Raw genomic sequence first — 125,365 nt, 5'->3', positions numbered from 1 at the left:
TCACCATTAGACTTTCACCAAGACCACTCTGCTTGGTCCTCTCACCATTTTTGCCCCATCAGCTTAGCAGATCTTAACGAGAGCTGAGGGGCAACTATTTTGCATCCCCTGCTCCCACTAGGAGACATTCTGCAGTATCTGGAGAAATTTTTGTTTGTTATAACTGAAAGGGGTACCTTTGACTTCCTAAGTGTAGAAGTCAGAGATAGTGCTTGCAATTAGTTTCCCAAGGCTGCCATAACAAACTGCCACAAACAGAAATTTGTTGTCTCACAATATTGGAGGCTAGGAGTCCAAAATCAAGGGGTTGTCAAGGCCAGGCTCCCTTGGAAGGCTCTAGGGAAGAATCCTATCTAGCTTTTGATGTTTCCCAGCAATCCCTGGCATTCCTTGCCCTGTAACTGTCGCTGCGATCTCTTCCTACCTCTTCACATGGCTTTCTTCCTTGTGTCTTGTGTGGCCTCTCCTCTTTGTATAAGGACATGCAAGGATCATTACTTCAAGCAAGGTCACATTCTGAGATTCCAGATGGACATAAATTTTTAGGGATGCTTTTCCACCCGCTACAGTAATTCCCCTACATATGAATGAGTTCCATTCCGAGAGGGCGTTCATAAGTCCAACAAAGTTAGCCTAGTACCCAACTAACACAATCGGCTATACAGTACTGTAATGGATTTATAATATTAATACTTTATACACAAGTAATACATAAAAAGGGGCTTCCCAGGTAGTGCTAGTGATGAAGAACCTACCTGTTAATGCAAGAGATGAGAGTTTGATTCCTGGGTTGGGAAGATCCCCTGGAGGAGGAAATAACACCCCACTCCAGGATTCTTGCCGGGAGAATCTCAGGGATAAAGTGGAGGGCTACAGTCCATGGGGACGCCAAAGAGTCGGACATGACTGAGCGTCTGAGCAATGCGTAAAAAACAGACAAACACAGGACAGTCAAGTATGCCACAGCACAACCACACTTGTAGAGGACGCGTGTACATGACAATGTATGGCAGACATATGAACTAACTTACATGATTGGACATGAAAATTCACAACTTGAAGGTTTGTATGTGGGGGACTTGCTGAACTCTGTTAAACACTCTTCAAGGCACAGGACAAGCTCCCCTAACAAATATTTATATCAAAATATCAATAGTGTTGAGGTGGGAAACCTGATTCAGAGAGAGGCATTTCTTCTTGGGGAAGAAAGGAGAATGTGTGTGCTAATCTAGGTAGCTACAAACAGAAAAGGTCTCGGAGAAGCTCAAAGTCCAGAGGTCACACTCACCCATCGTTTTCCGGGACCACTTCTTCCTACAGACTTCAGCATCTCCATGTGAATGCTGCCCCCTGCCTGGCATTTTTGTAGCCTCTGCATTTTGACTTCAGAATCATAGGATCAGATCCATCCAAAGGATTAAGCTTCAACCAGGACTCTGACTTCAGAAGCAGACATTAGTGTTGCCTGTTTTTCTATTTATACAAATAGAATTGTGCAGCACATACGCCTCTGTGTCTGGCTCCTTTCCCTCGCCGTCCTGTTGATGAGAGCCAACTGCATTGATGTGGGTAGTTATAGATCACTCATTACCGCGGCTGCACGATATTCCATTGTGTTTATCCATACCACTGTCCATGAGCTTTGGAGGGGTTTCCAGTACGAGGCTATTGTCATAAACACCACTAGGAACATTTACCACTGGTAAATGCCTTCTGGGAACGTGTGTACACATTTAGTTAAGTACACACTTAGGAGTGCAATTGCTGGGTCATAGTCGGTTCAGCGTTAGTCGATATTAGTTGATACTACCAGTTTTCCGAGTGATTATACCAGGTGTTCTGGGCTTCCCTTGTGGCTCAGCTGGTAAAGAATCCGCCCGCAATGCGGGAGACCTGGGTTCAGTCCCTGGGTTGGGAAGATCCCCTGGAGAAGGGAACGGCTACCCACTCCAGTATTCTGGCCTGGAGAATTCCATGGACTATACAGTCCATGGAGTTGCAAAGAGTCAGACATGACTGAGTGACTTTCACTTTCACTCACTTTTTAAAACATTCAGTGACATAGGGCACTGTGCCTTCCTGCCCCAATGGTCAGTCATTTGTTCACATGTTTATGAAGCCTGGGTGTGTGCCAGGCCCTGGATGAGCTGTTGGAATGCCAACGTGGAAAAGCCTTGGGCTAGCCTTGGCCCTTGTGCCCTGAGATCTATTCCTTCCCCTTCATCTTCCATGTGGGGGGTGGGTTGGGGCAGGGGATGACAATGAGCCATTCAGTCTGCATTTCCTAGGCTCCCAGGGCAGCTGGTGGACCCTGTCTGGAGCCCAGTGGACAGGTGAAAGGAAGAAGCTTGGGGCACAGGGGTGGGAGGTGGAGGTTGGAGGATGGAGTTCTCCTCTCTCTCTGCCTTTGTTGTTCAGTTACTAAGTTGTGTCTGACTCTGCGACCCCGTGGACTGCAGCCCGCCAGGCTTCCCTGCCCTTCACTATCTCCTGGAGCTTGCTCAAACTTGTCTCCATTGAGTCAGGGATGGCATCCAAACATCTCATCCTCTGTTGTCCCCTTCTCCTCCTGCCCTCAATCTTCCCCAGCACCAGGGTTTTTTCCAAGTTTTGGCCACATCTCTTCTGCAGCCCCCAGGGGACAGGCCAGTTGTGGTTGCAGCTTCTGCAGGTGACCATGGCCCTGGTCTCCAGTGACATCACCTGCCCCCTTGCCCCTCCAGCTGCGAGGAGGCCATAACTTCCTACTCTCAGTGGCTCTTTGGCTCCCCTCCACTCTTTCACCATGTGTGTATCTAAGTCCCTGCAGTCATGTGCTTTTCAGATGCTAGAAGTGGTTTCTCTTCTGGTTGGATCCTGACTGATCCTGGCAGGGGCCTGCAAGGCCAGTGGGGAGATCTCCAGGCAGAAGGACAAGTCTCATTCACCCAGACCATGGCACTGATGGTGACAGATGAGACCTGTTGTGGGTTGGGGCAGGGGTTCTGTTAGACACATGCTAAGTTGCCTGGGGAGTCAGTCACCATGAGGACTGCTGCCAAACAAAGGCAGTTGTTTCTTCCAGACTGAGGAGTGATGTCAGCAGGCCTATCTCAGTGTCCTGCTGGCTGAGGCCACTCCCTCCAAGGTGTCCCTCTACCTGGTTCCCTGGACCAGATATCCACAGGCTGGTCCTCAATGTGAGATGCTTCTGGTGGCTGTTTACTTTTGTGGGGAGTAGCCTGGGAGTGGAGAATAGAATCTTAGATCTCATGGTGATCCCAGTGCCCTAGGCATAGTAGGTACTAATAATTATTCACACGTGAGTGTACAGGAACTGTTCTGAGCATTTGAAGTGTCTTAATAAAAGTGTTACTGTGATTCCATTTTATGATGAGGAAACTGAGGCATGAGGAGCTAAAGTAGCTGGTACTCAATTAATGTCTGTTGATGACAATAGCCTCAATAATTTGCATGAAAGTGAAAGTGAAGTGGCTCAGTCATGTCTGACTCTTTGTGACCCTGTGGACTGTAGTCTACCAGGCTCCTCCATCCGTGGGATTCTCCAGGCAAGAATACTGGAGTGGGTTGCCATTTTCTTCTCCAGGAGATCTTCCCGACCCAGGGATCGAACCCGGGTCTCCCACATTGCAGGTAGATACTTTAACCTCTGAGCCACTAGGGAAGTCCAATAATTTGCATAACAAAGTGTTTAAAAACACTGGCTTTGGAATTCAAAAGACAGTGCTTTGAATCTGGATCCTACCCCTTGCTAGAGTGTGACCTTCCTCAGATTCCTTCTCTGTAAAATGAAGATAATCATACCCACCTGGTCAGGGTCCTGAGACGATTCAATAATGGGTGAGTATCAGTGGTAGTCGAGCTTGCAAAATTTACATATGTATAATATAAAATTGTGGGATTCCCAGGTGGCACCAGTGGCAGAGAACCTGCCTGCTTAAGCAAGAGACAAGAGATGTGAGTTCAATCCCTGGGTCAGGAAGATCCCCTGGAGGAGGGCATGGCAACCCATTCCAGTATTCTTTACTTGGAGAATCCTGTAGACAGAGGGGCCTCATGGGCTATGGGTCCACAGGGTCACAAAGAGTCAGACACGACTGAAGCAACTTAGCACACACACAGCACAATATAAAATTGTACTTTATTGCATGTACACTACCTTCAAGTTTTTTCAATTATGTACTTTTTAATTGGCCTAACAGAAGCAGAAGATATTAAGAAGAGATGGCAAGAATACACAGAACAACTGTACAGAAAAGATCTTCACGACCCAGATAATCACGATAGTGTGATCACTGACCTAAAGCCAAACATCCTGGAATGTGAAGTCAAGTGGGCCTTAGAAAGCATCACTACGAACAAAGCTAGTGGAGGTGATGGAATTCCAGTTGAGCTCTTTCAAATCCTGAAAGATGATGCTGTGAAAATGCTGCACTCAATATACCTGCAAATTTGGAAAACTCAGCAGTGGCCACAGGACTGGAAAAGGTCAGTTTTCATTCCAATCCCAAAGAAAGGCAATGCCAAAGAAGGCTCAAACTGCACTCATCTCACACGCTAGTAAAGTAATGCTCAAAATTCTCCAAGCCAGGCTTCAGCAATATGTGAACCGTGAACTTCCTGATGTTCAAGCTGGTTTTAGAAAAGGCAGAGGAACAAGAGATCAAATTGCCAACATCCGCTGGATCATGGAAAAAGCAAGAGAGTTCCAGAAAAACATCTATTTCTGCTTTATTGACTATGCCAAAGCTTTTGACTGTGTGGATCACAATAAACTGGAAAATTCTGAAAGAGATGGGACTACCAGACCACCTGACCGGCCTCTTGAGAAATTTGTATGCAGGTCAGGAAGCAACAGTTAGAACTGGACATGGAACAACAGACTGGTTCCAAATAGGAAAAGGAGTATGTCAAGGCTGTATATTGTCACCCTGCTTATTTAACTTATATGCAGAGTACATCATGAGAAACGCTGGACTGGAAGAAACACAAGCTGGAATCAAGATTGCTGGGAGAATATCAGTAACCTCAGATATGCAGATGACACCACCCTTATGGCAGAAAGTGAAGAGGAACTAAAAAGCTTCTTGATGAAAGTGAAAGAGGAGAGTGAAAAAGTTGGCTTAAAGCTCAACATTCAGAAGACTAAGATCATGGCATTCGGTCCCATCACTTCATGGGAAATAGATGGGGAAACAGTGGAAACAGTGTCAGACTTTATTTTTTTGGGCTCCAAAATCACTGCAGATGATGACTGCAGCCATGAAATTAAAAGATGCTTACTCCTTGGAAGGAAAGTTATGACCAATCTAGATAGCATATTCAAAAGCAGAGACAATAATTTGCCAACAAAGGTTCGTCTAGTCAAGGCTATGGTTTTTCCTGTGGTCATGTATGGATGTGAGAGTTGGACTGTGAAGAAGGCTGAGCGCAGAAGAATTGGTGCTTTTGAACTGTGGTGTTGGAGAAGACTCTTGAGAGTCCCTTGGACTGCAAGGAGATCCAACCAATCCATTCTGAAGGAGATCAGCCCTGGGATTTCTTTGGAAGGAATGATGCTAATGCTGAAACTCCAGTACTTTGGCCACCTCATGCGAAGGGTTGACTCATTGGAAAAGACTCTGATGCTGGGAGGGTTTGGGGGCAGGAGGAGAAGGGGAGGACAGAGGATGAGATGGCTGGATGGCATCACTGACTCGATGGACATGAGTCTGGGGTGAACTCCGGGAGTTGGTGATGGACAGGGAGGCCTGGGGTGCTGCGATTCATGGGGTCACAAAGAGTCTGACATGACTGAGCGACTGAACTGAACTGAACTGAAAACAAATTAGAACCTTCAGATTTAACAAACCAACAATGAACTTATTTTATGTAATAAAATAGTATTTTTGATGAATTTGCCAATGTTATCCCAGACACTAGCCTCGGATCATAAGTTACCCATTTGGGGATCACAATAATAATCCCACTCTATGAGGTATATTTTTAATACAGCATTATTATTATTATTATTATTTTGGTCGCATTTCAAGGCATTTGGGACCTTAGTTCCCCCACCAAGGTTCGAACTTGTGCCCCCTGCAGTGGAACCACAGAGTTTTAACCATTGGATTACCAGGGAAACCCCAATATTGCGTTATTTTTAAATTTTGATTTTGAAATAAATTCAGCTGCAAAATATAGTAAAAAATTACCATACACCTTTTGCCCAGATTTTCTACCTTCTCCAAATATTATCATTTCACTACATTTTCTTCATCATTCACCTCTCTCTCCATGTGAAAGTGAAAGTCGCTCAGTTGTGTCCAACTCTTTGCGACCCCATAGACTATACAGTCCATGGAATTCTCCAGGCCAGAATACTGGAGTGAGTAACCTTTCCCTTTTCCAGGGGATCTTCCCATCCCAGAGATCGAACCCAGGTGACCTGTATTGCAGGTGGATTCTTTACCATCTGAGCCACAAGGGAAACCCAAGAATACTGGGGTGGGTAGCCTATCCCTTCTCCAGGGAAATCTTCCTGACCCAGGAATTGAACTGGGTTCTCCTGCATTGCAGGAGGATTCTTTACCAACTGAGCTATCAGGGAAGCCCCTCTCTCCTTATAAATATATATATATATATAACAAAGTAGACATTCATCTATATTTTCCTTACCCAAACATTTTTCTTGAAATGTTTGAGAGTAGTTACAGACCCTGTATACTTGTTTATCCCTAAATATTTCAGGATGTGTTTCCTAATAGCAAGGATATTATCTTAAAAGATAATGTTAATCAAAACATTAACATTGATTTCATACTGTTATCTAATACAGAGATCTTATTTAAATTTTTGTCAATTGCCTCACTAATGTCTTTTTATTAAAACAGACACGTGAATTCTTCTGGTCCAGAACTGCATTTAGTGGTCATGTGTCTTCAGTTTCCTCTGTACGGGAACAGTTCCTTGGTCTTTGTCTTTTGTGACCTTGATATTTATAAAGAGTCGAGGCCAATTATTTTGATCTGTGCTCCTCAGTTTGGGCTTGTCTGGTGTTTCGCCATAATTAGATTCAGGTTCTGTATCTTGGGCGGGAAAACCACAGAAATGATACGCCATTCTCGGTACAATGTGTCAGGAGGCATTTGATAGCCTGTGATTTCAACTTTGGTCACTTGACTAGAGTGGTGCCTGCCAGGTTTCTCTGCTTCAAGGTTACTGAATTTCTCTGTCCTTTATAAGCATTTTGTGGAGAGATAATTTATGTCTGTAAATACTCTGTTTCTCATCGTACTCTCACCCACCATCACTGGTAATTCTTGCCTGAACAAATTGTTACAGAGACAGCTGCCAAATGGTGATTTTTCTAATCTTAGGAATCTTACATTTATTAGTCAAGATTGTACTTTATTTATTTATATCTGTATGGACGTATGAATTCTTTTATTCTATGATTTGTAATCCCTTCAGTTCAGTTCACTTCAGTCGCTCAGTCGTGTCAGACTCTTTGCGACCCCATGAATCGCAGCACCCCAGGCCTCCCTGTCCAACACCAACTCCCGGAGTTCACTCACACTCATGTCCATCGAGTCGGTGATGCCATCTAGCCATCTCATCCTCTGTGGTTCCCTCTTCCTCCTGCCCCCAATCCCTCCCAGCATCAGAGTCTTTTCCAATGAGTCAACTCTTTGCATGAGGTGGCCAAAGTACTGGAGTTTCAGCTTTAGCATCAGTCCTTCCAATGAACACCCAGGACTGATCTCCTTCAGAATGGACTGGTTGGATCTCCTTGCAGTCCAAGGGACTCTCAAGAGTCTTCTCCAACACCACAGTTCAAAAGCACCAATTCTTCTGCGCTCAGCCTTCTTCACAGTCCAACTCTCACATCCATACATGACCACAGGAAAAACCATAGCCTTGACTAGACGAACCTTTGTTGGCAAATTATTGTCTCTGCTTTTGAATATGCTATCTAGATTGGTCATAACTTTCCTTCCAAGGAGTAAACGTCTTTTAATTTCATGGCTGCAGTCACCATCTGCAGTGATTTTGGAGCCCAAAAAAATAAAGTCTGACACTGTTTCCACTGTTTCCCCATCTATTTCCCATGAAGTGATGGGACCGAATGCCATGATCTTCATTTTCTGAATGTTGAGCTTTAAGCCAACTTTTTCACTCTCCACTTTCACTTTCATCAAGAGGCTCTTTAGTTCCTCTTCACTTTCTGCCATAAGGGTGGTGTCATCTGCATATCTGAGGTTATTGATATTTCTCCCAGCAATCTTGATTCCAGCTTGTGCTTCTTCCAGCCCAGCGTTTCTCATGATGTACTCTGCATATAAGTTAAATAAGCAGGGTGACAATATACAGCCTTGACATACTCCTTTTCCTATTTGGAACCAGTCTGTTGTTCCATGTCCAGTTCTAACTGTTGCTTCCTGACCTGCATACAGGTTTCTCAAGGGGCAGGTCAGGTGGTCTGGTACTCCCATCTCTTTCAGAATTTTCCACAGCTTATTGTGATCCACACAGTCAAAGGCTTTGACATAGTCAATAAAGCAGAAGTAGATGTTTTTCTGGAACTCTCTTGCTTTTTCGATGATCCAGCGGATGTTGGCAATTTGATCTCTTGTTCCTCTGCCTTTTCTAAAACCAGCTTGAACATCTGGAAGTTCACAGCTTTATTTAATGCTCAAATTATCCCAAATTTGGCCAGTGGGAGCCCCTTCAAACTGATTCCTTCATCCTTTTGACATATCTGCACCATTTTCTGTGTGGTTGCTTAGTTTCTGGCAAACTACATGTTCATCTACATTTCCCTTACCCAAATCTAGAAACAGCCATTTCTCCAAATAGTCCTAGTTTCTTTTAGAAGACAATTCATCCTTCAATCTTTAAAGGGAAGAAGAAGAACAAGGAAAAGGAGGAGGAGAAAATATGTCCAGAAAGAGGGAGGGTGTTGTACATATTGCAGTGGGTGTTTAATTGTTTACATTTAACAAATCAATAGTTTTTTAAAAAAGAATATGATGCAAATATAATTGTATCCACATCAGACCGTTACACCAAAAGTCTACATTTGAGGTTTTTCCTGAATATGGGTCTAAATTACTTCTCTACCTCCCCAGCGTACTCCCTAACAGCCCTCTACTATGGTGCTTAAATGAAGAGGAAAAGAGAATTCCACAGTGATGGTGAGTCTCAGCGCAACTCTGTCTTCTCTGAACCCCGATCTTGACCCCCACCCTCAAAACAACTTTGCTAATATCTGTCTTACATCTTGATACATTGGGGTTTTACTCTGTTTTATTTGGGGAAGTTTTAGGACAGTGAGGTGGGGAAGTTGGTTAAGTAGAGCCAGGCTGGTCCAGTGGTTAGGACTCCACTCTTCCACTGCAGTTGGCATGGGTTCCATCCCTGGTCAGGAAACTAAAATCCCACAAGCCACACGGTGTGGCTAAAAAAAAGGAAAAGTCAGATATCCTGGTTTCAAATCCTGTCTCTGCAAGTGACTTAATATCTCTATGCCTCAGTTTTCTCATCTGTAAAATGGGCATGTACCACCCCCAGAGGATTTGGGAGAGGGTGGACCATTTGATGTATGTCAAGCACAGAGAACTGCAGCTGGCAAGTGAGAGTATGATTACACAAGATGTTGGTGGTTGTCATGACTTCACACAGAGGCTGCTGCCCTTAGAGACAACTTCTCAATCTTTTATTCCCTGCCCCCAAGGAGTGGTGCTCACAAACTATCCCTCATGGCCCAGGAAGATCTCCACTCTGAGCTGCCTTCATCCCTGAGTGCCTGCAGGCAGCTGTGTATCAGTCAGAACCCTTTCTGGTACAAATGAAAGAATCCCAACTCCAAGCTGCTTACACAAAACAAAATCCATTGGCCCTAAGGGTGCTTCCCACCTTCAGGCATGGCTGGATCCAGGGACACAATTATGCCATCAAGATTCCAATCTCTTCTGGCCTTACTTTTCCTTTATGTTGGCTTTGTTCTGAATCTTCACTCTTCTTATGTGGCAGCAAGATCATCAGTAGCACCAGGTTTAAATCCTACAAGCTGAGCAACTCCAGCAAACAGAGAGAGTGAACTTTTACCGAGTAACTCCAGCAAAGGCCCTGGGGCTGATGACTATTGATCTGCTTGCATCACATGCTGTGCTGCTGCTGCTAAGTCACTTCAGTCGTGTCCGACTCTGTGTGACCCAGTGAACGGCAGCCCACCAGGCTGCCCCGTCGCTGGGATTCTCCAGGCAAGAACACTGGAGTGGGTTGCCATTTCCTTCTCCATTTTCTTCTCCACGTGCTGTGCTAGATCTCTTCTATTTGCTCCCCACCCTGCTCCCCCCTCCCCCCACCCCCACCATAGCCACTCCCCACCGTTTCCATCCCCCTCTGTGCCCTGGGGGACTGACCCATGTAGCCTATAGAATCAGGCTCTCCTGCCTTCTGGGTTGGGGTTGGGCTCAGCAAATCGAAGGCACAGGCAGGAGACTGGAGGGTGCAGAGTGGGTAGAGTTGGGATGTGTATTTTCCAGCTCCTTGTCTTCCAGGTCAGTGTGGGCTGTCTGTGTGTCTCCACTGAAGGTTCCCTGTCCCTTCTTCATATAGCACTGTTCCTCCTGGGTCTAGTCATCACTCCCCCTCCTCGCCCCTCAGACTACAGGAGATGACAGCTCCCTGCCGCTTCAGGTCCAGCAGCAGTTCTTGCTGGTTTCCCTACATCCTGGCTTCACCTTAATAAAGAGGACTTTGATTACACTGTCCTCAGTGACCCAGTTGAATGTGTCACCTCTGTCCTGCTGATGCACACGTGAAGTCTGTCCTAATCAACCACAAAAGAAGGGACAGATAGTGTGATAAAGATGTGAGTGTCATAATGCTTCATAAACCTCAAAGCCTCAGAGTAACTTGGGGGTGTCTGTCTGTAAGTCAGGATTTCTCTCAGTCTTGGTTTCAGCCTCTATCCTCTGAGTTCCACTGAATGACGGGATGAGGAGGGGGGACTGGATCTGGAGTCCAAAGCCAACCACCCAGCTCCCTCTTCTATCTTCCACTAGCCGTGTGACCTGAACAAGTTACTCAGTCTCGCTGAGCCTCCCTTGAAGTGAAGAGACATTGCCCGCTTCCCCCAAAGGTTGCTGGCAGAACTGATGGCTGCAGGGAGGGACTGCTGATGTCGGGAGTCCTCTACTCTGTGTGTTGGGAACATCTAGGGCACCCACAGGCGCCTTCTTCTTCTTCCATGTGGCTCTGTTTGTTTCCCTTTTGCCCACAAATGATCTCAGTCCTCTGCCACCCACTCTGCATGACCTCAGAGGTAACATCCTGTACCAGGAGGCAAGGAGAGGTGATACACCAGGCTGAGAGGACACTGCCCTCAGCTACTAACCTGCATCTCAGATAAATGGTCTGATCTCGCCAGGCCTCGGTTTCCTCATCTAAGAAATGGACATATTTATACCAGTTCCTTCTACCTCACAGGTGGCCCTGAAGCCAAATAAGAAAATAACTATACTTACAAGATCTTTTAAATAAAAGGTCACTAGGGATCTCCCTGGTGGTCCGGTGATTAAGACTCTGTGCTTTCAATGCAGGGGACATGGGTTCAATCCCTGGTCAGGGAACTAAGATTCCACATGTCACATGGTCAAAAAAAATTTTTTTAAGTCACTAATGAAGCTCAATGGATGACAAAATCCTTTTATTAGCCCAAACTCGCCCCCTCCAGAGGCCCAAGGGGTCCCCAGATCCCTATTTTAAGGCTCTTTCCCAGCACCTCCTCTTCAGCCTTTGCTTTAATCAATGAACCTTGCACAACCCCCACCCCCAAACCCATCCCGGGCTGACTCAAGAGAGCTTTGTGCAAAGGCCCAGATTGAAATGGTCCCTTGTTTCTATTGATTTGTAAAGGACTCCTCCTTTAGGATGGCTGAAACAGGGCACTCTGTAGGCTGCAGCCCCAGGGGCGGCTTGCAGGCCAGGAGAGGAGGGAGTCACCTCTACCCGTCCTGAACAGTGAGTCACTCTGTCAACATGCCCATCTGACATCACAGCTGGTTCTACCAGATCCCCCTGGAGCCCGCCCCACCCTGGCCAAGCTGGAACCCTCAACGCCCTTCAGTGTCAAAAGCCAGAGACACAGGCCAGCCAGGACTACCAGGACCCCAGAACCCCATTCTACTCAGAAGCCATTCAGATGATCACAGTCAAACTATTATTATTGAATGACAAAGAGGAAAAAGAGGAAGTTTTCTCTCCCTCCCTGCCCTCCTTCTCAAGCAAGGCTCCAAAGGAAACCACTAGTAACAGCTTGGTGTGGGACATTCCAGATGCTATATATAATACAAATGCAATTTTATTCATTACAACATTTAAAAAATTTACAGTGTTGGGGACTTCCTTGCTGGTCTAGTGGCTAAGACTCTGCACTCCCAATGCAGGAGGCTGGAGTAGGATCCCTGGTCAGAGAACTAGATTCCACAGGGCACAAGTAAAGATCCCACAGGCTGCAATGAAGATCAAAGATACCTGCCTGCCTTGACTGGGAACCGGCCCAGTCAAATGGATAAATAAATATTTAAAAATAAACAAATAAAAATTTTAAAGTCCTCTGTACTCTGCCTATTCACCCTTCTTTCCAATCCCTGGTAACCACTCTCTTTACCATCTGCATGGTTTTGCCTCTTCCAGAACGTCTTACAGGTAGAATCCTATAGTATGTAGCCCTTTCAGATGGGTTTCTTTCACTTAGTAATATTCATCGAAAGTTCTTTCATATAGTTTCATGCCTAGATTGCTCAAGGTTTTTAACACCGAATAACATTCCATCTTGATGAAGGTGAGAGAGGAGAGTGAAAAAGTTGGCTTAAAACTCAACATTCAGAAAACGAAGATCATGGCATCAGGTCCCATCACTTCGTGGGAAATAGATGGGGAAACAGTGGAAACAGTGTCAGACTTTATTTTTGGGGGCTCCAAAATCACTGCAGATGGTGACTGCAGCCATGAAATTAAAAGATGCTTACTCCTTGGAAGAAAAGTTATGACCAACCTAGATAACATATTGAAAAGCAGAGACATTACTTTGCCAACAAAGGTCCATCTAGTCAAGGCTATGGTTTTTCCAGTGGTCATGTATGGATGTGAGAGTTGGACTGTGAAGAAAGCTGAGTGCCGAAGAATTGATGCTTTTGAACTGTGGTGTTGGAGAAGACTCTTGAGAGTCCCTTGGACTGCAAGGAGATCCAACCAGTCCATCCTGAAGATCAGCCCTGGGATTTCCTTGGAAGGAATGATGCTAACGCTGAAACTCCAGTACTTTGGCTACCTCATGCAATGAGTTGACTCATTGGAAAAGACTCTGATGCTGGGAGGGATTGGGAGCAGGAGGAGAAGGGGACGCCAGAGGATGAGGTGGCTGGATGGCATCACTGACTCGATGGACGTGAGTTTGAGTGAACTTGGGGAGTTGGTGATGGACAGGGAGGCCTGGTGTGCTTCGATTCATGGGGTCTTGGAGAGTCAGACACGACTGAGCGACTGAACTGAACTGAACATTCCATTGTTTGGATGTACCACAGTTTATTTCACCATTCACCCACTGAAGGACAGCTGGGTTGCATCTATGTTTTGGCAGTAATGAATAAGGCTGCTATAAACATCTGTGTGCAGGTTTTGGAGTGTGCTTGCTGAATCATATGTAAGAGAATGTTTTGTTTTGTAAGAGACCGCTCAATTGTATTCCAAAGTAGCTGTACCGTTTTGCAATCCCATCAGCAGTGAATGAGAGGTTCCTGTTACCCCACATTGTCTCCAACACTTGATGTTGTCAGTGTTCCAGATGTGGGCCATTCCAACAGGTGTGGAATGATAGCTCAGGGTTTTAATTTGCATTTCTCTGATGACATACTGTGTAGAGTATCTTTTCATAAGTTTGTTTGTCATCTGTATGTCTTCTCTGGTGAGATGCCTGTTAAGGTCTTTGGCCCATTTTTCTTTTTATAGTTTTATCTACTTACTTATTTTTGGCTCTGCTGGGTTTTTGTTGCCGTACAGGCTTTTCTCCAGTTGTGACAAGCGGGGGCTACTCTCTAGTTGCAGTTCGCATGCTTTTCATTAGGGTGGCTTCTCTCGTTGGAGAGCACAGGTTCTAGGGCACATGGGCTTCAGTAGTTTCAACTCCCAGGCTCTAGAACATAGGCTCAATAATTGTGGCGAATGGCCTTAGTTGCCCCACAGCATGTGGGATCTTCTCGGAGCAGAAGTGGAACCCTGCATTGGCAGGTGGATTCTTTACCATTGAGCCACCTGCATTGGCAGGTGGATTCTTTACCACTGAGCCACCAGGGAAGCCCTGGCCCATTTTTTCAATTACATTGTTTGATTTCTTATTGAGAGTGTTAAGAGTTCTTTGTATATTTTGTGGGGTTTTTTGAACAAGAATAAAATAGTATTCATATGTATATATATACATACATGTGGAGAAGGCAATGGCAACCCACTGCAGTATTCTTGCCTGGAGAATCCCATGGACAGAGGAGCCTGGTGGGCTACAGTCCAAGGGGTCACAAAGAGTTGGACACACTCTATATATGTATATACATACATATACATATATGTATGTATATACATATATACACACATATACATATATGTATCACATTTTCTTTATCCATTAGTCTGTTGATGGATACTTAGATTGTTTCCATGTCTTGGCTATTGTAAATAATGCTGCAGTAGATATGAATCTCTATAAATTTTGGATAACATTGCTTTATCAGATGTGTCTTTTGTAAATATTTTCTCCCAACCTATGGCTTATTTTCTTATTCTCTTAATGTCTATTCAACTTTTAAAATTTAATTTTACAAGTAACACAAAATTTTACCTTCTTTGAGAAAAAAAGAAGAAACAGAACAAAATCTGCCTTGAATTGTATCCCCCGTCTGAGTCCACTCTGCATGGCCCAGGTGTTATGCCTGTGACCTCTTCCAAGTGTATTCTTCCCTACTTTTCTCTTTGTGCTTTTATTTGTACGTATTTCTATTCTCATGGGAAATACATAGCTCTATTTTGTGTGCGTGTGTTTTACGTAAATGCTGGCATATCATATTTAGTCTTTGCTAGTCACAGTCATGCTGAGTCTTAAAGATCCAGCCGTGTCAGGACCTACCCAGCTATCTCGTTCTTGTAGTCCATTCAATGCTATATCACAATTCATTCAGCCTCTTCTTATACATGGATACTTGGGTGGCTCCCAATTTTTTCTTCTGTCCCTTTATAAAAGTTATTTTTAAAAATTTTGATCAGATTCATGCATGTTAATGATATTAAAAATTAAATAACAAAGGATGAGAGGATTGGATGGCATTACCAACTCAATGCACGTGAGTGAGCAAACTCCGGGAGATAGTGAAGGACAGGGAAGCCTGGGATTTCCAGGCCATGGGATTGCAGAGTCAGTCACGACTTAGCGGCTGAACCACGAAACAATGTTTATCTGCACTATGCTCAGTCATGTCCGACTGTTTGTGACTCCAGGGACTGTAGCCCACCAGGCTCCTCTGTCCACGGAATTTTTCAGGCAAGAATACTGGAGTGGGCAACAGTTTCCGCCTCCAGAGGATCTTCCCAACCTGAGGATCAAACCCATGTCTCTTGTGTCTCCCCCTGCATTGGCAGGCGGACTCTTTACCACTAGTGCCACCTTATAGCAAAAGTCAGTAAGCATTCCCTACCCCACTGCCCTCACACCTCCACAAACCCACTGTTCCGGAGTCCTGCGCTTCTGAGAAAATGACTTACTCCTCTTCCAGCTGTTTTTCTGGTGTTTAACTGCATATTTATAAACAAGATGCTTATGTTCTATTTCCTGATTTACCAATATGACCTGCTGCCTTCCTATGGTAGTAGATGCAGATTTCTTGCTTTATATGCACCCTACGTACCTACTTGCCTCCCCTCTCCTTGTCCTTCCCATATAGTTACATGACAATTTTCTGGTTAAGTCAGTACTCTGTTTACTCTGACTGTGAAAGTATTTTTTCTTGCCAAACAATGGTTCTCAACTCTAACTGCACCCGGGGAGCTTTTTTTTGGCGGGGGGGAGCTGTGCTGGGTCTTTGTTGCTGAATGTGGGTTTTCTCTAGTTGCGCAGAGCAGGGACTACTCTCCAGTTTCGATATGAGGGCTTCTCATTGCAGTGGCTTCTCTTGTTGCGGAGCGTGGACTCTAGAGTGGGTGGGCTCAGTAGTTGTGGTGCACAGGCTTAGTTGATCCGTGGTGTGTGGGATCCTCCTGGACCAGGGATTAAACCTGCATCCCCTGAATTGGTAGGCAGATTCTTAACCACTCGACCACCAGAGAAGTCCCCAGATCCTGTTTGTTTGTTTTTTTCTCCCCCGGGTTTTTTATTAAAAACCAGGATTTCTCAACTTGGGCACAATTCCAGTTGTAATCAGAGAATTCTTAGTTGTGGGCAGGTCTGTGAGTTGGAGGATATGTCACAGCATCCTTGGCCCCTGCCCACTGGGTGCCAGTAGCATTTCTCCACACACACACACCACCCTCCCCCCACCACCCCCAGTTATGACAAGCAGAAACGTCTCCACACTTTGCCTAATGTTCCCTGGGGCAAAATCACCCTCAGCTCAAAACCGACCTGAAGTTCTCTTAGCAACGAGTGACCCACTTAGCTGTTTCTGCTTCCTTTGTTTCTGGTAAAACCAATTATTTATGATTTTTGAGGTTGTTGTTCAGTCGCTCAGTCCTGTCCAACTGTTTGCAACCCCATGGACTGCAGCAGGCCAGGCTTCCTTGTCCTTCACCGTCTGCCAGAGTTTGCTTAAACTCATGACCACTGAGTCGGCGATGCCATCCAACCATCTTGCCCACTGTTGCCCCCTTCTCCTCCTGCCTTAAATCTTTCCCAGCATCAGGCTCTTCACATCAGGTGCCCAAAGTATTGGAGTTTTTTCAAGGAGAAAGTCTGTATATTCTCAGCCTGCCATTCTCCTGGGTGCCCAGATAAAGGGTGAATTTCTCTTCATTTATTCCCAGATTTTTTTCTATTAAGTTTATGTGCAGGTTTTCTTTTAAATAACTTTGAGAAACTTTCAAATGTAATACATATTTATGACTGGAAGTGGAAAGATACTGAAAAGCCCAGGAAAGAAAATTAAAATTTTCCTTTCAGGCTCCCTCAGATACACTGATAACATAATTTTGGTGGTTTTCCTTGCGCCCTTCTCCTGGTCAGGGAACTAGATCTCATGTGCTGCAATTAAGACCAGCACAGCCAAATATTAATAAATAATTTTTTAAAAGTGCTTTGCCATCACTCTCTGCTCCTACATCCAGAGAGCTACTCCTTACTATTCACGTTCTGATGGGTTTATACTGATTAAGGTGACCACATGTCCATATCATTTTTTTAAATACAGAAAATGACCTCTGTTCCCTGTTAAAGTATAACTTTAAGAACATTCAAAACACGACTCATACAAATGAGCTGCACGCAAGATATGTTGAATTTGTTAGTGAGGGAAACAGCAGCATGGGGAAAGATGGTTCAAAGAGGAATCAGACTAAAAGGGGTTATCTAGTCCATCAGAAAAGACATGCTAAAATCAGTTTACTGCTTAGAGACAACATTAATCACTATTCTACAGGGCAATAAAACTGTGACCTTTGGGGTTATCTTTTCTACCAGGCAAAAATTATTTGCATCTCTACCGAATTCTTCAAGTTAACAAACAACTTTATAGAACGTGGGATCCAAGCAACAGGAAAGTTTAAGGTGAACAAACTTACATCTTCCAGATAGTGAAATAGTTCAGAGGTGGTTGGTTAGATAATGCTCCCGCATGAGCTGAAAGGAGATGCAGTCCTCCTTTTGCTCGATTTCCGAGTTTGGGGTAATTTTTCTTAATATCCCTATTCGTTACCCTGGTTCCCCAAGCAAACCCTGCACAGTATTTCCCTAAGGGAAAGTGGCCATGGATTCTTTGGTCCCCTTGGAATCTCTCATCTTCCTCCTAGTCATCCACATTCTAGAGAGGTAAGACCAGTCCCCAGGGACCTGGGTATTTCCAATGAACTGCTGTATATGGCAAGATTTCCTAGTCAATATGGCTCACTCCTTCCTTTCTTTCCCTCTCTCTCTCTTTCTTCTTCCTTTCTTTTTCTTTAACATGTCATCCTATACTTTGATTTAATATGCTCATTTTTTTTGTTTTTTAGGCTATCCTGTGGGACTTGTGGGATCTTAGTTTTCTCTGATCAAGGATGGAAGCTGGACCCTGCTAGCGAAAAGCGCAGAGTCCTAACCACTGAACTGCCAGGGAATTCCTTCTTCCTTTCTTACTTGCATTAAAAATATATAGAGATGCTATTTTCAAATATCTTTGGACATTGATTTCTAACATAATTCCACAGTTATACAAGAAGAGACTCTGTATGATTCCAATGCCTTTAGACCATGAAATTATTGCCCCTTGTTTTATGTCCCTGGATATGTTTCAGTGTCTCCTAGTCTATGATCTATAGGAGCTTGAATAGAATTTGTAGCCTATTGTGTGAAAATTGTATAGATCTTAATTATGTTGACTTGGTTCATGATGCTTTTAAGGTCTACTATAACCCTAACCCACTCCAGTACTCTTGCCTGGCAAATCCCATGGACGGAGGAGCCTGGTGGGCTGCAGTCCATGGGGTCGCTAAGAGTCAGACACGACTGAGCAACTTCACTTTCACTTTTCACTTTCATGCATTGGAGAAGGAAATGGCAACCCTCTCCAGTGTTCCTGCATGGAGAATCCCAGGGACGGTGGGCTGCCGTCTATGGGGTCACACAGAGTCAGACACGACTGGAGCAACTTCGAAGTAGCAGCATATCCTTCTATGATTCTATATATTCATTCCATTACTTGTTGAGAGTTCAATATTGAAACTCCAACTAAAACTCTTAATTTATCTACTTTAAAAAATAATTGTAATATATAGTGGAACTAAACTTTGTTCTGTATTTTCTAAGTCTTCTGTAAATGTGCACTTTCATAATATAAAAAATAAAAAAGGAAGAGATAAATATACATATATAAAACTGCTTTACTGAGATATAGCTTACTTATTATACTTATTTAAAGTGTACAATTCCAGGGTCTTCCCTCCTGGTCCAGTGGTTAAGACTCCATGTTTCCACTGCAGAGGGCACAGTTTTAATCTCCAGTCAGGGAACTAAGATTCTACAACCCCCAAAAAAGGTATGGCCATAAAAATTTAAAAAGTGCACAATTCTATGTTTTTTGGTTTATTCACAGAATTGTGCATTGTTTTAAAACATTTTTATCACCCCACAAAGAAACCCTATACCTATTAGCAATCACTCCCCATGCCTCCCAGCTCCTGGCACACGGTCATCTACATTCTATCTCTATGTAGTTGCCTATTCTGGACATTTTCTGTAAATGGAATCATACGACCTGTGAGTTTTTTTGTATCTGGTTTCTTTAATTTGGCATTGTATTTCCAAGGTCTATCAATGTCACACCCTGTGTCAGAGCTTCATTCCTTTTCATTGCCAAATTGTATTCCATTGGAGAGATAGATCACATTTTAATCTGTTGATGAACATGAATTGTTTCCATTTTTTGGATTTTATGAAAAATGCTGCCATAAAATTTAATTACAAGTTTTTTTGTGGACACATGTTTCCTAATCTCTTGGGCATATGCCTGGAGGTATGATTTCTGGGACATATGGTAACTTTATACCTGACATTTTTAGGAGCTTCCAAGCTGTTTTCCCAAGCGGCTACACCACTTTACATTCCCACCAGCAGTGTAGGAGAGTTCTAATTTCTCCACATCCTTGTCAACACTTGTTATTACCAGTCTTTTTGATTAAAGCCATCCTAGTATTACCTAGCTGGGAGAAGGCAATGGCACCCCACTTCAGTACTCTTGCCTGGAAAATCCCATGAATGGCGGAGCCTGGTAGGCTGCAGTCCATGGGGTCGCTAAGAGTCGGACACGACTAAGCGACTTGCCTTTCATTTTTCACTTTGACGCATTGGAGAAGGAAATGGTAACCCACTCCAGTGTACTTGCCTGGAGAATCCCAGGGACCAGGGAGCCTGGTGGGCTTCTGTCTATGGGGTCGCACAGAGTCGGACACGACTGAAGCGACTTAGCAGCAGTAGCAGCAGCGGTATTACCTAGGCAGGTTCATTTGCCCAGCGTGCAATAAGCCAAACACTGAGATACCGAGTTTTACCACAAAGAAAGGGTTTATTTATGAGGTAGCCAAGCAAGAAGATGGGAGAACAAGTGTCAAATCTGCCTCCTCACCAGAGACGGGCTTGGGATATTTATGGGATAAAGAAGCAGGTTGGTCTTAGGAACAGGGAAAAGAGGAAGGGAAAAGGTGAGGTAATCGGTGTTCCATGCAGATCTATCTGAGCTACATGCTTCTTCGTGGGATGCATGTTCAAAGATAGAGGTGTTTAGAGGGTACGAGCAGGCTTGGATTGGGAGTTTGGGATGAGCAGATGCAAACAATTATGTTTAGAATGCATAAACAACAAGATCCTATTGTATACCCCAAGAAACTATATTCAATATTCTGTAATAAACCATAATGGAAAAGAAAAAAATAAATAAAAAGGAAAAAAATGGAGGCACTTAACATGATCTAAGGGTGAAGTTTTCAGCCATCTTACATCAAAAGGTCACTGAGCAGAAACTCGCGCATGCTCAGTTGGAGGATCAGCAGTCCTGTTGCAGGAAGGGGAACCCCTTCCAGGGCCCAAAACTGGGCTCTTGTCTAACAGTCGGAAATGACTTGTCTGAGGAGACACATGTGCTGACAAAGTAAGAGATTTTATTGGGAAAGGGCACCCCAGTGGAGAGCAGTAGGGTAAGGGAACCCAGGAGAATAGCTCTGTCACATGGCTTGCAGTCTTGGGTTTTACGGTGATGGGATTAGTTTCTGGGTTGTCTTTAGCCAGTCATTCTGACTCAGAGTCCTTGCTGGTGGTGCACTCCTTGTTCAGCCAAGATGGATGCCAGAGAGAAGGATTCTGGGAGGTGGTCGGACACGTGGTGTCTCCTTTTGATCTTTCCCAAACTTTTCCCGTTGGTGGAGGCTTATCAGTTCCATGTTCCTTACCAGGACCTCCTGTCCTAAAACAACTCATGCAAATGGTTACTATGGTGCCTGGCCAGGGTGGGTGGTTTCAATCAGTGTGCTTCCCCTAACAGTCCCACCCAGTCTTAACCTGCTCAGCTCTAACTAAACACAGCTGACTCCAAGTTCCTGGGAAACAACTCCAGCAAAAATCTTATTGTCTGGGCCTGGGCTACGTGCAACTTGAATGACATGCAAGGGATTTTGTAGCAACAAATTACCTTGATTGGTGAAGGCAAGTTACAGGTGTAATGGATTGAACTCTGATTATTCATAGTTTCACCAATGGGTCTGAAATGGCATCTCATTGTGCTTTTGTGGTCTGGCCTCTTAAACCAGCCTTGCTCAGAAACCAATTTTGCAAACAGTCAGGACTTCAGCCCAGTGACCTCAAGGTTTAAGTCTCTCTTGGGGAGAGGAGCCTGATGAGTGAAGACCACCCTGATGAGCCATCCCACAGATGGGGGCTCCCGAAGGGCCAGGGCAGCTAAACCAAGCCCTGACCATCTTGGGGAAAGCACTTAGAACTCGTGGTCTTCTAGCCAAGTGGTTCTTGTGGTAAATGGAGGCGGGAAATACCCAGGTTGTTGTGGGAGGCAAAAGAGGGGAGGAATGCAGGCTGGCCCTGGGCTGGACCCCTTCAAGGAAACCCCAGACCTCTATAAGCTGTCCTTTGAGTACTGGCCAGAACAAAATGACCTCCTTCAACACCCTGCTACGCTGTCAGAGACTCCAGCCTTACCCAGTGTTTAGTAAATAAATTGCCACCTTTTAGAAAATGTGAATGCTTCTGGGAGGAGTAGGCATCTCGCTACATATCAATACCTTATTGTGAATTATTAGTTTATCAGATGCTCACCCACATCCTGCAGAGACATGGCTCAGAGGAAGTGGGAGTTTTGACCCACTGGGAAGGGTGGGGAGGGACAGGTTGAAAGGTTGAGCTCTGCTCAAGGGGTAAGGTTGCTGGAGGCTAGGATGGGGCCAGAGTTGGAATAAGAAGCCTCCTGCGTAAGTTTTCACCTCCATTCATCAACTGATTAAAACATGTGATCACGATTAGTTTATTATATGTTCCACGTTGTGCTAAGCGCTTTGCACACAAATGTTCTACTTTATTCTTTTTTTTGTTTGTTTTATGCTTTCGGGATCTCAATTGCCCTGACCAGGAATCCAACCCATGCCCCCTGCAGTGGAGGCAGGGAGTCCTAACCACTGGACCACCAAGAGAGGTTCCTACTGATTCATTTCCTAACAAGCACTTATGGAGCACCATATGCCACCACCGATCTCTCACACCCCACATGCTACATCTAATTTATTACAGATTCCGTTGGCTCCCCCTGAAAAATGATTCTGGAATCTGACCCTTCCTCACCACCTTCCTAGCCCCGTAGCTCACCCATTGGTTTATTGCAGGAGTCTCCCACTGGGCTCCCGGCTTCCATATTTTCAGTCACAGCAACCCTTTTTAAAAGATTCCTCTCCTGCATGCAGAATGCTCCAGTGGCTTCCTATCTCAGTTACTATAAAAATCGAAGTCTTCACCACACAGGGTGCTGCTACCTGAACTAGGCCCTCTTACCTGGCGGATGTCATCTGCTTACTGACTCACCTACAGCACTCCAGCTGCTCCTCAGACACACCCGTGGGCTTCTGCTCACAACAAGGACTACAGCGTTCTGCCTACAACACTCCCAGCATCTTCGTGTCTCAGCGTAAATGTTGCCTCCTCCGAGAGACCTTTCTTACCACTCCCTCCTCCATCTAAAATGGCCTGCATATACCAAGTTGCCCGCTGTCAGAAAAAGAGGGTTACGAATGGAGAAGGGGGAAAACTAGGATGAATTCTATGGTGTTAGATTGGAATTGGAGATATGGAGAAATCCACATTGTGCTAAGCACTTTGCATACAAATGTTCTACTTTATTCTTTTTGTTTGTTTGTTTTATGCTTTCTGGATCTCAGTTTCCCTGACCAGGAATCCAACCCATGCCCCCTGCAATGGAGGCAGGGAGTCCTAACTCATGGTTTCCAATATACACAGATATAGAGAGAAATAAATATAGAAGGTGTGTGGATGTGAGTGCACTCATGTACGTACTCACTCACACACACACATTTTACATATATATAGAATATATATATTATATAGTTCAGTCCACCCGAGAAGGCTCATTCCAAAAAGAATGAGCATACATTGCACCCAGATCTTGGTTTCTAAATACTCTTCTCCACTAAAAAGAATCAGGACACCTTGGAGAAATTCCAGGTGTCCTGGCCTGGGACGGGGAAAGTACAAGATGCACTTGGAACATTTTTTTTTTTGGTGTCAAAAAATAAGAAAGTGCTCAAAGGATGATGGAACTCCAAAAGGATACAGGCACCAGCTTGAAGGAACTCCTACTAGCCAAATAAGGGACAGTCTTAACACCAAAATAACTAATGACAAGAATTGATTATAACTCATACATAAAACAGAAATCTATGGATTATGAATTCATACCAATGGTGGTGGTTTAGAAACTAAGTCGTGTCCAACTCTTGTGACCCCATGGACAGAGAAGCCTGAAAGTCTACAGTCCATGGGATTCTCCAGGTAAGAATACTGGTGTGGGTTGCCATTTCCTTCATATCAATATAAAGAAACAAATGGGAAGTCTGATGAGGACCAGGATAATTACAGTTTTCAAAACACTTCCCTATAGAATATGTATCCCTTAAAAAGGTAAAAAGAGTGACTTTATAGTGGAGAAATTTGGCAGACACTACCATGATAATCGCTTCCCAGTTGGCTCAGTGGTAAAGAATCCGCTTTCCAATTCAGAAGACTCAGAAGACTCTGTTTTGATCTCTGGGTTGGGAAGATCTTCTGGAGAAGGAAATGACAACCCACTCTAGTATTCCTGCCTGAAAAATTCCATGGACAGAGGAGTCTGGCAGGCTATAGTCCATGGGATTGCAAAGAGTTGGACACAACTTAGCAACTGAGCACACACACCATGATAAGCAAGTGATTGAAGTTAGTACCTCAGGTTAAGGGGACGATAGGCTTCTCTGGTGGCTCAGTGGTAAAGAACCGCCTCACAATGCAGAGATTCAGGTTCAATCCCGGATCAGGAATATCCCCTGGAGAAGGAAATGGCAACCCACTCCAGCATTCTTGCTTGGGAAATCCCATGGACAGAGGAGCCTGATGGGCTATAGTTCATGGGGTAGCAAAAGAATTGGACATGATTTAACGACTGAACAGCAACAGCAAACAGGACAATAGAAATGATACGTCACCCGATTGGGTGCTACAAGAACGTGGCATTATTTCTGTAATATTTCTGTCAAGCCTACACGATCTGAATCAAATCATGAATAAATATCAGATAACCCCCAAGTGAGGATCAAGCTACAAAAGTACTGGCCTATAATTTTCTAGAAGAAATTGAGGAACTGTCCTCAACTGAGAGAGATTAAAGAACCATGACAATAGTTACTGTATGGCAATGGATGTTATCAAGACTCAGTATATGTCCTTTATGTCTCAACTTGAAAAAATGAGCTGACTCATTTGAAAAGACCCTGATGCTGGGAAATATTGAAGGCGAGAGAAGGGGACGACACAAGATGAGATGGTTGGATGGCATCACTGACTCAATGGACATGAGTTTGAGTAAACTCTGGGAGTTGAGGATGAACAGGGAGGCCTGGCACACTACAGTCCATGGGGTCACAAAAAGTCAGACATGACTGAGTGACTGAACTGAACTGAAATGCCACATGGGGTCCTGGAGGAGATCCTTTTGCCCTAAAGGATATTAGTGGGGAAATGGAAAATTAGGACGAGGGTCTAAGGATTATGGTGTTGGCAGAAGTAACCAATTCTTGAGCTAATTAGGGTGAGTCCCTGCCTGACTCCACGATGGTTCCAGCAATGCCACAGGTGTCTGCTGTGCTTGCCACCAGGGCCACCTTCTCCCTCCTGTCTCTCTCCCTGTGGTCTGGGTCTCCTCTTCCACTTTTTCAGTGAACAGATTGGTCCCCAGTTAGGGGTGTGGAGTTGTGATTTTCCTCATGGGCCTGGATTGCGCTTTTTGGGGCTGGAAATCCATCCGCAGGAACCTCTGTTGTACGTTGTGCTCTTGTGAGCGGCAGAGGTGGCAGCCCCTCCATTCACAGGGTCAGCCCAATACTAGCATTTGGGCTTTCCGTGTCATTGTCCAGTCAAACAGAGGAAGGCTTCCTCAAGCATCCGGAAAATGATGTCCTTTCTAAAACAAAAAGTAAAGCTTGCAAGTACATCACGTGTTCGTTTAGTTGCTTCTTTATTGGTTTATGTGTGTGTGTGTTTTTCTTATTCCTCGGGGTATATCCCCTAGAATCTATTAGGGGAAATAAAAAGTATCAAATCTCAGGTTCAGAGTCTTCTAAACAGAGGCGTCATGGTGGCAGAGTAGGGACTGGAATCCAAGGGGAAAAGTCCAAAGTCAGGAGGATTCCACCAGATCCTTCTGCCTCCAACATTCAGAACAGCTGGTCCTTCTGGAGAGCAAACTTTTCTCATTTGAAATAAGACCAACTGTAAAGTAACAAACACATATCTGGGATTTCCACAGGCGACAAACTCGCAGGGACCACTAATACTACCGTGCTTTGTTTGTTTTTACTTTTGTTTTTCTTACTTCATCCATAACGGAAGGCAATGCTAAATTTCATTTAGATGTTAGTGAATAAAGATGTAATTTTTTTTACCCAAGGTTCTGAACCCACTGAATTCTAGCACACTGACCCAGGTTAAGGACCCTCCTACACACACACACACACACACACACACACACTGGTTAGTACATGGTAAGCCTGACAACCAAGAAATGGCTGCAGAAAAGGACCCACAGAAAAGCTAAGGAGGAAATGATTCAGCCTTAAATCAAGACAGGATGGTGGAAGTGAGCTGCCAGCTGGACTTGGTGATGGATGAGAGGTGGGAGTTGATGGTAATTCTGGACAATTTGGAAGAGCAGTTGGTTTGCCCAGATGAGGATAAATGTTTGTGAAGTACAGTGGTCTTGCCAGGGGATGTGGTGGCTATTACCAGAGTTCAGCCCGTGCATGCATGTTAAGTCAGTCAGTCAGGGTCTCACTCTTTGCAACCCTATGAGCTGCAACCTGCCAAGCTACTTTGTCCATGGGACTTCCCAGACAAGAATACTGGAGTGGGTTGCCATTCCTTTCTCCGGGGGATCTTCCCGACCCAGGGATGGAACCCTTGTCTCTTGCATTTCCTGCATCACAGGCATGATTTTTTACTGTCTAAGCCACCAGGAAGCCTTCCCACCTCATTACAACCTCCCAACTGGTGAAAAGCTCCCATTAACCCATACGCATTGGGAGAAAGGCCAAGGTAAGCCAACAGCCACTAAACATTAGTTATTTCTTCAATTATATAAATAAATGATTACAAGACTCAAAGGAACTTAATGTATCTCCTTGCAGTCCCTTTTCTACACAGTTGTTACAAGACTGGGAATTTACCTGCAAAATATGTACATACACTTTGGTGCAAAGCAAAGCAGAAAAGCATATGCTATATTCCATGTTCCATGGAACAACAGACTGGTTCCAAATAGGAAAGGGAGTACGTCAAGGCTGTATATTGTCACCCTGCTTATTTAACTTATATGCAGAGTACATTATGAGTAACGCTAGGCTGGAAGAAGCACAAGTTGGAATCAAGGTTGCCCGGAGAAATATCAGTAACCTCAGATATGCAGATGACACCACCCTTATATGGCAGAAAGGGAAGAGGAACTCAAAAGCCTCTTGATGAAAGTGAAAGAGGAGAGTGAAAAAGTTGGCTTAAAGCTCAACATTCAGAAAACTAAGATCATGGCATCTGGTCCCATCACTTCATGGCAAATAAATGGGGAAACAGTGGAAACAGTGTCAGACTTTATTTTTTTGGGCTCCAAAATCACTGCAGATGGTGACTGCAGCCATGAAATTAAAAGACATTTACTTCTTGGAAGGAAAGTTATGACCAACCTAGATAGCATATTCAAAAGCAGAGACATTACTTTGTTAACAAAGGTCCGTCTAGTCAAGGCTATGGTTTTTCCAGTGGTCATGTATGGATGTGAGAGTTGGACTGTGAAGAAAGCTGAGCGCAGAAGAATTGATGCTTTTGAACTGTGGTGTTGGAGAAGACTATTGAGAGTCCCCTGGACTGCAAGGAAATCCAACCAGTCCATCCTAAAGGAGATCAGTCCTGGGTGTTCATTGGAAGGACTGATGCTAAAGCTGAAACTCCAGTACTTTGGCCACCTCATGCGAAGAGTTGACTCATTGGAAAAGACTCTGATGCTGGAAGGGATTGGGGTCAGGAGGAGAAGGGGACGACAGAGGATGAAATGGCTGGATGGCATCACCAACTCGATGGACATGAGTTTGAGTGAACTCCGGGAGTTGGTGATGGACAGGGAGGCCTGGCGTGCTGCAGTTCATGGGATCGCAAAGAGTTGGACACGACTGAGTGACTGAATTGAACTGAAGATAAAAAGGCCTAGAAGGAAACACATCAAACTGTGGGAGTGTGGAAGAGAAAGAAGACACTGTTCACTTTTGACTTTGCTGAATGAGTTTCTTGAGGAATATTTAGTAACTATATTCTACTGTTTCTTGTAGAGTTTCTTGTTGAGTTATGAGCATCTTGTTGCTGTTACAACAAATTACCACAAACCTGGTGGCTTAAAACAACACAGGTCTATTATAGTTCAAGAGGTCAGAAGTTTGAAATGGGGGTCATTGAACTAAAATCAAGGCTGCCTTTCTTCTGGAGGTGCTAGGTAAGCATCCATTTCCTTGCCTTTTCCAGTCTGTAGGCTGACTGCAATCATTGCCTCGTGGACCGCTCCACCTTTCAAGCCAGCAATTCCATCATCCTGACCTCTGCTTCCCTCTTCACATCTACCTGACTGACTCTCCTGCTTCTCTTTTTCATTTATCAGGACGCTTGTGATTACATTAAGCCCACCTGGCTAATCCTGGATAATCTCCCCATCTCAGAGTCCTTTAATTGCATCTGCAAAGACTTTCTCCGTGTAAAGTAACATAGTCACATGTTCACAGGTCACAGAGATTAGAAAGTAGATCTCTTTGGGGAACAAGGCAGGGATGGTGGTATTTTTCTGCTATCACAATTACTTGTGTAAGTTTTAAAAAACCTTATATAATAAAATTTTTGTCATCACTAAAAATCCCTGATAATCGTAATTTCTAATGATGCCTATATTTTACTGTAGGGACACACCACTGTTTATTTAATCGGTTGCCCCAGTTGGGATCTGTAGGCTGGTCTACATTTTCATGACTTTAAAGATGATAATTCTCTTTAAGATTTTCTTTTTAAACATGGGCCATTTTTTAAATGGTACTTCCCTGAAGTTCAACCGGTAAAGAATCTGCTTGCAATGCAGGAGACCTGGGTTTGATCCCTGGGTCAGGAAGATCCTCTGGAGAAGGGAATGACAATCCACTTCAGTATTCTTGATTGGAGAATCCCATAGACAGAGAAGCCTGGAGGGCTACAATTCATTGGATCACCAAGAGTCAGACACGACTAAGTGACTAACACTACACTCACCTTCATTCTAGTTTAGTACTTTACTGTAGCTTAAATGGTAAAGAATCGGCCTGAAATGCAGGAGACCACATTTCGATCTCTGGGTGGGGAAGTTCCTCTGGAGAAGGGAATGGCAATCCACTCCAGTATTCTTGCCTGGAGAAGTCCCTGTACAGAGAAGCCTGGTGGTCTACAGTCCGTAGGGTCCCAAAGAGTTGGACACAACTGAGTGACTACCATACACACAACATTTTTTAAAATGTCTATTGGATTTGTTACAATATTGCTCCTGTTTTATGTTTTGTTTTTTTGGACCCAAGGCATGTGAGATTTTAGCTCCCCAACCAGGGATCAAACCTGTACCCACTCCTTTGGAAATATGGAGTCTTAACCCCTGGACTGATGGCACCCCACTCCAGTACTCTTGCCTGGAAAGTCCCATGGACGGAGGAGCCTGGTGGGCTGCAGTCCATGGGGTCTCAAAGAGTTGGACACGACTGCATTGGAGAAGGAAATGGCAACCCACTCCGGTGTTCTTTCTTGGAGAATCCCAGGGAAGGGGGAGCCTGGTGGGCTGCCGTCTATAGGGTCACACAGAGTCGGACATGACTGAAGCGACTTAGCAGCAGCAGCAACCCCTGGACCACCGAGAAAGTCCGTAAAGATGATGATTTTCATGATAAACACCTTTAGGTCTTTGGGGACATATATTGAATTTTAAATGAGTTAAAGAAATGGACTTGGTGATTAGAAAGACCAGAGGTCAAATCCAGGCTCTGCTTCAATTATCCATGTCATTGGAGTTATGGTTTCCACAACTGCAAAAAAAGAGATCCTTACAATAGCTCCGATCTCACTGGATTTTTAAACAGTTTTCTTGTAATATCATTCACATACCATACAGTCCTGTCAGTTTTTAGCCTGGCAGTTTTTGCAGGATTCAATGATGTTGAACACACAAAATTTCAATACTATTAATAATTCTCTGCTCATAATTTTCATCATTTTCTGGGCTAGGTTCTTAGAACCAGCAATATAGCATAGTGAAAGTGAAGTCGCTCAGTCGTGTCCGACTCTTTGTGACCCCGTGGACTGTAGCCCACCAGGCTCCTCCGTCCATGGGATTCTCTAGGCAAGAATACTAGAGTGGGTTGCCATTTCCTTCTCCAGGGGATCTTCCCAACCCAGGGATCCAACCCGGGTCTTCTGCATTGCAGGCAGACACTTTAACCTCTGAACTACTAGGGAAGCCCGCAATATAGCATAAATGCCTGTAAACCTCTCAAATATTTTGGAAATAAGCTTTGTGAAGACAGAAAGTGTTCCTATGATGGTTTTTAAATTTGGAGGGTTGGGGGTTAGTTTTTAGTATTGGATAGAATTTAGGGGCACAGATGCTGGTACAAAATTCTTGGGCTTGTTGATTCAAGATGCTCTCTTTCATTCTCCCTTGTGTAACCCTGAATTAGACTCATCCCCAAGCCCCCACACACAGAGTAATTAGGGGAAGTCAATTCAGGTTCATGGAATGTCCTTTCCCTGTTGGCCACCCTTGCAAAGACACTAGCCTGTCCTTCTCCATACCCAAGTGAGTCTTATTCCTTCAGTAAGAGCTGCACTGGTACCATCTCCAGTTGCCCATCTTATTTGACACCAAGCACGCTGCACAGCAAACCAGCAGGAAAGAGAGGAGATGGGTCTCTCTACCAAGTCCACTGGGTGCCCAACCTACCTACAAGAAACCACAAATGCATATTCCATTTGGCCGTGGGAGGGCTGACTGCAGGTTTCAGAGCTGAGTTAGCGAAGTGTCAGCCAAATCCAAGGGCATGTTGCACCAGACTGTTGTGTGGGTGAGTCTTCAGACATCCCGCAGGTGTGGGAGCAGGTTACGTGAAATGGGTGTGCATTAGGCGGTGAGGGTTGAAAGGCAGGTGCAGAGACGGTAGGTGGGGCCAGAGGTGGGCGAGGGTGGAGGTGAGGAATGGGGCCACAGCTGGGGTTGGACCTAGTAGTTAGACCTGTAGCTTGGAACCATTTTTGGGTCATGGCTTCCTTTGAGAATTCTATGGATGCTAAGGAAAGAATGCACACACACCCAAACGCATACACACACAAACACACACATTGCTGCACAAATTTGCATACAGCGTCAGGTTTCCGAAAACCTAGGCAATTCAGCCAAAGGCTCAGGATCAAAAACCTCTGTCTGGACTAGTTCACAGGGACTTGTCAGAAAGAAACCCTAGGGCTACATTAAGAATCTGAGAACGATTGTGTCTTCTTCTGTAACAGAGGCTGGCAGGTTTGGCAATTAAATTCCAAAGCCCACTTAACCCATAAATACTTCATTTTCTTCCAGCTTTTATTTTGAAATTTTTCAAAGTACCAAAAAATCACAAACTCATGTAATCTTCAATCACACTCTTTAATTGTCAACATATGGTCAACATGTTCTCCTATTCTCTCTCCTCTCCCTATGTATGCATGTGCACTCAGGAACCCATGTTTTTCTGGAGAATCATCTGAGAGTAAATTGCAGAAGTTATGTTACCACATCCCTAAACACTTGGCTTGTAACTCCTAAGATCAGGAGGAGAGTCACCCGCCTTAACAAGGCAATCCTCACACTCACAAAATTTAACATGGACACAATACTTTATGTAATTTACATCCTATATTCAAATTTCCCCAGTCGTCCCAGTAAGTACTGACCTTTTAGCTGTATTCTTTTTCCTTCTCTTTCTCCCTCCCCCTGCCTTTCTTATCTTTTTTTTAAATCCAGGATTTAATCTAGGATGATACACTTCATTTAGTTATCTCTCTCAGGCGCCTTTGATCGAGAGCCCATAATTCCGGAGTTTTGTTTTCTTGTTTTCTCTTGTGACAGTGACCTTCTTGAAGAGTGCAGGTGCTGTTTTGCAGAATGCTCCCCAGTTTGGATTCAAGTTAAAGTTTTGGGGCAAATGTTGTGTCCCTTCTTGGTGCCTCATATCAGAGAGTCAGTTGGTCCCTTATCGATGATTTAAGTTTGATTCATGATTAGAGTGATGATCTCCACGATCCCCTTTGTAATTAATGCACGCTTTGTTTTCAATGAATACAGTAGGGTAACACTGTATTCGGAGAAGGCAATGGCAACCCACTCTAGTACTCTTGCCTGGAAAATCCCATGGACTGAGGAGCCTGGGGGGCTGCAGTCCATGGGGTCGCTAAGAGTCAGACACAACTGAGCGCCTTCACTTTCACTTTTCACTTTCATGCTTTGGAGAAGGAAATGGCAACTCACTCTAGCACTCTTGCCTGGAGAATCCCAGGGACCGGGGAGCCTGGTGGGCTGCCGTCTATGGGGTCGCACAGAGTCGGACACGACTGAAGCGACTTAGCAGCAGCAGCAACACTGTATTGAATGAAAACCTTGAGCTCTGGCAAATGCTGGGTGAGCCAGCTCTAAGTATCTACTCAGTCTTTGTTCTCAAGCTGTTTTTAAAGAGGACAATGTCCTAGGAAACTAGCTACAAAATACACAGTTTTCTGAAAAATGTGGGTGGATGCTGAGATAAAGCAGTATCAACTCCAACATTTAAAATGAACTGAAACCTGAGACTTGAAGAGGAAAAAGGAGTCAAGCACAGGAAGATGGGAGTAGAGGGGGTGGAGGTGACCCTGCCAAGCTGGGAGGCTAGAAAGAACTGAAAGAGGGGTGCATGGTGATCTCCAGGAGGGAAAAGTCACAGGAGAAGGTCCTGATCTGATCCTAATAATATTGAGCATGTAGCATGTGCTAGACACTCAGATTTTAAGAGTTTTACATGCTTTGTTGTTGTTGAGTTGCTAAGTCATATCCGATTCTTTTGTGACTCCGTAGACTGTAGCCAATCAGGGTCCTCTGTCTATGGGATTTCCCAGGCAAGAATACTGAAGTGGGTTGCCATTTCTTTCTCCTGGGGAATCTTCCCGACTCAGGGATCGAACCCATGTCTCTCGCATTGGCAGGAGTATTCTTTACCACTGAGCAACCAAGGAAGCCCCTTTTACACGGTTTAACTTGTCTAATTTTCCCCATAGCCCTATGAAGTAGGTGCCATTACAGTTTTTATGCTGTAAAATCTACAGCACAGAGAGGTTAAGTTGTTCGCCCAAGGTCACAGAGCTTGTAAGTAGCAGGGCTGGGATTCAAACCTGGGATGGATCTGACTCCACTGTCTGTGCTCTTAACTATATCAAAAAAAAGAGGAAACATAGTCTCATCTAGAGAATAGAATATGAAAAAAAGATTAGAATCAGAGCAAACTGGGCTGTGCGAGGAAGTTGTGTTGATTAAAAAAAAAACATGTGGAATGGGAAAGTAAGACAAAAGAAAGGCCCAGAAGATCAAAGAGAGAAGAATGTTCAGGGCTAGAAAGCAACATAATAAAATAGGCCAAGGTTTGGTTGGCCACCCTCAGTCCATGCCAACCCCCAGCCCAACCCTACAGGCAGAACTCTCACAATTCCTCTCCTGCTGTGGTCCCAAACAAAACCACAGTATTTACATGATCTCAAAGTATCGCTTATTAATTATGCAGGGAAAAATAGGAGCTTTACAGCCAGCAACCTGGCTGACTCCAGCTTAACCAAGTGTCCGATGTGAACATACAGAGGGGTCTTAGGGAAGGTTCTGGAAGGAAATTTTGGGGACAGTGTATGAGAAGGGTTTTATGAGGAAGGCGCTAGATGAGACAGAAGGGCAAGTCTTGAGGTTCAAGGGTCTATGGGTGACAGGTCAAGGTCCACTGAGTGGAAGACGGCGTGTCTCTGGGAAGGAAGGGGAACTCTTACGACTGAGCGGTTCTGAGAGCTAAGAGCAAGTCAGTAGGAAGGGACTTGATGGGAACAGTTTGGGTGACAAAAAGGTCACAACAGGTCCGTCCGGGAGGTTGGGGTGGGTAAACTCTGGATGACTGGAGGCCAGAGCGTCTGGGGCAGGGGTCTCTAGGGGAGGCCTAAAACGGTATACGAGGCATAAGGCTCTAGGGCCGCAGCCTGCAGGTGGGGTCGACCCTGCGGTGAGCGCGGCCTGCCAGACCCAGGATGGGGAGATTTGGAAGGGGGCCTTGAGGGGCGGGGCCGGGGCGGGGCCGGGCCGCCGGGCGGGTCCCCCCGCGCTGCAGGGGGCGCTGTGAGCCTGGGCGGACCCGGGCCGGGCGGCGGCCGCTCCTGGTGAGCGCGGCCCCTTTTCCGGGTTTCCTCCTCCTCCTCCTCCTCCTTCTTCGCCGCCGCCGCCGTCGCTGCCCCTTTCCCGGCCGGCGGCTGCCGCTGCTGGTGCCGCCGACAGCGCCGCCGCCTCGGAGCCGCGAGCCGAGCGGAGGCCGCCGCGGAGCGCGAGCGCTGCCCGCCCCGCCGCCCCGCCGGCCGCTCCAGGGCCGGGCCGGCTCGGCCGGCGCCCCCTGCGCCCCCCAACCCGCCCGCCCCCGCGGGCCCGGCCTGGCGCGGCCGCCCGCGGCCGCGCTCCTCCTCCTCCTCCTCCGGCGGCCCGCTGCCCGCCGCCTCCTCTGCCCGTCGCCCCGCGCCCCTCGCCGCGCCGCCACCCTCGGCGCCCCGCGGCGCCCCCCGGTCCCGCCCGCCATGCCCGGCCCGGCCGCGGGCAGCAGGGCCCGGGTCTACGCGGAGGTGAACAGCCTGAGGAGCCGCGAGTACTGGGACTATGAAGCTCACGTCCCGAGCTGGGGGTAAAGCCGCCGCAGCCCCCCTCCGGGCCCTCGCACCCCCACCCCCACCCGGCCGCCCCCCGCCGCAAACCGCACTCGCCCCCTGCGATCTGTCTCCCTGCTGGGCCCGCGCCTCCGGCTCTGGAGTGGGAAGCAGACCCTCCCCACCATATTCTCTCCCCGCTTCTCGTCCCTTCCTCTCAGCCGTGCGCACCCCTCTCACCCCGGGGAGTGCTCTCTTACTGACAAGTGTAGGGATCCAGGGACCAGAGCCTGGTGGAAGTGAAGGAGCAGCCCTTCCTTCTCACGCGTTGGGGTTTCTGTTGGGGTGGGAAGTCAGCAGCTGTCCTCTTGAGCTATTAAAATTCTCTGCCTTTTTGAGGTTTTTGAAATGAGGCTGGGTGGGAGGAAATTTTTTAAAGACGTCCAGATTCTCAAAGCGGGCGCTGTCTACCTTGCGGGAGTGAAGTAATAAGGCAGGTGTTGTGGGCAGAGGGCCACCTGTGAGCCTCCAGGATGGATGCTGTGCTCACCTCTCTAGATTGGCTTAGACCCCTGCCTTCCCACCTTGTCTCCCCCTAGTTATGAGGGACCAGTTAGGAACTACGTCCAGTGAAAAGAGCCAGGTTTATGTTGTGGCTTTCATTTAGGGACTAAGTTACGGCATGAGGTATATAGACACTTCCAAGTGCTTGATCAATGGAAGCGCCTGGATGAGGATGTGTAGTGGGCATAGGGTTGGTTAACCCCAAGTCCTGGCATTTATGTGTCCTTCTTGTCTTTCCCAGTAATCAAGATGATTACCAGCTGGTTCGGAAACTTGGTCGAGGAAAGTATAGTGAAGTATTTGAGGCTATTAACATCACCAACAACGAGAGAGTGGTGGTAAAAATTCTCAAGGTGAGTGTTTTATGAGTGGCATTAAAATTTCTTTTTCACAGGTTAGAAGGATACAAACTACTCCAACCACATTCTAGAATGAGCAGGACAAACTCATTTTACAAACCTTCTGCCCCATGTCCCTCTGCTACTCCTCCCACACTGTTTTTGTTTGAACTTTTTTACACACAGACCTTTTTCAAATCTAAACATTGTAGTTCAGGAACATCCTTGTTCTAAAATGTAATTATGGGCTCCCAAAGTGAATATTCCAAAGAGCCTCCATTTGTTACAAACTAAATAGGTATTCACATGCAAGTAGAGCCTCTTCATGAAGAGCCCAGTTGATACAAAGGCTCCTTAAGCACTGAATTTGTTATTCCAGAAAGAAAGATGGAAACAGAGTAGCTTCAAAGAGGAGTTTGAAGCCTGAGTGCAAGGAGACACCCCAGTGAATAATTGCTTGTTTTTTCTCTTTTGGTGATAAACGTTTCAGATGGGGTACATACAGTGAGCCAGCAGGACCAGGGAGGTTCATAGTTGCTTATCAGCCAGTAAAAGTGAAGTTGGGAGCAGTAGAGAGTACACTTAGAATCGCTAAAATAATGATTGGAACAAACCAGCCTGAATCTGGTTTAGCAGCCTAAGTTTCTAACAGATACACACTTTGTCATCTCTTGGATGGAGATATGATCTTAGGAAGTATGAAGAGTTGGCTAAATTCTCTTCCAGGTAACTGGTTGTGTAGCTTTGATAATGTTTTACAGGATGGACTAAAAAATAGTTCTTAGAATCTGTGAAGGGTATTCATTATTGCCAGATTATTTCACTTGTGTGCATGTCATTTAGTGGAATCTTGAGGTGACCAAAGAGCTAATTAATACAAGCACTTTTACACAAACAGGAGTTCCAGTATGGCCATTTTGGAGAGGCTCTGTGGATAAGAATGTAGGATTGAAAAGCTTTTTTTGTCATCTTAAGTAGAGTGAGGGCAGCTGTGTCCCTATTTAAAAAGAGGGGTCAGGCTTGAACTGTCTGAAAATCGCTTTTCAGAAGAATGAGCGACTCTACTGATACTCAGTACCAGCCTAGCCTAGTGATGAAGAGACAGGATTACGGTTGAGAGAAATAGGCAAGTTACTTATTTGTGCTGTCAGAAATGCTGGGGGTAAGAAGTGAGGAACTGATATTGAAAATGTGGAGTTTTTGACTCTCCTCTTCCCTAAATATGAATTGCACCCACAGAATCATGTCATCTTTTTTGTTATTGTTTTTCTTCACAGGCATAAATATTTAAAAAGATGCTTTCTTCAGAGAAGTCACCTGGGAAAGCCATACAGCTTTTTTCTTAGTATATTAGCATAAATGTTTTTACTATAAGCTGCTTAAAATCTCTCTAGGAAGCAAGCAAGGCATAAATTGAAGTTAGGAATATCCACATTCCATTGCTGTGCATTTGGAAGAATGAACTGCTGACGCTAAAGCAATTTCAGAAAAATGTCTAAACTCTCATGTGATTTTAGAGTAAGCATCTTTAGACTAAGCGTGCAGCTTCCTGTGGTGTCTTTTTTGAAAAGGAACAACATTCAGGTGTACATGGAAGTAACAGTATGTTCAGTTAGAGAAGCGTCACATTGCTCTTTGGTCATCTTTGTAGAGAACTTCGTAGCCTCAGTTACTAGATGGTTTTCTCCCTGCTCTGAAGATGCACAGGATATGTTTAGGGAACCCTGTATGGAAGCTGAAGTTTATATTTAACCCACAAGAAATGTAGACACAGAGAAACATATCTGACATCACTGTGTTGAAGTAACCCTCAGCCAGGGCTCCCGTTTCCTATTTCTCCCTGTCTCTTACTGCTCATTTTGGCATTGGGTTGTAAGATCTTAACGTTGAGCACAGAGAAAGTTCCATTGTTCTGAAATAAGACTTGGGAGGCCCCCCTGATGTTCCAGCTGGCTCAGTGTTTCTTGTATCTTTTCCACACAAGTCCTTCTCGGGGTGCAGCCCACACCACCTTGTTTCTGCTGATGAAAAGCACACTCACTTTTGTTTTTCAAAGCACTGTGACATTTCTATCCAGATTTTCTTCTGTCTGAAGGATGGGCTAAGAAACTACTGATGGTATTGTTGGCTTTTCTCTTTCCGACAGGCTGAATTAAAGTAGATTAAAAATATTGTTTTTTTTTTTTTTTTAAAGAATAGGGCCTTTATCCAAAGTTATGTGCCCCTATTCAGATAAGTCAGAGTTATGACTAATACTACTATTGTCATGTTTGGCCACGGGAAATTAGTTCCTTAACAGAATGCCAGTTGCTCATAATTTGAAGGACTCCAGAGAGAGCTTGCTCTTCATCTTGGCCTACTGGATTTCAGCCGCAGGAAGGAACTTCTGTGTTGATGTGCACACGGTGACCGAGACAGAGTACGTTCCTTGAGGACAGGAACGGCCTGCTGCTTTGGTGAATGTTTCCATCCAGTGCTTTCCAACATATGAGAATGGTTGGATGATGAATGACAGAGGAATTTCTTATCTCTTCATTTACATCAGTAGATGTCTAAATATTAATAAGAGGTTTTAGGAATTTAGAAATTGGTGAGCAGAATGTTTTTGGCCTGAATTGAGATTCTGAAACCAAAATCTTCAGAGAACACTTCCCAATCAATAGGGAGGTTGTGTCTTTTTTTGACAGAAGTTGTTTTGAGAAGTGGGGCGGGGATGGTAAGGGTTAATATAGCAGGGCAGAAAGCCGCTTTCATGCCTAAATTTCATCTTTTGATTTTGAAAAATCATTTTTTCAGTTCTTTTGTAGTACCTTTTAGGAGAGCGTACACAGAAATAAAAGCATCTGGCCACTTTGGACAACTTTTAGCACTTTGTGAGTATCACCTCTGTGTGTGGATTTCATCTCTTCTTGAAGTCCTTGGGAGGCTGCAAATTCAACTATTTTCTAAATAGAAGTTAAAAGCAATACCACATTTTAAAAAACAAAAGTGCAGGTTTTTGGACCCATGCTACAAGTACTGGAAATCCTCATCTTAGGCTTCCTGTTGGTATTACTTCATATAGAGTTTGTCCGTTCCCTGTCCCCACCCCCCCCAAATTAATTATCAAGCTTCAAACAAAGAGTGGTAGTAATACAAGTTTAACTTTGTACTGTTAGGAGGTAGTGTTAAAGATGATTGATCCCAGATCCTTTTTAGTTACTTCACAGTTGAGCTGGTGGCTATGGAGGTTTTATGAAAGTGATGTTTTTTTCTATTTCTACTTTCTCAGCTGGTAGGTTTTTTGCCCTCTGTTTGCTTTATTAGGCAAGTGTACCAAGACATCCACTACGTGAAACAAGACATTAATGCTAATACGTCTCTTGATATAAAAAGAGGATTGTTAAAGTATTAAAAATAATACAAATTTTAAAAATTGTGAACGAGTCAGTGCTGTATCCAGTGCTGTGAGTGTGGGGTCGGAGATTCAGAGTGTGGTCAACCTGTGAAACAGAATCACATTAGGGAAGCATAGACATTATTAGAACCCAAACCTGTTTTTATAGATAAAGCAAGACCCAGGAGAACCTGCAACTTGCTCGGGGTCCCGTGGCCTGTGAGATAGAAGCATTGGGTTCATGACCTTCCATCCCTGCTGCAGAATCTTGGTAGATGTGAGGGGCACGAATGGGACATCAGCTGGATGTTCTGAACTGAACTGGAAAGATGGATGAGCATGCACTATAAGTCAAATGGAATTTGTTTGTTTCTAATGATTTTTGGAGGTGTTCCGTCAGGTGAAGGAAATACCTGACGTCAGTGGGTTGCTGCTTGACATGTGGGGTAGATGAAAGCCTGGAGAGCTATTATAGGGACTCGGACTTGGCTTCTCTGGTTTGTATCCACAGCAGCATATTTAACGTATAAGTGAAATGTTATTTTCCTTGTTTGACATCATAAGGACCAGTGTTCTTATACTTTTGTTTTTAACACATACAGTACCTCCAGATCTCATCCTAATGACTTGCTAAGAGGGCAGAGCCAATAGGAGAAAGGACTGTATCATGCTCTCTGTGAGATGCAAAAGGCCTACTATGTGCCTCACTTTTAAATTAAAAATTTTTTAAATCCTGAGGATAACAGTTGCCCTCAAGAAATTGATCGTATATTGGGGAAGATGAGAGTTGAAAAATCGGGGGGAAATTTGTTGTGAAGAATAAACACTGCACAAATAATGTTGATATTTAGGTCAGTTGCAGTGGATTCTGCCAGGGTAATAAAATAAAAGCCATCATCCAGACTGAGCATTCTTTCTGTTCTATCCTGCAGTCCTGACAACCATTGTTCATTGTAATTGTTTATTGCAGGTGATGAAATTAAAATCTTAGTGGGGCAGTTGTTGATTTGGTAGTGGAACAAAAATAATCCCAGGTTTGAAGGTTCTGAGCTGTGTTCCTGCCTTCCTTGAATGTATCAGTTCAGTTGTACTTGGAAAGAAATTAAAATAGGACTTTGCCTGTTAATATTTGCTGGGATTTATTGAGGTCATAATTCTTAATGCCTTTTAGTAGACATTAGCTTGCAAATTCAGTCACAATTAAATGCTAGCAGTTGAAATCATTCTCAGATCCGGCTTTTTAAAGATCAGCTCTGAGTAAGTAAATAGGACAGATAACTGACTTTATCAACTTTCGTCTTTCTGAGCAGCCATCACTAAATTGGTCTTTGTTTTAAAATGTTTAATGTTGCTGAATAGGGAAAGAGAACCAGGACCGCATTGAACAAGATTTGGATCCCATTGAACCAAGATTGCTGACTACCTAGGACTCTTCACCTGAGGGCAGAAACCTGAAAAAAATCTTTTTTTTCTTTTCAGAGCTCTTGAACAGAAAAATTTAAAGGCGTTTTTCCCCTTTAAATATTGTCTTTAGGTGTATGCCAAAATTCATTTATTATTAAAACTTGAATTAATACTTTAATTTCTTTTGTTTAGCTTTTTTATTTACTAGACTTTGAGTATAAGTTGTTTTGTTAATAGCTAAACTGATTCAGTTAGAGCCAGATATTCTCTGAATTGGGATAAATGAACCTTAGGCGAGAGAAGGGCTTTTAGTTCAACATGGAGATGAAATGTGAAATGGTGGAAATGTATTTTCCACTTCAGTGGTGGCGAGTGAGTGTGGACAGTGGGCTGGAGGGTCAGAGCAGCCTCATTTTTGTACAAATTCATGGTCTGTCTTCCTTCAGATGCCAAGGATCCTCCCTTATAAATCCTAACTTTTTCTCTTGAATTCTATTTATAGAATGTAAATCATCACAGTCATAAGTATCTGGGCATTCATTGGTTTTTCGGCTTCTGGAGGTCTCAGGTTCAGAGGAGTAAGCTTGAGGCTAGGGAGAGTTATCTGAAGCCTGATTCCTGTAGAGACTTGGTGCCCCTGCTTTGGAGGGTAGTATCCTGCACTGTTCATCACTTTCCTTACAGTCTTTTGGTCTTTTCTTAGTATGTGAGGACTCCAGCTGCACTGTGGCTCCATTTTGCCACTTCAGATTTGTTCTGCTGTCCCCAGTCTGACAGGTGACAATTGGGCAGTCAAATGTGCTTCACTTGTTCTATGAGTTACCTTTACACACAGTGAAAGATAATGTTCATCTGAACTGGATTATCCAGGAACTGGGTGCCTGCCTGATACGTTGCTGAATAACGGAACAAGGCAAGGCTCTATATGGGACATTGTCCTAGAAGCAGCTTATTTAGTGGTTACCTTGTACTTGTTCACTTTTAGAGGGAGAGGAGGGTTTTGGTGAACACAGGCTTCTGGCCATTGTTTTTTTTTTTCCCTCTGTTGCCACTCCCACAGATTTGTAACTACTTTCCAGGAGTGGATGACAACTCTAGAATTTGTTGGGGCTTCCCTGGTAATTCAGTGGTTAGGATGCTGAGCTTCCATTGTGGCAAGGCCCAGGGTTGATCCCTGGTCAGGGAACTAAGATCTCACATGCGTCACAGTGTGGCCAAAAAAAAACCCCAGAATTTTCTTACGTTGAATATACTGGTTACATTTGGTTTTTCTTTTAACTTTTTGACAAAATTTCAGACTACTGAAAAATTGCAAAAATTCCCATGTATCTTTCATGCAGATTTCTTAAATATCTTTTTCTCTCTTTATATATATACACCCACGTGTCACACATACAGATATGTATGTATGTGCTGATATATAACTATATTTCTTTTACTTGTCTTAAGTGCTTGAAAGTATGTTATTTATCCCTAATTTCCTATATTTCCTAAAAACAAAAGCAATTTCTTAAATAACTCAATGCCATGATCAAAAATCAAAAATTAATATTGATGCATCTACAGCCTCTGTTCTCATTTGCCAGTTGTCCTTATAATGTTCTGTAGAGCAAAGGAAAATCTAAGATCACGCGTTACATTCAGTTGTCATATTTTTTTAATCTGGAGTACTTGTTTAGTCTGTGTGTTTCGTGACATAAACATTTTTAAAGCTTGTAGACTACTTATTTTGTAGTATATCCTTCTCTGGCTGTTTTCTGACCAAGTTTGTGTTTGATGTTTGAGTGCTTCACTTTTCCAAAGCATTGAGTTCTGTAATTATGAAAAGGGGAAATAGTAAAATTCCTAAGTGGACATGGAGAAAGAAGCACAGTAGCCAGATCTGTTCTGCTGAGAATCCTGACAAAATGGAGTGGGCACGATTGTGGCAGCTGGCTTGGAAGAGTGCAGCCAGGCTCCAGTCCCTCAGTGCAGCGCCCTCTTACAGGTGACGCAGGTGTTCTGTGCTTTATAGTCTTCCTCTGTTTGGTGTTCAAAGCTGTAGCTTGGTGACCAGCAAGAGATGGTAGTTTCTCTGGCTTGTGTGTATCTTGCGTTTCCACCCATCCCACTGCCGCCGCCACCACATAGACACAGTCTTTTCCATCATGGCTAATCCACTGGGCTGTCTTTTGTCTATGCCTGTGCTGTTGTAACAGTGTCTCGGTGAGGCAGTACTCCTCTTCGTAAGTTACGATGCTCCCATGGCCACACTTGGGAAATGAAAGCACAGTGGCTAAGGGCGAGGCCTGCAGAGTCAAGCCGGCTAGATTTGAATCCTGCCCCTGCTCTTTACTACTAGCTGTGTGATCTTCTGCAAATAGCTCAACTTGGCTGAGTCTACTACATAGGAATTTTGTGAGAATGAAACATGAAAATAATGGACCTAACATCTATCGACTTCTTCCTATATACTAGTTGCTGTTTAAGTACTTATGAAGCATAATTGATTGTGATAATGCTTATTTTTCTAGAGCTGCTTTAATTATTCTTCAGACTCTTTAGCCCATTTATGACAAGAAATAACATGCATAATGCTGACATTTTTGATTAAGGTTTCCGGTTTGCCTATCCAGCAGATTGAAAGGTTAGTGGGTAGCAGGGGTTTGCAGTCACTGCTGTGTCAGAGGTTGGTCTTTTCCTTTCGTGATCCATCATCTCTTCCTTTAGGAATGGGGTCTGTTGCGAAGCTTTACAGCTCTGAGCTGATTTCAGAGTCTAGATATTAAGGAAATGGGAGTGGTGACAGGAAACGGGAGCCAGCAGCTGGGAAACAAGTTTGTAACTTGATGTCAGTGAACTGGTCTTCACTCCTAGAAGACAAAATTACATGCGACCCGTTGGAAGAGCAGGTGTCTTACCAGTTCGTTTCAATTTTTCCATTTATGAGTGCATGATAGACAGCTGTTGAGAGCTATAATGTTTGCCATTGGGCAGTTAACTAGTAAACATTTTATTTTTAAAGTATGACATAGGCATTCAAAATTTCATGTGTCCTAAATGTAACTACTTAAAAGATTTGACATGTAAGCTGTATGAGTCTGTGAATTATTTCACTTAATCTTAAAAATTCTTATGGACAGGCTCCTCTTAAACCTCATTTTCTTCCCCAATCTCTTCTAATTTAGACATGCCCTTGTGCAAGATAGTGCAATAGCCATTTGATAGAAATATTGTTTTAAAGTTTTATTTATTAACTTCAAAAGGAGTCTTACTTCTGATTACTCTTGTGTATTTAAGCCAGTGAAGAAAAAGAAGATAAAACGAGAGGTTAAGATTCTGGAGAACCTTCGTGGTGGAACAAATATCATTAAGCTGATTGACACTGTGAAGGACCCTGTGGTAGGTGCCTAGCTGTTGAAGGGGAGAGAGAGAGAGTGTGTGTGTATGAGAGAGAGAGAGAGAACCTGAAAATAATGGGAAACATTGTTATAATATGCTGGGAATGATTGTGTTTGTCTTTACTACTAAACGATTTTGAAAACCAGAAAAAATCATGGCGGCCAGTACTTTGGCCACCTCACGCGAAGAGTTGACTCATTGGAAAAGACTCTGATGCTGGGAGGGATTGGGGGCAGGAGGAGAAGGGGACGACAGAGGATGAGATGGCTGGATGGCATCACCGACTTTATGGACGTGAGTCTGAGTGAACTCCGGGAGTTGGTGATGGACAGGGATGCCTGGCATGCTGCGATTCATGGGGTCGCAAAGAGTCGGACACGACTGAGCGACTGAACTGAACTGAAAAGTATTTGTAGGAAAAAAAAATCCCTTTCCCAGTTTTATACCTTATTATTTTGATTCAGTCCACGAACGTTTGCTTCAAAGCTCCCTTATGCTCCTGCTTTTCTCCCAACTTTGAAAGCTTATTACTGCCAATTAACATTATTTTACCTCACTTAAGTAAGCCTGACATTTGAAAATCTGGGTTTACAGAAGGAGATACGAAGTGTGTCCATGTGGACACTTCCCGTGGAGAGCTGAACAGATCACAGACCCCTTGAGGTCACGATCTTGCTGTTTCTCATACTGGTCTTTAATTCGGCATCCACCATTAGGGCTCACATGGTATATGCAGATGGAGTTTAAATATTTTTGTTAAAATGCTTAATTTTTATCCATTTAAAATATGCTGTTTAATTTTGTTTTCTCGTCTCCTTGGAATTAACCTAACCTTAAGTATTTATGATTAGGCAAGCTTCCCATCCAATTTCTGTTCTTTTACCTCTTCTACCTCAAATATTTCTCTGTTCTCCCATGATAGTTTTTTAAGAACATCTTTGCTTTTGTCTGCTAAAGACATTCTCATAATGTAGCTAGCATGCATTGAACACTTACTATGTGCCAGGCATTATTCTGAGTGTTTAATGGAATTATATCATTTAATCTCTACAACAGTCCAGTTGGGTGGGTACCATTGTTGTCCATGTTGTCACAGTGCACAGGTAAGAAAACTGAAGCCTGCAGAGGTTAAGTAAGTTTCCCAAGATTACAGTTTTTCCTTTGGATCCTAAAAAGATTGAGAAGAATGGTTACATGCTAGATTATATCTAACTGGCATTAAAAATATATCCCAGCCTGGACTTCTCAGGTGGCTCAGTGGTAAAGAATCCTCCTGCCAATGCAGGAGACTCAAGAAATGCGGGTTTAATCCTTGGGTCGGAAAGATGCCCTGTAGAAGGAAATGGCAACCTGCTCCAGTATTGTATTCTTGCCTGAAAAATTCCATGGGCTACAGTCCATGGCATCGCAAAAGAGTCAGACACTGCTGAGCACACACACACACACACACAAGTTCCAAAAGTAGGAAAATGACTGTTAAGTGGATGAACATTAAAGGTTTACTATGTTTAAAAAAAAAAAAAATGTGTCCCAGCCTAATCAGTTCAGATTGATTTTACAGTAACTCTGGACTGCATGGTCCTTGGAAAGGGCCTGCACTGTGAGCCAGTATGCAGTTTCACACCCAGTGCATCTCTCTCTTGTCTTATACATGTGTGTGTGCGCTAACAGAACTTAGCGGTTCCTGTCATTATTTTTGTAATGTTACTTAAAGCATGCGTGTTTTACATGATACGTAATACAAGTAAATCAAAGTGAATGAAAACCAACAGGGAACCGTCGTCCCCTAACTTGTCGGGGGACAGGCTTGCTCCTAGCCTATAGAGAGATCTGGTGGTCTTGTTGAAACCTTTCAACACTGGGCTAGCGAGGAATCCTTGGACTGCTCCTTGTTCTGGTAAAGACATGCATGCGTGCACTGTGGCCTGTTTGCTAGGTAACTTTTACCTACTTCCTTGAGCAGAACTGCACAGTCATAAAGATTTTCATGATTTTATTTCTTCCTATAGCCCTTTAAGCCCCTGCTTTTCTCTCAATTTTAAAAGCTTATTATTGCCAATTAGCATTATTTTACCTTAAGTAAACCTGACTTTTGAACATCAAATGTTGACCATTTTGTATTCATTACATTAAAATTTATAGTGCTTTAAAAGTATTTGATTTTATATGGTTTTGGAGGGGAGCACATCTTTGAAAAGAGACATTCTCTAATTATCCCTAGCCATGGCATAATTTCACATTATACCTTAGTGACGATCATAGACTTGGGAGTTTTTTTTGATTGTGGAAAGACCAATGGTAAATTCCCAAGACCTATGATAGTTTTGTAAAATGCATTTGGTTCATTAAACCAAGGTGAAAACTTATTACTCTCTTTGTAGTTGACAGGCTGGAACACTGCAGAGCATATACATCTTCACATAATGTGCCAGGCCCACTGACAGGTTGGTCAGAGAATAGACTCCTAAAAAACAAAAACAAAACCTTTATAATGAAAACTGCAACCATTTACAAAAGTAAAATGAATAGTATAATGAACCTATTTGCACACATCACCCACTTTAGCTCGTTAATCAGCTTGAGGCACTTTGTTTCATCTGGACCTCACCTACTTCCCCACCACCCACCATCCCCAATTGTTTCCAAGCAAATTTCAGACATAACATTTCAAGGGGATACTTTCTTAATAAGCTCTCCCTAATGAGTGAATCTCTCTTTCATCCAAGTGGGATTTGGGGATGGGCCAGTATGACAGAAGCAAATTAAATATATTGTTTGAATACTTAACGAAGCATTAATATTCTCTCTTGCAGTCAAAGACACCAGCTTTGGTATTTGAATATATCAATAATACAGATTTTAAGGTGCGTATATGCTGTTTCTTTCTGGCATGGGGTTAATGGGGAGTGGGGAGGTGGTGATAATTACTGCTGATACTGTGGAGCACAAGGGAACCAGGAAAGGTCATTGCTGAGAGCAGGAGATAACATTGGATGAATTTCTTATAGCATTAGTACAGGATCCAGAAAGGAGTTAGATTCTTGCAGTTGGTGAAATTAAGCATTACTCTTTGCCTTGCTTACTCTGGGAATTACTACTAGGCTGGGTCTAAGTTAATCCCTCATCTGTAATGCTCATGTTGTAGACATGATGGGTGGATGTTAATTTTGATAGGAATCTTACATTCCTAATAGGAAGTGATAAATGGATACAGAACTTGTGTGAAAAGAGTCGGTATTGTACCTTGGATTCAAGCTATCAAATGGTGTGTGTGTTCATGCACGCTGTATATAAAGCAAATGACAGAATCACTGTGCTTTTAGAAAAGCCCTGTTTTGGGGGTTTTCATCTGTTTATAGTGCATGTTAGTTTAGACTTTAAAGTGTTCTAAAAGCATGGTTTTAAGCTGATTTTTCATGAAGTTGTGTTTTTTATTGTTCAAACACTGCAACCTTCTGATAAGAGATCAGACATACTGAGCATGGTAGAGCATAATATGAAAACCAATATAAAAACAAATAATAGTGTTGATTTTTAGGGGCTTTTTAGGTGATTATAATTCTTTATCAGTGTAGAAAAGGCTTGTGATTTTGTTGTGGTGGAAGTTAGGAAAAAACCCAGTCAGCAATTGAAAGATGCTGTGCTAATGGGGAGTGATCCTTCTGGGTGAAAATAAAAGAATTTTATCCTCACATTTACTTTTTCTTAAGTAATCACTCTAAAGTCAATTAGTGAAAATATGCACAAATGGGTATTATGCCTTATAAAACAGTAAGCAGGTTTTATATTCAGTACAGTCATCCCTTGGTATCCATGGGAGATTGGTGATTGGTTCTAGACCCCCTCCCCAGAATACCAAAACCCAAGGCTTATATAAAAATGGCATTTATATTAAAATGGCACAGTATTTGCATATGTTATGTTACAACATATGCACATCATAAAAGATGGTACTTTAAATCATCTCTACATTACTTGTTATACCTAATACTGAGTAAATGCTGTGTAGGTAGTTGGTGGAGCACAGCAAATTCAACTTTGTGAAATTTTTGTTTTTTCAGTCCATGGTTGATTGAATCCTCAATCAACAGTGGGACAGTTGTATAGCTTTTCCCAATTAACAAGTTTCCTTGTGATGTAACTCCTTAAAGGTGAACTCTGAACAGTGGGATGTATATTCATTAATGAGCAGAGCAGTGCTTAGCTGGTAGAGTACTGTGGTGATATATGTAACTGATCACAGTTTTGCTATGAACAACTGAGGTTTATTAAGAATGTCTGTCATTGGGATTGTGTGTGTGTTTCTTAACAAACAGGCTTTAATGAAACCAAACATTTTTGTAATGCAAGTTTAAAAGATTGTCTTAATGGAACTTCATAGTGAAACCCCTTAGGTTTCAGTGCCTCTGCTTCCTTAATGAATGTTTACCAGTCATACAGCCACACATGTAAAAATTTTACTTCACCATTTTTGTGTTTCTCAAGTTGACAGCTGCTTTGTTGATTTAATGACACACAGAGAATCAGTTTTGAATTCCTAGAGAAATCTGACTTTGTACAAAGGAGATGTTTTGATGGCATATATCCTCTAGGAGCTTCCTTTAAAAGGATCATGGGAAATTGGTGTTTTTTTTGAGGCTTGCATATCTGAAACCATCTTTATTTTGTCCTCCCAATTAATATATTTGCCATGATAGAGAATTCTATGTTGTAGTGAAGAATTGCCTCAGAATTTTGAAGGCATTGTTCCACTATTAACCACTGAAGCCACTGGTTTCATCTTATGTGTGATCTGCCTTTTTTTTCTTATGAAAGCTTTTAGTATTTTCTCTTTATTCTCAGTCTCTGAAATTTCACAGTGATGTGCTTTCATATGGGTTGCTTTCATCCTTTGTTCTGAGGACTTTTTAGTCTAGAAACTCATGTCCGTCCGTTTTGAAAAAATATTTTTAATGTTCTTTTCTTCTCTTTCTTCTTTGTTCTCACTTTCTAGAACTCATTCAAATGTTAAGACTTCTTATCTTGGAACTCTGTTTTCTTCTCTGAATTTTTAAAAATAGTATTCTGTTCTTTATGTTTTATGTCATATCTTCTGTTTTCTCACTGAGAATATGTTTTCCCCCCCCCCCATTATGTTTTCTTCTTCGTGTCTTTTTCTGTTTTTCTTCCAGATTCCCTTTTTGGGGGTGTTTTTGGTTTTTATCTCTGTTACAGTTGTCTGAAATGTCACAGGTTTTGAACGCCTGTGCCTACTGTAGTGTTAATGAACTGACTACTGATTGTCAGCTCTTGTCTCAAGGATGCAAGCCTGCCTGCCAGAATCTTAGTTGAGGAGAGAGCTATAGGAAGTACCTTGTGGACTTAAGACTTAATTTTCCCTTTCCAGTGTGGTATTGAAAATGTTTTCCTACTTGCAGTTCAGTCTCTTTGCCCTTTTTCAGTGATACCTGGAGTCATCAATTCCTGAGCCTTTCTATAGTTTTTCAGTGTGAAGTGTTTGCTACTTACTGGGCCCCGTCTGCTGGCAGAATGTTGGCAGAATTCTCAGTTTTTTTGGTCTGCTCAGTCAACTGGACAATCAAAATTGGTTGTCTCTTCCCATTCTGTTAGTTTTGTGGGTGAATCCCCTCCACCCCTGCTTCTTTTACAGATATTTTTGAGGAACTTTGGGAAGAAGCAGAGGTAGGGATTGGTTGGTTCTGCCATGTTATTAAACTGGAGGTCCTTTTTGAATGTTCAAGCCATGCCATCATAGTCAACTTAAAAGATCTTAAATATCAGGTAGCCTGTGTGTGTTTTGGAAGAGCAGACTGTAACAGGAAAATCACTTTCTTTTCTGGATAGTATAACTGGCCGTAAGTGGGGAAATTGGTTGATTTAATGTCTGTGTTCTTCAGGCTTTTTGTGTCCATCTTATTAGGAAAGGTTGTTTTTATTTATTTTAGAGTCTTTCTGATTTTGTTATCAAGGTTATACCAAATTCGTAAGTTAGATAACTTTTCCTTTCTGTTCTCTGAAAAATTACATAAAATGGGAATGATCTAGGTGTCTTCTGAGGTGGGGAGAAGAGACTTCGGACTACACTTTCCTTTTTAAAATATACTCTTGGTTAAAGTTTTATTCCAGTTTTATATATCTTCCTAGGTCTATTTAGGTAATTATTTCTAAAGCTGTCTAAATTATATTCACATAAAGTTACTGACAGCATTCTCTTAGAATTTAAAATTTTAATGGGCCTGTAATTACACCTTCCTTTACATTTGTAATATTATTTGCACCTTCACTTTCTTTTTTGTCTTTTTTAAAAAACTTCAGGTTGTTAGAGATCTCTTATTAATGCTTTCAAAAAAATCAGCTTTTGGTTTGTTCAGATAGTTTTTGTTAAATTGTTTATTTCATTCTGTTTCTACTCCTGTATTAATTATTTTCTTCCTTCTTTCTTTCTTATTTTCTTTTTTGGGTTTTCACTATTTTTCCTGTTAACTTCTTGAGTTGAAGTCAGCTGTCTTTCTTGATTGGTAGTAAGTGTGCTTTAAGTCTATACAACCCTGAGCACCATTTTAGCCACATTCAATGGTTATGTAACTCATGCCTATATAGTTTTCAGACTACAAGTACAAATTCCAAACTTGTGGATTTGGAATTTTTCCCTCAAACCTTTTTCACTTTGAAAATTTAAAAATCTACTGAAAATTGAGAACAGTAGTACAGTTAAGCCCTTACATTACCTAGATTACCAGTTGTTACTGTTTTGCCACATTTGTAGTTATTTCTCCCTCTCCTCCACCCTACCCTCTATCTTTTTGTTGAAATTATCTTAGAGGACAGTTGTAGACATCATGATACTTCACTCTCAGATATGCCAGCCCTGGAACTAGGTAGGCCATTTTCCTACATAACCACAATACTGTTAGTACTCTTAAGAATTTTATATAATAATGCCATCTAATATACTGTATAGGGTTTATATTCAAAAGTTTCCCAGTAATTATTGTCCTGGAAATGTCCATTCAGGATCCACTTGGTGTTTTTGTTTTGTTTTTTAAATGATTCTTGGGACTTCCCTGGTGGTTCAGTGGTTAAGACTTCGAGCTTCCACTGCAGGGGGGCACAGGTTGGATCCCTGGTTGGGGAACTAAGATCCCACATGCCTGCATGGCATGACCCCCCTCCCCCAACCCTCCCAAAAGATTCTTTTAATTGTTTCCTTATTGAATACATTGTGTCCAGAAAACATGATCTGTATAATTTTGATATTTGGGATTTGTATATGGTTACTTTGTGGCTTTGGTACATGGTCATTTTTTATATCAAGCTTGTTAATTTAGATCTTATTCAGATTTTCTATGGCCTTGCTGATTTTTTTTCCCTTGATTTTATTTTGTGGTAGTGGTAATGCTTTGGTCAGTTTCTCCTTAAAATCATCAGTTTTGATTCATATATGTCAAAATGATGATAAAAGATACATGGTGATATTTAGAATAAAAGACAAAACTTGAAAACAAATGAATAGAAAAAGCCAGTTTCTTGAAATTGGAATGAGTAGTTATAGAAAACTCCCAAACTCAAAATTGTTTCAAGGAAGCTAAGGTACTGTTTTAAGGTAGAAAGAGTTTTTGTTGAGACATGGGTCTCAGTTCTCCATGCCTTGGGGAAAATGTAAATAAAAGTGAATATGCATTTTAAGTAAAAATATATATCATTTGGGCATTTAAAAAATTTATAAGACATCCCAAATGGATTCCATCTTGAGAAGATGGTAGACCGATATTAATCCATGGAAAATGTCATATCACTCACATAAAATTAGGCCTTGACTACCTGATTATCTTGAGGCCTTGTTAATGCTGTTAAGGTTTGATGTGGAGATGGTGCATTCACAGACTAAAAGTTTCCTTAATTGGGGCAACAAAATTTACTTTTATTATAGATGATTGACATTTTGTTATTTCTCTGTAAGGCATGTTTCAGGTAATTTGTGATAACTTTGATGTACTTGATTAATGATTTGTTCTGCTTCCTTAAATTTCTAAAAATGTTGCCCTTGGTTTCATTCTGGATTTTGGGATTGTGTGTAAACAGTGCCTGCTGCATTCGACACCTTTCACTTGCACACTCCCCTCACTTTTTCTTCTCCCTTCGTGGGGACCACTGGTTTCTGGGTGTAGCCAAGCTGTGTATGGCAGGGAATGTGCAGACTGTGTGTGTACGGTGAGAGTTTGCTGTGTTGGTGATTCCCGTGTCTGGTTGCGAACCTGCTTGAAGTGAGAATTCCTCTTGAATGACGGTTGTCGGGAATGGAGGCTTGGAATCTGAAGCTGCACTGTGACCGGACCTCTAAAACTGTCTGTGTGTAGACGGCACGAGTGAGGCCCCCTTGTGGCCATTCCTTTCTGGGTGTTGGTTTTACATCAAGAGGGCACTGTGATTCTCTTAAGCAGATTTCATTTTTCCCATTCTTCTCGGACTTTCTGAGGTTAATTAAAAGGTCCAGGAAATGTCTACCTTGGGCCCTTTGAATAGTCCTGGTGTGTAACTGACTTGGAGGTCGATGCCAGTGTGTTTGAGGCTTTGGAACCAAACTAGGATTGGTGAATAGTTTCTTCCTTAGCACCTTCGTAGACTTCCAGGAAGCGTAGGGTTGTTTTGTTTTTCAAGGTCACTTAAACTTGATGAAAATGTGAGTAAAACTAACTTCCTGTCAGTATTTGGCAGTTGGTTAGTTAATGTTCTCCACTTAGCTAAGAAGAATAGAGGAGAAGTGTGGTTCTTGTGAAATTTCTCTTCCTAATTTGTCATGAAGCCTTAGTACTTGTGTTTCTTGAAGACAGTTTTAATTCTGTTCTATTCACTAGTGAGCATCATCAAAGACATGTTTATTGACCGCTTTCTATGTGCAAGCACAGAAATGCCACATGTGGTGTGAGGTATATAAAACATGTCATTCTGCCATGCAGGGATTTAGAATATAGACAGAGTTGTACCTGGTTATCAGGATTGTACCTGGACATGCTTGGTTGGGGGAGGGAAAGTTCAGAGGTCTTGAGTCGCCAGATCAGTGACTGCCAGCAGCCACGGCACCCATTCGACCCTGTCATGCATATGCTGTGTGATATGCAGGGGTGGCAGCATAGGACTCGGCGTGTGGGCAAAGTGGAGAAGCCTCTCATTGTTCACAGCAGAGTGAGAAGGTATCTTGAGAATTCCAGGTCACTGCCAGTGCCCATGTGCGGAATGTTCACTTGGGACACTGCTGCTGTCAGTGTCCTGTGAGTGCCCGAGAGAACAGTGGCCTGCCTGGGATTCAGAAGAGGAGGAGACCGCTGTGGGCAGGAGCCTGGGTTACCGGCTCAGGTAGCAGGGCAGGTGTTCTAGATTTGCCAGAGGGAAGGACAGAGGTGAAAAACACAGATTTGTTTGATCAGAGTGGGGAACTCCTCAGGACTTCAGTGAAGAAGGAGCTACAAAAGCTGGAGGAAGCCCAACGTAGACTCTTGGGTCCTGTTACAGGTGTAGTTTGGTCTCCTCCTTCCCAGAGCTGAAAAATGAGAGGGAATGTCAGTCTGTCACTCAGGACCTCATGATGCGTTAGACCTAAACACTATATTCAGCAGGTGGTTTTTGTATCAGGAGGCCTGGCGTGCTGCGATCCATGGGGTCGCAAAGAGTCGGACATGACTGAGCAACTGATCTGATCTGATCTGATTGCATTAAAAGTGATATTGGTTGGAGTAGCTGGAAGTACTGTGTTGGCAGTCCAAGGACATTTTTTTTATGCCTTACGCCATTGCTTGGTATGGATAGCGCATGGTACAAAAGGAAAGCCTTCCATGCATGATAAAGATCCAATTAATATCCCACATTTGTTTTCTGGAAATAGAATATTCTAGCCCTCTGAGGATTATTAGAAAATGCTCTTTCCACTTTCATGGTCTGTTTATTGACTTGAGGTTCAACTTGGCACCATCGCTAGGTGTGATCTCCTTAACTCTCAGAGAAAGAGCTGATTTGGCACTCAAGGAGATCGTATCCCCGGCCTATGTCTCTACATATAGGCTGTCGGTTGGTGTGCTGCTGAAGAAGCCTTTCTTGCTATGCAGACCTGGGGGAGAACAAAATGCCTGGGTGTTTTGTTATGAGTGAGTCTCTCCTGAGCAGAAGTAGTGGCATGTTCTTGCCATTGGGCCTGAAAATGGTTCAGTCCAAGCAGGGTCAACCTCCAGTAGTGGAGCAGCTCCAAGGCACCACCAGTGTACTGGGAAGGATGTTTTCATTCTCTGTAGTGCTCTGAGTGAATCAGATAACTCTTACTAAACTGGAGGGAGAGTTACTTATAAGGGGAAATTTGAGAAAGAGACTAAGTCCTGGTATTAGAGTTAGGTTTGATTCTTGGAAAATTTGTTTTTCCTAAAAAATTTTTTCGAACAGGTAGTATGTTTACATGGATCTAAAATATTAATATATGGGCTTCCCAGGTGGCGCTAGTGGTAAAGAACCCACCTGCCAATGCAAGAGACATGAGTCATGGGTTTGATCCCTGGGTTGGTAAGATCCCCTGGAGGAGGAAATGGCAGCCCACTCCAGTATTCTTGCTTGGAGAATTCCATGGACAGAGGAGCCTGGTGGGCTATAGTCTATGGGTCACAAAGAGTCGGACACAACTAAAGCCACTTAGCAAAATATTAATATAAAGCGGTACACAGTGAATAGACATTCTTGCAGATACAAATACTCGTATGTTGTAGTTTCCCCCCCTTTTACATAGACGCACTGTGTATACACTGTTCTGTTCCCCTTGAAGAGAGTCCCTACGTGGCTTGAGTCTTCCAGTAGAGAAACAAAGTAGGTTCGATAAAGGTGTACTGAGTCATTTTATAGAAGATGTGGCTTGAACTGATGGGAAAAGAGTTATTATTTATTGTCTAAATAATAATACAGTTTCCGACAGGGGTTTGTGATGATTTAAATGAACCTGGATATGCTAGATTCTATTCTGTCTCTTAGAAATTGACATTTAAAAAAACAAACAAAATTCTCAATCCAAAACAAACTTTGATTACCAGTTATGAAAACTGTAATTTGTGTCAGTTAGGCCTGAAATCATTTTCAGAACCCATATCCATCCAGACCTCCCTCCTTTCCTCCTCCTCCTTTTTTTTTTTTTTTAAAACATCTCACCCTACCACTCCTCCCCCACGCCCCAAACATTTTGTGTCTTTAGTTACCATCAGTTTTTGCCTATAAAGTGTTCTTTTTTCCAGCCTGAAACTGATTTTTGGAGGATTGGAGGGTTTTTGGGGTTTTTTTATTTCGTTAAGTCTCTTGCCATCTCCAAATGCTATAGCAGTTCATTTTGCTCGTGTTTCATGAGCAGACTGTCTGTCTTGTCACCATTTTACCATGTGGGCTGATGAGGTTTTCAGATTCTACTGTCCCCTGGGAACTCGGTTCTCTAAACTGTGGTGCTGCAGTGGGGGTCATTTGTTTGAAGTTCATTAAGAATATGAGGACAGTTGGACAGCTTGGACTTCACTTCTGTAATAATGTAATTGTGACTGTTGAAATCATGGAGCACTTACACAAGTTTTTAAAAGATCCAAGTTGGTGCAAATGGGTTTTTTTTTTTTTTTTTTTTTTAATGCTTTTGGAATTTCTTTCATTTTTTCTTCTGAAGACTGAAATATTAGACCTTTGTCTTTAGTCTTTGCCTTCATTTGTTCCAAATCAGGTAGCAAGAGGTTCTGGGGTTCTTGAGTGGCGTAAGCACTAAGTTTACAGAGAATAATGACAAACTTCAGGATAGCAACAGGCAGTAAGACTAAATTAACTTTCTGTTTTCTGAAATCCATTCCAGCAACTGTACCAGATCCTGACAGACTTTGATATCCGGTTTTATATGTATGAACTACTTAAAGTAAGTAACAGTCATAAACAGTGAATTTTTTTCAGGATTATTCATTAAAGGAGTTCTTTGAGAGAACATAATAGAACTCAAGAAGAATATATCTTGACACCCAGAGAATTTAATGGGTTTGAGATGGGGGTGGGTGGGTAACTTATTGAGGCCTTCATTGTGGGATCTTTACGTAGAAACTTTCCAGTGGACCTGAGAAAAATGGCCAGATTAGGGGTACTGGGAACATTATACACAGGTTAGAATCTCTGTCCTCATAACTCTTGTTGGTTCTTGGTTTTTAATTGTTTTGTTTTTTGCTGTTTAATGCTTATTAGTTTTCATTACATATCAAATCACCCTAAACTTAGTGACTTTTGGAAAACAGTTTTATTATTTGCCATAATTCACTGGATTGGATGGGTGGGTCTTTTGATCTGGGTCAGCTTGACTAGGGCAAGAAGGTCTAGGCTGGGATGGCAGCCGGTGTAGCTTGAGGTCTCATCCTTCAGAAAGTTGGTCTGGGCTACTTCCTGTGGTGGTCTCAAGCCCCAACAACAAGAGAGGGCAAACCTTGATATATGTAAACCCTTTACAAGCCTCTGCTTTTGTTACGTTTGCTAATGCCCTATTGGCCAAAGCAAGGCACGTGTCCAGACCTGGATTCAAAGGGTGAAGTAGTAGATGCCACTTTTTCATGGGCAGGGCGTTAAGTTACATCATGGAAGGACATGCATCCAAGGATCGTGGACATTCTACAGCCATCCTATTCTTGCTGTTTCTTATAGTCCCTTTCTTATATGAGACAACCTGCCCTGTAACCTCCGTGTTTAGCCCTAGCTAATTAACTGTGACATGCAAGGAGAGGCGATGAGTGGATTTTCTAGGAGACTTACTAATCCCAGGACTGAAATTTTCAGGTGTTATTGATTGACTAAGGAATGATCTTTTTTAGTTTGTCTAGGAAAAAAACTTAAGAATTCTAAAAAGGTTTGTACAATGGAGTAGACTAATGGTTTTTTAGGGTCAGGGGTCACTAAGAATCTAATGAAAGCTGAGCCACCCCCATGCATATAAAAATATACATATAACATTACATAAAGTTTTAGGATGGAATGCATGGATCTCAATTTAAGAACCTCTGGAAGAATGTAGAGGTGTCCTTGGATTAGGTCACAGCATCCCAATAACAGTAATAATACACATCTTTGCAGGCTGGTCATTTCAGTGGCCCCCCCAGTGCCAGATGCCCTCTCTGCCTTCTGGAGGCAGCAGCTACACTGTGGGGGTCATACTTTCTGCTAATGAGGCAGAGAATCCCAGATGAAACTTGAAAAATATCTTTCATGCCTAATGGTCAGAAACTATCAGGTTTTTAAATTGAAGTAAGTCCCCCAAGGAATTTAAGAGCAGTCAGTACCTCCACAGGGAAGCCAAATAGTGAACTTGGTGAAAGAATTCATCCCCTTACTATATTTGTTCAGCTGTTTCTTTCTTCAGATATTTTTCACACCTTAGGTACTGTGGTCCTAATTAGTTTATTCCTTTGGGCAAAGACTGGGCAAAATGACAGAATCAATACTTGCTACGTTTTCTCAAAGATGGGGAAAAATAGGGATAGGGAAGAAGAAGTGTAGAAAATGTTGAAGGAACTGAGGTCCAGGGCTGCAGAGGGATCGCTTGGTGACTCACTCAGGCTTCCTGTCCAAGCTCCTGGTTCCGGTTTAGGGAGGTGGGTCCTCGGGAGCCCTGGTTCCCTACACAGTGCCCCAGAGCCAATGTGGAGTCTTGCTGCCACTGTTGATAGAAAACAAGACAAAGAGAAAAATTAAATTGAAATACCATATAGGACAGTGCAGTTACAGAAGATTTCTCTCCTTGCGTAGATTATATTCTCACCTTTTCCACCATAGTTCGGTTTCACCTGTTCTTGACCTTCATGTGAAAAGCATCATATACTGTATACTCTTTTGTGTCTGGGAAAAGCAAAATTTGCATATTCCTGGAATGCTGGTCGTATGGATCGTATTCTGGCTTACATACTCCTAGTACAGTGCCCTTGGGATTCTAATCCCAGCGGGCCTCAATCAGGTTCACTTTGTCCCTCAGGACATTTGGCAATGTCTGGAGCCATTTTTGGTTCTCACAATTGGAGGGATGCTGCTGGCATCTTGTGGGGAAAAGCCAGGGATTCAGCAAAGCAACATGGATAAATCTTAGGAAAATTGTGCTGCATAAGAGGAGATAAAGTACTTACATTGTATTACTTCATTTTCTGAAGATCCAGAAAAGGCAAACCTGTAGCACAGGTGGTAGAGCAGTGGTTGGGAGGAGAGGGGAGGAAAGGAGCAGCAGACAGGATTGGAAGCTTAACGGAGTTCTCGGGATGATGAAGAAGTTCTAAAACTGGATTGTGGTCATGGTGGCACGACTTGAGGAATTTAGTAAAAAAACTATTGACTTATACATTTAAAAAACTTAGCGCCATATCAGTGATCTTATAGGAAGCAATTTTATCCCTTAGAGTCATAATCATAGTTTGTAAAGCCCAACTGGCTCAGGGATTGTTTTTAAGGACAGTACTAATATTAGAAGATATGTTAATCTAGAGAACTCATATGGGACACTTACCTGAAAGACTAGCCGTGTTGCAGATAAGATTGGGATGTCATTTTTCATGTCCATGTGGATCCTTCATGTGTTGTTCCAACTATTATGAGAAGTGACTCCAGTGTGGTTCCTCAATCTGGTTTTAAACACACCAAATTAAGCCAACGTATGATTTCTAAATCCAGGTGGCTGGTCTGTTGCTACCAGTGCCAAGTAGGAGAGGAGTACCTGAATAAGTATTACTATGTCATCCCCCTTGTAAAGAAACTTCTATAATAGCCCTTGGTGTCCTCTCCACAGCCCCCTTTCTACCAGCTGCTAGCATAGTGTGCCCAGAGAGCAAGGGGTGCCTTCTGGAGCATGTTTTTTCTCTTTTACTACAGGCAGTAAGACTACCCTTTGGGAGATGGTGTTCAAATCAAACTGTCACAATGAGCATATACTTGCACTGGGGGGCATGGGTGGTTGAGGGTTTGCTTACTTTTCTCTGTGCTTTCTTATCTAATAGGCTCTGGATTACTGCCACAGCAAGGGAATCATGCACAGGGATGTGAAACCTCACAATGTCATGATAGATCACCAGCAGAAAAAGGTACCATTACAGCCAGGCAGCAACAAGCCTTTCATTGGAAGGCTCAGGGCCGACCCGAATTCTGGCCAGTACCTAGGTGGTTTCTAAAGACCCATGCTGTTTCCTTTGGCAGACTTATGATACTGTTATTTCTCCAGTCTCCAGTGTTGGTTTCTACTTCACATAAGCGTAGCGCACAGGGAAAGTAGACAGCTGACCCTAACTGTAGTCACTTGTTTACTGTGGTCATGGTTTTCCTAGAGGGCCTCAAAAAGAAACTACAGCTGGTGATTTTTACTTCCTTTCTTCATGACCCTCAGACCAATCTGCCTGGCCGTAAAAGTACACATGGGTCCCTCCTGTTTTTGAAACTCAGTTCTGATTGCCCCTGACTGGTGAGTGGATGAATCAACTAGTGTTAGATTAGTGAAGAGCTAGAGCAGTGCTTCAGTCCTGGAGTGGGGCACATGTCCCCAACCCTTTCTGTTAGACTAGAGCTTGTAATGGAAACTGTGAGTAATGAGCGATAGGTTAACACATGCAGCTGGTTATGGGGGCAGAAGACAAGCTTAAGCTTTATTGATCTAGAGAAATGATAAGCCAGGATAATTTAAATGTTAAGGAAAAACAACTAAGATTGCAACCAAGTGCTCTGCTCTAGAAATGACCTTTTAGCAGTTCCCAGAAAGTACATGAGCCTTTAGCCAGTGCACTTGATAACATTTTTTATGTGGCCAAAGATTATCAAATGGGATGTGGCCTTGTTGTAAGACAGAGGCATCTGGAGACACTCCTTTCACATGTTTTATTTCTGTCGTATTTATAGCTGCGACTGATAGACTGGGGTCTGGCAGAATTCTATCATCCCGCCCAGGAGTACAATGTCCGAGTGGCCTCCAGGTACTTCAAGGGACCAGAGCTCCTTGTGGACTATCAGGTAAAGTTGTTAATGAGGCACCGCTGAGTTCTTTTTACATTTGCTTAGGGCTTTTCCTGGCTTTTTCTTTTTCCTGGTTTTTATTTATAGTCAGTTTGGTTACATTCAAATCCAGTCTATATTCTATCCCAAAATGATAAAATGATAATGATGGATTTGTCTCAGCTCCTTTTTTTGGCTTTGAATTTTAAAATATCTATAGAAGATTAGAAACTCAGGTCAGAAAAATGACATTTGTAAAACCCCCTTCACTGATAGGTTGTCTTTATTTCCATAGATGTATGATTATAGCTTGGATATGTGGAGTTTGGGCTGTATGTTAGCAAGCATGATCTTTCGAAAGGAGCCCTTCTTTCATGGACAGGATAACTATGACCAGGTAAGCAAATACCATCTGACTCCCATCCATTTGGGGGCAGATACCAAGAAAATAGCATCTTGATAGGAATGCTGTCATTGAGTCCCTAAATACCACTCAGTGTAAGCTTTTCTTCAGGGCAAAGAATTTCACAGAATCTTATCTGTGGTCCCAAAGATAGAGACAGTGCTGTTTTATGCCCAACTTCCAAGTTGAGTCTATAAAAAAGCTAAGTACCTCCTTGTACAAGATTCTAGTCGTTTGGTTTTGTTTTTTGTTTGTTTTTAGGCTGTGCTGGGTCGTCATTGCTGCACATGGCCTTTCTCTGGTTGCAGAGAGTGGAGGCTACTCTGTCACTTTGGTGCGCGGGCTTCTCATTGTGGTGGCTTCTCTTGTTGCAGAGCACAGCTCTAGGGCATGTGGGCTTCCGTAGTTGCAGTTCCCGGGCTCTAGAGCACAGGCTCAGTAGTTGTGGCTCATGGGCTTAGTTGCTGCATGGCATGTGGGATATTCAGGGACCAGGGATCGAACCCATGTTCCTTGCACTGGCACGCGGATTCTCAACCACTGGACCACCAGGGGAGCCCATAGGTATTAGGTTTTATGTCCCCATAATCATCAGCTTCTAAAAGATTATTGTCATAAGTTGTGTTATCCTTTTAAAGGCATTTTGAAAATGTGCGTTCATGTGAACTTCATATCCGTGAGTCTGCTGCCTGTCTGCCCTGGGCTCAGATCTGTATCTGTTCCCCGGAAATGTAGTGATGTGGAAGCCTTCTAATTCCTTGGTCCAGCATCCCCGCGGGCTTGCAGTGAGTTCTGTGCTCAGTGATTTGGTCAGTTTGTTTTGTGTTTCAGCTTGTTCGCATTGCCAAGGTTCTGGGTACAGATGAGCTGTATGGGTATCTGAAGAAGTATCACATAGACCTAGATCCGCACTTCAACGATATTCTGGGACAGTAAGTAAGAGAGAGAGAAAGAGGCTCTGAATTTATCCCATTTCAGAAGGGGAAAGGGTAGTCGAAATCACTTTCTGAAGCTCTTTCCCCTTTCTAATTATATCAGAATTGAGATATTCTTTTTTCCCCCATATATATTTTAACTTGAGCTATTTTAGCATTGTTTACATCTGTCTTCTAATCATTTTACTTCTGTTAATAGAAAATGGAAGACAAAAATCATGCCACAGGAAAGAACTTTCTGGAACTGCATCTGCTTATTTTAATGCAGAATCTTAGAATGCTGTGATTCTTCTTTGAATAAGAGAATTATAGTTTCTTCTTATTCTGTATAATGGATTTTCTGTAAGAGCAAATTTTAAAGCATATTTTCAGATACAGTACAATGGTGTTGAGAAGTAAATGTTGTGTTGATGATTTTCAGAGAGTAATTTTATGGAACCTCCATGTTTCTGCGGCCAGCTCTCTAAATATATCTGCTAAACAATAAAGATTACTCACCTACCTCCATGCCTCACCCAGAATTGACTCAAAGCCTGAGGCATAAAACATTATCTAGAAAGGTTCCACAAATTTTGCACCAAATGTAGACATTTTAATTAAGTATGTATCCATTTCAGAGTACTGTTTTATTTGAGGGTGCTGGTGGGTAGGGGTGTGACAGGTGGTACCAATAACAGTGAGGTTTAACCAGCTTATAATCAGTGCAGTGCTCTAAGACTGCTGGCTTTAGCCCTAAAAAGGATTTTTGTGGAATTTAACCTCAGAATACTAATGCTTTACTTTTCTTCTCAGACATTCACGGAAACGCTGGGAAAATTTTATCCATAGTGAGAACAGACACCTTGTCAGCCCTGAGGCCCTGGATCTTCTGGACAAACTTCTGCGATATGACCATCAACAGAGACTGACTGCCAAAGAGGCCATGGAGCACCCGTACTTCTGTGAGTCTCTGGGGCCTGGTTTGTCAAAGGGAGATTCTTCCACCTTCTATCTTTGAGGCCAGACAAAAGAATTCTGGAAATTTGGATGAATTGTCCTTGGGTTTTGGCCCCATTAGTTCTAGACTCTTGAAATAACTCTGCAGATCTGTTTCTTGGTGTTCGCAGGTGTTTGCTTGTTCATTGCTATAGTTCCCCTGAGTCAGGTCTGTTTGACCATTGCCTATGACCCCCAAGTTGATAGATCAGAAGTATCTAAGACTTAATTTTAAAATACATACATTTGTGTGGAAACCTAATCAAAGATTTTTCCCCTCCAAAAAAACAAGTGACTTGTTGAAAATAATAAGGTGATCATAGCATATTTTTAAAGAAGGAAGTTAAATAAATACAAGGAATTTGAGGAAAGGACAGCAAGTATGGAAAGCCCTCGCTAAGATCCTATCTGTATTACTGACTTCTTAGGTCTCACTTTGAAGTATGTGTGTATACTCAGTTTATGTGACTGTTTATTTATCTGCATGCATGTGGTTCTCCTTCTGATAAAGGATATCCCGGATTTTCATTAGAGACAGTGTGAGGTCATTTAATCAGTCACAGAGGAGACTTGAGCATAAGGGAGGTTAAGTGACCTGTCTTAGTTTTCTCTCTGAAGCAAGATTAGACCTTTCAACCTGTCTGTTGCTTAACCAGTACGCTATCTTTCCTCAATATCTTTCCTCCTTCTTTTTCCCCCTCTGGAGATTAAGTAAATCTTGCCCAAAGAATTCATGCTCTCTGGTTGTGAGCCTGCTTGCCCATGAACTGTAGTTGAAAGCAGATTTTAAAAAATCTTACCCTTCATTCTTCAAGTGCAACTGGATGTCGTCTCTCCAGGTTCCATCACAGAAAGCTGTTTTTACTCTGAGTTTGATTGGATTATGAACACTGATGTTTGTATTATGCAAATCATGATCTGTCTGCTTTTCCAAATACATGGTATACTTACAAAAAATTTTTTATGCTGTTGCTTAAAATCCATAGACCTTCTAATGGTTCCTTTTATTTACCCTTTCCATTCTCTGAAGTGTTTATCATCACACATACTTTGAAGAAATTAGGAGTTGGATATGTCATTAGTAGTCAAGGAAAATAACACATAAGAAAATGAGTAGAAATTTTGAGCAGTGGACAGTGGGTGTTTCTGTGCCTCTCTTTTCCCTAATTCTCAGCAGTTGCACGTGTACTCTGAAGAGGTATGAGCTGACTATGAGAGCGTTTCCCAGTCATTTCTCAGCATCTCTGATTTTTGTTGCCCTCTTAACCCTGGTTTCCTGTGTTTCTGTCTCACTGAGGAAGGTCGGGTCTGCCATGGTGTCTGCCCCTAACCCGGGCTGGTCCTGCCTCCGCTGAGTGTCCTCCTGGTTTCTTGCAGACCCTGTGGTGAAGGAGCAGTCCCAGCCTTGTGCAGATAACGCTGTACTTTCCAGTGGTCTCACGGCAGCCCGATGAAGACTGGAAAGCGACGGGTAATGCAGCATTGATGCTTGCCAATAAAACCAACCAACCAAACACAAACCTTGAAGGAAAACTACAGTGTGATAAAAAGAAATTCTAGCCATTCCTTCTAAACGCAAAGAAGAGTAAAGACCTAAAAGTCTGTCAAAAGAAACTCCCCAGCACTAGTCTACAGGGAGCTGCCATTGGGCAGCCTGACGATGCACATAGTTGAGAATCTGAGGGGCCTCTCCCTTTGGAATGCATGGGAGATGAGAGACTCGGAGTTGTTGTATATTTCCTTTATTTAACAGGAGACCACTGTTGAATTAACCTGTTGAAGTCAACAAGCTCTGAATATCTGACTTCCTATCTATTCCACTGCGGTCTGGGTTTCCTTTGGTGAGATTCAGGCTCAAGTTTTAGCAGTCTGAACTGACACACCAGCCTCATTTATGAAAAGGAGATACTAAAACAGTGACAGTATTTTTTTTTTCTTCTAAACTCTTTTACAGATTCATGTTTTATGTATTTTTTTTTCTTTTTTTTTTTTTAACGACATGAGCTCTCTGGGAAATGTACCTCATCCCTGCCGTTTTCTTCTAAGTGTATTCGTTTGGGAGCAAACTGCAGTCACTCTCACCAGAGTCCCATTTGATGTCAGGAGGCATCACTTTAAACCTTGTGATGCCTCGGACAGGTCCATCTGTTCCATCAAAATTTGAATGCTAAGTTGCATAACTTGGAGCTTACTGTATGTAACCTTCGTTGATTTGCCTAACCTTAAAATCTTGTTGCTCTTTTTTTCATGTAGCTTTTTTTCTTTTTCCAGTCTTTTAAGGAAAACTTCATTTCCCAGCACATCCCTGTATGTGTACCTATTTTAATGCACATCTCTGAAACAAAGATTTTTTTGTTCACAACCATGACTAAAGCTGGAAAGTCAGTCTTCAGGGAGGGAGGATAAAAACATCCTGTTAGAATTTATTCAGGAAAGACAAATTGGGTGGCAGGGGAGGGAAAGTCCTCCTTTCCTACCCTTTACCCCTTTTTATCCCCATGAGAAACAGTTTCCCTCTGTAATCAGGGTAATCTGCATTTTTGAGCTCTTATAGGTATCCATGAATGTGTTGGCAAAGAAAAGTCTTTCTCACATGCAGAGACTGGTGTTATGTGGGCAGGGTCACCCGTAACCCAAGCGACCAGAGAGAGCAATATACATGGGACTTGGGGAGGTAGTGGAGCTGCTGGGACAGGTGTCAAAGATAGGGATCCATTGTGCTAGCCTTCGTGTTAAGCAAAGGAAGCTGTATTTTGTTTAAGAAGATTTGAAAAATGGGGGCTGATGTTACTCTGGGGACCTGTTATCAACATGGTTTGCACGCAGCCCCCTGACCCCAGCTGCAGAGCCATGCCACAACTCTGGGGACCTCTCACACTGGGCTAGAGCTCAAGGTGTCTACCACCACATCACACTTTAGGATTTCTTTATTAACTATTTAATAATGCCATACATTTTTATAAGGTTAGATTGTTTGAAAGCATCTGTTTACATTCCATATTCCAATAAAATTGTATTGATATTGGTAGCAGGTCCTATCTCTAAATGTAGGTTCTATTTTTGTCCTTTGGTCAGTGGGAACTTAAAATACAAACAAAACAAGATCCCAAAGCCAGGAAATGCATTCAGTTAAGGTTCTCAAACCAGTGCTTCCTGCCTTCATTGCACGTCCTGTATATTAATGTACACATTTGTTCTACCTGAAAATAAGAAACTGGACAGCACTTCTTGGCTGAACCTATATTGATATGGCAGGCAGCAACACACAGGTGTTTCAGATTGTCAGACACCTTCTGACATGCCCTTCTAGGCGACACCAAGCTGTTGGTTATTATTTATTAGGGAGATGTGCCACTGTGTGTCTTTCCTGCCCCACCCATCTCCTCTTTTGTCACCCATTCCCTTCCCCCACTCTTCTTTTTTTTCCTTCACGTCACCTGTCTGGACCAGGCAGGGAGAGCCTGCTGGAGAGTCTTGATGAAGTAGTAACCCTGCTTCTTTTGCTTGAGTCCCCCAGAGGCAATACAAGCATCTGGAGAAGGGTCGGGTGACTGACTTCTGCCTTTCTCTCTCTCATCAGGATGTAGTATGTGCAGACACAGCTCACCTGCCTGTCCTCAGGCTCTGTGGCTGCAGCTTGGCAAGGGAGTAATTGTTCCATTTTATGCATGCAGTTTACTTTTTCGCCACCGCTACTTTTTACCTCTGTTCATGCCTTAGACATAAAGCATAACTGAGTTTAAAATGCTCACTCCTTTCCAAGGCTGGTCTTGACACCCAACTTGTGGCTGGCTGACTATGACTGGTTCTTTCCCAAACTGAACTGAGTCTAGTCCAGACCTTTCCTCTTTTCCTAGCTCCAAAACCATTTTGTGTGCAGATGGACCTAGCTCCCCTGAGATTTTAGAGTCTTTTCCTGGATTAGGAAGCAGTCTTGGAAAATTCAAAAGACGGATGAGAGAGTGTGTGTGTGAGTCTAGTCTTATATCTAGACAAAGCTATGGTAGATTCACCCACCCAGTATCCTTTCCGGTTAGCATATTATTTCTTAAATTCATCTCAGTAAGTTTCATTAGACATTTTGTTTGCTTCATTACCTTGTAACAGGTTAAAAGTGCCTAAGATAAGGATTTACTGTTTCCTAAAGAAAAGCAAAAATAATGTGGGGAACAGGGTAGTGTTACACTGTCATCTCAGGTACTGCCTATGTTCAAAAACATAGACCTGGCGTGGCGAGAACAGAAGGTTCCTGTGCCAAATACAGATGGGTGTATCAGAGGTTGTTGGCCACAAGTGGGTCTAACTGCAAGGTTTTGCTTCAGCTGAGAAATCCCATGGTGAGAGCAGAACTGATGAAGTGCTAAGATTTTCATCGGGTTTGCTTGCAGCTCACTCTCCCCAGGATCCTATCAGCTGGCCCACCCCTATCCTATTCTAGCCAGCGGTGGGTGACTGGGCGGGAGAAGTATACACGGAGTGTATAATGCAGACCAGGCATTCCCAGTTCTTCTTAGCACTCAGGGGTGTCAGTGCCAGTTCCATGAGGCGTGTGGACATCGGTCCCTCTGCTGGGTCCCCTCACAGGCATTCTTAAGCACACCAGTACTCATGAGGCTCAAAGCATGTGTATTCCCTTGCAGAGAAGGAAGGTACTCTCCATCTGATTGATTAGAGGAGACAGAAGAGTTTGTAATCCTTGGGGCAGGGATAGAGGACATGAGAGCGGGTTGTTTAAAGAAGACAGGGAATCAGTTTAAAAATAAAACAGTGCAAAGGTAGATCTTGAGAGGAAGGAACATGACTTTTGAGGGGTGAAAGCAAGGCAGGGCACAGAGTTCAAGTTCTGGAACACGCCCTGAGATGGGCACTCCCCCATGGGTTGGTTCCAGCGGGACCACACGGTGGTGCTCTCGAGGCAGGTGCTGAGTCCCAGAGAGAGCCCGCGGCCGTGGGCCTCCGCCTGCGCCTACTCAGGGAAATGACTTAGCTTCTCCCAGGTGCTGCTGTGATGAGGATGGAAGCAAAATCATTTGGGGACACAAACAATTGGAAGAATTTTTATATATGCATTGAAATGGATCTGAGAGAGCCCCGTCAACAGTCTCCTTTAATGCCAGTTCAGATTAATGATTCATCTAGAAACCTGTGTTACTGCACAAGCATACACAGGAGAAAGCAACCTGCCCTCCTACACATGAATAGGAGTGGATAGTAACTGATCAGCGTCAAGGCCATTGAGATGTAAACCCAAAAGCAAAAGCAGGGTCCCTTTGAGCAGACAAGCCAAAGTTTGTCAGTGAGCTGCTTAAATCTATGACTGAGTGACATCTTGTCATTAAAAAGTACCCCCAGGGTGGGGATGGGGGGGGGTAGGTGGCGAGGAAACATCTGGCTCAAAACCAGTAATAAATGCTTTGGAGCTATATGGATGTGTCAATGGAAATAACCCCAACCAGGTATTGCAGAGGCTGGGGGAAGTGATGGAATGGGATTATACAGGTGATGCATACTTTTATGTAGAGACTCAACAATGTGCTGCAAATGTGATACTTAATCCTGAACTGCATGTATTGGGGATTGTGTGTTTTTTTGTTTTTTTTTTTTTTTAAGTTCACTGAATCAATAAATTAACAGTTTTTCACTTGCTGGCTTTTCTTGCTGTAAATGGTGACTAAAGAGGTTGGGACAGAAATCTTGACACCCAGTGAAAAGCTTGAATAAACCTTCCAGAACCTCGGAGCCGACTGTCTCCTGTTTGCAGAAAAGCAACACTGCCTGGGTGACCACCACTTTGTATCACTAGATGACTGATGTATAATTTCTGTGCTGCTGCCCTTTAGAGGAAAGAAAAACGTCATGTGAAATCTGTTTTCATAAATAAAAATGTTGACAATCACCAGCCTTGCCAAGTGGGACACAAGCCACTGCCATACGAGGACCTTAAGCTTGTACTTCCTGTCTCTTGGGGGAGAGGAGGAATAAACCTGGAATTGAGAAGATGTGTGGGTGGGCGGTTGCAGTTAATCACCTTGGTGTGAAGACTCCTCTAGCAGAAGTGATGGAACTAGGGTGGTAGGGGGACAGTCCTATTTCTTGGTACTTAATCCTGAATTCAGGTACAACTCAGAACCCTGCTTGGGGTTGACTGTTTCGCTGCACAACTTTAACCTTTGTGGCAGTTTTCTGCATTTATGAAAGAAAACCTCTCCCCAGCCCCATTCCTTGCAACACAGGCAGGCACGTGCTGTTGTGTGGCCAATGGAGTCTTTTGTTATTGCCCTTGTTCTCACTGCTCCCTTGGTGGAATTGGACACTTGAAAATCATTTGCTCAAGAGTCATTTCTTTCTTAGCCTTATGCACCATTCAGCCTTTCTCAAACACAAAGCAGTTGAACCCTTCCTGTATCCAAAGAAAGTGGGTCATGAGATGATTCCGTATGACAGCTTCTCAGGTGCACTGTCCTTCCATTACTGCCGGTACCATTCTGAGATGCTGCTTCTAGAATGCCACTGGCGTCTCAACCGCCCACTCTGCTGTGCTGGACATGGCAGGAGGAATGAGGTTTTCAGGCCATGCCAGACAGCCACTTCCAGGGGAGAGTTAAAAATACTTGAGCTCCCGTTTTGCTCTTTATTCACCTCGGGCCTTTCCCTGTGTAAACAGTCATCTGATTCTTGGTCCAAAGACATCCTGAGTAAACCTGGTCAGATCTAATGAGGACTCTGGAGCTGGGCTACTGAACTTGTAGCTTGGGCTCGCCCGAGATGGTCAAGAGTGATGCTTCTAGATGAGCATCCTGGACCTGAGAGCAGAGGAGGGGCCAGGGCTGCCTCTGCAAGTGGTGATGGGAAAGGGTACTATTTGAAACCTGAAACCAGTCAGTCCTTACCTGGTTTTCCACATGTGCAAGTCAGGCTTGTAGACTATTTCCACAGCTCCCCAGAAGGGAGCCACTCGCCCGTGGAGGCCTCTCTTCACTCCCAGTCAGATTGATTAATGCCGTCTTTCCCCTCCTCCCGTCTCTCCCCAGGTCTGTTGCTGTTCCTCCCACTTTTCCATAAGCAGAACAAGAACCAAATCAAACGTCTTAACGTGTGTAGAGAGATCACGTTCCGTGAGCAGACACAAAACGGTGGCGGGTTTGGCGAGCACGAACTAGACCAACCGAAGGGCAGCCCACCACCGTATATCAAACCTCACTTCCGAATGTAAAAGGTTCTCACGCCTTTGGCTTCCTGTTGACTTCCTCCTGACCCAGAAAGCATGGGAAATGTGAAGGGTATGCGAAATGGTTGTTGGTTACTGTTGCTCCCCTGCGCCCCTGGTTCGTCCTGTGGCCACCTGTTTTTCCAGCAGACCACGTTAACCAGCTGACCAGACTCCAGTGGGGGCATGGGGTGTATATGGCATGACGGGCGGTTACATATTATAATTTTAAAAGTATATATTATTGAATAAAAGGTTTTAAAAGAAACGTATGGTGAGTTTTCAGTGTGGAAAGGGCCATTAAATGAGACCCCATGGCCACAGAGGAACAGAGTGAGATAGAAGAGCGTTTGAGCCAGGTTCTAGCCAGAGGGAGGAGGGCAGTTTCCAGGACAGATGAGAAATGAAATAGGTATGTGAACCCATCTTGGTGATGGGGCACTGCAGGTGATTCCAGCAAGACTTGGCAAGCCAGGAAAGCGGGCCTTGCCTCGAACGCATTCATCTCCCTAGACCGCTCCTTCCAAAGCAGGTGAGTCACGCAGCCGTTCAGGTGGCAGGTAAACATTCTCTCTCATGAACTCAGGAAGCTGCCTTAATCCCTGCTTTGCTTTCCACTGCGCATGTTTCAGTATTCCATTCCATCCCCAAATCCTGTCCACCCTGGCCCCCTACTTCAGAAAAATCTGACCTCAGAGGCTGGTTCAGTTCATTGACCCAAGGTGGGGAAGGAGTCAGATCTTGGGTTCAGAGCATCCTGGGAGAAGAAGAAGCCCATCAAAGGTGAAAGAAAATGGAACAGGAGCTCCAGACATGTCTGTTCAGGGAGAAAATGAAACCACAGTCAAATTTGATGTGTATCTTGCACTTTTTTTCTATGCATTTACTAACACTTTGAAATTAAAATGGATTTTATCAGAAAGGTAGATTTTACCTTCTTTTTCTGCAACTTGTGCTTTCACTGTTAGCATGTATAGATCTACCTCATCCCTTTTCGTGGCTGTATATTATTCCATTGTGTAATGTACCATAGTTGAAGCAGTCCTTTATGGATAGACTCTTACCAATACTATTGCCAGTATTGCTGCAATGAACAAATTTACACAATATTTTTACACAGTCTGTATGTTTGTGAGATAAAATCTTAAAAAAAAAAAAGAATTACTGTGCCATATGTTTTTCTTTTTTCTTTTTTTTTTATTTTAGGAAGGGCATTGTTCAGAAAAAGCAGTCTTCTGTTCCCTTCTCTCACTGGTGTAGGCTGGCATCATGATGCCTTAAGCTATGGAATTCTTGGGCTCTGTCAGGCCTGCCCAGGGCCTATGAACTTTCCAGAAACCTACTGGATATTTGAGACTTGAAGAAGGGGTGTTGGCTCTAATATAGAAAGTTGCAAAATAAAAATAAGTGTAACTAGATGTTACTCCAATCCTGTGAACTGAGAATTCAGTATTTTCTTTTAAAAATATTTTTTTCAGGAATTTTCTGGTGCGTCAGTGGTTTATACTCCAAACTTCCAATGCAGGGGGAGTGGGTTCAATCCCTGGGCAGGAAACTAAGATCCCACATGCCTTGCAGCACAACCAAGAAATAAAAATTTAAAACTGTTATTTTTCTCATGATAATTAATGATGAGTCACAGAATATCATGAAATCACATAATTTCAGAATCAAATTCTAAAGTTCTTTTCTCAAAAAATTACAAGGAAAAGTTATCTTAAATATGAAAAATGGCTGCCTTTTAATGTTTGAAATGCTATGGAGAAACCTTCAAAAGTAAGAATGCAGAGAGGTAGAAATGTTTTAAAATATTCCTGGCCAGAGGGGACTGGATGGTGGAATGCATGAGCAACTCTTTGCAGAATCTTCTGCAAACTTAATGAGCATCTCAAATGCATTGTTCTAAGTGAAGAAGCCAGTATCAAAAGGCTAGATGATTCTGTTTATATGACATTAAGGAAAAAGAAGCTTCCCTGGTGGCTTGGTGGTAAAGAATCTGCCTGCAATGCAGGAGACGAGGGAGACGAAGATTTGATCCCTACGTTGGGAAGTTCCCCTGGAGGAGGGCATGGCAACACACTCCAGTATTCTTGCCTGGAGAATCCTATGGACAGAGGAGCCTCGTGGGACACAACTGAAGCAACCTAGCACGCACGTAGGCACAGAAGCGGTAAAGCTGTTGGTATGGAGAACGGACCCACAGTTGCCAAGGGTTAAGGTTGGGGGTTGTGGGATTGGGGGGCTTGACTGCAAAGGGACAGATAGCATGAGGGAATTTGAGGGCGATGTATCCTAAACATGGTGATGGTTATATGACTTGGTCAAAACCACACCCAAAAGTGTACGTTTTAGTGTATGTAAGTTTAAAAATAAGTTTTCAAAAATAACAAAAATGTGCAGAGTCCCAACACAGTCCCCTTTGAACTTCTGAGATTAGCAGGAGCTTCATCTGTCCAGCACTGGCTCTTTTACCAGTGTCTTCGGATATAACCACTGGAGCTAGGATTCAGCGGTCTGCCAGTTGAGCACCTGTCATTCAGGTGCTCTTCCATCTTTGCTCCCAGCTAAGGGGTGACTCCAGGCACAACTTCTCATCTCATCACTATACCTCCCCGTTCCCGTCAGCAAGGAGGAGTGAAGAACAGACTGCCCTCCAGTGTGAGGCAAGTCCCTTGTGTCCTTTACTGGCCAGGTGCTTGGGGTTCTGGCCTCAGACTGACATGAATAGATGCTGTCCACTGGTTTTTCACAAGTAACTAGGGCTTTTGTGCACTAATAGGGATTTTTACATTTCCAGGTGGGTTTTTTTTAATATCTTAGTTATTAAACTGTATGATTAAAAGTCTAATTTGTCTTGTGTCTTTACAAATCCTGTTATAACTACCGACTGCTTTGTTTTGTATGTAAATCTGAACATTTATTTTGGTTCATCTTTGATCGATGTTCAATTAATTCAAAACTTAATGGGATAAACCAGCAGTCCCCCAAATTTTTGGCACCAGGGACCGGTTTCATGGAAGACAATTTTTCCATTGACCGGGGGTGGGGGGTGGTTTCAGCATGATTTAAAAGCATTTTTTACACACTTTATTTCTAATCTAATGCTACCACTGATCTGACAGGAGGTATCCGTACTGGTCCGAGGCCCAGAGGTTGGGGACTCCAGGGTTAAACTATACACGTTACCCACATACTTAATCTAGTTTCCTTAGACAGATTGAAAGTAAACCACATGTTTAATCTGTTTGATTTGCACAAACACTTCCCATAGTTTATATGAAAGACCTAAAATCTGCTGAAATCTTCCTAAGCATTCAAATACTAACATATCTAAGTCTAAACTCATAGATTTAATCAATCAAAATCTTTTGAACATTGTTTACAAACTTAATTAAACTTGCATAGCATTTTAAAATTATAATTACAGGTCTAGTTTCAAATTCCTTTAAGCATTTCAAATTAAATTCGAAGTACCAGATCCTCTAATCCTTTAAATGGGTTAACTATTTCAAATATCTTAAACAACAAAACATCACAATAATCAGAAATGTATTCCTCTGTTTGACATGTATTACTGACATTGTGTATTTGATCTACTTCCCATAATCTTGTATTTTGACACCTATGCCACCAAGGTGAGATATTCTGTCTAAACACAGGACTCTAATTCGTTCATGGCCAGAGATTCTGATCTGGGCACAGAATTGGTTGCTGCTTCTGCAGTGGTTCTACCCTCCTGCTTGTATTGGGTTAGCCAAAAAGTTCATTTGGGGTTTTCCCATACAAGCTAATGTATGAAAAACGCGAACAAAATTTTTGGTCAATCCTATAGTAATAGTAATGGGATTCTCAAGACCACCTCATATCTTTTCCCTCATGCAGTTACTTTACTTTTACATCCTCTGCATCTTTTAATGGCCTGATTAACCTCAGTTGAGCTTCTGCATACACTACTTAGATTGTAAGTACTACCTCATTAAATTCTGCTTTTTTTCATTTATTACTTTTTAAAACTGACTCATCCACCTTGCTCTAATCATAATCATTGAAGGAAGCAACATATCAAGATTTTTCATGTATTTAGTCCTTAGCTTTCTTGATGAAGAGAAAACAATCTTGAAGGAATAGAGTTGACCCTTGAACAACTTGGATTTGAACTACAGGGTTCACTTATATGTTGATTTTTTTCAATAATAAATACTACATGATCCACAGTTGGTTGGATCTGAGAATGCAGAACTGGCGATATGGAGGAAGCAGTCTATACAGAGGGACAATTATAAGTTACACACAGATTTCTGAGGAGTGGATTGGTGACCTTAACTGTGCTCTTCAAGGGTTGACTGTATAGTGTTTAATGCATGTTTCTGTGAGAGAGATAGGTGATTTTAGGTTAAATTTGTTCTACATTACTTTGAAAAGAAGGCAACGTCAGAGGTAACCATTTAGCACTAATCCATTCATTCATTCATTGTGTGTCTGTCATGCTGATACTGTGGTAGGTGAGGGGATACATGCCCAGAAGACACAGTCTGCCCCCAGAAGGAGCTTGCCGAAATCAAGTCTACAATAGGAGCAAACCCTCTCATTTATGTCCGCCATATCTTTGATCAAATCATCAAATCATCTTAGCCAAGGCTATGATCATAGTAAACTTTGAACCCCCACATAAGGAAAAACTGAACACAGTTTTCACGTGGATACTCACTGAGAACGAGTAGTTAAGAGAAGCAAGCACTTTCATTTTCTCCATCAGCTTGCTCGATTGATCTTGTTGGGTCCCTTCCAAGGCCCTGACAGGGGCCTTAGAAATTTATTCAAGTAGTTCATATGATTTTGTAAAATCTGCAAAGGTAAGCAGAAGATTTGAGTCTCATCAAAGCTGGATCAAAACAGAATTTCCTTCCCATCAGAAATAAAGTCAATAATGCAGGGTATATAGTTAAACATACCACATGTTTTTTTCTCCTTTTTAAACTTACAAAAAAATAAGACTCATGCAAAATAGAACTGATCAATCCCTCTGTTTGGAGGGCACAAATAAGGAGCAGTACTACTAGTACAAACAGCAGCACATATGTGGGTAAAGTTGCATGTTTTATGAACCATCAGTCATGATTCAATTCAGTTCAGTTCAGTCGCTCAGTCGTGTCTGACTCTTTGCAACCCCATGAATCGCAGCACTCCAGGCCTCCCTGTCCATCACCAACTCCCGGAGTTCACTCAGACTCACATCCATTGAGTCAGTGATGCCATCCAGCCATCTCATCCTCTGTCCTCCCCTTCTCCTCCTGCCCCCAATCCCTCCCAGCATCAGAGTCTTTTCCAATGAGTCAACTCTTCCCATGAGGTGGCCAAAGTACTGGAGTTCCAGCTTCAACATCAGTCCTTCCAATGAACACCCAGAACTGATCTCCTTTAGGAGGGACTGGTTGGATCTCCTTGCAGTCCAAGGGACTCTCAAGAGTCTTCTCCAACACCACAGTTCAAAAGCATCAATTCTTCGGCACTCAGCCTTCTTCACAGTCCAACTCTCACATCCATACATGACCACAGGAAAAACCATAGCCTTGACTAGACGAACCTTTGTTGGCAAAGTAATGTTTCTGCTTTTCAATACGCTATCTAGGTTGGTCATAACTTTCCTTCCAAGGAGTAAGCGTCTTTTAATTTCATGGCTGCAGTCACCATCTGCAGTGATTTTGGAGCCCAAAAAAATAAAGTCTGACACTGTTTCCACTGTTTCCCCATCTATTTGCCATGAAGTGATGGGACCGGATGCCATGATCTTCGTTTTCTGAATGTTGAGCTTTAAGCCAGCTTTTTCACTCTCCACTTTCACTTTCATCAAGAGGCTTTTTAGTTCCTCTTCACTTTCTGCCATAAGGGTGGTGTCATCTGCATATCTGAGGTTATTGATATTTCTCCCAGCAATCTTGATTCCAGCTTGTGTTCATTCTAAGAAACACCTGGAGTAACAGGCAAATTTGGCCTTGGAATACGGAATGAAGCAGGGCAAAGACTAATAGAGTTTTGCCAAGAAAATGCACTGGTCATAGCAAACACCCTCTTCCAATAACACAAGAGAAGACTCTATACATGGACATCCCCAGATGGTCAACACCTAAATCAGATTGATTATATTCTTTGCAGCCAAAGATGGAGAAGCTCTATACAGTCAACAAAAACAAGACCAGGAGCTGACTGCGGCTCAGATCATGAACTCCTTATTACCAAATTCAGACTTAAATTGAAGAAAGTAGGGAAAACCACTAGACCATTCAGGTATGACCTAAATCAAATCCCTTATGATTATACAGTGGAAGTGAGAAATAGATTTAAGGGCCTAGATCTGATAGAGTGAGTGCCTGATGAACTATGGAATGAGGTTCATGACATTGTACAGAAGACAGGGATCAAGACCATCCCCATGGAAAAGAAATGCAAAATATCAAAATGGCTGTCTGGGAAGGCCTTACAAATAGCCGTGAAAAGAAGCGAAGCGAAAAGCAAAGGAGAAAAGGAAAGATATAAGCATCTGAATGCAGAGTTCCAAAGAATAGCAAGAAGAGATAAGAAAGCCTTCCTCAGCAATCAATGCAAAGAAATCAGTCATGATTAAGAAGACTCAAATATCCTATTCTCTTAATTACAAAATGATATTACAAAACTGCCTTAAATAGAAGTGGTCAGTGTATGCATGCTGTCACTTTAGTCATGTCTGACTCTTTGCGACCCTATAGATTGTAGCCTGCCAGTGTCCTCTGTCCATGGGATACTCCAGGCAAGAATCCTTCTCCAAGGGATCTTCCTGATCCAGACAACTAACTCAAGTCTCCTATGGCTCCTGCATTGCAAGATTCTTCACCCCTGAGCCACCGGGGAAGCCTGATCACAGTAGGCACAACAAAACTTGGATGCCCCACCTGGTGAGTTCTGAAGACTTTAAATATAGAACAGGATTTGGACTTTACCCAGGGTCGGAGAAGGCAATGGCACCCCACTCCAGTACTCTTGCTTGGAAAATCCCATGGACGGAGGAGCCTGATGGGCTGCAGTCCATGGGATCTGAAGAGTCAGACACGACTGAGCAACTTCATTTTCACTTTTCACTCTCATACATTGGAGAAGGAAATGGCAACCCACTCCAGTGTTCTTGCCTGGAGAATGCCAGGGACAGAAGAGCCTGGTAGGCTGCCATCTCTGGGGTCGCACAGAGTTGGACACGACTGAAGCCACTTAGCAGCAGCAACAAGTTAACAGGAGAAGAGAATGTTGTAGGCTGACTGATATGGAGCCTGGAAGGAAGGCTGGAAACAGAGGGACTAGAAGTTCATACACTAGAGGCTGAGTGAATGATGGTTTCCAACATTTGATGTTTCTTCCACACTTGAAATATCATAGTTTATGTCTTTTAAAAACGGTTCTAAGAATTGATTAAAAAAACAAACAAACAACTGTTGATTCAACTCAACCAACTTTATTTTAATTGCATTAATGTCTGCATTTAAAGTTCAGACCTTCTTGTTTCTAATCACGCATTTAAGGTGGTAACTTTTCCTCAAGGATTGCTTTGACTTCATTCCGCGGGTTATGCTGCATATTCATAGCAACCCGGTCAATAATTAAAGCAATGATGCCTATAAGGCGTTTAGCACACTTACTGCGTAATACTGGTTAGCTGCTTTAACCTTATCCCGTACTCGGCCCACAGGCAATTATTTGTTAGTCTCAGGACTCCAGGTCCTGCCTTTCCCCACTTTTTTTCCGCTTCTAACTCCTCCTAGCCCCTAGTGGGCGGAACCTGGCCTTGACGCTCTTAGACTCCATCCCCTCCACGTTCCCTTGACACCACGCAGGTGCAAACCCATTCTGTTATCCTGTCTCCTTCCGCTTTCTAAAAGCGGCTCTGGGACAACGATGGGAAAATAGTCCCTCGGCAAGGGCGTTCTTTTCCCAAGGAGGCGGCACTAGGGCGGGGCTTAAGAGCGAAAGGAACAGGAAGTCCGTAATCCCCGTGGCGGGATTGGGCTCTGCGCTCTGAGGGGGCGGGCTCAGGTGAGCGGAGGGATTCATCTCTGGCGGCAGGAGGCCCGCCGCCTCCATTTAAGGAGGGGAGTGCGGTGCAGGCGGCAGTTGCTGTGGTTTTCCGTGTTGGGGTGGTTTTGTTTTCTTGGGAGCGTAGCTTCACGGACTTAGCGTCCTGCGTCCAAGTCCAGGTGTCTGTGGCCGCCGATCTGGACGTCAGGGGCTCAGCTTCCCTTCTTCGGACCAGCCAGCCCCCTGTTTTGCCTTTGCCAATTGGTGCCCATATTTAGGTCGGCTTTGGCGAGGCTGAGAAGGCCGCCGGCAAGATGTTCAAAAACACGTTCCAGAGCGGCTTCCTCTCCATCCTCTACAGCATCGGCAGCAAACCCCTGCAGATCTGGGACAAAAAGGTCAGGGACTGAGGGCGGCGGCGGGGCGAGGTCTCGGGGCTGGGTCTGGGGTGGCAGGTAGCTGTGACGAGCTGGGGCCTGGGGGAGGCCCGGCGATCTCTGCTGTGCCCTGGCCCCAGCCTGGGGTGATTGAGGCGCGAGGTGAGGGCATAGTGTAAGCAGCGGAGGTGCATGTGGGGTGGGCGTGGCTGGAGTTTAAGTGTCCTACAGCCGTGGTGTGGACCAGTGTCTCTCGCCGCAGACTTGACGGACATGCGGTTCTTTAGCTTCGATTTCCCCACTTACATGGTGGGGTTGGTAGTACCCATCTAACAGTGTGAAAAGCGTCAAGTCACATGAGGTTGCTTTGGGAAAGTGCAGATGAAAGAAACTGCTGTTCACTGATTTCACAAGTATTTACTGATATCCTGTGTTGTGCCAGGCTCTGTGCTGGGCACTGGACACAGAGCCATTGTCCCAGGCTCCCTTATAGAGGCACAGCCAGAACTCGGTTATGTTTGGGTTTCATTCATTTGCTCCCTTCCTCTCACTGATCCCAACGGAGCCGGAATTCAGTGGTCTTTGGCACCTGCTCCACACTCACTGTGACTTGGGGTCTGTGCTGTGCCTTCAGTGACTGATCTCCATCAGGAAAATTGTAAAATGGTGACAAGTCTTGTCTAGGTTAACGTGCTCAAAGCCAAATACAAGCCTCATCGTCTTTATTCAGGCATCCACTGGGTGATGCTTCCACTGACTCCAGAGGATGGTGACCCTGTCCACATTCTAGAGATGTTGATTAGGGGGCATGTGTGCCTAGCAATCTATGAGTTGGTTCTCACTTAACTACTGTGCTATTTCCTTTCTTATGCAAATTCTCAGTTTTCTGTACTCTTTTTAAAATAAAAGTTAATATAAAGCACTCTTACCATGGAAGACAGGTGACTTAGTACTGCACTCCTCCAAGGAAAATGGAGAGAGGTGGTATGTTGAATGCTGTTTTTATAGAGAAGGATGTGGGATCATCTAAATAAGCAGTTTACTGGCAATGAGGCCAACAATCTTGGATTTCATCTCAGAACAAGTCCTTGTTTTTGTCTTCCCACATCCACAGATGAAGGTTTTTCGGCCACAGAGAGACTGAGAACACAGACAGCCTTCTTTCTGCCTGTTGCTGCTACGGAATTCTTTATTCTGAGAGCAGCTTTTGGGGTGGTGTATTCACAGTGTCATTTTTATAAGACAGTTGAAAGATCTGAATGTAACGAGTTTGGCCTTATGCATGTGTGAGAAATCTGACCAGCTTCTCTTCTTTCACAGTGATTCTGTCCCCAAACTACATCTAATGCTGGGAATTGCTTTTTACACAAGAAAGCGGTTCCTTAGTTGCTTTCCTACATTACTGAGTTTGTCAGTTCCATGGTTTTGTTCACATTGGATTAAAAAACCTTGTAAACTCTGAAATTGCACCTCTACAAAGAGAGCTCAAAATGAGTGTACCTGGGAACTTTGTAAGCATGATGGCTTCTCAGCTGTTGTGGTGGTGGTTATTTAGTCGCTAAGTCGTGTCTGACTCTTTGCAACCCCATGGATTTTATAGGCAAGGATACTGGAGTGGCTGGCTTTTTCCTTCTCCAGGGGATCTTCCGGACCCAGGGATTGAACCCATGTCCCTTTCATTGGCAGGTGGATTCCTTACCACTGAGCCACCTGGCTTGCCTTAATTGTGGACTGTCCAAAGTCTGGAGAGAGTGGATTGTGTGCCAGTTGAAACAAAAGTGTCAGTAGGAGACAATTGAAATAGAGAATGGGACTTGATGTAGGAGAAGAGGTTTTCAGAGCAGGTCAAAGAACTTAAGTCCAATTCCAGTGTTAGAAAGGCTATTAAGAGTTCTATTAAGTGAAACTTCTATCAGAGTTGCCTTTTAACCCTTCTGGGCTTGATCTTTTGTGGTATGTTTTATTTTTCAAATGCAGTTTTTTGACTAGTCAACATGTTTACATACAGAATATAAAAGCAGAGTAACCATAGTGCACTGTGTCCCTTAACAACGCCACTAGAGGTCAGATGGTACCTTAATGACATAAACGTGTGTGAAAATATTGTTAGATCAACTGGCAGGGCTATGTGGAGTAAATTAAGCAGACATTTTGGCAAAGAAAACCTTTAGAGGAATTCTCATTTTAAGGGAAATTCTTGTAATAGGGAGTTAAATGTTTCTACTCTTTTTATTTAGATTGAAAAAGTGTTCATCTGTAAATTTTTCCCCTTGGGACAAGGGAAGGAAAGGAAGGAAAAAAGTGAAAGTTTGGGGCCAGATCCATAGGCTTTGGTATATGTATATGTGTGCCTTTTCTCAGCTATATTACGAAGTCCTCAGACAGTGTTGGGAATCCAGTCCAGAAGGGGAAACGCTGGGAATTGATATACTTAACAAGGATTTATTGAGCAACAGCTAAGTGAGGCATTGTGTAGATTTGGAAAGATAGAGTTAGAGAAGACATTTTCCCCACTCCCATGATTCTGAATAAGGCAGAGTTATAATAAAGAAAGGAAGGATAGTCCACACTTACCTAGAAATGACCCTGCCTCCTGCCAGTAGGTGCATTTTGGCTATAACTGCCTGTTTTTAGTTATTACATATTTTGATTTCACAAAACTTTACTATTCTCCTTCCTGAATTTATAGAGAGAGTTTCTGTCATTTGTTTATAGTGAAAAACAGTCTTGGAAAAATTAGGTTTGGTTTCTGTTTAGGCTCTGTGTCTTGTGAATGTGAGAAGTGAATGCCATAGTCATACTCATTTTGTGGGTGTGGCTACATTTACAATATCTGCGTTTATCTGACACACTGAAGTTAGCCCTTCCCCCATGTCATCCTTCAGCTCTCAGCTTAAACATTATTTCAGTGGGAACTTCAGTTATGTCTCGGGTGTGCTCCTGTGGTGTTCTGTATCACACCGTATGGCAGTTGCCTATTTACTGTATATCTTCCGCTAGACTACAGGTTCCTTAAGGGGAAGACTAGTATCTCACCTGGAAACCCCAGTGCTGGGTGTTGTCGGACACCTTGAATTTGTGTCCTGGCTCTGACGTAATGTCCTGTGCTGTGTAACCTTGAACAATACTTCACTCAGTTCTCTCATCTTGTAATAACGCCACCTGCTTCTCCTGGTTATGATGATTAAATGAAGAGGTATATAAATGCTTAGCAACAGTTAGGGCATACAGTATTAAATAAAGCAGGGAACTGAGGCATTTGCTCAAGAGTAAAGGAATAGTTTATAACTGAGCCCAATATTGAGATGCCTAGAACAGGAAGTCCAGTAAATTCAGACTTCTGAAATTAGGATAATTTAGTCATTGTGCCATGGCTTTCCCAGTCCAAAACCTTAACATGGCTCTCAGGACACATAGCCTGTGGGCTGGTACTTGCTTAACTAGCTCTCCAGGCTCACCTCCCCATCTAGCAGTGACTTCCTACTGAGCTGAAGGAAGCCTCTCAGCTTCAGGCTTTTGCACTTGCCGGCCCCTCTGCTGGGACCCACTTCTTCTTTTCCGCCTTTATTAGTCTTAGGTCACAGCTCAAAGGCATTTCCTCAGGTTAGGTTAATTTATATCCACTTCCATTTCCTTTTCATCAAACTTGAAATTAGTTTCTCAGGATCTATACTCCTGGCTGAATGGTAAGCTTCCTGATAGAGACCTTTGTAGTTTTTCAAACCAAGAATTTAGGAGAAATTAGGGGCTTTCCCGGTGGCTCAGCAGTAAAGAACTCACCTGCAATGCAGGAGACGAAGGTTTGATCCCTGAGTTGGGAAGATCCCCTGGAGGAGGGCGTGGCAGCCCACTCCAGTATTCTTGCATGGAAAATCCCACTGACAGGGACAAAGGAGCCTGGGGGACTGCAGTTCCTGGGGTTGCAGAGTCAGACACTCCTGAAGTGACCGAGCACACACACGCTGATGGCTTAGGGGGTAAAGAATCCACCTGCAATGCAGGAGACACAGGTTCAATCCCTGGGTCGGGAAGATCACCTGGAGGAGCAAATGGCAACCCACTCCAGTGTTCTTGCCTGAAAAATCCCACGGACAAAGGAACCTGGTGGGCTACAATCCAAAAAGTCACAAAGAGTCAGACAGGACTGAGTGACTAAACACAAACACATATCAGGGATTTCTTAACAATCCCTTAACTTCTGGGATCAGCAAATACTACATTATTAAAGGGCTCTTTATGTTTAATGTAAACATTACTTCTGATTTGTAAAGAAAATACCAGGAGATTCCATTCCCACTTAGACCGGTGTAAAACATATAACTTTTAGGCTTTACCGGCAATATCCTTAAAGTCTGCTACATGAGATTGATAATTCATAATAAGCGTCTCTATCTTTCTTTCCTCTCATCTTGTCTTTTTCTCAGCTGCTGCTGATCCTCCACATTCCCAGAGGATTAGAACCATAGTTTTTGTGGTTGTTGCTGGAAGATATTAGATTCCCATTCAGTTCCTAATTTTAAAAATGAATGAAGGCTCTCTGCAGAAAAAAAAGTCCCCACACCCTAGTTTTTAATTAGCAAACCGTGTTAGCACACGTTAAATTAATGCAGTTTCCAATAGTAGACTTGAGAGCGTTTGGACATGAAAGTAGTAGCACTTTTTTTTTTTTTCAGACTATCCCTGAGTCAGTCTGAGGATGTTCTTCATTATTCCAAGTGATAGCTTTTACTGTAATTGGGCAAAGGCCTGGGTTTTACACTTGCCCTTCCAAGGCATTGTTAGGAAGAGACTGGTTATGGTACACAGAATCATCTTTACTTTAAAAGGCTGCTTGTAAATGCAGAGTCGCCTGTCTGCTGTTTGGTTAGTCCCTGTTAAGTGCCGCAAAGGGAGAGAAGCCTTTGACCCGCTGGCGCCTGCAAGGCCCAGGCCTTGAGACCGCTATGCCCAGCTCTCCCCACAGAGGTCTCCCTCTGCCTGTTTTCTGACTTAGAGCCCAGCCCCTAGCTCAGGGTGGAAACTTTGCCGCTGAAATGGACAGCTCTAAAGGCTTAATGTAAATTGGAACATGTGTCATTAAGACTAGGATGCCAGATGGCCCAAGGGCTCAGCTGTCTGCCACGATAAGTGGGTGGGGCCAGAGAAGAGAAAAGTGGGAGTAGGGAGTGGATACAGCTCCTGTTATTTTTAAAGCAGCATTGGACAGCCTCCTCCCCATCCCAGTAGTATTTTCCCCGCCTCAGCGTGACCCTCCTCCCTAGGGCTTACTTTGGGAAAGAAAAAAAATCAGTGTTCTTTATTAGTTGCCCCAGCAACCATGGAAAGCCTGGGAGAGTGATTGCAAAAAAGGGCTTGAAGGCTCCCTTTTGCTGTCTGCAGAGGCTGAGACCCATTCTGATGGCTAATTGCTAGTAGCCTGGGGTTCTGAAGCTTCTAAAGTACCTCCAGCTCATGGGTAGGGGTGGGAGTGGGGGTAGGAGGGGAGGTGTTCATGAAATTAAAAAATGTAAGATTGGCTTTATTTTTTATTATTATTATTTTGGAGGAATGAAACACTCATAAGTCACACTGCAGGAACCTGTCATGAAATAAAAAGAATTAGCAAGTCAGAGGGCTTTCCCAATGGCTCAGTGGTAAAGAATCCACCGGCAATGCAGGAGATGCAGGTCGGATCCCTGGGTCAGGAAGATCCCCTGGAGGAGGTAATGGCAACCCACTCCAGTGTTCTTGCCTGGAGAATCCCATGGACAGAGGAGCCTCGTGGGCTATGGGTCCATGGGGTCGCAAAGAGTCTGACATGGCTGCAGCTACTGAGCACACACTCACAGCAATTCAGAAACAAAAGATACTTTCTAATTTAGATGAAGGAAGTAAAATAAAACCTACTTTCACCACAAGCAATAAATGCCGCCTCTTGCGTTTTATCTTCTTTTCACAGCGAGGCCTGCCTAGTGGCCTCTGAACTGGAAGGAGGTAAGGAAAGGAAGTTGATACTTTCTGAGGCCACGTATCTTATTATCCATGTTTGTCAGAAGCTGGACTGAGGAGGGGGTTGCTTCCTGGAAGACCTTGACAAGCTAAGGCAGTGACAGGCAGATTGCCAGGGAGGTTGGGAGGCCTTGCCCCAAATTGACCACCTCTCTTTCTCCTTTGATCCTAGTTTGAGAGCCTAGAGAAAGGTTTTGGGAGGTTTCCTACTCTTTAACTGCTCATATCTCTGGTTAATTGCACCCATCCCCACTCCACTCTTTTCTTCCAGTGAATTTGTATCTATAGTGCTTAAAACTTAATGAAGAAGAAAAATCATAATTCACTAAGAAATTAATTCAATTTGTTTTTAAAGCTCTGGCAGCTTGTGATATGACCGTACTTGCTTTTCTTCTTTGAGGATTGAACTTTGCTCTTGGGCATAGCTCTATTTAGACTCTTCTCACCACTGGGCAGGTTAAAACTCTAGAGAAACTGGTGGGTATTCCTTCAAAAAAAACTGCCTTTTCTCCTCTGGGTTTTTGAGTTTTTATGGGCTGCATTAACTAATTTTGTAAGAATTAAGTTTGTGAGTGTGGATGTTGATGTGAAAGAAATTTCTCTTAAGAAGCTCTGACAGTCCAGCTTTAACTTGCCTCTGGGCCAGAAGTCTGTAAGAATACACAAAGTCTGTTTTGGCTTTTAGTCTGTTGGCTTCTGCTTGCAGTATAAGGCATTGTTTTCTTCTGTAAAGACCTGAGTGGTCACATTTACTGGAGTGAAGTCGTATGCTGTAAACTTTGAGATGGGCAGAAGGCAAGTTTCCTAACATTTCCTCCCTGTGTAATCTGGCAGAATTTTCTGAAGTTGAGGGAAGCTTCCTGTCCACTGTGATCTGAGAGACCATCCAGGATGTAAGATCTGAGGTCACGCTGCTTCTTTTTTCTTTTAATTTGGCTGTGCCAGGTCTTGTTTGCAACACCAGGGACCTTTCATTGTGGCATTCGAACTCTTGGTTGGGAGTTCACATGTGGGATCTAGTTCCCTGATAAGGGATCGAACCCAGGCAGCCTGCATTGGTAGTTCCACTCCTAACCACTGGACCACAGAGGTGGTGGTCCAGTGTGACCAGGAGGTCACACTTTTAAACAATGTTGGATAAATTGCAATGTGTTGCCTTTTAGCAATAGTAGTTTCTGGACCCTGATTGCTTAATTCTTTGTTTTTACCCATCTGTTTGGTTTGTTGCATTCTGTACCTTTTTAAGAAAGAATGAAGTTACTCTTCAGAGAATAATTAGTGGTGTGTTATAAAATTAGTGGGGTACTGTCAGTTCTTATCAATATGACTACATCATATTATATGGAAGAATTTCTGGATGAATTCCTCCTTTACCAGCGAGTCAGCCTGATTTTCCACAGCAGCTGTGGGCTAGCAAATAGAGGAGGAATATTGCCACTTTGGGAGCATTTATGTGGGGAATGAGGTGGGCAGTGTTGGCATGGGCTACACAGATCCAAGCCTTTGTGCTCTTAATCTCCTCTGGAAAGAGGCCCGGAATTCAAAGCAGGAGGGCACTGGATGTTGCCAGCTTTGATTGAGCTTCAATGTGGTGTCTGTGACTTGAGAATCCAGAAATGCTGCCTTGGCAGAGACCCGGGGCCCATGCACCCAGCATTCTGTTTCTGACAATGGGTCCTGAAGGGTGATTTGTGGGAAGGCATTCTTGATGCTGGCAACTGCACTGTCTTTGCGATATACCCTGGGATCTCTGGCCTCCCATAATAGTCCATGGTGGATATGTCATCCAGGAATTTTTAAAAAACCCTCCTTGAATCTCTTCAGATGTGCCAACTCTTAGCGTGACAAATTCCAGAAGTCAGCAAATATTTGAATGCTTAGTTGATGCCTAGCAGAGTACTGAGCATTGTAGAACATACAGTGTTTCATGCTCTATCCTTACCGTTGTGCTTATACTTTTTGGAGGCGACAAAATTCAGTTACATCTTGCAGAAAAAGATGGGCAGTAATACCCAATGTCACCTGGGGAATACCAAGCACACCACAAGTGGATCAAATTCACAGTAAACGAGCTCACAGAGGCTGAGGTCTCAAGACAGAATGCCATGTTACCAGTAATCCATGTTGAACAGTGTAACTGTCAGAGTCAGTGCGGTATTCTCTCCCTATACGCAAGTCTGATGGCGAGCCACGTGATAATCACTGACTGTGACGGCGCAGGCAGCCGCTTTCCCTCTACCCATTAAGAGACCATGTGCTCACCTTTCCGGTGCATGCAGTTCTAACCCTGCTTGATCTTTTTCATGTGTTAGTTAATACTTTCAGCCTGAAGAGGCAGCCCCATCTCAGAAGTGCCTCCGTGTGCCTCTGTTCTGTCCATCTACAGTGCTTGAATGTAATACTTGAAGATAATTGTGCTTTCCTAAATAATTTTTGAGAGGAGGAGTCCATACTGCATATTGATTCCTCTCCATCATATACCCCTACATATGCCACAAACAGTGCAAAACAACGCAGGGTGAGGTGCTGAATCACGTAGTCTGGGCTGCATGAGCCAGAGAAGCAAATCAGAGAGAAGAGAGGTCAGTGTAGGCTGACAGTACTAAAGAAGGCGTCTGTGTGTGGCTCAGATGGGACTTGAGGTCATACTTGAAAAAGTAGAAACTTAGGGAAGAGAAGATATGGAAGCGTGAAGTCAGAGTAAACCTCGGGGAATAATATGTTCACTTTTGGGTTGCCACCCTCCCTGTCAGTGACACTCAGCATTTGACCTTTCTGGCCAAAGAACCATCTGTGTGAGGCAGTATCGGGCAGTGGAAAGCCTGGCTGTTACTCCTGCCTTCCTTACTTAGGGCTTGTCATCTGCACTCCCTGCCTCTCAGTGTCCACATCTGTCAAGTGGAAACAACACCAATGACCTTGTGATTTTTTTTTCCACATTTATTTGTTTGTTTAATCTTTTGGCTGCACTGGGTCCTTACTGCTGCTTTCGGGCTTTCTGTGGTTGCAGCGAGCGGGAGCTAGTCCGTGCAGTGGACGGGCTTCCCATTGTGGTGACTTCTCTTGTTGTCGAGCACAGGCTCTAGGTGCATGGACTTCAGTAGGTGCAGCACAGCACGTGGGCTCAGTTGTTGCAGCTTCCGGGCTGTAGAGCCACAGGCTCATAGTTGCAGCTCATGGGCTCAGTTGCACCACATCACGTGGAATCTTCCAGACCAAGAATCAAACCGGTGTGTCCCCTGCATTGGCAGGCAGAGTCATATACCAGGGAAGTCTGACCTTGTGATTTTTGTTGTCGGTCTTGTTAGGACTGAGATTGCTGCTGTTGTTAGGAATGTTCCTAGTGCTTAGCAGACACTTGGTAACCATTAGCTACATTGAAATTGAATTGATTTCTTTGGGAAGAAATTGGTCCTGATTTATAGATGGCCCAGCTATCTGCAGTTCCTGTGGTGGGTGATTGGGCCCTATCTAGAGGTAATTGCGTGGCTTATTTACATAGAAGCTTCAACATATCATGTCACAAACTTCTGTGTTAATGCCTCTTGGACTACTGTAGTTTTCTTTAAATAGTTGCATTCAGCCTTCGAAATCTTAACAAAATTTTTGCCAAATATTTCAGTACTCACCAGTTTAATTTTCTACCTTGTAGGTACGAAATGGCCACATCAAAAGAATCACTGATAATGACATCCAGTCCCTGGTGCTAGAGATTGAAGGAACAAATGTCAGGTAGGTTGCCAGCCTGTTCTCCCAGAGACGTTGTATGCCCAGAGGCAGCACATCACAGAGGCTGATAGCGGGGACTGCAGAGCGAGACTGTCCAGTGTGAATCCCGCTCTGCTGCTTAGGGCTCACCCTGGGCAAGTCACTTTATCCCTCAGGCTTCAGTTTCCTCATCTGTAAAATAGGAATAAGAACAATACATCTTCCTTAGAGAATTATTGTGAAGATTAAATAAGTGAATATATATAAAACCTGCTTAGCACATAGTAAGGGCTATGTAAGCCTTAGTTATTAATATTTAACCCCAGTGTTTTTGGGGGGAAGTTGAGGGTATTACCAGAATCACCCAGTGGGTGGTCAGTGTAGTTTTCAGTGTTACAGTGGTCTTGGTTTTGGTTTTCTTTCACTTAATAGTTTCTTAGAACAGAATTAAATCTTTTCTCACTGGAAGAACTTCATCCGATCTGCTGGCCTGGCTTTCGCTTTTCAGATACTTTCTTCTTGGTATCTAGCGCTGTGTTAAGCTTTTGTTTCAGAGTCTGGCACTTTTTTTAGAAGCATTAGCTTAACTTAAGGGTTAAGGGATCTTTGGATCTTTTAGATCTGCTTTCCAGCTTACCTTATTGGGCTGTTACTGCTTTGCCTATCACAAAGGAAGAGGCTGGTGGTGTGTTTATTGGTGTTTCCTCTTTCTACAGCACCACGTATATCACATGTCCTGCAGACCCAAAGAAAACACTGGGAATTAAACTTCCCTTCCTTGTCATGATCATCAAAAACCTGAAGAAATATTTTACCTTTGAAGTACAGGTAAGCATATGCATGTGAATCTGTACACTCTCGACTATACCAGAGAGGTGGCTGGTCAATTTATGGGAAAAAAGTAACCGTAGGAAAGTATCTTTATCCTTTTGAATGTATTCTTTTCTGCCTCTGCTGTACACTTGATTCTGCCATTATTATTATGACATAATTTCAGTATTAGTAATCTGAGTTTCATGCCAAGTTTTAAAAGAAGCAGTAAAGCATCCAGAAAATCTAATCAATAGTTCAAAGATTTCAAAGCTTGAGTATTGGAAGAGTATCTATCTGGGAAGTTACTATTTAATATCAGGCTGGCTATTGTTGGTCTCTAGTCTAGCATTTTTAATTTTTCAAAGGGAAGAATGTTTATGGAATCATGCTATGGTCTGAGGGCCTGATGCATGTGTCATATGTCATAAGCAGCTGATGTCGTCCTGGCAACAGACAAGATAAACTCACTATTTCCGGGCCATCTGCATCCAGTGTGACCCATGTGGGTCTGTTTATTCTCCCTTGGGTCTCAGCCTTGGGAAACCAGGCTGTGGGAGTTTCAGGTCCTGGTCTTACCAAGGTTGTTTGCTCCAAGATGGAATTACTGTGATTCTTCCTCTCCATATTTCGTAGGTACTAGATGATAAGAACGTGCGTCGGCGGTTTCGGGCAAGCAACTACCAGAGCACCACCCGGGTCAAGCCCTTCATCTGTACCATGCCCATGCGGCTGGATGACGGCTGGAACCAGATTCAGTTCAACCTGTCAGACTTCACTCGGCGGGCCTATGGCACAAATTACATTGAGACCCTCAGGGTGCAGGTACTGGCTCCTTTTCAAGAGGGAGCCCCAGATGGGAGAGGGGGCTGCACTCTGTTTGCTCCGAGCTTGTGACCTAGGTGGCAGAACTCTGTGGCTTTCTGGCTAGAGTTCCCAAGTCACCGTCCAGGGGGCTTTAACCTCAGAGGCTCAGGACCTGTTCAGGCATCGGCTCAGCAATAGTAGGGAGTGTGGGGGTGATGTAGTCACTAAGTTGTGTCCAGCTCTTGCAACCCTATGGACTGCAGCCCACCAAGCTGCTCTGTCCACGGGATTCTCCAGGCAAGAGTACTAGAATGGGTTGTCATGCCCTCCTTCAGGGGATTTTCCTGACCCAGAGATCCAACCCACACCTGCATTGCAGGCGAATTCTTTACCGCTGAGCCACCAGGGAAGCCTCATGGTGGAGAATACAACAAGCAACTTCTCCCTCTTGTCAGAATCTCCGCCTAAGCCAAGCTGAGGAGATGCCAAAGAGATGACGCTTGTGACAGCACCATGCAGGGTGAGGGGGCTGGAGGAGAGTCAGGAAAAAAAGGAAGACAGTCATTATTTGCCTCTTACTTTAAGAGACTTATTTTAAGTCTTGCATCCACAGATCCATGCAAACTGTCGCATCCGACGGGTTTACTTCTCAGACAGACTCTATTCAGAAGACGAACTGCCAGCAGAGTTCAAACTGTATCTCCCAGTTCAGAACAAGGCAAAGGTGAGCCGGCTTTCCTCAGAGGAAGGCCAGATAGTGAGTTGGAGAAACTGTGTCCCCGGAAAGGGCTCCGTTCTACAAGGTCAGGTGCAGACCCTCTCTCTGTTGACATGGAGTATGGAGGGCCTTTACATCAGAAGATCTTAGGCCTGCTACCAGCAGGGAGTCAGGAATAATCCCATGAGCTGCTGCCTCACCTCCGTGAAGTGACCCTGCCCCTTTGGGGGGCATCCTGCTTCTTCCTGCTCCCAGGCCTTCCCTGAAGAATATCTTCCATCTGAACCTCTTCATCAGCCCCAATTGTTATCAGCCGACCCCTCCCCTCTGGCACAATGACGGGCGCTTCTGGGCCTGCCCACTGCTGACACGTATGCACCGCCCTGTGGGCCAGCATCCCCTTGAGTGTCCCTAGGGGTAGGGGGTCGCTGCCATTGACCATCTATTTTCTAATAACTTAAACTGATGCATTTGTTCTTTTTTTTTTTTCTTTTCCCTTCAGCAATAACTGGAACGCAGCTCAAGGGATAGACCCTGGATATGACTCTTAGTTTAAAAAGGAAACTATCTGGAGGACAATGCAAAAAAACAGATATTTGTATTAGTTCACTCTGCTGTGATTCTTTTACCTACTGTTTGGCGTCCCTTGTCGTGGACGCCAGTGACTATGCCATGCGTTGTAAGTACAGTGGGGGATAAGCCGTCCTTTGATACGTGAATGCTGGAGTGTATCTCGGTTCCTGCCTTGATGTGTGGGGAGAGAGATTTACCACGAATTTACAGAATTAAAGATGGTCCCGTAAGGCAGTTTCAGACCGATATTTCTTCCTACGGTTTGTTCTTTCTTTTATATGTTATCTAAATATATGTATATGCTGTGTAGTGCTCATAATCTGGAAATGAATAAAATGTTATATTCTTGGTTTGTAAATTTGTTCTTGGTTTGTGTGTTGGTTTTTTTTTAATTGGTGACATTTCTCTTTCTTTATGGTATGAAAATAGAACTCTTTGCGAAGAACATCCCATACATTCATGTGGTGAAGTAGCTTGCAGTAAGCACTGAAAGAACAGGACGTCTATAGATGCTGATTTGGAACAACCCCCAAGATAAACTAAATGGGAAGAAACATGAATAGCATATCACCTAGAATCATCTTATCCTGGGGGGGCGGGTCTCAAGTGGAGCTTTAGACAAAACGGCGTATGTGCCAGATTGCTCTTAAACCCCCTGGGAAGGGGTCACGTTGAAGCCTCACCTGCCCTTGTGTGACCATCAGCACGTCCAGTGTTCCTCAGCATTGGAACTGATCACCGCCTCCTTGTTTGAGCTCCAGATGAAGTACTTGCCTTGAGTTTAGGAACCTAGAAGAAAAGTGTTTAAAAAAACCACTGGACTCACTTGAAAGAACTGACATCTTAACACCACTCTCCCAGCTCCCAGTTACTCTAGGGCATGTGCCTGGGGCTAGTGAAATGACCCTGCCACAGACAGCTGAGTTTACAAAAGTTGACCCCTTAACACAACTCTACCGTATGGAATATTTCTGGAGGGAAAACAGTTTGGGGGCGGAGAAGAGCCTATGTAACTACACCTGCAAGATCTCACAGGATGCATAAGAACTGTGCAGTGATTACTACTGGAGAGAATGGTGCTTTTGCTTATATACTTTTTTGTGTGTTCAATACTATAAAAAACATTTTCTTTGAGGTCGTATTTAGTAATAACATTTCAAAGTCAAAAAACAACAAAAGGCCACCCTGGATATCGTGCTCTCACCGACCTTCCCCCGGATTTGGCTTCATCCCACAGGATAAGACTGGAATTGTGGGCATTTTTACTTTGATTAGAAGTTAAAAAAAAACAACAGGGCTGAATTGGTCACTACCGTGGCTGCCTCCTGAGAAGTTAAGTGGCAAGGAGCCCTGTTGTCCCACATCCTTACTCTGCACTGTGCACTCTGGGTAAGCGTGGCTGAGACTGAGGATGTGGAGGCCTGGAGGGGAGGGTGCCTTGCTGCTGCCTCAGACACTCACTGAGTTCTTGTTTCTTATGGTTGTCGGGGGCCTGACACTGAGGTAGGCTCAGCCAAGATGACTTTGCCTTCCTCATCTGCTAACCAAATGGAGCCACCTTCGCCACGGTCACTCTCCTTGGAGAGTCACCACGGCTCTGTCACAGAGCACCCGTCGGCCCAGGTGACAGCCTGCTCTCTCAGGGCCACCCCCAGTCACATCTGAACATTGACTCTGCTTCTCCATCCTTAAACACCCAAGGGTTCCCGTGCTTAGACTCCGTGTGTCTGTCCTGAGCCTTCTGGGTTACAGAGGAATCCTCAGAAATGGGTGGGGGTGGGGCACTCTGGGACGTCAACAGAGTTTCTTGTCTCTGGCCGCTGTGTGGTGAAATCTCCCCTCCAATCTGGAGTCTATTGTGGGATGAAAGCTGCTTTTGTGGAGGCGAGAAAACTCGGTCAACTTCTCATCTCTCTCCGGTGCCGGGACATCGGCGGAGCGCTCCTGGAAGTCCGGAGAAACACAGTAACGCACTCTCCTCCACACAGAGCCCCTTTCTCCCCCAGGCCCTTGTCAGACTAAGTACGGGGATTACCTCACCACCCTCTTCAGGGTGGAAGGCGGCAGCTGTTGACTTCACAGATGCTTCACATATCCATCCAAGAGGAAGTGAGGGGGTGTGGAGGGTGATGGGATGTATTATCTAAGCTGGACCCCGGCCAACGTGAACTGTGGCACCAGCGACGGCCCCTGCCCCTCCAGTCTCCAGCTCCCTAGGAAGATGACGACAGCTAATTATGGGGCCAAGGGAAGGAGGAAGGAAGGGACAGGCTGCAGGGCCCAGAGGCCTCCTGCACGGAGCTGGGGCCAGAGTGACCTTAGAATGAGGAAACTGGAGCAGGCAGGGTCACGTTAGCTGGCTCCTTGGAAGCCATGGTGTGTGTTTTAGAAGGAGTTCCCTCCCAAATAGGAGTGTTGGTTAATTGGTGTGAACTTGAATGGACAGCCACGCAGTTGTTCCCAACAGGGCCCATCTAGGGGGACAGCCTACCTGCTACGGTAACCCTTATTTGCTACCAGCATGTTCACTGCTTCCTCACAGCCAGCCCAGTAAGACTGACGGTGCTGGTCCAGCTGCCTCCTGGGGCATTTCTCAAGGAGGCAACTATGCCAGAGAACAGCCCCCCAAGCTGATTTCCTTAGCTCCTCGGCAGCATTAGCCAAAATCAAGTGTCAGGAATTCACTGGAGAAGATGTTGGAGCTCTTCCTGTCTAGCCCTCTCTTCCCACATTTTGCTGATGAGGACACTGTAACCTAGAGAGCGTCGGGCTGAGCGACTCTTATGGTGGCAGGCATGGAACACGGACACAGAACCCTCGTGGGAGTCATATGCCATCCTTGTCCTCCTGTACGCTGGCATTCCCCTGCTTCCTCCGTGGCTGGCTGTCCTCTTTGTAGAGGCGTTGATGGGGCAGATAATGCCTTTGTCGGGGGATATCCTAGAGGTCCAGTGGCTAAGACTCCAAGCTTCCAATGCAGGGGACCCGGGTTGAAACGCATGTCAGGGGACTAGATCCCACATGCTGCAACTAAGAGTTTGCAAGCCATCGCTAAAAGATCCTGCCCACTGCAACTAAGACCCGGAGCAGTCAAATAAACAAAAATACTGTAAAAACAAACAAAGATAATGTCTGCCTGGGAGGCTGGGCCAGGCTAGAGCTGGCTGCTCAGGAAGACTAGACTCAGCTCTGCCTCTGCGGTGAGGGTTCGCCTGGGGTGTTCCTTCATGGTTGCACTTTAGCTGAACTTCAGGGCCTGAGGCTGAGGATAGAAAGCTGTGGGGCAAAGGTTTGTGTTTAATGGATTGTAAAAGTAGCATAGGCTCATGCAAAATTCAAACAGTACACAGAATATGGAGTAAGATAAAGTCACCGTTCCCATTCCTTAACTGAAAGTATTTGAATGGACCAGAATGACTTTTAACTACTTTACATGTATTTGTTTTACTGAATTATCACGACACTGAAATAGAAACTATTATTCTTATTTTACTGATGAGAAAACCAAGGCCCAGAGATTACTGTGTCCAAGCTCACACAGTGGTGGTAGAAGCAGGTTTCAACTCATGCGTCTGTGCTGGGCTCTTAAATCACTTGACTTCTTTAACTTGCTGTTTCCTCCTAAGAATAGCCTTATGATAATACACATGAAACTTACCTAAGAGCTGGGTGGGGCGAGGTGTCCACCTATGAACAATAGATTAGATCTCTTGTGTTAACTTCACCCAAGGGAATACTATGCAGCCATGAAAAGGGACAAATTCCAGCTAGGTGCAACAACAGAAGAACCACATGACCATAAAGCAGCGTGAAGACAGCAAGGCGAAGTATAGTAGGGATGATTCTACTTCTATACAATTTTTAAATAGACAAAACAATTTATTGTTTAGGATGCATTTATAAATGACAGTCTATACAGTAGTCCCACTTTATCCACAGTTTTGCATTTCCTGGTTTCAGTTCTCTGTAGTCAACTGCAGTCCAAACATTTTAAATGGAACATTCCAGAGATAATTCAATCTTAAATTGTGGGGCATTCTGAGTAGCATGATGAAATCTTGTACCTGGGATGTCCAGCCGTCACCATCGTTTGCCTCTGACCATCCACCATGGACATTGTCATGGCTTCATGACACAGGATCACCTGAAGAAGATGATTCTCCACCTGACATTATCAGGTCAGTAGTAGCCTAATGCTGTGTCACCCACCTCACTTCCTCTCATCAGGTAGGCATTTTATCATCTCACATTGCAAGAAGAATGAGGAGTATAGTACAGTAAGATATTTTGAGAGAGACTGCATTCACATAACTTTCATTACAGTGTATTGTTACATATGTTCTATTTTATTATTTGTCCATCTCTTACTGTGCCTAAAGTATAAATTACACTTTATCATAGGCATGTATTCTGGAGAATGAAATGGTAACCCACTCCGCTATTTTTGCCTGAAAAATCCTGTAGACAGTGGAGATTGGGTCTACAGTTGAATGGGTCACACAGAGTCAGACACGACTGAGTGACTAAGCACAAGCATAGGCATGTATATATCGGGGGAAAAGTAGTATATATAGTAGTATATATAGGGTTTCAGGCATCCATGGTGAGTCTTGGAACGTACTCAGTGGTAAAGAATCCACCTGCCAATGCAGGAGACCCAGGTTCGATACCTGGGTCAGGAAGATCCTCTGGAGGAGGGCATGGCAACCCCCTCCAGTATTCTTGCCTGGAGAATCCCATGGACAGAGAAGCCTGGTGGGCTATATAATCCATGGGGTCGCAAAGTGTTGAGCTCACGCTTATTACAGGGTTTCAGGCATCCACAGGGTGTCTTGGAATGTATCCCTTTGGGGACTCCTGTAGCAACAGGCAGAAGACTATCTCAAAACTCAGGAGAGCGCTTTGCCTAGAGGTGGGGGACGAAAGTGATGGGGGAGGCACTCTAGGGGCTTCTCAGGACTATCGATGCTTTATTTCTTAACATCTTTACTCATAGATGTTTGCTTCATTACTATTTGAATTACACACACCATTGAATATATTCTTCTGATTATGTTTCTCAATTAAAAAAAAAGTCAAATTTAGATGACTTAGCCCTAGCTTATTAAAATGCAGGCTCTTGCGCCCAGCTCATCAAAATGCAGATTCTCTTTCAGGAGATCTAAATCTGGCCCAGATCGACATCTGCCCCTGGTGGGTTTTGGTGTTTCTGTCACTTGAAGCTGCTCCAAGGTAGAGCAAGCAAGCATTGAAGTGGTACCTCTGAGTGCGGAGAAATCAGATGCGGGGAGGGAAGGAGAGGGTAAATAAAGCAAACCAACTCTAGCAGCCCCCTACCTCCCAGATGCTTACGTTGCCTTTCTACAAAATCCTACTGCCTAACTTTACATCTCAATTCCTTTTGCGTAACCTGAAAATATGGAGTCCTGTAATGCAAACCACGAGTACCTCTGGGCTGCAATAGAGGCCCTTCCAAATTGTAAATCCATAAGGCACCGAACATCTGGATGGAGCGTGAGCCTTGGAAAAATTGTGCTTCTTGGTATCCATGGTGTCTGAGGCAAAGCAAAACAGTGTGCAAGGGTGGGATATGGAAACACACTGGACAGAACCCCTTATTAAAGGGTGAAAAATGTCACCGAGAACCTCTGCTGTTTTATTGCGTGCGGGTAATAAATATTAATAAGGGCCTTTGTGAGTTCCCTCATCACATGGGTTCCCCCCAGTTCTTTTTTTCCATAAAGTCTTAAGCTGTGAATCCTTCTGGTATTTGGGAGGGAATACAGTAAAATCAGGAAATACAGTAGAATCAGTCCACACACACACTAGCCTTTGGGTTGCAGTTCAGTTCAGTCGCTCAGTCGTGTCTGATTCTTTGTGACCCCATGGACTGCAGCACGCCAGGCTCCCCTGTCCATCAGCAACCCCCAAAGCTTGCTCAAACTCATGTCCATCGAATCAGTGATGCCAACCAATCATCTCATCTTGTGTCGTCCCCTTCTCCTCCTGCCTTCAATCTTTCCCAGCATCAGGGTCTTTTCCAATGAGTCAGTTCTTCGCATCATGTGGCCAGAATTTTGGAACTTCAGCTTCAGCATCAGTCCTTCCGATGAATATTCAGGACTGATTTCCTTTAGGATTGACTGGTTTGATCTCCTGGCTGTCCAAGGGACTCTCAAGAGTCTTCTCCAATACCACAGTTCAAAAGCATAAATTCTTGGGTGCTCAGCTTTCTTTATGGTCCAACTCTCACATCCATACGTGACTACTTGAGTTCCAAGTCACCCTCAAATCCACCTCCCATCCGGTGCTGCCCCTGAAGCCTAAAGCATGCTCCCAAGCCTGGGCCTCTCTTCTTGGTGCTGGAAAGTGACCTAAGCCAACATGTGGGTCCTGGTGAACCTTGAGCCCCTCTGTCAGAGGAGGTAGAGGAAAACTGAAATCTCTCCCCTCCAAGCCAGCTACTGCACGTGGTATGTTGTAAAAGCACGTCTCAGACCACAAGTATGAAACTGACAGTGAGCATGCAAAAAAAGACTCATGTCACCTGTTCCTAAACCTCGGTGAAGTGTCTATGCACTCTCCTATGACGCACTTGTGTGGGGACTGTGAGGCCGTGTGGACAGCAGAACCGAATGTGGATTCTCTGTTGAGTGTGCATGGGTGGGAGGAGGGATGAGCTACCCATCCCATCTGAGTTCCAGAGTAAACCGTTCTGAAGGTCTTGGATGGCTGGGCTTGCCAACTTCCCATGCATGCTCCATATTAACGGGGACAGACAGAGGTATATGTAAAATGCTTCTGGCCATTGCATATTTTGGAATTGACTCACTTCCCCAGTGGAAAGAATTTCTCCTTCTTTATTTCTTAGGGAAAGGTATTTCTGATATATCTGCACTGCTTACAGAGAGTAGAGATTCGTTCCCACAAGTTGTGCTCACTCTGGTCTGTGGGCTGGCAGAGCAGTGGGGGAGGGGAGAGGCCCTTCACCAGTCCTCGCCCCCAGGAAACCCTAAGGAAGAGAAATGGAGCAGAGGCGCTGAGCCCCTGAGGGGCCCCTGGGCTTCCCAGTGGGATTTGTGCATTAGCTTTGTCCCTCTCTACCGCCCTTGCCCGAGGAGGCACTTGAAGCTGAAGATGCTTCAGGGCATCACTCATTCCCTGGGAGGCTGAGATCACCTGGTGTGGAGACCCCGGCTGGCTGCCACCTGCCCTGCAACTGGGGCTCCCTGGTCTTCAGAGGCACTAGTTTTCCCGCCTTGTCTGTGAAACCACATAAGAGAAAAACTTTGATGTCTTCCTCTATTCATACAATACTTCTGATACCTACCAGTTTTCCAGCACCAGCTGTGTGTGTGTGTGTGTGTGTGTGTGTGTGTGTTAGTCACTCAGTCGTGTCTGACTCTGAGACCCCATGGACTGTAGCCCTCCAGGCTCTTCTGTCCATGGCATTCTCCAGGCAAGAATACTGGAGTGGGCTGCCATTTCCTTCTCCAGGGGATTTTCCTCACCCAGGGATCAAACCTGGGTCTCCCACATTGCAAGTGGGTTCTTTACCACCTGAGCTACCAGGGAAGCCCCAGCACTAGTTAGGGGTCCTACAATTCAGTTCTGATGCTGTCTACCTGGTGTTCATATCAGATTTCACAGGCTAAGGGCTCAGTTCCACAGCCCCCTCCACTCCCAACTCAGAGGCTGATTGCCAGTAGTGGGTCCCCAGGTTACCCACACTTGTGTCTGACTGAGCTACGAATTGGGAATTCCCCTGACCCACTCCTCAGGTTTGATCATTTGCCATGATGACTCAAGAATAAATACATTTACTAGTTTATTATGTAGTAAAGAATGTGGTCAAGGATACAGATGGGAGACACAGAAAGCCAGGTCTGGAAGGCTCTTGACTGCAGGAACGTCTGTCCTTGTGGAGTTGGGGTGCACCATCTTTCTGTACGTGGGTGTGATCCCCAGCGCAGAAGCTCCCCAAAGCCTGTACTTTAGGGATTTCTATGGACGCTTCATCATGTAGGTGTGGTTAATGGTTAACTCAATCTCTAGCCACACTCTTCTCCCTAGAGGATGGGGAGGGGCTGAAAGTTCTGAACTTCTAATTATGGTTTGGTCTTCCAGGTAACCAGCTCCCATCCAGGAACCCACCAAAAGTCACTTCTTTAGAACAAAACATTCCTATCACCCAGAAAATTCCCAGGGATTTAGACCTCTGTATTAGGAACTGAGGTCAAAGGCCAAATATCAGAACAGAAGCACCTTTGCTGCTTAGGAGTTTACAAAACTGCAGAGGTTTTAGGAGCTCTGGCCAAGAGCTGGGGCCAAAGACCAGAATCCGTGTTTCTTCTTGTATCACGGTTTCATACTGTAACAAGGAGTTCAGGGCTGTGCATATTCTCTTGGGGAAGGGAGCCAGGCAGCAGATTCCTGGGTTGGCAGACCTGAAGAAAATGAAGTGGGTTCATGCTAATACAGTAACCACTAGCCACCTGTGTCTATTTAAATTAACTTTTAATTAATTTAAAATAAATTTGAAATTGCATCCTTCTGTTATACTAGCCAGATCTCAAGCGTTCTGTAGCTGCTACACATGGCTGATGGCCACCATATTGGGCAATGCAGATACAGGAAATTTTGATGGGACAATGCTGTTTTAAATGCTTATTTCAACAAAACAAGATTTTACCACCACTGTCAAAAAAGGGTCTTCCCTGGTGGCTCAGACGGTAAAGAATCTGCCTGCAATGCGGGAGACACAGGTTCCATCCCTCGGTCAGGAAGATCCCCGGGGGGAAGGGAATGGAAACCTACTCCAGTATTCTTGCCTGGAAAATCCTGTGGACAGAGGAGCTTGGCGGGCTACAATCCATGGGGTCCCAAAGAGTCGGACATACAAAAAAGTTCAGTGTAGCAGAATCGTTTCCTTAAAAGTGGATCTGAGCAGGCTTCTCAAACGTTAATGTTGCCTAGGAATCATCTAGGGATTTTGTTAAAACGCGAGTTTGGATTCAGCACGTCTGATGTGAGCCCCTAAATTCTGCATTTCTAATAAGCTCACAGGTTGTGCTAATGCTGCTGATCCACGGGCCTCCCTTTGAGCCACAAGGGATTGGAGGCTTAGTTACAAACACTTAGGGTGGATTTTAGGTGATGAGCCTTAGGAGTGGGACGCAAATTCAAAACCTATGAGGAGGTGAGCGTCGCCTTTTACTCCTGACCTCGATCACTGACCTTGGTCACTGTGTAACCTCATCCGGACGTGACGGGCTGGGGGTGGGAGGGCGACGTGCCTCCTGCCTGACAAAGGTGTGTCGACACACCAGCTCTCGCTCTCGTGTTTGCTGAGGGAGGGGCTGGCCTGAAAGTGTGGCTTGAGAGCCCTCGTGACCAAGACCTGCAGGGAGAAAGCCATGATCCATCCTGCCACCTCAGGGAAGAGACACAGGGACCATGGGTGTCTGTCTGCGGAGTGAGGTGGAGCCGCAGGTGCGAGTGAGGGGCAAGGTGACCTCTGAGTGGCCCCAGGGCAGAATGACACAGGCACAGAGGGGCCGTCCACAGAGAAGCCGCAGGCCCCAAGGTGGGAAAATCTGTACCGAGGCTGGCGCCCCTGTGCCACAGCCCTGCCTGGGGGTCTCAGCTCAGAGCTCGCTCCCCGACCCCATCACATCTGCCCTTGTCCTTTGGCTGAGCTGACCTTGGGTGAGGGGTCACTGTTCCAAGTGAAGCCTGTCCAGTTCAGTTCAACTCCAGAGTCTTCCAAGAGCCCCCCATCTCCTCCAGCTGAGGGTGGCCCTGCCCTCTCACTGAGTTGCCCTTACCCAGGGTCTGCTCTCATGAGCAGGACCATCAGAGATGGTTGTGTGATCAGGTAAAAGGTGTAACGTCTTTTGTTAGAGGCATGAGGGAATGAGTCTATTCATCCCATAGACTCCAGATTGGAGGGGAGATTTCACCACATGAAGGCTCTGTGGAGGAGGACTTTGGGGGCCAGGAGCTGTGGACACCAGGCCGTAGTAGAAAGACCAAGTCCAGGCAGAGGGAACAACAGGAGCAGAGGCCTGGAAGGGGGAACTCTGGCTTCCAGTTACCAGATCACACAGTGCCTTTACACCTGACTTTCAAGCAGTAGCCTCAGGCTGCGGGGCCTAGTCCCGGCCACGGGTGGGCTGAGCTGGGGCAGGCGCTGGTGCTCTGCTCCCTTCTTTCAGCTCCTGCTCCTGGGGAAGAGGACTTTATTCCAGGGGCAGGCAGCCCTGGGAGCCGGACACTGGGGTGGGGCAGGCTCCTACTCCATGTTCCCTGGCCCCAGCCTCCAGCTCGGTGGGTGGGGGGTTCTCTGGTTCCATTCCCCGCACCTAATCCCTTGCAGCTGTTGTCCTCCCTGGGAAAGACAGTTGTGTTGGAGGGAAGGGAAATAGTTATTTTGAGTTGGTCACTGGCTTCTGACCAGGAGAGGTGGATGGCCGTGTCGGGGCCTGGCCATGGGGTGGGCGAGCAGGACCAGAGCCATGATTAATTACGGAGGGTGTTGGGGAGGAGGTCATGGTCTGTAGAAAACAGAGCCCGTGTCATGAATGTAGTCGGCATCAGCTGGAGAGGGTGGGGAAGGTGGAGACAGCCTCTCCAAATGGGCCCCGGGAGTCCCCGTGACCAGGACTGGGGCTGCAGGGTAGAGGTTGGGGTGTCTCTCACTGAATGAGCTGCCTGTAAGCGACTGGGCTGCCCTATCTTCCAGGCAGGCCCTCCCCAGCACCGCCCTCCCAGCAGAAAGCAAGTTTGATGGAGACCAGAGCCTCTGGGACATCTGGCCTTCCTCCCTGTGGGGTCACTGTAGGGCAGGGAGATGAATGGATGTGCCTCCTGTAAGCCTGGAAAAGCCAAGTGGCCCGTGGTTAAGCCCTTCCCTGTAGGGTGTGCCAGTGCGGGCTTGCATCCTGGCTCCACTGCTTGCTTATCAGCCCTGTGAACTCAGCGACTGAGCCTTCCCGCTTTACAGCGACAGGAATGACAGTAGTGATGTTCGCCTCATAGGCCTGTTGTCGGGGTTCACTGAAAGCATGAGGGGACTGTGCTTAGGGCAGGACCCAGCCCTGGGCGGGTTGTTGTCATGGTGACGGTTGTTCTCAGCTCATCATCCTCATGGATGTCATGGTGGTCAGCCTCTTTCTGGCCCAGGTGTCTCTGCCTGCTTCAAGGGGTTTCTTGGAGAGGAGAAACAAAGACATCTTTCCCAGGAAGGAAGACGGAGGCTCCCAGGAATGTAGGAAAGGGAGACCAGCCCGCAGGACTGTGCGCCTGAAAGGACAGGGCCCATGTCTTATTTCTTCCCTGTTGTATCCCCAGTACCTAAGATAGTGCCTGGCACATCTTAGTGCTCAGAGCAAATTTTTTGAATGAATAAATGAATGAAAATTTTTTTTAGTGGATTAGCTGCCTGGGAGGTGGCCCCTGGGCCCCTGGCAGAAGGAGATTGGATGATGAACTTGTGGGCTGGTCAGTGACCCAGGACATGGCCATTGAGTCCTTCTGTCTGGAATCTGAACAAGGAAATAGAGAAGGGGGCAGTTAGCAGCTGGACTTGGTGAGAAGTGGGCCCAAGAGAACAGGGATGGAGTCGGCCCCTCTGAGAGGAAGGTGGTGGGGAAAGAGCGGGACCTCCTCTCCTCCCCTCCATCCAGAGGGGCAAGGTTGAGAGAGGAGGGCCATACTCCCTGCGGCCTGCCCCCAATCCTAGAGGCCCTCCACCGTGAGGCGCTCATTGGTTCATTCACAGTCTCCCTGCCTGAGCAAACATGAAGCCCCTGCTGTGTACCGGCCACAGTGCTGGGAGCTGGAGTGCAGCTTTTACGTTGGGCAGAAACCCAGAGAGGGAGTCAGAGCCCTGGCTTCATGGAAGTGGAAGGAGAGGGAGCGCTCCTTGGGGGAAGCCGTGTCTACGGTTTGCACTGAGAGCTGAGGGATGGACACAGATTTTCTGGGAAAAAGAAAGGGGAGATGACCTTCCAGGCAGAAGGGATGGCGTGGCCAAAGGCTACAGACAGCCAACTTGAGGAAGTGCAAGAAACTCCACATGGCTGGGGTTGGGGTGCTGAGAGATGGGGCGAGAGGATACACTTCTCGGGGTCTCCACTCCAGGGTCAGAGCTTGCCTTTGCAGAGCATCCAACCCGCACCATGAGAGACAGCTGCTCTTGAGCAGCTTGTCCTTGGAGCTAAGCCAGGTGAGAGGCCTGGGGCAGAAAGAGCTGGGGCCCGCTGGCTGACTGTGTGACCCCCGGCAGCTCACTGCTCCTCCCTGAGATGATTTCCCCATCTGCACGATGAAGGGCCCAGCTCGCTGTCCGCTAAGGCCCTGTCCCTGGCTCGGAGGGGCCCTAGGGGACACTGTGGACTTGTGGGGATGGGGTGGTAGGATGGGGGCATGAAGGCAGTCTGGAGAGGTTGGGCAGCCCCATGTTTGTCCTTTATAAGGAAGCCCCCTTTTCAGGGACCACTGCTAGCATCACCCAGGTCTTTGGATCAGGCTTGGATGAGACAGATTCCAATGGCTCCTGGCCTGAGTGGCTTTACTCTCCCGTGGGGAGACCGTCCCCACCCACGGAGTAGGCCCCCGGGGCCCCTGGTGCTCCATTCCCTGGCTGCCTGGCTCTTCAGGGCCGGCTGACTCAGGGCTTTGGCAGCCCCAAGTTGAACCCTCCCTCCAGCTGGGGGCCAAGGGGGACCAAGCCTTTCCCTGGAGCCCTTCCCACCCCAGGTTCTGGTCAGCTTCGGGCCTTTGCAGAGGGGTCTGCAGCTTTCTAGTCTGGTCCCGGGAGCCGTTTCTGCACATTCTCACCTGTGGTGCTCACAGGTGGACCTGCTGAGCAGGTGTTGCTGCCCCACTTGATGAGGGGTGGGAAGAGGGGCGCTAAGTTTCCAGAAGGAGGAGGAACCCAGCCTAATGATGCACAGCTGGGCAGGGGCAGACTTGCAGAGGTGAGGTGTGGGGGGGCGGGGGAGCTGCTCCCTGGTTCTCACAGGGACCGAGCTCTGCTGGAGGACCTGGCCTTGGGCCCCCCATCCAATCTGAGAGGGAGGCATGGGGCCATCCAAACGTTCCCTCGGGGCTAAGCCCTTCTCTCCTTGGGGTCCCATCTGGCCAAGTCCTGGTGTGTGTGGGTAGCTGTCACAGGGAGATAGTGAATACATGGATTAAAGGCATGGTTTTGTGGGGGTGAGATAGCCTTGAATCTGAATCCCAGTTCCACTTCTTTTTCGCTACATAACTTGAGAAGTATCCCTCAGTTTCTGGATGGAGAACCATTGTGCCTCCCCCTCAGGGTAGGAGAAAGGAGAAGTGAAATGAGCTATACATTCATTCAAAGATATAGTCATTGAGAACCTACTGTGTGTCAGGCATTGGGACAAGAGATAAATGAAAAATGAATGCAGGCTTCCTCATCGAACTCACGTTGCGACTGGGGAGACTGACCCCCAAAATGCAGACATAACAGGGACTTCCCTGATAGTCTAGTGGTTGAGGATCGGCCTGCCGATGCAGGTACAGAGGTTCGATCCCTGGTCCGGGAAGATCCCACATGCCATGGAACAACGAAGCCCGTGTGCCACAACTACTGAAGCCCATGGGCCAAGAGCTTGTGCTCTGCAACAAGAGAAGCCACTGCAATGAGAAGCCTGTGCACTGCAACTAGAGAGTAGCCCCTGCTTTCTGCAACTGGAGAAAGCCCACATGCAGCCAAGAAGACCCAGTGCAGCCAAATATAAATAAATAATTTTTAAAAGGCTTTGTATAAAAATACAGACATAACAAGTGATACAGTAGACTGGAAGGTGAGGAGGTGGGATAAGAGGAAATAGAGCCAGCCCTGAGGGGTGGGGGGTGCTGGGGAAGGGGACAGTGTAGACTCAGGGAACAGCATCCTAGGTGGGAGGGACAGCATTGCAAAGTACCTGCATGGGCTGTGCAAAGTGACTCAAGAAGCAGGGAAAGCAGAGTGGGTGAGGCTTGGAGGAGGTGAGAATGTGGTCAGCGAGACTGAGGGGGCGGGGGGTCTGCCCCTCCTCTGCGGCCAGTTCCACAGGAATTCGCTCCTCCGCAGCTGTGAAAGGCCAGGGCTGTGTGGACACAGGACGCAGCCCCTCTAACCCCGCTTCCGTGCTGCCGTATGAGTGCCTTTTTTCTCCTTTTCTGCCCGCCCAGGGCTTCTTCCTCAGGTCCTTGGGCCCAGAGGCCTCCCCCAGTGTGGCCTGTGACCGTCTTCACTGCGGGGCAGAGACCCCCACACCCCCCCAGCCGCCTGTTCTGCCTCCTGTCTGGGGAGGATGCTGCGTCTGCTCTGGCCCGTTTCAGGGAGCATCACAGAGGCTCCTTTCACCAGAGGGCAATGTCAGGGGACTGGGAGGGGATGTAGTGCCCTTCTGCCTGTGGGCATAAAGACCCTTTTTCTCTTCTGCCGCGTCAGCCCTCTCTGGACTGGCGGGCAGAGGGGCCGCATTCTGGGAGATTCGTGTCCTTCCTTTTAATGTACAGGCGAGACTGGGGCCAGGCCAGACAATGGTGATGATTTACAGTCTGCTGGGCCACAGGGCTGCCTGCTGGGCTGGCATCAACCAGAGAGTTCTGCACCACTGGGTCAGGGGGCTGCCTGCCCAGGACCCCGCAGTGGGCGCCCCGACTTACCAGCTGCAAAAGGCAGGGGTTGTGCTGGTAATTTCAGAATCCCCCCACCCCAGCTCTGCTATTTTGGGGTGCCACCTCTGCTGGCCTCTTCTTGGGTCTGTTCATTCCAGGCTCATCTTTACCTGGATTTCTCAGCCCTAATCTGTGTCAGGTCCCTCGCACTGCAGCTCTGACATTCTCTCCTGGACAGAGACCTGCCTTTGGAGGGAGACAGGTGGAAGTGGGGAGCACACGGCGGCCCCGGGCGGGGGATGGTGAGACCCTGGGGGAGCACCGAGGGAGGAGGGGTAGGCTGAGGAGCTGGTGGAACAATTTGGGGAGATACCTGCAGGAAGCTGGCTCTCAGGCAGGAGAGTGCTGGAGAGTTAGGGGGAGAGACGGGGACACCGGGAGGGGTGAGCAAAGCAGAGAGAGAGGAAAAGAGAGACGGACCGAGGCAGTGAAGGAGAAAGCCAAGGAAAGTGAAAGTGAGAGAGCACCTAGGATAGAGAGGAGCATACCCGAAGGCGAGAACAAGAGAGATTCAGAGGAAGAGAGAGGGTGGTGGGGAGAAAGCGGGAAAGGGGCAGAGTGGGGGAAGGGGAGGATGAGGGCACCGAGGCCAGAGCCAGAGCCAGAGCAGAAAGCAGAGCAGGTGAAAAGCCAGAGGCCTTCTCCCCAGACCTCCCCAGCCTTGACCTCCCACTGCCCGCCCCACGCCCCACAACCCCACCCCAATCCTCGCTGGCCCGGGAGGGAGGTGCGGGCATGGCGGGGGCTGGGCTATCCTCCACTGGGGACAATTGAGTTGCACAGAAGCAGGAACTTTTTGATAAAACAACAGAACAGGCCCTCAGAACGAAGTGCCCCCTCGTTGGAGCCCTGGTCTTCCCAAGGCAGGGGGCTGGCCACCAAGACCTCTCCAAGGGTGTGGGCTGCACCATCCTATTCTGGGATGACAGGATCCAATATTTGGGAGGAAGGTGGTTTTCTGACCATCTGCCTTGGTTTCCCCCTGTGAGGCAGGGTGGTGGTCAGGGGCCTGAGTTCCCCGATGGGGTTGGGGCCAGAACTCTGGGACCAAGGTGGGCTGGCAGGAGTCACAGCATCTGTCCAGGTGGGACCAGCTCCTGTTCACCCCCAGCCTTTGTTCCAGGAAAAGGCAGCTGGGGGAGGGGGTGGAGGGCAGGAGAGTTTCCAGGGAAAAACCCATCCTTCCATGGAACAGGCAGCCTCCCGCCACTTCACCCCTCCACCCCACCCTACCCCATCCTGGAACCAGCTCCATTCCTTCCCCCCTCCCCTTTTGGCAGGAGGAGCCCAGCAGCTGGAAAAATCGTGCTGTGCTCCCGACTCCCACCTCAGCAGAGCTGAACCCATGGTGGCCCTGCAGAGGGGGCAGGGTGTGTGCGTGTGAGTGTGTGTGTGAGTGTGTGTGTGCACACATATGCATACAGGTGCTGCCTGGCCATCATCGCCTGCAGCCATGGGTGTGGGAGAGGCAGGGTGCATCAGAGGGAAAGGAGCAGCCTGAGCCGAGCACCTGGAGCCTCAGTTTTGTCATCTGAGATATGGGCGTGCCCTTGTCTCGCTTCCTTAATAGGGCTGATGTAAGGGTCACAGACACCAAGATGAGCGGAGCAGGAACATGTCCCTGAGTCCCCTGGATACCCACTGCACTCATACCATTTCTGGTGACAGGTGCTGCTATTACTGTCCCCCTTTCCCAGCTCAGAGATGGGCCAGTGGCTGTCCTGAGACTGGAGCCCAGTCTGACTGATGCAGGTACTGCCCCTGGGCGCCTTCTCCTCCCTCCAGGGCTCTGAGGCTCCTTGTCCTGCCCCCGTGAAGAGCAGCCTCTCTCGAGGGACCAGGGCCCTTTCTTGCCTAGAGGATCCCCAGAGGCCATGGGCTCCAACTCCTTGTCACTCATCTGAGGAGCCTGAGGCCCAGGGGCCCGGAGCTTCAGGTTGCAAAGCACGTGAGGCAGGGCTGGGGTTCTGGCTTCCTGCCTGGTGGTCCCGGATGTGGGCTGTTTTTCTCTCTTCCTTCCTTTAAGCATAGACTGGTTCCTGGTAGGGTTATCAACACAGGCACACTCCCCTTCCTCCTGCTCTTCTGCCTGCCCCCAACCCTGCCACTTTTTCCACACCTCCCCGAACAGAGGGTGAGCAGGGTAAGGATGCTGAGTGAGGCTTCTCGACACCCCTTTGGCCCCACCCCTTTCCAGGACATGAATGCCTCCCCCCACAGGCTGCTTGGAGGGACCCAGCCCTTCTCCAGCAGCTTTGTACCCCAACCCCCCTCATCAGGGTCTAAACCCCATGGCCTTTGGCTGGATGGCCAAGGCCGCTGAGAACAGTTCCTTGGTTGGTCAGCCTGGAGACCACCTCCTACCCCCCATCCCCATCCCACCCCCGCCCCCTACCCACCAGCAGGGGACAGGAAGTAGCCCAAACCATGCCCCTTCCCCAGTATCACCTATTTCCTGAGTCTGGGTCTGGGGAGGCTTCCAGGAGGAGGAGGTTATTTAGGGAGTTGCTTGCCACTTCCCTAGTGGCTCAGAGTCCACTTGTAAAGCAGGAGACCTGGGTTCAATCCCTGGGTCAGAAAGATTCTTTAGAGATGGGAATGGCAACCCACTCTAGTATTCTTGTCTAGAGAATCCCATGGACAGAGAAGCCTGGCAGGCTACAGTCCCTAATGTCATAAAGAGTCAGACACGACTGAGCAACTAACACTCCACTCCACTTGCCCGTCTAGGGGTGACTTGTGTGGGGATGATGCTCAAGGCAGAGAGAGGAGTGGGAGGTGGACAGGGCTGGGGAGAGGTCCTGAGCATCCTTGGCACAGAGGCTTGCAGCTCTCCTCGAGCCTGTTGGATGCACAGCGAGCCCAACCAAGGGGAGGGAAGTGGGACACAACCAGAGGAGATGAGGCCAGGTGGCATAGACCCCGGGCCTCCTGGGAAGGCACTGGGGCAAGGTGATCCCACACACCCGGGTTTGGGCCACTGAGTCAGCCAGCAGCAGCCCTGAAGTCGCTGCCCTCCTTGGGCTCAGCTGTCACGTGTCACGTCTGTCTGCTGGTGCACGGTTCTGATCTCTGGGGTGCCTCAGATACCATAGCAGCCCTGGGTAGCTCCCACTTGGTGGGAACGCTGGACTCTCCCTGAGGCAGGCACTGCTCACAGGCGCCCTGATCCCCGGTCTGGTGCACCTGGTGCTGTGCAGTGGGCTGCTCTCAGTTCACCCCCTCCCAAGGCTGCTCTTGGCTGATGGGAGCTGCATAACCCACAGATGCCCGGGAGTAATGAACTGAGGCTGACCGATGTGGGCAGATAGCAGTGCAGTCCCCCAGCCTCCAGAGTCCACGGTGTCTTCAGTACCGTTCACCCTCCAGAGTCCCCGGGATCAGGCTTAGGCAAGAGCTCTCCTGAAGCCTCACCCTGGTGGGCTGCCTCCTTTGCCCTGTTCCCTGCTTCCCTCACTTTCACACGAACTGAGATTCTCAGTAAACCACTTGCATAAATATTGCATCTCGGGTTCTGCTTCGGGAGCTTGAGCTCAGAATTGACCTGGTAGCCTCACTTATAGAATGATATCAGGGCTGGGGAAGAGGAATGGGGAGGCAGTCTTAGGGGCACAGGAACACCTGCTGGATGAGGTGACGTTTGAATCGGGGCCTTGAAGGTTGAGTAAGAATTGTTGAGCTGAACAGTGCCTGTTTCATGTAATGTATCTTGTTATTGTTCAGTCGCTAAGTCATGTGCAACTCTTTGCGACGTCATGGACTGCAGCATGCCAGGCTTCCCTGTTCTTCACAGTTTGCACAAACTTGTGTCCATTGAGTCAATCTTGCCTGATTTAATTGCTGAGGACCTGAGACATCAGAGGTGCCACACAAGCAAGGGCCCTGGGGCAGGAAAAAGCACTCAGTCACTTATATCTGACTCTATGGACTGCAGCCTGCCAGGCTCCTCTGTCCATGGGATTCTCCAGGCAAGAATACTGGAGAGGGTTACCATTCCCTTCTACAGGAGATCTTCTCAACTCAGCTCAAACCCGGGTCTCCTGCCTTGCAGGTGAATATTTTACCTTCTGAGCTACCAGGGAAACCCGGGAAAAGGCAGGGCATGTTCAGAGCAGGGAGTGGACCTGTGGTGGAGGGAAGGGAAGTAGGAGATGAGAAGTTAGGACAGCCGTCACCCAGCCCCGCACAGCGTTCGTGGCTGATGGAGCACCTGCTGAGCCCAGATGGAGCCTCAGAGTCCTCACGCTATGTCTGGCAGGCTCTGTCAACCTACTGGATTAGCACGTGAGGTGACCCATTCAGTGTCCCTGCCCCAGAGAAAAGGCAGGCTGGGCCCACAATGGGATCTGTGGAGAAGGCCCAAGTACAGTAGGGGCCTCCCCTGGGAAGCGGCCATTGTGGCCCATAAATAGGTTAGGCGGTCAGGAAACAGGAAATCCTGACAATACAATGAGGCCTGGGGCGCAGGGGTTTCCTCCAGGCCGAGGGCTGGACCGAGGAGGCTTCTTAGGCCAAAGGCTCTGCTGAAGCAAAGTCTCCCTGGCCACTGGCCTCAGATGCCCGGCTCTTCCCACAGTCCTCGGAGGCCGCAGGGCCCACCCTCACCCCACCCGGCCCAGACAAGGGCAGCTCAGGACAGGCCAGCACACGCCAGGACAGGCAGCGGAACCCCCGAGGGAAGAGCCGTGATGGGCTCGGCTCCCAGCTGAGCTTGGACCCAGGCAGTGATGGGAGCAGCTGGGGCAGCCAGACCAAGGGCCAGCGGCCAGGCCAAGGAGGCTCCCCCCGGAGCAGGGGGTGCTTCAGCTGGGCTCTCTGACCCAAGAGGTGCACACATCTCTAAATGGGTGTCACTGGGCCTGTCCCTGCTCTGGGCTCCCCAAGGGCGTGGTGAGCACCAGGCTGACCCTACCCAAACCCCAACAATGGAGAAACAACAAGATCTCTCATTAGAGAACCAGGCAGCCTGTAAAACCATTCCCCAGAAGAGTTTTATTAAGAAAAGCAAACAATAAAGCACGATATCCTGTAGGATCCCAATTTTGTTAAAATACACACAAACATAAAAATGTGTGTGTGTCTCCACACATGTGCACAGACGGGACAGAAAAGAGTACCGATAAAAGGTCAAAGCGGAGAGTATCAGGGGATTTTTATTTCTTCTTTGTTCTTTTCTGAAATTCTAATTTTTCCACAGTGAACTTTGTAACCATTAAACACATACACACAACCCCCCCCCAAATCCTGCAATACCTGTTTTCTTTTAAGCACAGTGTTTACAAAGAGTTTTTAAAGAAGGGGGGAAATGTTGATACCAAGCTGAGGGGAAAACAGGATACAACGTTGATATACATCGTATGTAAAGAATAAGAATATCAGGGCAGGAAGGGGATAGGAAGGAAACACCCAGGGTGTCAGGGCTGGCGGCTTTGCGGGGATACCACCACGGTTCCGTCCACCTAGTGTGAGAATCCCCACACTTTTGTGTGCCTACTGTACCCTCAGTCTTTAACATCTTTGTCAATCCAGAGAGTAGAAGATAGAGTCCTGCTCTAATTTGATCCAGGGGGTGGCAGATAGACTCTCATAATTTACACATCCTTGATTACTGAGCCTCTTTCCACCCAAAACATTTTATTATGAAAATTCTCAACATACAAAAAAGTAGAAAGAATTGTACAATGACCATCCATTGACCCACTATGTAAGCTTTGCAATTTACATTTTACTAGACTTGTTTTGGGCTTCCCTGGTGACTCAGATGGTAAAGAACCCACCTGCCAATGCAGGAGACCCAGGTTTGATCCCTGGGTCAGGAAGATTCCCTGGAGAAGGGAGTGGCAATCCATGTCAGTATTCTTGCCTGGAAAATCCCACGGACAAAGGAGCCTGGTGAGCTACAGTTCATGGAGTCGCGAAAGAGTCAGACATGACTGAGTGACTCAATAACAATTCAGGAATAGCTGGGTGGACTTGATGCATAGGGCAAGTATATGGGAAGGGACTCAGAACGTCTGTGTCCTCTCTGAGCACCACTCTGCCCACATCTGTATGTGTTCACCAGCCTGGAAGCACTGCAAACCCCACCCTTTGGGGGTTTTGTGGAGGCTTCATTACGTTGGCTTGATAGAGCAAATCATTGGCCATTGGTGACTGACCTTAATCACTGACTCCTCCTCCTTCACCAGAAACTGGGGTAGGACTGAAAGCTCCAATCCTCCAATCCTGTGGCTGGTTCCCTTGACAACCTGCCCCAATCTTAGCTTACCTGGGGGCTTTCCAAAAGTCACTTCAATAGCGTAACAAGATACCTTTATCACTCTCATCACTTAGGAAATTCCAAGAGATTTAGAAGCCTTGTGCCAGGAACCCAGAGGAAGACCAAACGTATACTTTTTATTATCAATCACAATATCATAGTACTGCTTTGAATTTTCTTAAACATGCCTTTTCATGAATATATGTGAGCATTTTTGCTGCATATGGAGCAAGGCTGCTGGCTCAGAGAGTGTACCTATGTCCAGCTTTCCCATATGATGCTAAACAGTTTTCCAAAGTTGTATAATTTGTATTCCTGTCAACAGGGAATGAGAGTTCTGGTTTGCTCCGCATCCTTGTCAACACTTGGCATTATCTTCTGTTTTCCTTCTAGCCGTTCTGGTGAGTAGATGGCAGGATTGCATTGTTGATTTTATTTGCATTGCCCCGATGGCTAATGAAGTTATGCATGTGTTCGTATGTTTATTGGTTATCAGGATATCTTTTTTTAAATTAAGTGCTGACCTAGTCTTCTGCCCATTTTTCTTCTGGATCATCTTTTTCCCCTTCTTGCTTTACAGATGTTCTTTATACATTTTGGATACAGATCTTTTGTTAGATATACAGATTGCAGGTATCTTCTCCTGCTCTGCGACTTCCTCTTCATTTTCTTAATGGTGTCTGGTGAGGGACATTCTTAATTTTGAAGCATTGCTTTCTAAAGTAATCTTGAAGAAGATTTGTTTACAGTGTTATTTTAACACTTGCAACTGTGAAGTCATATCCCCAGGAAAAATTACAGCATGTGTGTTAAATGCCTCTGCCTCCTCTCTCCCCCACAGCCAATTCTGTTGAGTGTCCGCCATAAATATCTCAAATTAGAATTCACTGAGGTCATTTCAGGCTGTTATGTCTTCCACAAGTAGTACTTCCTTGTTTGAAATAAAGGAATCAGAAATCCTCAGGTAATGGGAGCCTTTATCAGAACTTGTATATACAGTAAAGGGACTTCCTCTTTTCTGAGAGAGATTTTTTGGAGGGGAAAAAAGTTGCCTAATATTCAGGCATAGCCAGTCTGTACAGACATATTCTCTGTTCTAGGGCTGTAATAGACAAATATTGGAGGGGGCTTCCCTGGTGGCTCAGTGATAGAGAATCCACCTGCCAATTCAGGAGACATGGGTTTGATCTCTGCTCCGGGAAGATCCCACACGCTACAGAGCAACTAAGCCCGTGCACCACAGACATCGACTCTGCTCTAGAGCCCGTGCTCCGCAACGAGAGAAGCCACCCCAACGAGAAGCCTACGCACTGCAGCTAAAGAGAGAAGCCCCTGCTTGAGGCAACTAGAGAAAAGCCTGCGCAGGAACAAAGACCCAGGACAGCCAATACATAAATAAATAAAATTATGTTTTAAGAAAAGAAAAATACTGGAGGGATTCCCTGGCAGTTCAGTGGTCAGGGCGCCTCATTTCCACTGCTGGGGGCCCGGGTTCAATCCTTGGTCAGTGAACTAAGATCCTGCAAGCTACATGAAGAAATCAGAAAAAAAAAAAAAAAGAGAGAGAGAGAAATATTGGAAATACCCACACATCCTAACTATGGTATATTCATTCAGTGGCATACTAAAGAGCTATTCAATACAGACAAGATGAATGTATGCATAAGAATGTAGACTTAAGAGGGGAAAAAAGCCAAGAGTGGAACAGTCTGTGTGGTAAACTGTGCACTCATCTTGAAAATGCAGTCTGCTTGGAAGGACTCACACCAGCGATGGGAAGGGGGTGGTGGTGCAGGAGTAGAAGAGAGCCTTATATTCTTTTGCAAATCGCTGGGGGCATTCAACATACTCTTAACCTGTGTGCACCTATTATTTATCCCACCAAACTAATTGAAAATTTAAAAATACAAAATATAGGCATTTGAAAGGGAATGCAATTTTTCATCCTAAGAAATGTATGCAATCACTTTGAGTCCTGAACAGTTCCCTTCAGAGCTGTCAAAACTTCTCCATGCAACCCCTACTGCTGGGGTAAGGACCAAGGTGAGGGCTAAACACTGGGGTGTCTCCTTTTGGGGCTCTACTCACAGCAATATGGGGTCCACCTGTGGCCAACTCAGGCCTGACTCCCCATGAGGCAGAGCAGGTGAAGTGCCTGGGGTCCACAAGAGGTCCAGGGGCTCATGGAAATGTTGGAATTGGTTTAAAACAATAGAAAAAGAATACAATCATGCCTAGATTATATTTGTCTTTTTACTAACAGGGTCATAAAACATAATTAAGTATATCTATTTGATCCCCTGGAGTAGGAAATGGCAACCCGCTTCAGGATTCTTACTTGGAAAATTCCATGGACAGAGACTTGTGGGGTCTGCAGTCCATGGGGCTGCAAAGGCACAACTGAGTGACTAAGCACACACATTGCTATATCTATATCTAAATCCATAATTTTATGTGTAGGTAACCGAGCAAGAACTCCTGTGCCCACAGTGCAGTGCAGACAGCCCAACTCTGACAGCCGAGTGTATCGAGTGTGCTGCAAAATAAGGCTTTATTTGCAGGGCACCAAGCTAGGAAGTGGCAGCCAAGCCTCAGATACACTCCATCTTGGTCTTTGAGTTAAGGGTGTTTTAAAGGTTAACAACAAAGGAACTGTGATTAATCCTTGTCTTGTGACATTCTGTGACATTTCTTAATCACACTTTTGGGAATCAGGATGTCTTGAGCTTATGATTCTCTGGCCAGGTGGTCCATGGCTCAGGTGGGGCTAGGGGGCTTGTCTGTGAGCTCATCTTGCCCTGCAGAAACAACCCAGATTTGTATACTAATGATGAATCTATAATAGCAATCTTAGAACATTAATGATGTTACAGACAACAGCAATCTGAGTCATCTGGCTCAGGTTGATTAGGGCTCAGTTAGCACAGGACGGAGATCAGAGGGTACAAGAAAGAGGTTGAAGTCAGAAGAGACAGGGCAGGTAGGTCAGGTTTTGGGTAGAGATATTAATCATAAACTCAGTGAGGGCATTTGGTTTTAGGGGGACTCAGATTCATGTGTACATAAATATATATAGTTTTTTACAAGGAAGGATTCACCGAGGTGCAAAAGTACCTAGAAAGTCATAATGTGACCCTGGGCACACTCTTTCTACAAAGGGCTCCGTAGTAAATATATTAAGCCTGGGGGCCAGGTGGTCTCTGTTTTGACTGAACTTTGCCAGCAGCAGAAAGCGATCGTCACATAAACAGATGGAGGGGAGTGGCTGTGTTCCAACAAAGCTTTATTTACAAAAACAGGAGGTGGGTGGGCTTTGGTCCAGGGCCAGCCTAGTTGGTGCCTGGGAAGTTCCAGTATTTGTTGAATGAATGGATGAACTGGAGAGGGTGGGATTGCCATCAGGCCTGACCCTTGTTGGGCTTCCCTGATGTTTCAGATGGTAAAGAATCTCCCCACAATGCTGGAAACCCGGGTTCAATCCCTGGATCACGAAGATCCCCTGGAGAAAGGAAAGGTGCCCACTCCAGTATTCTTGCCTGGAGAATTCCGTGGACAGAGGAACGTGGTGGGCTGTAGTCCATGGAGTCTCACATGACTGAGGGACTGACACTTTTCTGATCCTTGTCCATGGTTGAGTTTGGGTTTGGTTGGGAAGTGGGGAGTGGATACTGGGCTGGGGATCAGTTTTCATGTTCTCAGCCCCACACTTGCTGTGTGACCTCAGGCAAGCTACCCTCCCTTGCTGGGCCTCAGCTCTCTGTCTGTAAGATAGAGGCTGTACTCACCATTTGCTGGACTGTGATGAGAGAATGAAATGTGACTGAGGATATGGAAGTGCCTGGAATAGGTAAAGGAGATTCCCATTGGGCAGCTCGAGGGCAGGGACTGCCAGCTTCCTGGAGCCCTTGCCGGCCCCGGGGAATGTCACTTTGGCAGAGGAAAGAAGGGGGCGGGGGCAGCCAACAGCGTGACCCGAAACACAAACAGTCCCCAAAGAGGGGCCGAAACTCTCACCCTGGTGAAAACATGCTTGTCAGGTTTCTGTCCTGCCCCTGAGCAGGACAGGGGAAGGCGCCCCAGGCTGGTCTCAGTTGGCAGTGGCCGCTAGTGGCTGGCGGCGCCTGGGCCCCTCACGTGCACCTGGGCATGCATCCAGCCAGAAGTGGCCCTGCGTGCCCCAGGGTGTGATTGTCCATCAGCCAGAACCTGAGGTTGCACCTCAGGGGCAGTGCAGGGACCCATGGAGGGAGCCCCACGCCCCCGACTTCCCACTGGGGTGCCCAGTGGCCCGGTCAGGCGAGCTGTCGTGTGACCTGGAAGGACAACATGGAAGCAAGTATTCAAATAGACAACACACATGTCCAGGGACCTGGCAATTTTGCCTTCTCTCCAGCTGTATCAGTTCCAGCCCAGGCACGATACAGAATTCTCTTCACACAGACCCAGCAAAATGTTCTAGTGGCTTAACTGAGGTGTGATCAGGATCACTGGACACTAAAGGGCAAGTCGAGGCACAAGACCAGCCCCGTGGGCTGCCACGGCCACCCTAGACCCAGATCTACACTCTGCTTGATTTGTTTACGAAAAAACAAACAAACCAACCCAAGATCATGTGTTTACAAAGCCTTCTGTTAACTTGCAAATCCTCAAGGAAGTGAGGGAGAGTGACTGGGCTGCACATCCTGACCAGGCCAGCAGGGGAAGGAGCTGGAAGGCTGTGGAGGCGTGTGTCTGGGCTTCCAGAACTCTCACTTTGCAACTAAGTGGTATGTGACCTGGGACAAGACTGTTGTCACTGAGCTCCAGACTTTGGCACTGAAGGACTGAATTAAATGACAGTTGTGTTTGGTTGTATTTTTCTTTTGAGTTACAAATCATGGGAATTCTGATTCAAACTGGAATGACCAAAGAGAGTACTAATTGTCTCTCATAAGAGTGAGGGGGATCAGTTCTGGCTGTATCCAGGGGCTCAAACAATGCCACCTTTCTGTCTTCTGTCTCTGTTCTCTTGCGTGCTACTCATTTTCATGCAGGCAGTTCCATGTGTGGACAAAGGCCAGAGATGACCTGGACATTGCTCATCCCTGGTAGAGATGGAGGTGCGGATAGGGGGCTGCCTCCACCTGGGTCTCACCTGCCCCTGGAACTGGGGAGAGGGGCAGCCTTTCTGCATTTCATGAACTCAGAGTAGGAAAGAGGTAGCTCCCTAGAGGAGCCAAGAGATGGGAAGATGGGTGCTGGGCAGGCAAAAGCACCGCTGCCACCAAAGTAAACACAGCTTCATATTTGCACATATTTAAGTCCATCATTCCACCGATTCTTAGCACCGGCTCTGGGAAAAAAAGCCCCATCTCATGGCAAAGGCTGAGAGCTCAAAGAGTTGTCCAGACAAATCTGGTCTCCAACCCAGGATTTCTGAGCCCTGATCTAGGACTTTTTCTGATTCACCCCACTGCCCCTTCTCTGATATCCCCTTCATGTTTCATGCTCCTGTGGTCCCCCACTAGCCAAGGAAGATTACTGGTGCAGGGTGTGCACACAGCTAGTCTCCCAGCCAGACTCTGTGGCCCCTCCTGGCACCTGGAGACAAGGGAAGGACAGGGGTACTACCCCCCTACCCTCACCCTCACGCTCACCCCGCCCAGGAAACTGAGCTCTGTTCTCTGAGACCCATTCCTCCATCAGTGACTTCACTTGCACACACAGAGCCAGTGGCCTGCAGAATGTCTTCCTGTCTACCTGAAACCCCTAAGAGGATCTGGTGGGGAGTTGGGGGTAGGAACAGGCAAAGACACCAGGAGGGGCCAGCAGGAGCGGAGGGGATCTCTTTAGGCAATGAACCCAGTTGGAGAGGCATCTTTCTGGAACCAGAGAGACCCCGGAGAGCTCGGAGCACTGACTAGAACTAGAACCAGTACCCATTCTTGTCTGGGCCTCAGTTAACCCGTTGGTACACAAGGAGCTTGGGCTAAGAACTTTCTGGCTCTAAAACTCATTGATTGACAAAGGGTCAATTTCCTCATACTATAAAAAGTTCCCACAAATGAACAAGAAGAAATGCCCCCAAAGGAAACTGAGCAATGGGCATAAGCAGGCCAACCTCCCCTCCCGTAAAAAAAAAAAAAAAAAACAACTTCTAAATGGTTAACAACAAACGTGCAAAAAATGTTCAAACTCAGTGGCAAAGAACTACAAGTAAAACCAACCAAACAATACGGCTTCCGCCAGTCATGTTGATAAAGGTGATCTCATTCCAGGTATGTCAGGGGCTGGGGGATGGGCACTCAGCCACTGCCCAGGAGGAGTAGAAACAAGTGTGACCTTCTTTCTGGAGGGTACTTTCTCAGTATGTAATAAAAGCCTTAGAACATTGTGGGCTGCTGAGCCCATTTTGATTTCACAACGAGAAAATTCTCTAGAGGCAAGAATCATGGATGTTGCAAATGTAGTCTAGCAGAGCATACAGTAGGCAGAGAAATATTCTATTGCAATAAAATCAAAGCCTCCTCCCCCCCATACTCCAAAGATTTCTTGCCAAGCTTAGAATAAATGCAATTCTTGACCCTGTCGCCTGGTCTTACTTTCTCTCTCTGTTTCACCTTCCTTCTCACCCTGCTGGTCTTCTTTCTCTTCCTCAATTTGCCAGGCTTGGTCCAACCTCAGGATTTTTGCACAGGCTATTACCTCTTCCTGGGATGCTTCTTTCCCTCGAATGTGAGCCCCATGAGGGCTCTGTGTTATCCCCTGCTGGATCCTTGGCCTGTCCCTTAACAGCAGTAGATGTTCATTGAATAAGTAAACAATTGAGAGCAGGTGCAGCAGGAGTTGCGGCTCTGCCATTGATTAGCTGTGTGACCTTGATCAAGTTCCATCACCTCCCGGAGCCTTGGGCTCCTCTGGTGTGAAATGCAAATAGAAGAACTACCCCATGGGGTTCTTATCAGGATTAACTTCAGTAAAGTGGGTGAAGTCTGGGGCAGTCATTGCTATATTTAAAAAGGATAACCAACAAGGACCTGTCGTATAGCACATGGAACTCTACTCAATGTTAAGTGCCAGCCTGGATGGGATAGGGTTTTGGGGGAGAATGGATACATGTGTATATATGGCTGAGTCCCTTCGCTGTTCATCTGAAATGACCACAACATTGTTAATCAACTATACCCCTATACAAAATAAAAAGCTTAAAGTTTGGAGAAAAAAAAAAAGTCTGGTACAGTGTGAGCCCTCAAGAACTATTCTCTATAATTATGGATGTTTCCAAAACATTATCTGTAACTGTTATGGTTTCAGTTGAGGAAACTGCTCCAGGGAGTTCATAGAATGCACCTAACAAAAAGCATGTAGAAATCAACCTGTGGACATGAAAAGGGGCTGAAGATACACTGTTTACTCACTTATTTCATCATGATGGGCATATAGAGCATGCTCAGAAAAATTCAAGAAACAAAGTGACGGTCTTCTGTAGGTCAAGTTACTTGTCCAAATTAGTAAATGAGAAAGGTATAAAAACACCTGTCTGGTATGAGCCTCACTTCAGTCACTCAGTCGTGTCTGACTCTTTGCGTCCCCATGGACTGCAGCACACCAGGATTCTCTGTCCTTCACCAACTCCCGGAGCTTGCTCAAACTTGTGTCCATCAAGTTGGTGATGCCACCCAACCATCTCATCCTCTGTCGTCCCCTTCTCCTCCTGCCTTCGATCTTTTCTAGCATCAGGGTCTTTTCTAATGAGTCAGCTCTTCACCTCAGGTGGCCAAAGTACTGTAGCTTCAGGTTCAGCATCAGTCCTTCCAATGAATATTCAGGACTGATTTCCTTTAGGATTGATTGGTTTGATCTCCTTGCAGTCCAAGGGGCTCTCAAGAGTCTTCTCCAACACCACAGTTCAAAAGCATCAAAAGCAGAGTTCAAAAGTATGAGCTTACTTTTAAAAAATAAAATATATACTCCTAAAGGAAAGCCTGTAGGATTTACATTTAAATTGTCAAGGTTGGGGCTGTCCCTTGGTGGCCCAATGGTTAGCACTCTGTGCTTCCACTGCAGGGGGCATGGATTCAGTCCCTGGTTGGGGAACTAAGATCCAATCAGCTTCGTAGAGCAGAAAAAATAAACAAATAAATAAATGTTACGGTTGTTTGGCAGGAGACTAGAAATTGCTGGCATTTTTCGTAGACAGTTTTCGCTTTTCTGTGATTTCCTCATTGTCTATCTGTTACCTTATGAAATCTGAAAAAGTCCATGTCACAGTTAAGTGACCCTTCCTACTTCCTCACCTGCCACCATTTGGCTACGTGATTCCCAGGGCCTCTTGTGAATACTCAGGGGTCCTGTGTTGTCTTAGGCAGCATTACTGAGGCTGGGGGGTAGTGCCAGGGACCCAAGTAAATATTCAAGTGTTGAAGAGATGGTGCTATGTGGCCCTGGGGTTTGGTGCTTAAGAGTCTTAGATTGGCAGGAGGAATGTGTCAAGCTCAGCACAAGTTTGGAACTCAGGGCACCCTGGGCATCAGAGGACAAACAACAACAACGGCCCAATAATAATTCACATTGGCCTCAGAAATGAAAGGAGTTTATTGGTACATGTAACTGTAACAGCTTTAGGCACAGCTGGATCCAAGTGCCTTCTAGAGTCTTCAAGGCTCTATTTTTCTAAACTGTCTCTGCTGTGAGGAAAGCTGTCTATGTGTGGTAGTGAGATGACCCATTAGCAACTCCAGAGTCACACTCCAGTAGCTCAATAGCAGACACATGGCTTCTTTCTTCCTGGGGCTCCAGAAAAAGTCACAGGGAGTCCCCGATTGGCCAGATTTGGGTTTTCTGCCCACCCCTGGATCATGCACTGGGGTTCTGATTGGCTGGGCTCTAGGTCACGAGATCCTCTGGCCACCAAGGGAATGGGGCCAGCTCTACCAGAATCCATGGACTGGGAGGAAGGGGAGGGGGGTCTTATTCTCCTGGAACAAGGCAGTGGGGTGGGGGTGGCGTGGGGGAGGGTGGTGGAGGGGGATATTTGCAGAGGGCAAGACCCTTCTTTAGCTGTGTCAAATGCCTTTTATCAGGAAAGCTGGAATAACCACAACACTCTGCCCTCGGTTCTTCCAAAGTGAAGAAGAGGGAGGTCCCCCGAGGGGTGGGGAGGTGGTGTGGGGTGTGTGGTGAGAGAGGGTGGGGCTTCGGGAGTCTCGCTGGGCATCAGTTTAAAGACTCCACGAGCAACTGTGGCCGAATCAGCCCACTGTCCAGGCCTCAGGGTCTTAGTCTGTAAAGGAAGCTTGATCTGGCTGAAGTCGACAGGTTTTAGGATGGTGCAGTGTAATTTTATGATGCAATTATTGGGGGCATAGCTTCCCCTCCCTTTCTACTGACTCGGAATAATTTCTTAATGGAATCCAGCTATTGCCATGATCCATGCTGGCAGGGGAATGATGTAGTTTTTCCAGGAGGGGCCTGCTAGATTGTCTGCAAGAGAAGGGGAGTTTGGAGGCTATTTCTGGCAAAGAGTGAGGTGGGTGAAAAATGTAGGGGTGGGAGATGACAGAGAGCTGGGGGAGAAAACCTGAGCTGGGGCCTCATGCTTAAGATCTGGAAAGAAGGGCTGGGCCCCTGGGGTCGGCAGGGTGAGGCCTTGGCAGCTGAGGAGAGGAGCTGGTAGGACAGGAATGTTCCTCTTCCTGGCACCTGTTCCAGGGCTTGTTGACCTTTGACCCCATCCCACAAACACTCCTGGGAAGGAAGTCAAGGAGGGACATCTCCTTGGTGCCCACCAGGTTGCTAAGTCGTGTCTGACTCTTTTGCGACCCCATGGATTGTAGCCCACCAGGCCCCTCTGTCCATGGGAATCCCCAGGCAAGAATATTGGAGGGGGTTTGTCATTTCCTTCTGCAGGGGATCTTCCTGACCCAGGGATTGAAGCCAAGTCTCCTGCACTGGCAGGAGGATTCTTTACCGCTGAGCCACCTGGGAAGTCCAGTGTGGCTGGACGTCCACCAGGTACCTGTACCTAAAAGAGATATTAGTGACTAACTTTTGAGACCCTGCTGTGGGCTGTTCTAAGTGTTTACATGGATCAGCTGCATCAAGCCTCACAGCTGTATGAAATAGGCATGGCTATTAGCCGAGTTCTATAGATGGGAATCTGGGCTCAGAGAGGTGAGATGACTCGCCCAAGGACACACAGCCTGTGAGTGATGGAGCCACATGGAGCATCTAGGTGCCTGGTAGGATGGCCTGACTGGAGTCAAAGGCAAGGAACAGTTAGGACACAACTGCTGGCTGAGCTAGGGGTGGAAGGAAGCGCAATCATCTTCAGGAGGAAGGGTGGAAATCCGGAATAGGCAAGCCTTAATCTTAAAGGATTAAGGATGCCTTAAAGGATCTGGGCAATTTGAACAGGATAAAATGTGTAGGAGGACTTCCCTGGTGGTCCAGTGGCTAAGACTCTGTGCTCCAGAGGCAGGGTCCCAGGTTCTATCCCTGGTGGGGAAACTAGATCCTGCACACTGCAAGGAAGATTGAAAATCCTATGTGTTGCAACTAACACTGGGCACAACCAAATACATACATAAATAAACAAAAATTTTTTTAACGTGCAGGGAAGGGTTTTCCAGAGGTAGGGAACAGCACAAGCAAAGGCACAGAGGCAAGCAAATGCAGAGAACATTTGGGACAGAACAAACAGCCTGGCAGGGGGCTCTGCCAGCACTTTGTGGGTTATGAGGCTACTTGAGCAGGGGGCTAAGAGTGGTACTCCCATGCCCTAAGAGTGCCCTGAGGCCTGGAATCCCCAGCATGTGCCAGAATAGCTGAGCAGAGGCAGTGTCTAGCCCCCTGGTGTGGTTTCATGGATGAAGGGGCAAAGCCTGCAACCTCAGGCCCCCAAGGCAGAACTAGAGGTGGAGGGGCAGGGAGCCCTGCTCCTCTCGGACATACATGGAGCGGGGGCGCCACTGCAGCCTGGGCGGCTATGGATGGACAGGAAGCCGGCCATTCCTTCCCGTGAGCTGGAGGAGAATGGCCTCTATGTGAGCCACAACAAAAAGGCTTTTCTGCCAAGTCGGAGGGGGAGGAAGCAGCCAGCTCAGCCCTGCCCCAGCCTGAAAGGAGGCTCTGTTGGTGGCCCTGGGGTCTCTAATGTCTAGAACATGTGAGGAGGGAAGGCCAGGGTGGGCAGGGGCCCTCTCATCCCTGCTGGATTCTCCAGCAGCATGTGGGGGTGGGGTGGGGAGTGGGTTACTGTGCAAGTTGGTCTGTTTGGGTTCTAATTGGCCATTTCCTGGCTGTGTGACTTTGGCCAGGTCACTTCACCTCTCTGGGCCTTGCTCATCTCCGGAGTGAAATGTAAGCAGGGGAGGATGAGTGGAGTCGTCATGATCACACTACGAGCCTTCGCCAGCACTTGACAACCACCATCCTCCGATGGTCCTCCCAGCAGCCAGTGGCGTAGGGGCATGTGATCTCCTCCATGGAGGTTTAAGTACCAGGAACACCAGGGCTGAAGCCCAGGATGTTTTGGACTCTAAAACCCCAAGCTATGCAAAAGCAGAGGAAAAGAGGCTGAAAGGAAATATGCCAAGCTGTCAACACTGGCTGGGGGAGTGACGGCAACTTATATTCTTCTTCTTCTTTTTTTTTTTTTAATCTCTAACGTCTTAATTGTTTTACTTGGGAATCAGCAAAGTATAAAGAAACAAAAGATACTGAGAGAATAGGGGCTGGGAGGGGTCCAAGGTGATTTAGGTTACAGCTTGATTTTTACGTGGGCTTCTGTTTTATCCTGGGGAGGAGGGGCAAGTCACTGGGCTGTCTGGGGATGGGGAGGCAGGGCCCAGGTGCTTCACCCGCCTCTTGTCCCCTCAGAGACCTTAATCCATGTGGGACCCCCAGAGAGGATAAACTCTTGAGATAAGCCGTTCCTGCAGCCGCTGGGTTTCTTTGAGAGAATCCACCAGAGCTCAGGGGTGGAAGGTCCTCAGGCCGCTTCCTGAGGAGGTGAGGCCTCTGCCAAGTCTCCTCTGGCCGGCCTCTGAGGAAGAACTCAACCAGGAGGCCTTTCATCCTGTCCTTTCTCGTCCCTGTGCCTCCACACCGCCCTCCACCTGCCTGCTGACCTCTGGGCTTCTGGGTGACCCCTAAGGCTTCAGGCAAGAGGCGGACCTGGTGGGACCTGCAGACCTGGCTGTCGCCACAGGAAGGCTGATGCGATGGTGTCCATCTGTGACCCTCCTTCCCGTCCCGCACCGCCCCCAAGGCCCCTGTGGTGGGGGAAGCATATAGGCTGTTTCCTAGCCAAGCCTGAGAGGCCTTCGCGGCTTCTGAGGGCCAGTGTTTCCTACTCTCTTCAGCCAGTTTTCAACACAAAGAGAGGAAAGGGTGGGATGCAGGGGGCTGGGGAGGGGGCGTGCAGCTGCAGGGGAGGGTGGGGCCTGGAGCAGGTTGGAGGACCCTGCCCGAGGAGCTGTGCGGGCCTGGCCTGCTCCGTGGGTGAGCATCGCAGGCCTGGGTGCGCAGGTCAGCACCCGGCAGGCTGGGCCCGAGGCTGGACGTGGAGCAAAAGGCTCCTCAGTAATGGTCAGACCCGAGGGTGGCAATGCCTCTGTCCTGAGTATCATCTGCTCTCTTCCCAGCGTGAGATTCTCTGCTTCTTCAAAGAAGGAATGGGACTTCCCTGGTGGTCCACTGGTTAAGACTTCAAGCAGAGGGCACAGGTTCAATCCCTGGTCAGGGAACCAAGATCCAGCATGCCGAGCGGTGCAGCCAAAAGAAAAAAGAATGAAAGTAAACTCCAATACTTTGGCCACCTGATGCGAAGAGCTAACTCACTGGAAAAGACCCTGATGCTGGCAAAGACTGAAGGCGGGAGGAGAAGGGGAAGACAGAGGATGAGATGGTTGGATGGCATCACCGACTCAATGGACACGAGTTTGGGTAGGCTTCGGGAGTTGGTGATGGATGGGAAGGCCTGGCGTGCTGCAGTTCACGGGGTCGCAAAGAGTTGGACACGACTGAGCGACTGAACTGAACTGACATTGCAAGGAATTCCTTGACAGTCCAGTGGTTAGGACTCCATGCCCTCACTGTTGAGGGCCAGGGTTCAATTCCTGGCTGGGGAACTAACATGTCACAAACTGTGTGGCACTGGGTGCCCCTCACCGGCCGAGCAGCATGTGTGGCGAGAGGAATTGTTAGACTCCACAGTAGCACTGTTTCCCATCTCCTGCCCAAGCTGGGTCTTCAGGCTTCCCAGAACCAATCTGGACAGGTGGGAAGGCTGGGTGGCCTGGACTGGTTCTCCCACCCTTCTGAGACGGCTGGAAGCTGGTTGCTCTTTCTCACCATGAACGAATAACCAGTCAATTCCCCATCCCTTCTCCGCTCGATGCCAGCATGGCCATCCCTGGTACCTTGCCTTATCCTGCTCTGGTCTATTGAGGGCAGCTACTTCCCAGCCTTGCCCAGAGGCCTGCCCCTCCCAGGGCCAGTTGGGAAAGAACCCCCACAGATCTGGGAATTAGCTCTCTTTGGCGTGGGGGGAATAAGTCCCCAAATCCAAGCTGGGACCATGTTCCCCCCCACTCCCCACCCCCTGCCCCCAAGTCACCTGCAGTCCCTCTAGCTGTAAGCTCCAGCTGTAAGGCCTCTAAGAGGCCTGAGGCCTCTTAGAAAGGAGGCGCAGTCGCCGGCAGAACGATTTAATCAGTGCAGATTATTTACAGACACTGATCCCCTCCCCACCCCCCTCGGCTGACTCTCCAGTGGTTCTGAGGATGGAGTGGGGAGGACGCTGCTGGACCCACACTGGGGGCCAGTCCATGAGGGACCCTCACCCCAGGGGCCTCAGGGATTCCGGGCGGCAGGCCGGCTTGCTCAGGGCTAGGGGAGCAGCGGGGACAGAGCCGGCTCTACAGTACCATTTCCCACGGCAGCCTCGCCTCCTGCTTGCTTCAGGAAGGAAGAGGGCAGAATCACCTCCATCCACAGGGTTGAAACCAGGATCGGGGGAGGCCCAGGCTACAGTGGGCTCCTCTGGGGGATCCACAGTCCCGTCCCATAGTCTGAGAGAGAGGATGAGCTGCTGGCCACCACGCCACCCCCACCAGTGTCCCTGGGGTCAGCGAGCTGGTGGGGAGGAACCTCTTAAGCCTGGTAGGCATGCGTCTCTGGACACTTACAACCCCGGCCTGGGCACCCATTACCCCCTCTCTCCCCGGGAGAATTAGGACACTGGCAGCTGAGCCTGAGGCTGGTGGGCTTCTGAGACCCCTGCGGGTGGTGGTGGGGGGTGACAGGGGGAGGGAAGATGCTCGTGGAAAGAACCCAATTGAGTCGCAGCTCAGAGCGGAGAGAG

At 45.7% G+C, this 125,365-nt stretch overlaps 3 protein-coding genes across 5 annotated transcripts in view; 2 read left to right on the top strand and 1 right to left on the bottom strand.

The window, feature by feature from the left end:
* Positions 1 to 34,061: 34,061 nt before the first annotated feature.
* Positions 34,062 to 69,306, top strand: CSNK2A2 (casein kinase 2 alpha 2). Of its 2 annotated transcripts, NM_174636.2 has the most exon segments (12): positions 34,392 to 34,500; positions 35,268 to 35,379; positions 43,424 to 43,525; positions 46,339 to 46,389; positions 55,380 to 55,439; positions 58,537 to 58,620; positions 59,426 to 59,536; positions 59,814 to 59,915; positions 60,753 to 60,853; positions 61,649 to 61,797; positions 63,209 to 63,302; positions 68,863 to 69,306. In NM_174636.2, coding segments are annotated over 11 exon segments (1,053 nt in total). In that variant the 5' UTR covers positions 34,392 to 34,396; the 3' UTR covers positions 63,286 to 63,302; positions 68,863 to 69,306.
* A 7,853-nt stretch (positions 69,307 to 77,159) lies between these two features.
* CFAP20 (cilia and flagella associated protein 20) lies at positions 77,160 to 90,414 on the top strand (the record flags this gene model as incomplete). The annotated part of the gene is given in 6 exon segments (NM_001003905.1): positions 77,160 to 77,476; positions 87,096 to 87,175; positions 87,868 to 87,979; positions 88,598 to 88,786; positions 89,382 to 89,492; positions 89,989 to 90,414. Coding segments are annotated over 6 exon segments (582 nt in total). The 5' UTR covers positions 77,160 to 77,392.
* A 34,279-nt stretch (positions 90,415 to 124,693) lies between these two features.
* MMP15 (matrix metallopeptidase 15) overlaps positions 124,694 to 125,365 on the bottom strand; it is a 20,774-nt gene continuing 20,102 nt past the window's right edge. For both annotated transcript variants that reach the window (NM_001191434.2, XM_010814421.4), the window contains exon 10: positions 124,694 to 125,365. This exon is cut by the window's right edge and continues 1,291 nt beyond it. The gene's annotated coding sequence lies outside the window, so the exon portion shown is untranslated.

This window comes from Bos taurus, chromosome 18 (genome assembly GCF_002263795.3).
Source record: "Bos taurus isolate L1 Dominette 01449 registration number 42190680 breed Hereford chromosome 18, ARS-UCD2.0, whole genome shotgun sequence".
NCBI lineage: Eukaryota > Metazoa > Chordata > Mammalia > Artiodactyla > Bovidae > Bos > Bos taurus.
This window is presented reverse-complemented; position numbering and strand designations above follow the sequence as displayed.

Excerpts from the sequence above, each read along its gene's own strand:
- CSNK2A2 (XM_059876516.1), top strand. The coding sequence starts at position 34,397 with ATGCCCGGCCCGGCCGCGGGCAGCAGGGCCCGGGTCTACGCGGAGGTG. Across the intron at positions 55,440-59,425 it reads ATATGTATGAACTACTTAAA|CTGCGACTGATAGACTGGGG; the intron begins GTAAGTAACAGT and ends TCGTATTTATAG. Across the intron at positions 61,798-63,208 it reads CATGGAGCACCCGTACTTCT|ACCCTGTGGTGAAGGAGCAG; the intron begins GTGAGTCTCTGG and ends GGTTTCTTGCAG.